Genomic DNA, 115,279 nt, shown 5'->3' with positions numbered 1-115,279 from the left:
ATTTAGTGTCCTTAAGAGTAGAATTGCTGGGTCACGTGATCACTCTATGTTTAATTATTTGAGGAACCACCAGACTGCTTTCCAAAGTAGCTGTGCCATTTTACATGCCCACCAGCAGTGTGTGAGGGTTGGCAGTATAATCTGCTTGAGTTCTCTGGTGTTTCCTGTAACGAGCTGCGCCCGCAGCAGACACGAGTTCCCACGCTGATAGCTTTTCCCTCCTTGTCGGCGAACACAGCCCCGCATTTGTACATGTCAGCTCCAGGCAGTGGAGCCCGGCTGATCTCACCCATCATGATAATCCTACTCCTCATTGTCTCAGGAACAAACAAACAATAAAGCCCTGCGAGGGTGCTTTATGTATGGGCAGTGGAGTAAGTGAAGACCCATAGGGGGTTAAACAAAGCACAGTAGCCCTGTCCTGCCCTGGTTTCTGGGGAGCCCTGGGGGGTGAAGTGCCCCCAGTTAGTCCCCTGGAGGCAGGGAGGCCGGGCTATCATCGTCCCCACCCAGGCAGTCATCTGGCATTTCTGGCTCTGCAACTGCAGGCAAAATGGCTCCAGGAGCCTGTGGACAGTCCACCGAGGAGCCCCAGGTGCGGCCAGGCCATTAGGAGCAAACACGTGGAAGCGGAGGAGAGGGGCCCAGAGAAGAGGAGGGGATCAGGGGATCGCCTGCCCCTTGCACCCGCTTTCAGAGCTCCCTTGCAGCAGGGCCACCCACCCCCCTCCCTCCCCACCCCCACCCCGAGACCTGGTTCTGGCCAATCAGAGACAGCTGCGGAGGAGCAGGCTGAGGGTGATGCATCCAAACCGAGGGTGGTCTGCCCTGAATGCATGGATGCTGGCCCCTGCTCAGCCATCCCGTGTCCTTGCGGGGAAAGGTCACGGAGCATCGCAAAGATGCTCAGCTGATTCCTGCACACACCTATCTCTAGATTTAAACAGGTTTGAAACCTAAGCCTGATTTGTTTAAGCCACAGTTAGGGGTTATTACTTCTCAATGGTTAGATAAGTTCAAGCTTCAGTCGGGGCCCTGTCTGGGGGTGGCAGGTGCCTTCCTTGCAGTCCTGCTGGCTCTGGGTCCCTGAGGCCACCCGGGGGTCCACAGCCATCTCCTGTAAGGCCCTCCTCACACCCAGAGCTTTCCCAGACAGCACCATGCTGGGAGACCGGCTGGTCCTGGGGCAGAAGCAAGCATCTGAGTCACACATCTCGCCCTCGGTCCTGGCTCTAAGCTAGGGTTATGCTTACACACTTGCCAGGCGTGTGATAATCAAATCCCGTTTTATTGCCTGGGAGAAGCTCAGTATGTGAAGAGTTCTCCTTTACCATTTGGCTCACCTGCTGCTGTCTGGGGACTCGGGCGGGTCTTAGCAACCTCTTCTGTGCGAATATCCTTGGTGAGTCTGGTCGTGGTCTGCAGGTGATGGTGGTGGTTCTCAGGTGGAAGGAAAGGGAGGGGGAGACGGGCGAGCACGGTGGGGAGGGTAGTCTGTTGCAGATGGACAGGGCTCCCTCAGGGCCTGGACAGGAAGGATGCCAGGCGCCCTGTGGGCCAAGACCCCCACTCCTTTGGGGACCCCCTGTTGGGGCCTCACCCCATTTCTCCCTGCTGCTGCTGTTTCCTCTCACAGGGCATTGTGTGTGTGTTGCTCAGTCGTGTCCGACTCTTTGAGGCCTCCTGGGCTGTACCCCGCCGGATCCTCTGTCCATGGGATTCTCCAGGCAAGAATACTGGAGCTGGTAGCCATTCCCTTCTCCGGGGGATCTTCCCGAACCAGGGATTGAACCCCAGACCCCTGCATTGCAGGCGGCTTCTTTACTGTCTGAGCCACCTGGCTGGAGTTTAAGACAGCCTTTCCCAGGAGCTCTTCTGGCTAAAGGGGGCCACACAGCTAAAGGGTGGAGTCTTCATGGTGGGCTTGCCAGGAGCTCAGCTTGATCAGTCCCCGAGGCGCTCCCCACTCCAGGGCCAGTGCCTGCCCTGCCTCCGCTTCATGCGCAGAACATGTGAGCTGAATGCCCTCTGTGTGCTGGCACCTGCCTTGGCTGCTCCCCTGCCTGGCTGTGGCCTGGCCTGGCCAGGTTTAGGAGGGAAACTTCAGGCCTGCGGGGCCCTCCCCTGCCCATCAGACATGGTCCCTGCCTGCATGACACCTCCCCACATGGGCGCCACTCCGCTGGGAGCGATGGACGGACACAGGGCATGATTTATAATCCCTTTCAGGGAATTACTGCTGCTAATGGGCAGCGCCAATTTGTGCTTCCCCCAAGGTGGGAGGGCAAAATCAATTAATGGAGAGTCTAACGTGGCCAGGCCTGCTGGCAGAGTGTGGCCTGACATCCGGCAGTGATAAGGGACCTTCTGAGGCTGAACTAACAAGGAGATTGGAGGAAAATAGAAGAAAAACAACTCTCCCCCCCACCCCGATCAATTTCAAGTACAGTGGCCAGAGGATGCAGGGCAAACAGAACAGCTGGATGTGGGCCTCTTTCCGTCTGAGCGAGCCTGGAGGGGAGGGCAGGCCAGCCCGCCCAGCCGCCGGCCAACATCGGTATTCACTCACAGAGTTGCTCTTGGGCGTATATCTGCACAAACGAGAAGAGAATGGTACATTCCGGACCAGAGCTCGGGGAGGGGCCGAGGCCCACCTGGCCCAGGTGCGGCCCCTGCAGGGGAAAGGGCAGGTGGAGAGCTCTGGTCTCAGGTCCTGCCGCCCTAACGGTGCCCACCTACATGGTGGCGCACGGGGCCAGAGCCACAAGCCCGGGGTGTGGTTGTCTGGGCTCCTGGCGGTGACCCCCCTCCGTGAAGGGTGTGGGAGGCAGGGCATGTGGGTGTGAGTGCCCTGCCGGCCAGAGAGTCAGGGGAGGTCCCGCTGGGCTGTGTGGCCCCCGGGGGGTGGGGAAAGCCAAGGGGAAGGAGCCTGAAGATGGACAATCAGACAAGCTCACCTGTTATTGATCTCGTTCAGAAGATTCCATTGTTTATTGGGGCAGCGGGATTCCTTTCTCATGAGAGATCGTTCCCTGAGCCCCCATGTGTAGGGAGGTTGAGAGGGGGGGCTCTAGTTGAAGTTGGGGGGACTCCCATTCTCATCAGCCCAGAGAGCATGATGCAAGAGCCCCCTGCCGTGACTCTGAAATAGATGTCCTTGCCTGAGTTGGGTTGACCTTGGAGCAGACTCTGAGACCAGATGTGCGTGGTTTATCTGGGAAGTGAGCCCAGGAAGGGATTCCAAGAAAGTGGGGAAGGGGGGCAGGGGAGGAACGTGGGCAGCCCTGCACATGTGATGGAGCAGGTGGCTGCTGTGGGCACCTGGGGGTCCACCTGTGGGGGCCCTGGGGGGCACCACCTGTGTAGGGCTCACTCAGAGTTGTCCCACGGGGTGGAAGGAGGGTGGGGTGCTTATCTCCCAACTCCCATCCCTACCAGCTGAGGGCTGACGGGGCGGTTGCCTCCTGCACTGCCGGCCTGCCCTGCACATAGGCGACTAGCGGGCTCACCTCTCCTGTTTCTCTTCTCTTGGGGCTCCAGGTCTTGCACTGCCTTTGGTCACATGTCAGAAAACCCTTGTTTTATGTGTCTTGTCTAGTTCTCAGTCGCTTAGTGCAGGAGGCTGAATCAGGTCTCTGTTGCTCTATCGTGGCCCAAAGTGCCAGCTCCATACATCCTACCCTCAAGCGCCTGCTTCCCTCCTAGCTCAGTCGGTAAAGCCTCTGCCTGCAGTGCAGGAGACATGGGTTCAATCCTGCATCGGGAAGATCCCCTGGAGAAGGGAATGGCAACCCGCTCCAGTATTCTTGCCTGGGGAATCCCATGGACAGAGGAGCCTGGCGGGCCACAGCCCATGGGGTCGCAAGAGTCGGACGCGACTGAGCGACTTCCACTACTCCTAGCGATGTTTTATTTCTTGGTTGTGCTGGGCCTTCGCCGCTGTGTGCGGGCTTTCTCCAGCTGCAGCGAGTGGGGGGCCACTCTTCCTTGCGGTGCTCGAGCTTCTCGTTGCGGTGGCTTCTCTTGTGGCTGAGCACAGGTTCTAGGCACGGGCTTCGGTAGTTGCGGTGTGCGGACTTAGTTGCTCTGTGGCATGGGGGATCTTCGCAGAGCAGGGATTGAACCCGTGGCCGCTATGTTGGCAGGCGTTATCTTAACCACTGGACCGGCACGGAAACCCTCGAGTGCCTTTCGATAGGCGGCATAGAAGGAAGGAAACGAAAGAAACTCTGGGGCTGTTCACAGACGATCTCTGGGTTTCAATTTCTGTGGCTCTTGCTACAGTTAATGCTTCGTAGCAAGTCACCCCCCGACCCTGCCAAGTCTCAGTGGCTAATGACAGCCAGCATTTATTCTCAGGAGTATGGGTCCTCAGGTCAGCCAAGGCTTAGCAGACCTGGGCCGCCTGACGGGGAATCCAGGCTCCAGTGCTGCAGGGCTCAACTCCAGGCTGTGGCCTGGGCCCGGGTCTGCTCGCTGCATGTTCTGGGGTGTAGGCTCAAGGGGGCAGCGCCTGCCCAGGGCATGTTCTTGCCAAGCAGAGATCACCAGCCTGGCAAGAGGCGGGCCCAGCCAGGCCAGCACATTTTACGCCTCTGCTTGTACCATAACTGCCAATGTCCCCACTAACCAAAGCAAGTCGCAGGGCCGAGCCCAGACTGAAGGGGGAAGGAGGCATACTCTGCCCTGATGAGGCCATGGCCAGGGCTTTGGATGCCTGTTTCTGTTACTCAGCGCGTGAAGAATTAAGGCGGGTTATTCAGGCTACCACAGCTTCTCTACCTGCCTTCTAACCACCCCCCACCCCCCGCCCTTTCCAAGACCGGAGAAAGCCACATTCTAAGCCTCCCTCCTCCTAATACTTCCTGCCACGGGACTGACACAGCCAGTTCGGTCCTATTAGGACCTGGGTGGGAAGTCACTGGCCGGGCCGCTTTCCAGAAGACGTTTTGGGAAAACTCCACATTTCCGCCTGGAGTGAACTCAGATACTCTGGACCTCTTCACAGCTCTCTGGAACCCGGTGCGGATTGCGGATGCCCGGTGTGGAAAGACCCTGCTGAAGGGTCTTTCCAGAACGTTTCCTCCGCTCTTCCCATTTGCAGGGCCCACAGGGCTGAGGGGAAGTTGCACCAGGGGAGCGGCTGTCCACGTCAGAGGCTAGCCTCTGTGGGGAGGGAGAGACTTCGGGGGCTGTCTGTGTTCCTCTCGTCTTTTCGTCGTCTTTTCCTCTCCGGCCTCAGCGACTGTTCTAGGAGGCGGGTTTGCGCTCTGCATGGGGCCATGTCACACATCCCTGTCAACGAGGCCTTCGGGTCTGGGAGGTAACTTCTGGGCAGGAGCATTACGGTCCACAGACGAACCAGCTCCAGAGGGCTGGGTACCAAGGTATGCCGGGTACTCTGAGTCTGTTTCTGAGGGAGCCTGGCCCACTCCATGCCATCCTCGGGGCTCTTAAGAGAGAGAGTGAGAGAGAGAAAGAGCATGTATGTGCCTTGCAGACTCCTGGGGAGGCTTCTAGAATCAGGCTGTTAGGGCAATTTGTGTCCCCCTTACTGGTTCCGTGGACTTTCCCAAGGATTTGCCACATGCCACGTGGGTGCCAGAATGCCCAGTGGGCCCAGGGGAGGTCATGGGGGCCCAAGAAGCAGGAGCGTGGCTGTGACTCTGCCACTCGTGAACTGAGGACACATTGCTGGGGACACAGTGATGAGCAGGACAAACAATCCCTTGTTGTGGAGCTTTTAGTCTTGGCAGTGGTGGGCTCTGAAGACCATTAGAGAAGAAGCAAGTAGGGGATTCTCTGGCAGGCCAGTGATTAGGATGGCTTGCTCTCAATGCTGAGGACCTGGGTTCAAACCCTGGTTGGGGAACTAAGATCCTACAAGACGTGCACTGTGGCCAATAAAGGGGAAAGAAAAAAAAGCAAATAAAGATCTGAGATCTGTCAGGTAGTGATGAAGAGATAACAGAGTGACAGGATAGAGGGTGACCAGGGTGGGGGTGTCCCTCTGGTTGGGGTGATCAGGGAAAGCCGTCCGAGGAGGGGACCTCTGCCGCTAACTGGCTGTATAATTAACAACCAGGACCTCCCTTTCACTTCATTTTTCTTTTTTTAAAATAATTGTCTTCATTTATTCTTGGCTGTGCTGAGTCTTTGTTGCTACATGGACTTTCTCTAGTTGCCGGGAGCCGGGGCTCCTCTCGAGCTGTGGTGCTGGGGCTTCTCACTGCAGTGGCTCCTCTTGTTCTGGGCACAGGGGCTTCCGTAGCTGCGCCTCTGGGCTCTAGAGCACAGGTTCAAGAGCTGTGGCTCCCGGGCTTAGCGGCTAGGTCGGCGTGTGGGATCTTCCCGGACCAGGGATGGAACCTGTCTCCTGCATTGGCAGGTGGATTCTTTACCACTGAGCCACCAGCGAAGCCTCCCCCGACCCCCGCCCTGCCCCGCTTCAGTTTTCTAATGTTACAAACAAGAGTGTGGGTCAGAGGAGCTCTGTCCAGCTTTGAAATGTAATCACCTAGCTTGTCTTGCATGATCCTGTTACCCAGACCTGAAAGGGTCGGGAGGGTGGGTGGGGAAACTGACTATGCCATACTCTCTCTCTGCTTCCTCCCCAGGGCGACTCATGGGCCAGAGGTGACAGGGCAAGTGCTTTTATTCGGTTAGCTGCATTTCCAGTGTCCCCGCCCACCCAACACCCCCCCCCCCTACCAACTCTTCACCCCCAATCCACCCCGCTGCAGCTGGCTTGAACCTACTGCCAGCGTCCTGAGGCGGGTGGCAGTCCCCCCAAGGGCCTCTAGGGGTCGGCCCACCCTCCACTGGCCCTGAGCCTGGAGTGCTGAGAGGGCTCCCTGAGACACGTTCCCCTGTGGGAACGGGGAGAATTGGCCCAAACCCTGCCGAGCCCCGAGGCACGGGGTGAAGGTGAGGCCCAAGGCACCCACACCGCCCCTCGCGGATCTCAGCAGAGCTCCCGGGAGCCGTCCACTGCCCTCCGGGTGCTGCTGCAGGGGCGGCTCCCTGGAGACGCAGCTGATTCAGGCGTCGCCCGTGGGTCATCTGGACCGTGAGAGTGACGGTGCGGGGTCTGGCCTGGGGGGGCAGGGCTGGCCATCCGGATGCCCTGCCGCTCTCCACTGCCTTGGCGTTGGTCTGACCTGCTGTGTGGCTGCCCCAGCCATTCCTGGGCGTCTCAACCAGGGGCTGGGGCAGGGGAGTGGCGGGAAAATATTGGGTTGGTTGAGAAGTTCATTTGGAATTTTCCTGTAAGATGTTACAGAAAAACCCATGTGAGCTTTTTGGCCAACCCCAGAGCTAAAGATAACTCATTATCATTTCCACCTCCTCCTACCAGTGTGAGCTTCCCGGCCACTGTGCTAGGATGGTATTGTTTCATGATCTCAAAGGCTTGTAGTTGTCTATGTGTAAGGCCACAACAAGGGTGAGCTAAAGCACTTATTCCACCCCTAGAACCCGGCACCGCCTGGCTGCCCACGGCTCCAGCACCCACAGCAAGGACAGCACCATAAGCCTGGCCCCAGCCCCACTGGCAGCAAGCATCCAGGGCTCCATCCTTAAAGAAACACAGCCTCCCGACTGGGATCCAGGTCACCAATTGCTTCCAGCAGTCCACAGGTCACTGCTGGAGTTGAGACCTTCGTCTGGAGTCTGTTCTTGCTGCCACAATGCACTGGGGTGCTTACTGGAAACCTGAAAGGAGACGGTGGTCTCGGTTAGGCTCTGCTTGGGTCACAGACCTCTTGGATCACCTGCTGTGGGTATCAGGTAGCGCTCCACTTAGGGCCTTACTCCCAGGGAGCTGCATCTACTCCCCAAATGCTGTAGGAAATGCCTGACTGCTTTGCTCTTTGCAAAAGTCTCATCACCCCGAGCCAGGACCCACACTAATTTTCCAGCTCCACGGTTTTCGCTGACACACCTGTTCCATTCTTGCAAATTTGCTCCTTGCTTTTTGCTCCAGGTATTCATTATGTTCCATGATGTTTTATCCTGGCCGTGTGGCCCCATCCTGCAGCTTTCCATGGCAGGGCATGGAGAAAGGGTTCTCTGGCCTAAGAAGCAAGACCCCTGGGTTCTAGCCAGGATGGTGTGACCTTGGGTAAAACATGCTTGTTCTCTGGGGCTCCCTTTTCTCACTTCCAAATCGCTGGAGTAGACCAGGTACCTGGAAAAAGTAGCTAGTGTGGCTCCTTGCTTTGCAAAGTGGGGTCCACTGACCTGTGGCACGGGCATCTTCAGGAGCTTGCTAAGAGATGTAGGCTCTTGGGCCCCACTCAGACTCACTGGGCCCACAAAAGTATGAGAACTAATATGGGGGACATGCAGTTAATTTGCTTAAAGTTTGGCTACCATAATAAGAATTTCTGAAGATCCTTGGGTAAAGAACACCGTATTTTTTAAAAAAACTGCAGCGGACAGAGAGATGAGGCAGCTGCAGCATCCAGGTGTGGACGTGGGGTACCTGGCAGTGGGGGGTGTGGGCGTGGCTGGCTTGCTCTTCCGGAGGGGGAGTCGGTGATTCTCTGCGATGCAGCGAATGTGGGAAGTAACAGGGAGGAAGATGTTGAAAACAATTCAAGGCTATGAACCCTTGATCCCCGAATTTAGTTCTGTGTGTAAGATCTAGTTCTGGGGACTTCATTGTCTAATTCAATGGAGATGGTCCTTATCATTATTTTTTTTAATTTAAAAACTTTATTTCATTTTTGGCTGCGCTGGGTCTTCACTGCTCTGTGCGGGCTCCCTCTCATTGGGCCGAGAGGGGGCCACTCTATTTGTGGGATGTGAGCTTCTCATGACGGCGGCCTCTCTTGTTGCGGAGCACGGGCTCTGGAGCGTGGGCTTCAGTAGCTGTGGCCCCGTGGGCTTAGTTGCTCCACGGCATGTGGGATCTTCCTGGACCAGGGGTAGAACCTGTGTCCCGTGCACTGGCAGGTGGATTCTTAGCCACTGGACCACCAGGGAAGTCCTGAGACATCCTTATTTATTTAAAAAGAATTATTTATTTTTTGGCTGCACTGGGTCGTCATTGCTGCCCAGACTTCTCTGTGGGGTCTCCTCTCTAGCTGCAGTGCGGGGGCTTCTCACTGCGGGGGGCTTCTCGTTGGAGAGCACAGGCTCTAGGGCTCGTGGGCGCAGTAGCTGCTGCTCCCGGGCTCCGGAGCACGGGCTCTGTGCTCCTTACCAGGAATCCTGGCCCAGGACGCTTGGTGCTCGGGCTTAGCTGCTCTGTGGCGTGTGGGATAATCCTGGATCAGGGACTGCACCCACATCTCCGGCATTGGCAGGCAGATTCTTCACCACTGAGCCACCAGGGAAGCCCAGTCCTTATTTTTAAGATATTCCTGGCTGTCGTAATTGACTCCTAGACCAGGAAGGAAGAAAGTCAAACACACCAGAGTGTGGGAAGGTGATGTGTTCTAGTCACTCTGGACCCAAGGTTCCCCCAGCTCTGGTGCAGGTTGGAAATGTCTAGGGCGCTGTTAGGAATCCTCATATCCAGGCCACTCTCAGGATGGATTGAATCAGAATCTCTGGGTCCCAGCTGTTCTAAAGAACGGCCAGGCCCAAACCCGCTGCTTTCATCTCTCTGTTCCAAGAGTTGGCGAGGGCGGGTACTGAGAGCCATGAAGCATGTGGCTGTGGACCAAGTCACGGGTCTGAGGCTTCTTCTGCACCACTGAGACGCATCCTGGGCCAGGATTCCTGGTAAGGAGCAGAGAGGCGGAGCCAGCGCCCCACTAGGGCTGTCCCTGCTTCCCCACCCCAGACACTTGCCTGCGGTGAGGACTGGGGGTGAGGGTGGGGCTGAGAAGAAAGGCCCCAGGGCTGGGCTCAGAGTGCACGATATTCAAAGACATAGCCCCTTGCACAGATCAACCTCCACTCACAACAAATGTCCTGGTTCCCGTTCATTCTCTATGAACCTCATTTAAGTAATGGAGCTACCAGTCGATGCTGGGGTTTTTGTGACTGTGGATTCCCAGGGTAGAGGGCACTATTACACCATTGAAACCTCCACCGCACCTCACCGCGTAGGATCAGGTCTCAACACACAGGCTAGTTTCCCCGCTGATGGCTCTCTGGCGCTCCGCAGGTTACGAGGGAACTTTGTGGACCTTGTCTCAGGAGAGCTGCCCACCGGGGCAAAGGTGGAATCTGAACCTGACAGGGGTGACAGGGAGGCTGGAGGAGGTGAGCAGCCCAGGGTCGCCCAGGGCTGAGATGGAGAGCCCTTACGTCTCGGTCTCTTCCTTCCCAGATCTGTGTTGTTTCCGTTTCCCTGGGAGGGCTCCTGACGGAAGGAGAGAGCCAGGGGCTTCTCAGAGCAGAGGTGCTGGAGCTAGGGGCGCTGGGGGGCTTTGGGGGTTCTCCTCCTGGCTGGAGAAGAGGGCATTGTGGTCATGGGGGTTCACAGCAAACATCAAGGTTCCAGACAGACATTCTTCCAAACTCAGGGATTAAGGAAGAGTCTCGAAAGGGGTTAATCTCATTTTCTCCGCTCTTGAAGCCACCGTTGGCAGCTAGAAACAGCAGCTTTGACACCGTGGATGACTAATGCCTCTTCCGGGGGAGATATACCTGTCCACGTGTGCCCCAGGCAGGGATTGAAACGCTCCACAGCTTCCCCAGGAATCCTAAATCAAACAGATTCATCCTGGCCTTTGCTGAAGCCTAAGAGCCGGCTAAATCACCCTTTCCGGGCTCTTGTTCCTTGGCTGACGGTCACAAATCCCCCATAATGAGCACTTGTGAAGGAGCCCCGCCAGACAGCGCCACTGAATTAGGAGCAGAGGGGCCCAGGGCAGGGACGGGCAGTGTTTGCTTTGGCTGTGGTGGGGAGGGCAAGGTGCCTGGGCCCAGCCCATGTGTTTGCCCACAGGGAGGCCTGATAAGTGGGCTGTGTAGATAGTGCGGCGTGGTGGACCGGGGCCATCTGCCATGTGTTGGGGGTGGGGGAGACCGCACCTGCTGCTCTGCAGCCCCGACCTGGCCAGAGGGGGGCCCTTTGTCACCCTGTCTTCAGCTTCCCTGGGGCCCCGCGGTCACTAAGAACCTGGGATTATTTCCCCCCGCTTGGGGAATAAAAACTGAACCCTCGAACTTGTGTTTGTTTTGATGAATTACTTCCAGGCTGCCGTTTGTTTGGAGAACCAAGCTCCCCAGCTGCAGGGAGGGTGGAGGCTGAGGGAAAACACCCGCGAGCAAGCTGGCTTTCCAGACGGCTCGGCCCAGCGGAGCACGCGGGAGGCTTGGGTTCTCCTGGCTCTGCCATTGCAGTCGGGGGTGGTGGGTGGCGGGGGGCGTACCTCAGCTTCCTCTCCTGCCGAAAGGGGGGATCACACTCGTGGTTCTGTGTGCCTCACAGGCATGTTGAGGGCGCCACATGGCATAATGTTCACGAAGAAAACAACTGGTAACCTGCACTAAACATCATAATGAAAGCATCCCAGCTGGAGTTCCCTGGTGGTCCGGTGACTGAGACTCCATGCTGCTCACAATGCGAGGGGCCCGGGTTCAATCCCTGGTCAGGGAACTAAGATCGTGCACGTAAGCAACTAAGATTCCGCGTGCCACAATGAAAATGGACCATCCTGCGTGCTGCAACAAAGACCTGGTGCAGCCAAATAAAATAAATACATAAAAATAAATAGTTAAAAAAAAAAAAAAAACCAAGAGTGCCCCAGTCTTTGACCCAGTCTTCTGCACCAGCCAGGCCTGGTGTTAGCAGGAAGATGCCGCCCTGCCGTAGACCTTGGATGTCTGCCTTTTCTCTTTGGAGCGGGCTGCAGGGTCACGTCGCTAATGTGTGAAACAAAAGCTGAGTAAATGGAACTTAAAAATATTGCTTATTTGTAGACTTCTGGATGGGACAAATGATGGTTGAATTTTATGAATTTGTTCTGGGGGGTGGGGTTGTCTCCTAGCTGCAGGAACCAATGCTCCCTCCACTTATGTCCTGGACATTATTCCATCAACTTCCTCAAAGAATTTTCTCTTGCATTTTGGTCCTCTTTCCCACATCATAAATCTTCCTCCATTTTTTCTCCCCTTCCTGGGCCATTCCTTTCAGTGTATAAACAAGTCTTTGTGACCCCCATGTGTCCTGTGCAGGCAGCAGTAAGTCTGGGCCATCCGGACCTTCCCAGGAAGGTACCTCCCTGAGAACCGCTGGCTCCTGGCCTTCCGTGGCCTGCACGACACTCTGTGGCTGGAGTGAGCTTTCCAAACCACTGGTCAGATGACATCATTCTATGGTTTCAGTTCTTCCCCGAGTTCCCACCTCGCGCTCCTGGAGCAGAAGCCAAGCCCAGGAGGCCTGTGGGATCCTGCCCTCCTCTCTGGCTTGGCCCCCCGTCCCAGCCGTGCCAGTCTCTGTCCCACCCTGTGGCCAAGCTAAGTCCTTCCCCTCTGGGATGGCCCTTGCTGCTCCCCCCAGGGCCACATGGCTGCATCATCCTCACTCTTAGGCCTCAGTTTTGAGTCTCCCCCTTCCCCTCTCCCAGATAAAATCATCTCTCTGCGGATCTCTATGCATCACGTATTCCAGCGGCTTCGGAGCTCTCATTGGCACCAAGGATGATCTTATGTCTCTGGGATGTATTCACAGTCTCTCTCCCTCCTTCCAGCCTGTCAAGGGCTTCAGTCTTGTTCACTGATATGGCCCCAGCACTGGTACAGTACCCAGCATACAGAAGGTGCCTAATAAACACAGTGCTCATTTACCGACTGGCTGTCTGGTATTGGTCTGTGTCTGATACGTATCATTAGAGTATCTGGGGGATGACTGGAGCGGGGGGAGGGGGGGCGTGGCTTGGAGACTACTCAATATGAATCCAAATTTTTCTAACCCTAACCCTAACCCTAACCCAGCTGGTGCCTTGTGGCCGTGTGAAAGCAACGCTAAGCCAGACAAGTAGCCTTTGGATTACTGGAATGAGGCTAAGACTAAAAACAGGGCTGGGGTCAGGGGCCCCGGATGGAGGCTGGTCCCACAGGTCTCCAGGGAGAGGGAAGAAGTCCTGTCCGTGCAGGAAGGCAGGGGCCATGAGGAAGTGGGGGAGGCCAGTGATGGAGGCCAGGCTGGGCCTTCTCTTTCTCTTTTAGCTCCTGACACACCGCATATTTCTTCTCTGACTGGTCCCATGTCCTCGGGCCTGGGCCTTCAAGTGGTGTTCACACCTACAACTTGCTGGCAAGAACCAGGCTCCAACAGGAGAGTAAGATTTCGAGCTGGGGGTTGAACGAGTTCCAAACCGTTGGTCAGCCCTTCCTGTTTGGAGCGGGCAGACAGAGGGGAGCTGGCTCTGGGGACAGGCGACCAGACATGATCCTAAAGAGCTGGGGATGGAGGGATACCCCCTGGCCTGGCCACCCCGTTGGCCCATCTCGGTGTGTCCGAGGCTGCCTTCTGGGGCTGTCTCCAGGAGGAGGCAGCGGTGGGCAATGCAGGAGGTGACCGCAAGGCCCTGCCTGAGGCTTTGGGAACCTGCGGAAGCTTCCTGTTTCCTCAGCTCCCTGTGGTTCCAGCTTTCCCCACGCAGCCCCTCCCCCCGCCCCAGCCTAGGGCCTGACCATGACCCGGGCCCTGGAGGAGCTGCTGGGGAAGGGGCTCTTACCTGTCCTCTGCAGGATGTTCTGTCTCGCCTTGATGAAGGCCAGGATGTCGGAGTCTGTCTGGCTGTCCCCTGTGAGAGGGACGGACGACACTGGCCTCTCTGGGATGCTGGGGACAATGACACACCACACTTTACCATGCTTGACCTTTGGCCGTGGGATTCACCTTTCCAGGGCACTTTTCCATGCTCATGGCTGGATCTGCTCTCACCCCCGCTTCTCTGCAGCCCCTGCAGCAAGCCGCCTGCACCCACGCGAGGCACATGGCGCCTGGTCTTTTGGGTCAAACCCTTCGTGGCTTCTCATCAGCCTTGGGATGAAGTTTGGACTCGTCCCTGTGTGATCTAGGCTGCTCACTGCACTCCAGCCACCCCGTTTCTCTGATAGACCAGGCTCCTCCCGGTCTGGCCTGCTCTGTCCCCAGACCTTCACATGGCTGCAGGAGCTTTCAGCACCTCCTCCATCCCCTCACGCCCACCTCTCTCTGCCCCACCTCTAACTGACACAAACCAAGCCCATTCTAGGGTGGGCCTGCCTTCCTCAGCCCCCGGCTTAGGTGTCGTATCCTCTAGGACGTGACCCCACTGCACCCCCACCCGCACCCCCACGGGAGGTGAGCGCAAGGCCCTGCCTGAGGCTTTGGGAACCTGCAGAAGCTTCCTGCTTCCTCAGCTCCCTGTTGTTCCAGTTCCCCTCTGGCCTCCCCACCTTGGGCCTGACCATGATCTTGGCGCTGGAGGAGCCGCTTAGCTAGCCCTTAGCTAGTTGTTCCTGAGACAGAGGTAACTCTTTCCCCTTCTCTTCTTAAAAACAGAACCATACACTATTTAGCCCAGCAAGTTGCCACATTCAGAATACTACATTTCCCAGCCTTCTTTGCAGCTATGTGTGGTCAGGTGACCGGATTGTGGCCAATGAGATTTGGAAGAAGTGAGATTTCTTTTCCCCTTTAAAAAGGGACAGATGCAAGACCCCTCTCCCTTCTCGTTTTCCATCCAATCCCTAGACGTAAAATCCTCCTTGAGAAATTCAAACGAGGTGCTCTCCTGGCTCTGACAAGCATCCGTCCTCACACCCGTCACTCCACACGACATGGACAGTATCCACTCCCTTGGGAGGTGGGGAGGATTGTATGTAGCAGAGAGTTGCTTATCGCCTCATGCAATATTTGGCATTCTGACTGCAGCTCGGCGAGAAGAGCTAGAGCAGAGCTGGGGCAGGGAGGCGCGGGCTGCTCTGCAGTTGTGCTTCCGTCCAGAGTGGGGGTGTAGGGGTGGAGTGGGGGGTGGTGGGGGTGGAATTCACCCCTGGGCAGCCTGTGGAGAAGAACAGGGCCTGCCGGGTGACGCAGGGCTCGCGGGTAGTCTAGTCAGAGGGCACTGGAGACACGCACTGGGGGTAGGGGCCACATCAGCTTTGCTCAGCCTGAGGCCAGGCCTATCAACTCCATCCCTTCCCACCTGGGGACTCTGCGTGGGGCTGGTGGGCTACATGGAACTGCCCCTGGGCTGGCTCCTGTTCCTTTAGTGGCCCCAGGTACATCAATTTACAAGGACACATGGGCTTCCTGGGTGGCGCTAGTAGTAAAGAAGCCGCCTGCCAGGGCAGGAGACATAAGAGACGCAGGTTCCATCCCTGGGTCGGGAAGATCCCCCGGAAGGAGGGCATGGCAACCCACACCAGTATTCTTGCATGGAGAATCCCATGGACAGAGGAGCCTGTCGGGCTACAGTCCTTGGGGTCGCAAAGAGTCAGACATGACTGAAGCGACTTAGCATGCACGCACGCACTTGAAGCAACTATGCCTGCATGGGGCCCCAGTGACGCTGGGGACACTTCCTCAGCTCTGGGATTTGGCATCTGTGAGAGATTCCAGGGAATTCCTGGGGTGCCAGGGTGGAGGCCTGCCCTGGGCTCCGTCTGTGAGGCCACTGCCCTGAGGGGCTGCTGGGGTTGAGAGGAGCCGACTGGTGGTTTCAGCCCACTGCACCCATGGCAGGGCTGTCGCGTGAGTCAGAGCGGGAAGAAGGCCACAGACCTGTCCTCCGTGGGGGCACCAGGGCTGCTCCGCTCCAGGCTGTGCAGGAGGGGGCCAGGCGAGGGCAGGATCCTCCTGGCATACACATCGCTGTAAAGACAGATCAACAGGAGAAAAACGTATGGAAGGAGGTTTGCAGAGGAGAAAGCTAGAGTTTATAGTTAGGAGCTGTATGGATTGATTGAGAGTTTGTGCCTCCCGAAAACTTGTATGTGGGAATTGATTCCCCAGCGTGATGGTATCTGGAGGTGGGGCCCTTGTAAGGTAACTTGTTTGGATGAGATCATGAGGGTGGAGTCCCCAGCATAGGATTGGTGCCCTTATAAGAAGAGGAAGAGAAAGAAACCAGAGCTGTCCCTCTGCTGTGTGTGGTTTCTCATATGGCGGCCCAATCTAACAGACGCCAAGACTCCTGTTACGGATGATGGTCAGTCTGTTCAAGCTGCTATAACAGAATGCCATGGATGGGATGGCTTCGACTACAGGAATTTATTTCTCACTGTTCTGGAGGCTGGCGTTCTGAGGTCAAGAGGTCTGCAAGGTCAGGTCAAGACTGCCGAATTCTTGTGTCCTCACATGGTAGAGAGAGAGAGCTCTCTGGCCTCTTTTCATCAGGGCACAAATCCTCTTCATGAGAGCCCCGCCTTCATGACCTAAAGACTCATCTCCAAAATACAATCACTTTGGAGGTCAGATGTCAACTTACGAATTTTTGGAGGACACATACAGTTTATAACATTCTGCCCCTGACCCCACTCCCCCCAGTTTATGTCCTTCTCATGTGAAATACATTCGTTTCACTCCACCAGCCCCCGGCCTGTGCCAGCATCAACGCTAAATCTCATCCACTGAGGTATCATCTAAATCAGATATGGGTGAGACTCAAAGAAGGATTCATCCTAAGGCAAAAAATCCCTTGTTGGCTGTGAACCTGTGAGACCTGACAAGGTAAGTGCTTCCAAAACGCAATGATGGGACAGAGCATAAGACAGACATTCCCATGCATTTTACCTTTCTCCTTCCAAAAGGGAGAAAGAGGAGAGGGGAAGGGGGCGACAGGTCCCACGCAAACCCAAAGCCTACAATGCAAACGTCACGGGATCTCAAGGTCTGAAAGGTCTTGACCCTCTTTGGCTTGATGCTCTCTCTACCCTCCAGACCCACTAGGGGTGAAGGTCCTGTCTTCTGGACCCATGGGTGGAGTCCTTCACGGTTCTGCTAAGCGGCCCCACCTCCACATCTTTGGGCAGAGGCTGTCTGGCTTGTTCAAAGCAAGGCTATGCGACACCCTACCCCACCCCCCCCCCACCCCCGCCCCCGCCGCCTTTTGAAACAGACGAGGCAGTTGTGATGATCTGGGAATTGCCTCTGTGCTCATTCTTTCCTTGACCTAAAGGCTACTGCCCATTCACATCGGGTTAGCTCTATAGTCTGTCCTGTGAGATCGGAGAGGTCCACCAGCCTTCCTTTCTTCCTCTCATCTCCTCCCCTTCAGTTCAGACTCACAGTTTTCCCTCTAGGAAGGCTGATGAAGCCTGGAATCCACACCCACGCTGGTCTCCCAGCGTTCTCTTCTGAAACATTTCCTCGGCTTTTGCAATATGAATAGGCTGAGAATTTTCCAAATCTTTACATTCTAGTTCCTTTTTGCTTAATAATTCCATCTTCAAATCATTTCTCTCTTCTTCGAGCTCGGCAGTCAGAAAGGGCCAGGGCCTCTCCTGCAACTCTTTGCTTAGAGATCTCCTCAGCTAAACATCTGGTTTTGTCACTTGCAAATTATTCCTTCTACAAAAGGCCAGAACGTGAACGTAGTTCAGTCAAGTTCTTTGCCACTTTAGAACAAGATCACCTTTTCTTCAGTGTTCAGTAGCATGCTCCTCGTTTCTGAGACCTCACCAGAATGGTCTTTACCATCCTTATTTCTAACATTCTCTATATGGTCATTTTTTATTCTTTCAGAAGATGGACGTGTTCTCCTCAGCTCTCCTCTTTCCTATCTTTCTTCCTTCCTATTTTATTTTTTTCTTGGCTGCACTCCGTCTTCATTTGGGTGCTCGGGCTTAGTTGCCGCACAGCATGGGGAATCTTAGTTCCCAGACCAGGGATCGAACCCACATCCCCTGCATTGGAAGACAGATTTTTAACCACTGGACCACCAGCAAAGTCCCTCCTCTTTCCTTTCTGAGCCCTCACCAGAACTGCCTTTAAAAGTCCATTCGTGAGGATCTTAGTGTCTTACAAAACGAGCTTCCAAACTCTTCCAAGCTTCTGCTCATGACTTGCTTCCAAAGCTGCTGCTGTATTTCTAGGTATTTGTTACGGTAACACCCTCCGTCTTGTACTAATTTCTGACTCAGTCAGTTTGGGCTGCTATAGCAAAGTACCATAGACCAAACGGCTTGTAAACAATGGAAATTCATCATTTCTCTTGGCTTTGGGGCTGTGTGTCCGAGGTCAGGTGTTGGCATGGTTGTGTTCTGGTGAGAGCCTTCTTCTGGGTTTCAGACTGCTGACTTCTTGTGCTTTCGTGAGGTAGAAAGAGAGAGAGAGCGAGCTAGTTCTCTGAAACTTTTTCTTTTTAAGATTTTTCTTTTTGATGTGGACCAGTTTAAAAGTCTTTATTGGTTACAATAGTGTTTCTGCTTTATGTTTGGTTTCTGGATCCCAAGGCATTTGGGATCCTAGCTCCCTGACGAGGGGTCGAAGCCATGCAGCCTGCGTTGGAAGGCCAGGTCCTAAGCACCAGACCAGGAGGGAAGTCCCTGGACTCCCCTTACAAGGCATAATCCCATTTTTGAGGGCCTCACCCTCATGACCAAATTACCTCCCAAAGGCCCCATCTCTTAATACCATCTCACTGCGGATTAGCGTGTGATATGAATTTGGCGGGGGCACAAACATTCAGTTCATAATAGATGTTTACTCGTTAATTCTCATTGTCAGAGCATTGCATGTACCGCTGTGGACGCTGAACAAAGGCAACAATGATCACAGCTGTCATTTACAGACACCGGCTACACACAGGTCCTGGGAGGGCGCTCGGCAAACATCACCCCACTTAATCCTCTCGATAGCCTCCTCATCCCCATTATATAGTTGAGAAAAGCTGAGGCTTAGGAAGGTTAAAGAGATTCTAAAAGTTACCCAGCTGGTAAGTGGCAGTATCTGGATTTAATCACAACTCCGTGAAGCTTCAGAACTTGAGCTTTATTTTCATTTTTGGCTGTGCTGGGCCTTCGTTGCTGTGTGTGGGCTTTCTCTAGTTGGGGTGAGCAGGGGCTCCTCTCTGGGTGTGGTACGCAGGCTCATCGCAGTGGCTTCTTTGCTATGGAGCACTCGGCTCCAGGCAGGAGGGCTCGGCCAGCAGTCGAGGTTCCCGGGCTCTAGACTACAGGCTCAGTAGTTGCAGCACACGGGCTTAGTTGCCCTGCAGCACATGGGACCTTCCCGGCCTAGGGATCGAACCAGTGTCTCCTGCATTGGCAGGTAGAGTCCCAGCCACTTGTGCTTTATTAACCAGACTCAACTCTGGCATTCTGAGGACACATGTGAGACACACGGCTTGTTCCTGGCCACGTGAACCATCCTGGATGGCCCTGATTGACCGGCTCTGTGCTCCCTGAGTCAGGAGTCAGAGCCAGCAGCTCCTCAGATGCAGCTCTGCACGTTTAATGGATGCGGGCTCCTTGCCTTGGACCCTGGTTGGGAGACAGTGGAAACCAGCAGCACCCCAAGGAGGTGAAGAGATAAGCTGTCCGGAACGGCAGTGACATGAGAGATCCCCTCCCTTGCTTTATGACGTCCTGCCTAGACCACAGAGTCAGAGCAGAACGAGGCCTGCAGAGTCACCTGGCCATCGCCCTCCTTTTCCCGATGGGGACTCGCAGGATGATTGGCAGTAGGGTTAGAGACAGGGCCTCTGGCTTTGCCCAGCCCACGTCATCAGCCCCAGGCTCTCCATGGGCCCGACAAGCTGCTGTTCCAGCCTTGAGCACTGCTTCCTCCCCAGCTCCAGCCTTCTCCCTTCTCCCGTCTCAGCCAGCGGCAGGTTCTCTTACCCTGGGCCTGCATCTACCGGCTCAGGACTGTGGGTCCTACAAACAGGAAAGGAAACAGAGCCTAGGATTCTTTTTCACCCCCAGCATCTCAGAGACTCTGCACTGAGTCTGAGAGAGCAGGGTGTCTGTGCTGTTTGGCCAGGGCTGGTGCAGGACCAGAGGTGGCCGCAAGGTGGCAGGCTCTGCACGCCTTTCTTTGGAGAACAGAGGCCGGCTTCCAGAGCTCCTTCTGAACAGTATCTGGGTGTAGCCTCAACACGGGAGGGAGAAAGGGCTTTCCATCCTGCAGGTGCTGCGATGACACCAGGCCGAGGTCAGTTTGGAGACTGTAGCAAGTCTTGCAAGATCCAGCCATTGGCACGCAAATGGCTCAGGAACTCAATGGTTTCCCAGATGAGATCCTGGAGAATGCTCACAGGTACCAGCTGCTGAGAGTTGGGGGGTGGGCGCAAGAGAGCGGAGCTGGACCTGGCAGGGCAGAGGGCGTGACCACACCAGAGCAGAGGGGGCATCCAGCATCCTCTGTGGGGGCCCAACCGCCCAGCCTGTTACCTCCAGCAGCTCATGCAGGAGGATGGTGCAGTATGGAAGCCGTAGCTCCAGGATGGGGGTGGGGGGCTGTGGGGTGGGGGTGGGGGGGAACGGGGGTGGGTGGAGGGGAAGGACTCCTCCAGTCCCAAGGCTTCAGGAGCGTCCCAGGATGCCACAGCCTCTGAACCCTCAGGGTCATACCGCAGTGACCTTTGTCCTCTCTCCTGACCCTCCAGCCTTTGACAGTGAATTCATTTCTCACGCAGATGTGCCTTCTTGGAGAGACAGCAGGCCAGCCATCAGAGCTGATTATCTCTTTCTTCATAAGGATTAATTAGTATTATTAATAACGATCAGGCCTCCTGGGTTGCCCATCAGAGTGCTGTGAATTTAGTGTGATTGGTCCCTGGGGAAGGGATGAAGTCAGGCTTCTGTCAGAGCCTGAGCAGCAGAGGACCAGCCCCTGGGCTGCGGAGGGCCCATCGGGAGGAGCGGCCTCTCTGGGGCTCCAGGGAGACCAGCAGCTGGACTCCCGCTCTCCCGCTCCGGCAGCTTTCAACACTGAAAACTGGGACACTCGTCTGTTCGTGGAAGGATAGTGACAGAGGGACCCGGGCACAGCTTATGGATGAGACAAGGGCATCCCAAAGGGGGATGCTGGCTTGCCCGAGGGCCCATAGCTCAGGAGAGCACCCTGGGTGAAAGTTTAAACTGAGGGGACTCCTTGCAGGGAACCCATGGTGAGCTTCGAGATCCAAGGCTCTGAACCTCAAGGTTTAGGATCTATGGTAAGCACACCCAGGGATCACTTTGGGATGGGTGTGTGCATACTCAGTTGCTTCAGCCGTGTCTGACTCCTTGCGACTCCATGGACTGTAGCCTGTCAGGCTCCTCTGTCCCTGGGATTCTCCAGGCAAGAATACTGGAGTGGGTTGCCATGTCCTCCTCCAGGGGATATTCCCCACCCAGGGATCGCACCCGGGTCTCTTACCTCTCCTGCACTGGCAGGTGGGTTCTTTGCCACTGGCGCAACCTGGGAAGCCCTAAACTTGGGATACCCAAGGAATATCCTGGAAGGCCAAGGCCAGATGGGCCATTCTTCTCAGACAAGGCAGAGGCCGGGCGAGGGTTCAAACAGTTTCCCGAGGAGATCCTAGGAGGCTTGTCCAGAGGCCGGGTCGTAGACCCAGTCCAGGGTGGACACTCTTAGAGGAGCTGGCAGTGGATGGACACAGGGACAAGCAATGGCGAGTTGCCTGGGTGGAGGGGGGAGGAGGGGCAGAAGCATCGGGAGGAAGACGAGAAGAGGAGGGAAAAGAGTGTAGGATGGGGGAGGTCAGGGAAGGCGAGAAAGGGAGGGGAGGAAGGGGAAGAAGGGAGGGAAGCAGTGAGCAGGAGGGAGGAGGCAGGGGGCAGTGGGAAGGACAAAGAGCTGCCAACATGGAGCCTGGAGTAGGGCTGAAACTGCAGCTCTTTCCATTGTTGTTTGTTTGGTTTTTGTTTTTGGCCACAGCTCATGTTAATCTCAGAATTCAGAGCATCACAGCAATGAATGATGTTGCCGTTTCTCCATATCCTCGCCGGCATTTGGTGGTATCTGTTTTATACATTTTATTCTAGCCATTCTCACAGGCGTGCAGCGGTATCTGCTTGTTGCTTTAATTGTAATTTGCAATGATCTATGATGCATCCTGTCATACACTTATTTGCCATCTGTATATCTTCTTTGGTGAGTGGCTGTTCAGATCTTTTGCTGACATATATATATATATATATAAATGTCATATACATACATATATATATATACACACATATATATATATATCTCAAACATTTTCTCCTAGTCTGTAGTTTATCTTTTCATTCTCTTAACAGTCTTTCATAGAGCAGCACTTTTTCATATTTATAAGGTCAAACTTCTCAATATTTTTTTCTGTTGTGGGATCTAAACTGCCTTTTAAAACACCAGGGTAACCAAAGAAGACACACCTTGCTGGCTATTAGCCTGGGGCTTAAGAACTCACAGTGGCCCAGGTTTCCTAAAGCTGGAATACAAGCCGAAGTGCTGGCCCTGAGGACCAGCTTAGGGGGTGTGAAGTCCAGATAAAATGTCAGCGAGGTGGTGGACGGCTCACTGGTTGGCTGCTTTAAGAACAGGTTTAAATTTTTAAAAAATTAAAAAAAAAATTTTTTTGGCCACACCACTCAGCATGTGGTATCTTAGTTCCCTAAACATGGGGTATTGAACCCATACCTCCTAAAGTATAGCAGCCTGGTGTCTTAACCACTGGAGCAGAGAAAGTGTAGGTTTAGATTTAAAGAGAAGTTGCAAAGCTAGTACAGAGTTCCCATGTACCCCACTTCCCATTTCCCTTATTGTATAATCTCACATTCAAGTGAGGCACATTTGTTGCAATGCTGATACATTGTTATTAACTACAGTCCTCTTGTTATTTGGATTTTCTGAATTGTTCTTATCCAGTTCCCAGCCAGGACAGCACATTCCATCTGGCCATCACATCTCCTCGGGCTCCTCTTGTCTGTGACGGTTTCTCAGAATTTTCTTGCCTTTGATGCCCTTGGGCAGGTATTTTGTTGAATGCCCCTCAACAGGGACTTGTCTGACCTTTTCCTCATGATTCAATGGGCATTATGGGTTTTTGAAAAGAAGACCAGGAGGCAAAGTGCCATTCTCTTCACAGCACTGAGGACACTGTCTGGCAACCCCATTCCTACCCCCTTTAAAAAGCTCTATTTCACATTCTAGCGTGAGAGCTTGGCTCCCGTTCAGACCCAGTCAAGGATCGGGCCCTGGTGGCAGAGGTTGAGGCCCAGCTCTTGCTGGCCTGGCCACAACGCTAGCCAGCCTGTCTGAGGGATGGAGCCTGCACGAGGCAGGTGTCATCTCCACCAGCTGCTTTGCACCCCCTCCTGAGCCTGGGCAAGGGCACAGTCATCTGCCAGAGCTCCCTGGGTCCTGGCAGGCCGACTCCCCGCTGCCTTCCACCAACATCCCCCCCAGGTCACCCCTCCTTCTCCCCTCTGCCAATTGTTCCTTCCTAACCCAGGGCGGGGGGTGGGGGGGCGGGGACTGTGTCCACAGTCTGGCCAAGTTGCTCTTCTTGTCACTGTGGCAGCAGGTGCCCTGGCTGTCAGAGCCAGAGGGACAGGGCTGGGGGTGGGGAGGTTCTCCCACAAGCCTTGGTGAGAGCCACTGGCTTGAGTATCTCCAACTAATTTAACAGTACAAGTCACTCGTTTTCCTGGGTCACGCAGCCTACAGAGAGACTTTTAGAGCAGTAAGACTGGGTTGGGCAAGAGAAATAGGGCATCCCAAACTATTTCAGGGTTCTCCCCTTACCTTTTGTTAGAGAGAAGCTGGGACCTTTCGTGCTGGGCTTCTGACATCTGGGGAAAGGGTGTCACGTGATTCGATGGAGTCACTGCTGGGGAGTTTACCTGCTGGTCCGGGAGAAAGTTGCGCAGTGTAAGTGTGAATCTAATGACATGGGAAACTGTCTTTGATGTATTTCTCAAGGGGAAAGAACTAGCTATAAAGGTTGGAATATACAACATGTATGGGGAAAAAGATAGATCTAGGTGTGGGCATGGAGCATGCTGATGGGCATGGAAACATGCTCTCTGGATAGCAGGCTAAGGGGTGATGTTGGATTCATTCTGTGTGCTTTTCTCTGTTTTCTGAGTTTTCCAAATTGAGCCTGCATAACTTTTTTAAAAATACAATTTAAAAAAGTTATTTATTTTTGGCTGTGCTGGTTCTTCTTTACTGCCAGGGCCTTTTCTCCAGCTGCGGGGTGCAGGCTTCTCACTGCGCTGGCCTCTCTTGTTGTGGAGCACAGGCTCTGTCTGGGGCACGAGGGCTTTGAGAGCTGTGGCTTCCGGGCTCTGGAGCACACAGCCTGTGTTACTTCCCGAAGCTAAGAAAAGATGTGTCTACAATGTGATCTGACAGTGCTCCAGAAGTCCTTTCAGCTTTGCCTTCCCTTGTCACAAAGAGATGCAAGAAGAGATAAGAAAGCCTTCTTCAGCGATCAATGCAAAGAAATAGAGGAAAACAACAGAATGGGAAAAACTAGAGATCTCTTCAAGAAAATCAGAGATACCAAGGGAACATTTCATGCAAAGATGGGCTCGATAAAGGACAGAAATGGTGTGGACCTAACAGAAGCAGAAGATATTAAGAAGAGGTGGCAAGAATACACAGAAGAACTGTGCAAAAAGGATCTTCATGACCTGGATAATCACGATGGTGTGATCACTCATCTAGAGCCAGACATCCTGGAATGTGAAGTCAAGTGGGCCTTAGAAAGCATCACTATGAACAAAGCTAGTGGAGGTGATGGAATTCCAGTAGAGCTATTTCAAATCCTGAAAGATGATGCTGTGAAAGTGCTGCACTCAATATGCCAGCAAATTTGGAAAACTCAGCAGTGGCCACAGGACTGGAAAAGGTCAGTTTTCATTCCAATCCCAAAGAAAGGCAATGCCAAAGAATGCTCAAACTACCACACAATTGCACTCATCTCATAGGCTAGTAAAGTAATGCTCAAAATTCTCCAAGCCAGACTTCAGCAATGCGTGAACCATGAACTTCCTGATGTTCAAGCTGGTTTTAGAAAAGGCAGAGGAACCAGAGATCAAATTGCCAACATCTGCTGGGTCATGGAAAAAGCAAGAGAATTCCAGAAAAACATCTATTTCTGCTTTATTGACTATGCCAAAGCCTTTGACTGTGTGGATCACAATAAACTGTGGAAAATTCTGAAAGAGATGGGAATACCAGACCACCTAACCTGCCTCTTGAGAAATCTGTATGTAGGCCAGGAAGCAACAGTTAGAACTGGACATGGAACAACACACTGGTTCCAAATAGGAAAAGAAGTATGTCAAGGCTGTATATTGTCACCCTGCTTATTTAACTTCTATGCAGAGTACATCATGAGAAACGCTGGACTGGAAGAAACACAAGCTGGAATCAAGATTGCCGGGAGAAATATCAATAACCTCATATATGCAGATGACACCACCCTTATGGCAGAAAGTGAAGAGGAACTAAAAAGCCTCTTGATGAAAGTGAAAGAGGAGAGTGAAAAAGTTGGCTTAAAGCTCAACATTCAGAAAACGAAGATCATGGCATCCGGTCCCATCACTTCATGGCAAATAGATGGGGAAACAGTTTCAGACTTTATTTTTTTGGGCTCCAAAATCACTGCAGATGGTGATTGCAGCCATGAAATTAAAAGATGCTTACTCCTTGGAGGAAAAGTTATGACCAACCTAGATAGCATATTCAAAAGCAGAGACATTACTTTGCCGACTAAGGTCCGTCTAGTCAAGGCTATGGTTTTTCCAGTGGTCATGTATGGATGTGAGAGTTAGAATGTGAAGAAGGCTGAGCGCCGAGAATTGATGCTTTTGAACTGTGGTGTTGGAGAAGACTCTTGAGAGTCCCCTGGACTGCAAGGAGATCCAACCAGTCCATTCTAAAGGAGATCAACCTGGGGATTTCTTTGGAAGGAATGATGCTAAAGCTGAAACTCAATACTTTGGCCACCTCATGCGAAGAGTTGACTCGTTGGAGAAGACTTTGATGCTGGGAGGGATTGGAGGCAGGAGGAGAAGGGGACGACCGAGGATGAGATGGCTGGATGGCATCACTGACTCGATGGACGCCACTCTGAGTGAACTCCGGGAGTTGGTGATGGACAGGGAGGCCTGGCGTGCTGTGATTCATGGGGTCGCAAAGAGTTGGACACGACTGAGCGACTGAACTGAACTGAATTGAACTGAGAGTCAGGGGTGACGCGTTCAGCACTGTATGTGGCGGCAGCTGGGCCAGGGTCCTAGAGACCTTGTATGTCTCCACACAGGTCTCCGGAGCAGCAATTAAACCTCAGCTGACCCGAGTCTTAGCAGAACGCCCCCTGCCCCCCCCCCCCCACCGATTCTCCCAGAACAGGAGGGCGTGGGAGGCTGGTGAGCAGCTGCTGCCAGGCCACTTCCCCTGTGCCAAGCCGTCTCGCTCAGAGACCGTCGAGGGGCAGCTTCTCATCACCTCCCACATTCTGATGATGCTTACGGCTTCCTGCCCATCCTACTCAGGCTTCTTCCTCAGGCTATGAAAAGGTGTCGTGGCTGCATGGAGCTGACTCCCCAGCTACACGAGACCCATTGCCCCTGCTGTGGTCACCTGGTCCCTTCTGCTTCTGGGACCTCCTGCAGGGTGGAAGGCCCCTGCAGGGACACCGTGGCTAGCGTGGCTTTCACTGACCACGTGAGTAATAAACGGTCTGAAGCCACCAGCCTCGACGGGACTCTTCCTGGGTCACACAGAATGACCTACACAACTGTCCCGCGGCCAGATGCCCGTGGGCACCAGCAGGGGCTAACGGCCTCACCCACTGATGCCCTCACGAGGGAGGCTTCCTAACTAGAGAACAGACAGAACCCAAGGGGTACTGTGAGTGTGACCAGGAAACAGGGACGTTTTTATCCTTCCTAACTTCCACCTGAAATTTAACATTTCTTTCAGTGATTAAATGTCGACAACAAACCGCAGTAGTATGGATGGTACCAGTGACTCTGTAACCAGCAGAGATTACGGTTATTTTCAGATCACATTACAGTTGGTGCAGAAGTCTTGAAATATCTGCGTTCTACTTTGAAATTTTGGTAAGTATGGAACACTCCCCCAGATCTTACTAATTTGTGCATTTATAAAACACTATACATATTGTTATACCATAACTTTGCTGTTAAAATATTGCAATAACTGTACTTCCGTCTCATTGGTTTTATTTGTCATTGTGTGTATTTAATTTTATCCAAATAGGCTTCTGCACTGTCTGGTCACAGGTGGCAGTAACATACAGGTTATGGCTTGGTTGTGTCTTTGGGAAAATATCTTCCGCGCCTCTCAGCTTCCTCATCCTTAAAATGAAGTGAGCAGCCTGTGAGATGACCTTGAAGGGTTCTACCAGCCCTTCAAGAGGTAGGGTTATTTGTCTGTCATCTCCTTTGTTCCACACACCTGAAGGGAGGTCACATGGGGGCGGTTGGAACTGGGGGTTTATACTAACATTTCTTAACAGGTTATTCTAGCCTTTATGATATCACAGAGTACTTCTAGGAATTTGTCTAGGAAATATGCAAAAACATTTCTTCAAATACGTTTCCAGGGAACCAGTCCCCAAACAACCTCAACATTAAACGACAGGAGATTAAATATATTAAAACAGATCCATATGCTTGAACAGCGAGGGCCTTGGAATGATGTCCTGGAATAATAACATGGAAGAGGTGGCAGGCTGGACAACTAGGTAGAAACAAAGGCATCTGTAATACTCCGAGACTAATATGGGCATTTCCCTGGTGGTCCAGTGGTTAAGAATCCGCCTTGCAGTACAGGGTACACGGGTTCAATCCCTGGCCGGGGAACTAAGATCCCACGTGCCGTGGAGAAACTAAACCCACGCGCTATTGCTACTGAACCTGTGCAGCACAACTAGAGAGTCCGTGCGCAGCAGCCAAGACCCCTCGGGTTGCAATTAAGACCCGGCACAGCCAAATAAAGACATTCATATTTAAAAAGAAGGAAGATTTCTTTCTTAAAAAAAGACTAATATGATTCTATTTTTATAAAAGCATGTGGATGTATATGCATAAAAATATTAAATAATATAAGCCAACATGTTATATCGATTATCCTTAAGTGGTGGGATTATGGTAATTTTACCTTGCGTCTATGTCTATAACATATATAAAATATATATATTATAACTGTATTAAAGAACAATCAAGTGTTGTCACTCCATCACAGGAAGCAACGGTGGCAAATCCCCCGGCTTTTGGGGAGCTGTGCACACCCGCACCCCACCCCCACCTTTCCCTGGGTCAGTGAGACCCGGACCACTCACGTTCCTTGTTACTACTGAGCACTCACTTCAGGAGGCAGGGGCTGAGAGTGCGTTTGGTGTGGGTCAAGGCCCCTCATTCTTTTCCCTCTGCACGCCACCCCCCAGGGGAGGGCTGCATGTTCAGCCCCTCCCTGGCTGCCTGCCAGTCCCCAGGCTGCAAGAGGAGGGTGGACTCTGGGGCAGTGAGGGGGCACAGCGGCCAGTACCTGCAGGCTGGTTGCCTCCTTGGCCCACCAGGCTTCAAACTCTTTCTGCAGCTTCACCTTCGCTTTGTCCATGAGCAGCTGCAAATGCTCTATCTCCACCTTCAGGGCCTTCAGGCGCGCGAACATCGTTTTATATCTACAGTGGAATCAGAGAAGGGGGAGGGAGGGAGGGTTTGAGACCAGGGCGAGCCTCAGAAGCCCGGCAGAATGGCCGTGGTGCCTGAGGCCAGCGCACTGTGCTGGTGTGTGAGCCCAGAGCCGGGCATTTCTGTCCAGAGGGCCATGGGCTCCCCTAGAAGGCTGGCTATCATTACTGGGCACTGAGGGGCAGGCGTTGCCATAGCCACTTGCTGTCTACAGACTCATTCAATCCTCTTCACCACCTTAGGACGAAGGTGCTATTATAACCATCTCCCCTTCACGGGTCTGGAACCTGAAACATGGAGAGGTTAAGGAACTTGGTCCTTAGCACAGAGCTAATAAACACAGGGGCCAGGGTTTGAACCCAGGTCATCCGGGGATAAGGGTAGGGTGAGAGGGTCCACTTGGGGTACATGCCTAGCCAGCTCAGGGGTAGGTGGCTTGGGTAGCAATGACATCATTGCCCCCTGTGAGCAAGAAAAGTTTCTTGTTTGGTTTCCCTCAAGCAAATCTCTCCAGGGCAGAGAAGATAGCCAACCTCTCTGCTGAATGCCTAAATGAAGAAATGAACCGAGATGCTTGATCAGTAAGGACCACAGGACTGTTTATGCTTGAGGCTCCCCGCTCTGCAGGTTAAATCATTCTGGGGCCCTCAGTGGCTGCAGGAGGGTCTGATGTTCTCCGTCACCCTGCAGGTACCGAGGCTCAGGAGAGGAGTGAGGCTGAGGCCCTCTATGGTCATACTCCCGGGCTCCCCTAGAGGGCAGCAGCAGACAAGACTAGCTGCTTCCGGGGCTGCAGCCCGGGCCCCAGGCTGCAGAGGCTGCATGGCGCAGATGGCGAACAGCTCTCCCTGCCCGAGTCAGGGATCCTGGCTCTGGAGCCTGGCTGGGTCTTCTATTCCCCACTCCAGCCTCACCCTGCCACGGCTGGCTTCCTGCACCTCACGACTGCCTGCTGAAAGGTGGCGCCTCCTCCAGCTAATTTAAGACCCACTTCTCAGAGGAGCTGCAGGGCTGGGTCGGCAGGGTAGGGGGTGGTGGCCCCCTGCCCTGCCCCACAGCTCCAGGTGGTCCTGAGGGTCCTCTAGGGGTAGGGGTGGTGGTGGGGGTGGGGGGCAGGGATCAAGGTGTGTGCGGCGAAAGGAAAGGGCACCTTCTCTTCTCTTCCTCCAGCTGTGATCGCAGCTTCTCTTCCAGCTGGTCTGGCATCGAGGGCACAGGGGTGTTTTCTGAGATACCTGGAGAAGGGAGATGCTGATAGCTCACTCCAGCGAGGAAGAAAGGGTAAGTGTGATGTTTAGAGCAGATGATAGAGTCATCGTGCCTCCCAAGGTGAGAGGAGACCCTGTGAGTCCCCGTAGGGTCTCTGGATGGGAGCCTGCTTCACCCACCTCCTCTGGGTGGCAGCCTCTGCTCGGCCGAAAGGCCCCCGAGGAGGCTTCCGTGATCATGCTTTGGACATAAATCCACAGTCCAAAGCCTGTCACTGGAAGGCAGTTCTTCCTTATGTCACCATCAGTCCTTTCCCCATGGGCTTCCCTCATTCCTTCTTGGGTCATCAGTGAAGACGCAAAAGAGCATTCCCCCCTCTTTTGATACAGAGCCCTTTGTAAACAATGAAGGCATCACTAAAATGGCTCACGTCTCACTTTGCACCACCTAAGGTGCCGAATTCTCCAGCCTTAAACCATGTGCCCCACTTTTGACTTCCCCCTAAAACACTGCTTCTAAGCCTGATTAACCCAACGTGCACCTGGGGCTGAGACCCATGCTCAGATGCCCTGTCCTGTGGGCAGCATGACAGGACCTGTGAAAGTCCTAGGTGAGGGCTGCTACCCAGATGTGCCAGCTGCTGCTTCTGGTTGCCAGATTGCCCACTCTGGGTGCCACGGGCTTGTCTGGAGCCTGTCTTTCCATAGCCTGGTTGTTGGGATCTGTTTATCCTCCCAGGAGGCTTTTGGTGGTTGTACGGCATGTCTCACTCAGAAGGCATCTTAGAAGTCACGCAGCCCCACTTTCTGCTCCTTGGAGGGGACACTCTACCATGGGCCAGGTACTTAATGGACATGATCAGACAATTGCTCCCATTTTACAGATAAGGGCATGGAGGTTCAAAGAGGTCAACCTGCCCAAGGCCACACAGCTAACCAGAGCAGCTTGGATCTAAATCCAGGTTTGTTTAGTTGCAAAGGCTTTGGAATCAGAAATTGCTTCGATGACGTTTTTGAGGATGGTCAACTGCTTTCTGCCACAGTATTGCCAGGCATTGGGCTCACTGCTTTGCATGAGAGCACAATTCATTGAGGGCAGCTCTGTTTCCTCTTAATTGGAGCTGAGACCTGCCGCACTAACTTCTTCTTTTCACCTCAACTTTGGACCTTTGGAGCATCACAGTACGTCCTCCTTAATCTGAAGATTCTTTAAATATTTTAACAGCAACCACCACAACAAACTGTCACGTCTGTCTGGAGCTTTATTCTCAGGCTGACTCTGCCCAAGTCCCTCATCTTAGGGCTCAGTGACATGGTGACCTTCTAACTGATCGTAAGTATGGAGTCTGCATCTGGACATCATATTCCAGACAGGTCCAGGAGAGGCAGGGTAGAGGACAGTTTTCCTAGCTTTGAAAAATTCATGTTCAATATCTCTATGGGAGGTGAATTACAAGCAATGATCATTACTGAGTGTCTCCTATATTCCAGATCCTACCAAGTCCTACTAGGCACCGGGCTAGATGCTCTATTCACCTGATTGCTAATTCTCAAAATAACCGAGCAGGAGAGGCATTACCAGCTCATTTAAGTTAAGAGTCTGAGGCTCAGGGAGATCAGTAACTAACTCTAAGTCACTCAGCTAACAAGTGGTAGAGCTGGGATTTGAACCCAGTTTCTCTGGTTCTAAAGCGCTAAATGCTTAATACCAGGCAACACCCAGCACTGCTTTTGTGTTTCAGCAGTGTGGACCTTGTCATGATCATGGCAGCTCGTCACTGTCTTCTATTAATCTTGTAGTTGGTTGACACACGTTCCTATTTTTATGAGCGGTTGTCAAAATGCATTCTGTTTCACTGCGACTGTCCTTTGGATCCCAAATGCAACATTTCCCATTTATCAGGGGTTTAGCCTGCTGAGGGATCCTCATTCTGGCATGCCTCTATTCTTCTCCTTTTGGTTGCTTTTTATGTTGCTATCTAACTCACCGACAAATACGCTAAGCGGATTGGGATTCTTTTCTTTATCTGCCAGGCACCTGTTTCTCTCTCCCTTGTTTCAAGGGTCACCTGTCACTTGTTAACTGGCTGAGCAAGCGTCTCACTCCATAGACACCATAGACCTCCCAGCGGAAGTCTGTGCTGTCCCCCAAGCCGGTGCATCTTAGTGGCCCTAATGATCCAGACCGCCCATCCTAGTCACCGTGGGTCCCCCAGACCCAGGTAGCGCAAGTCCCCGGGGACAGGGACTGGCCCCTCTGCTTTTCGTTCAGACTCCATGTCCAAGGTGCCCTCAGCGCCCACAGTGCTCATGGGCCCTGTCCTCTCCGGGGAAAGTCAGGCAGTACCTCAACGCCAAGCTGATAACTATGGGACTTGAAATGTGAATATTTCCTTTCCTAACAGTTTCAGCAATGGGCACATGTATCTCTGAGTCTGTTTAAAAAAAAAGCTGTGACTCTTCTGTTTCCTTTTAACACTTTTCAACCCAGACCAAGGAACTCCTTGAGGGACGCAGTGAAGACCCTGCTCTGGGGGAAGTGAAAGTGTGAAAGTGAAAGCCACTAGGTTGCGTCTGACTCTTTGTGACCCCGTGGACTATACAGTCCATGGAATTCTCTAGGCCAGAATGCTGGAGTGGGTGGCCTTTTCCTTCTCCAGGGGGATCTTCCCAACCCAGGGGTTGAACCCAGGTCTCCCTCACTGCAGGTGGATTCTTCACCAGCTGAGCCACCTGAGGCCAGATCATGCTGGACCTCAAAGGGCCAGATGGGGACGTTGGCTTTGTGAGAACTGAGAGGTTGGGGGCTGCTGAGGAGAGGCAATGGCGTGATCTGTTCCTTTGATGGCCAAGCCAAGCAGTTGATTTGCCGGTTAAGACAAAACTGCTGCGAACAGAATAGTTAATGTGAGGTGGCGCCAGGGTGGTGAAAGGATCTGGGAAAGAAACCTGGGACTCGGGGACTAGGGCAGCCGGAATGAGGGCACAGTGTACCCCCAAGACACAAGCCATCCGTGTTTCCATGGCAACCAAAGGGGCCTCTCTGCCAAAGTGATGTTTGCTGAGTGAAATGCATTGTAACCCCACGAGGAGACGGCCCCTGGCTACTTCTGCTGCTTCCTGAGGCTTGGCTTATCAGCAGTCTTTCAAGAGAAAGAAGGGCTGGGAGCTCAATGGGAACCAGACAAAGCGGCTGAGCAGGAACAGAGGCAGAAGGAGCAAGTAAAGGGCAGTTGGGCTTCATGGGTCTCCATGCCCACTGGGCCTGCGGCCAGCGACAGGGCCTCTGGTCACCTGACAGTCACCTCCTTTCAAGCGCAGGCCCCTGGCTGGGATGGGAGCACAGGAGGTCACAGCCCTGGGGGGCCCAGGAGGTCGCACTGTGGGTAGCCGGCCCCCAAAGGACACACGATCGAAGAAGGAGGGCTTAATTCCAGCGGCCGTGGGTCTGAATGTTACATAGGGAGGAAGCCCCCGAGCCTCACAGAGTAACCAGAACTTCAAGCGGGGCCTGCACGGTCCCGGGGTGACCCTTCCTCTGATGAGTCAGGTGTTCGGGAATCAGCAGCATAAGACAAGAGCAGCACTGGGGGGGAAGGCCAGCCTCCTGTGCGTCTGCTCACACCTGGCGTGATTTTGGGGGCACTGGAAAGATCACCTCCCTGCACCCTACACACCCACCCCCCCCACCCCCCCCACACCACAACTCTCCTACAGTCAGTCCATGTCTGAAATGTGTGAGTCTCATTTCTTTTGTTCATGGGCGCTTTACCTGGCGTGAACCTGGGGATCACCTAAGGAGCCTGTGAAAGCAAGAGACCGCTGGGCCCAACCCCAGACACACGGCGTTAGGATTTGACGGCGGATGCCCCTGTGATTCGACGCTCACCCTTCATTAAGAAACTGCTCAAGGGACTTCTCTGGCAGGCCAGTGGTTAAGATTTCACCTTCCAATGCAGGGCGTGCGGGTTCAACCCCTCCTTAGGGAGCTAAGACCCCACATGCCTTGTGGCCAAAAAACCAAAAACATAAAACAGAAACAGCATTGTAACAAATTCAATAAAGACTTTAAAAACAGTCCACATCAGAAGAGTCTTAAAAAAAAAAGAAACCGCTCAAGGCTCTATATCCAGTTTCAAGGCAAGTACTTCATGTGGGAGTCACCGAGGATGCCAGACCTGCAGGGGGTTCAGGTAAGATGCTCTATGGGGGGCTGAATAGCAAGTTTCCCCCCACCCACCTTCCAGATCTCTGGAAGCCACTGTGGGGCGAAAGGACTCAGGGCTTTGCAGCAAGAAGTCACAGTCTCTGTGGGGCTGGAGCCGCCTGCACTTGGCCCTTGCTGGTGGAGGATAAAATCTGAACACATGGCTCCCTGTGGCTCTTCTATAGTAGCTCCCATAACAGACCGGGAAACTGAGTTCTGACATGGGTAGAGACCTTCCCTGGGTTCACACCACTGGTAAAAGGAGCCGGAGTCAGGACCCTGCTCTGCCTGACTTAAAAGCTGGTGCTTCTTCCTCTGCAAGTGACCTGCACAGTGAAGGCTGCCACAGGGCAGATCACTGAAGTCTGTATTGACTCGCCCTTGCTATTTGCAAGTGATGCTCTCTTGTGCGAATGCCTTTCTGATGTGGGGCTCGGGGGCTGAGAGAAAGCCTCAGTCTCTCCCCTGTGTGCTGGCCTGTATGGACTGTCCTTTCCTAACCAAACCCACCGCCTGCACCCTGATCCCACTAGGCATTTGCAGCTCACCCGCTGGGTGTGAGGAAAGGTCTCATCCACATTACCCACTGAGTAATTACCCACTGGGGTGCCTGAGGTCGGCCCCCAGAACACTCCGAGCCAGCCTGCTTATCTCCTTAACTGTCTGCCAGGAGTCTCAAGGAAGGCAGGGTTGACTTTTCCAGCCAGGTACAACCAAGAGTCCCTTGGACTGCAAGGAGATCCAACCAGTCCATCCTAAAGGAAATCAGTCCTGAACATTCATTGGAAGGACTGATGCTGAAGCTGACACTCCAGTACTTTGGCCACCCGATGCAAAGAGCTGACTCATTTGAAAAGACCCTGATGCTGGGAAAGATTGAAGGCGGGAAGAGAAGGGGACGACAGAGGATGAGATGGTTGGATGGCATCACTGACTTGATGGACATGAGTCTGAGTAAGCTCCCGGAGCTGGTGATGGAGAGGGAGGCCTGGCATGCTGCAGTCCATGGGGTCGCAAAGAGCTGGACATGACTAGTGACTGAACTGAACTGAACCACTGAAAGGGGCCCTGTGGGCTCCAGGGAGCAAGGCCAGGGCCCTGTGTGGAGGAGGCTGTGGATTACGTGGCTATCCAGTGGCAGACGAGACATCAGAGCCACGGAAGCATTCTGGCGGGTGGCCTCAGCTACCTGACTCAGGGTCTGCTTCCCAAATACCCACTCTGGGCCTCCTTGGGCTAGACTGTCTCGCAGAACCCAGGTCGCCCAGCCCCATCCCCTTCCAGAAGTCAGCGTGTCTATTCTCCTGAAGATAGATGATGTCAGTAGGCTCAATGACCACGAGGGTCAGCAGCTCAGAGGCAAAGACTCTGGCTTCCCCATCAGATCATTTCCTGTTTAATGGCTCAAGTGAATCACCAACTGGAGTGATCCCAGGCACCCCCATCTGTCTTGGTGCTGGTTTTGCTAACGCCATTGCTGCCCGTGGCTGGCTCAGACTCAGGGGTGTGATGAATACCCTGCAGACCCAGGGCTGTGGCAGATCATTTCTCTGGCCCCAACTCATCACCGACATCTTCCCCACAGGGAGAATGGGGAGATTTCCAAGAGCACAGATGGCCATAGTGAAAGGGAAAGTGTCAGTCACTCAGTCATGTCTGACTCTTTGAAACCCCAGGGACTGTAGCCTGTCAGGCTCCTCTGTCCATGGGATTCTCCAGGCCAGGAAACTGGAGTGGGTTGCCATTCCCTTCATATGGTCAATAGTACAATCAAGATCCTTCCTCGCCTGTTTGAAGCACGGACCCTGCTCCATGCTTGAAGGCCAGCCACATCCCTTCCTGCCTGAGTCACCCCCTCTGCGTCCACTTTGGGCCTCTCTGCCACAATCAGGCCGCTGGGATGGGGGCTTCTCTCCTTCCATATTGCTCCCCTCACTGCGTCCCTGGAGGAGGATGCGGCCTGCACTGAGGGTCAGTGTGGACTGGCAAGCAGTACAGGGGGCCCAGAAGCACCCTGTGTTCGCAGGAAGGTGTGTCTGCTCTCCTCACTCACTTCCCGACCACAGTCGCCTCTGATCAAACTGGAGCTCTCTCCTTCTTCTGTCTCTCCACAGTCCTTCCTGCTGGGACCCCAGCTGTACCTCCACTTTCTCCTGAGCATTCTCTGGTTGCACCACCCAGAGCCTGGCACCATGACCCTCTTTCTGAGGCTCCTGGCAGCCCCCACTCTGCCTGGGGCAAGTCTGTGCAGAGCCTGCTCCTTCTTCATCCAGTTCACGGAGGCTGCCTCACTCTTCAGAAGTGCCCACAATTCTGAACTCAGGGTTTCTCTCCGGGCCTGAGTCCCTTGGCAATTCTACTCACTGTCACTTCAGCCTCACTGACCACGTGCCTCAATCTGGGTGGCTTTTCAGAGAGACATTAGCAGGAAGCTTGGCATCCCTACCACACTGGACCCAGCATCTCCTGCATTGGCAGGTGGATTCTTTACCACTGAGCCATCAGGGAAGCCCAACACCAGTATTTTCAAAGCACCACTTAGAGCTTCTTCTTGGTTATTTGGAACACACAGCACCCATCATTTGCATCTGAGCACAGACAACCCTGGTTTCCCCAAATTCATCATCGGTTTCTTTGGGGGACATGGGAGGGTCTGAAGCAGCTCCACTACACTGGCAATAGAGTAGGAACTCCCAAACACCGAGGCCTTTCCTGGCGGAGACTGGCCAAGCACAAGGACAGATGGAGTAGATGGCCATGATACATTTTAATCCAGCACATGAGGTTGAGGGGTTAGAATTTTGTCTTCTGTGTTTGATTGCTACCAATGGAATGTGTCCTCCCCTCCCCCTGCTCCAAATTCACATGCTGAAATCGAAGCCCTAACTTGATGATATCTGCAGGTGGGGCCTTCAGGAGGTAATTTGGTCATGAGGGTGGGGCCCTCATGAATGAGATTAGTGCCTTTCTAAGAAGAGACCAGAGATCTAGCTTGATCTTTCCACTATGCGAGGACTCAACGAGAAGCGAGCAGTCTGTACCCAGGAGAGGGCCCTCACCAGAACCTGACCATGATCTCTGGCTTCCAGCCTCCACAACTGTGAGGGAGGAAGGTTGTTGAAAGCTACGGAACTTTTTTTTTTTTTTTTTCAAACAAAGGCTTAGTGGTAAGAAGAGAAATAGAGGTTGTTTTGGTTGATTCAGGTGAAAATCTGGGGGTGCTGCCATTTGTACCCTGGGTTCTCTCACCCTTTTGGGGTCCCACAGGGTCCATTCTGAAAACCAGTGGGCTGCTTGATCCAGGAGGGTCCCTGCAGTTGTCTCCATTAGGGGTTCCTCTCCGTACTCTGGAATTGCTGGTCTGGATCATACTAGGTGCTCAGCCAAATCTGCTGAATAAATTGATGACGGTCTGGCTTTTTGTTTGCTCTCAAATTTGTGGTTCCCAGGCTCAGAATTCCAAAAGAGTATTTCAAGACTCAGTCTTAAACAATTTTCTGCCGACTGGCAGAAGGTGGCAATGGCAGTGGCCTGTGTGTGGAGCACGGCAGGGGTGCCACAAGAGGCCACTGCAGGGATTCTGCTTGGGGGAAAGAAATTCCTCAGAGCACTCAGAGCTGGAACAGGGAGGAGCCGTCAGAGTCAGGGCCCCTCCCGGCCCTCCTGGAGGCCCTGCTGGGATTCAGTGCTCTCACTGCTGGGTCTTCAGGTCAGGTTAGTGGGTCCTACCTGGTGGTCATTCGAGGACCCACAGGGCACTGCAGCCACCGTGGGCTGTTGTCAGGGGCTGCTTCTGCAGGGTGAGTGGCCAGTGTGGGGCTCCCAGGTGGCCCCAGATCTTGCTGGGCAGCGTCTGCAGCAGGTTTACCCAGAGATGGCAGGAGCACCATCCTCCCCGGGCTGGGCTGCAGGTGTGTGTACCCAGAGGAGGCGCCCAGTGCAGGGGCTGGGCGCAGGCTTGGGTGGCTAGGTGGGCGAGGCGGGGTCCCCAGGGTGGTGCAGACTATTTACTCGTCAGTCAAGTAGCGAATGCGGAGGAACGCGTGCTCCTGCCTGGGGCTGTCTTTTCCTAAAAGGCCTCTCTGACCAAGACTTCCTTGCTCAAAAATGTCCAGTGGCTCAACTGCTGGTGAGCAAAATGCTCAGGTTCAAGGCTCTCAATAAACTGGCCCTCCTCACCATTTTAGCTTTCTTTTCTGGACGATTTCAGATCAGCTCCCCACAGTCATCCTCCCCCCACCTCCTCCACACACAAAACAAACACATGCCACATGCATGAACACACACACTGCAAACACACATACACCCCCCATACACATATACACACACAGACTACACACACACATATCCCCACATACATATACATATATACCACACACACACACACTCTACATTCATACATTTATGTCTCTCTCAGACGCACACCACACACACGCATCCCTCCACATACATATACATACATACCACGCACACTACACACTCCCCCCACATACATACATATACATACACGTCACACTTACACTATATACACACATATCCCACACCCACATATAAATGTATACCCCCCCACACCTTACATTCATACATGTACATATGTATCACACACATACCCACATACATAAACATACATGTTATACATGCATCCTACACTCATACATATACATCTATATCACATACACCACATACACACATATCCCCCACATACATATCACACACACATCCTACATTCATACATATACATCACACACAAACTACACACACACATATCCCCCACATACATATACATATGTACCCCACACACATGCACACACACCCCAGCCCCTCTCCCCACGCTCCTCTCTGAGGTTCTGAGTCCTGCCCATTCTTCTCGGCTCAGCTCAGGCCCATGGCCTTGGTGACATCCCCAGTTCCCGGAGCTCCGAGGACCTGGTGCTCGCTCTCACCTGTCACATTTCACACGCTGCTCGGCAGTGGCATGCGCCTTTTAAATTTTAATCACAGGCACTTGGTAGAGCTCTGATTGTGAGCTGAAGGAGAGCCAGTCCCTGATCAAATACTGCTCAGAAGAGACCCTTGAGAGAGAGGGCACAGCCCTGCGTCCTGGGGCGGCTTCTCCCCGTCCTGTTCCCGCTCCCTGTGGCCATCAGAGGGCTGGGTGCCTGGTGTGTCACCTTGCCGCTCCCAGAGACACCCTCAGCGAGTCACGCATTCCTAATGGGCCTCTTGCTTCTACAGAAGGTCGATGCGAGAACCATCTTGTTGGACAACATTTCGGTAACCTTTGCAAAACTGCAGTCGACGATGTCATTCACTGTCACTCAGAGTCCTTTATAGAAAGGTCCTCACAATAAATTCTGCTTTGTGTTTAGTTCCAGAAGAAATTCTCTTTCTGTAGATAAATTAGCATGCTCCCTGTTGTCAGAAAATGAAAACTATGGAACTCTGGGTGCTCCTCTTTCTGCTCCGTGGCTAGATAAGACAGAGTCGGATTTACTGCCTGCGTGTTGTAATTTGCTCAACTGTGGGGTCCAAAGGCATTTACTCCTTCTACTTCCTTTAAATGGACTTATTTTATGTTCAAATGTTTCATTACACTTCTATAAGATGCGTGAGTCTCAGAGTTATCTGGGGAAGCGTTGACTCTGGCCTGTTTATTGCCTGTGCCAGCTGCTGCAGGGACAGAGATGAATTTGCCTGCACCTAGCTTCCCAGGCGCTCATATTTTCATGTGGAGAATAGATATGGAGATAAATAATTACAGGACAAGGGTGGTGCTCCAGCAGAGGTGCCTGATGCTGGAGGACAAGCAGACTGGGGAGAAGACGGCAGGCGAGGCTTTGTGGGGAAGGCCAACGCTGACTTGGTTTGGGGCTACAGAGGGAAGAGGATAGTCGATGGAACAAAGTGTGTGTGCTGTTGCTTCAGTCCATGTCCGAATCTTTGCGACCCCAGGGACTGTAGCCCATCAGGCTGCTCTGTCCATGGGATTCTCCAGGCAACAATACTGGAGTGGGTTGCCATGCCCTCCTCCAGGGGATCTTCCCAACCCAGGGGTCAAACCCAGGTCTCTAATGTCTTCTGCTTTGGCAGGTGGGTTCTTTACTACTAGCGCCACCTGGGAAGCCCCACGGCACCTCTCACCTCACCATTTAACTTCTGCTTTTCGAGGTTGCCTTTCTGCACATTTTCTTGGGCATATGTCTATTCCCACAAACAGAGACACATTCTTATGCAAAATACATGAGAAAACCTCTCCTGCTCAGACTCACTCATTACCCCTGAACCCCCCCCACCCCCCAAAATCCCAAACCCAACCAACCAACCCCCAGCTACACACTCATGGAAACTTAGGAACATGGATGCCAAAGAAAGAAATGCTACCAAAGGGAATATCAGAAATGGAGTGAAAGCAGAGAGGAGAGGAAGCAGACAAACAGGACAGGGAAGGGACTGCCATACGAACAAACCCACAGGGGTGGAAGGGCGAGAGCGGGCGTAGTCACCTCCTCATCGCTCCACCGAAGCCCGAACTACAGAGCATCAGGAAGCCAAATACAGTGAGGGAGTTGTCTGTGGTCTTACAGAAGCTGTGGGTCCTGGCCCTCAGCCCCTTCGCTAGTCTGAAGGCGAGGGTTAAGGCAAGAAATGGCCCTGCAAGCGACCTGCTGCGTCGAGACTTTCTCTCAAGGGGAAGTTTCTGAACTGGGGTCCCCTGGGACACAGCGCACCGGAGGGTCCACAGACCCGTCAGACAAGCTCCCAAGGCGCCTGGACAGCAGCGCGGCATTTGATCTCAAGATGGCAGCTGGAGATGGTACCACCTCCTCTTTAATTGGGATAGTCGGCTTTTCAGATAAATAGGCATTTCAAATGCTCTTAATGAGACTCAGCCGCAGTGGTTTTCGTTGGAGATTTGCTGATTCCTTCCGGCGAAGCTGGGCCCTGCTGAACCTGACACCGGCCATACTTTGGAAGAAGGCTCCGGAGAGGTGAGCGGAGGAGTAAGGAGGAGCCTGCTGTTGAAGACACGTGGCAGGGTCGGGACTGGGGGGCAGACAGCCTGGAGCACGTCCTGCCCTGAAGGCCACGGAAACGGCTCCCCAGGCCGCAGAGCAAAACTGCCCTGGGAATGGTTTGAGTGGTATTTCCCACATCATTGTTTCGGTTCAACAAGCATGATGCACATGGGAGAAGAGGTGCAGGGGGCAGCCCCGGGGATAACTCCCCATCCAGTGACCTGCACCTCGACACAGCTTCCAGTGGAGGCCCTTGTGCCCCGCCCAAGCCTAGGAGTGAGGACCCCAGGAGCCCTGGCTGCATTTGGAGGAAGGCGCTCTGTTGACCCTGCACAGAATCTCAGCGCCAAGCCCCTGCACAGGCCTCTGGCAAGAGGAGAGCAGGCCCCGAACGTCCGCCTGACCCTTCAGTCCCAGGCCCAACAGGAGAAAGCTTGGGCCTATCTGTGTGGCTTAGGCTTCCTTGTTTTATGTTTCTGATGTAATCGCTAGTTATTTGATATGATCATTGTTATGACCGAAACTGAACAACCAACCTCCCCCTTAATCCAAGTTACTGGAGTCAAATGGATTACCCTCATGATGCTGGAGCTCAGCTCCATAGCCCCCAGAGACCCTGGGTGCAAGGTTTCTCCAGCTATAGGTGATTTCAGACATTCTCAAGGGGAACCCCCCCTGTTTGGGATACAAGAATAGCTTTAATCAAAGCTCTAGAAGGCTTGATCCCCAGCTGGGCGATGAGGACACGGGGGTCCTGCCCAAGAACCCTGCTCCGCCAGCTTTCCAGGGAGCTGAACGCTCTCCCTGGGTGACTTCCTTGGGTTGTGTATCACAAGGGGGCATTTTCAGTGGATGCCCACTGCCTAAAAGGTGCCCAGGGCCTCTCAGAATATCACTCTGTTGATTAAGCGCCTGTGTTATGGGCCCATCATTGCTGTGGGCAGTAAATAGCATGGGGACCAAGGGCGCCCAGGGTGGACTCAGAGACCTGGTTCAAGTCCTAGCGCCAACAGTTGCTGGCCTGCGACCCTGGGCAAGCCACTGAGTCACCTTCATCCAGAAAAGGCACTGGCCTCAGGACTCTTGGGCCCACAAAACAGTGCACAGAGAGAGTCCAGCCACTGGGAGCTGTTTTTACCACCAACGGTCCCTTCTGGGATTAGCTAGTCAAGCTCTGAGTAGGACCCTGAGGAGCTGGGATACAGAAGGTGAGTTCAGGTTGGAATGTGGGGTAGAGAAGGTCAGAGAATGAGGCAGCCGCTCGGAGGCTGGGTGCCAGGTGCTGACCGCCGGAAGCAAGCACACCGGAGGGGGAGCCTGGCGCCAGAGAGGAGGGGCGTCCAGAGGAGGCTTCCCTGACAGCAGTCCTCTCCGCCCCTGACCTTCCAGAGGTCCAGCTAGGCGTGGGTTCCCCAGACCAGCTCAGTCTGTGTTACCTTCACCGTCCGCCTGCAGGCTCCACTCTACCCACCTAGAGCCACCTGCTGCACGTGCCGCTGGGTGATTTCCTCCTTCAGGCGACCTGTCAAAGACACAAAGGAAACCCCTGGTGAGTCCTCAGCGGGCTGGAGGAAGAGGTGGCCTTGGAAGCAGGGGGTGTGTTAAAAACCTTAGGCAGGGTGAGAAGGGCAAAAGTGGGCACAGGGACCTCTCCTCCCTGGAGAATCTGCCACCAGTGCAGGGGTCCTGGCTTCGAACCCTGGTTAGGAAACTAGATCCCACACGCTGCAAATAAGACCTGGCACAGAAAAACAGACAAAGTTTTTAAAAAGGTGGGCACAGCTTCCAAGAAGAGCCCTTCATGCCCTGGATGTCTGGAAGAAGAGGCTGCAGAGACTGGGCCCCTGGCACATCAGTATAAGCACACATGCCACCTTTGGAGTCAGTATCTGTGGGTTCAGTTATCTTAGTCTGTCCCTCATAATCTTTGCTGGGGCTATAGTCTCTTAAATAGTTCTGTGTGTCCATTATTAATGCAGGGGGAGGCAGGATTTGATCTTCTAATACTTTATAGGGCCCCCTTGAAATTCACTTCTTTCTTTTAAGCTATAAAGAAACTGTGTCAAATAAAAAATACTGTGGTTTCAGTTGACGATAACATTCATTTGAACACAACAGTTGGTCATTTGGTAGGAAACACATCTAATACCATATTGCATTAATACAGGTCTGGTGGCTTCCCTGCTGGCTTAGATGGTAAAGAATCCATCTATAATGCAGGAGACCCAGGTTCTTTTTATCCCTGGGTCAGGAAGATCCCCTGGAGGAAATGGCAACCCTCTCCAGTATTCTTGCCTGGAGAATTCCATGGACAGAGGATTCTGGTGGGCTACAGTCCACGGGGCCCCAAAGAGTCGGATACGACGGAGCGACTAACATTTTCACTTTTCACAGTGAGTGGAACAAGGGAGGTGAGAGCATCACTGTTCTCTGCAATGGTCAGAATACAGTTGGTTATTTGTTCTAGAAGCTACTTTTTGTAGAGAACATTCATAAAAGAGAACATATTTAGAAGACGGTAACTGGGCTGGTGAGGGGTCTAAAACCACACCATGTGAGAAATGGCTAAGGTGACTGGAGATGTTTAGACAGGAAAAAAAATATTTGGAGTTCTGGAGACAATGGCTGTCTTTAAAAATCTAAACACTGTTATATGGCCGAGGGAACAGATTTATTTCTGTCCTACTGCCGAGGGTAAAAGTCAAGTTGAACGAAGGCAGATTTGGGGCTCAGTATGGGGAAGAAATGGCTTACGAGGACTGTCTCCATGTGGATTAAGTTGTCTCAAAATGGACTAAACCTCCTGGCAAAGAAGTGGGTCCCCTCCTGAAGGCTCTCAAGCAGAAGCTGGGCAGCTACGGAGAACTGGACGGAGAATTCCTGCCTGGGGAAGGAGCTGGGACGGAATGACCGCCTGGCTTCCCCCATCTCGGAAGCTCCGTGATGCCGTGCTTGAGGCCCGGCTGCAGCGGCCGCCCTGGAGTTTGTTTACGTCCCAGGGCTCCACACACTTGTTAGCATGTCAGTGCTGTCTGTACTGCTTATCCCATTTGGGATACGAGACCAGGTCACTGGGGGATTCCGAGAGAGCCTGGGAACTTCACCGCCTCCTCTCCTCATATGAAGTACATTCTGTGTCTCAGGTGGCTTCCCAGGTGCTAGTGGTGAAGAGCCTGCCTGCAAATGCAGGAGACTCAGAGATGTCGGTTGGATCCCGGGGTCAGAAAGATCCCCTGGAGGAGGGCACGGCAACCCACTCCAGTGTTCTTCCCGGGAGAATCCCACGGAGGAGCTTGGTGGGCTACGGTCCCTAGTGTCACCAAGAGTCAGACCCTACTGAAGCGACTGAGCACAGCACGTGTGTCAAAGGCTATGCCTGAACTGAGTTTCCAGTGAAGTGGTCACAGGAAACCTGGTCATTCCCTGAAAGTTCTAGGGCATTCCTAGACTATGAAGGTTGAGAGGGATGGCAGAGGCCATGCAGTTTAATTTCCCCACCTAATTGAGGTGTCCCTTCTACAGGATGAAATGGTCATTTCACCTCTCACTTGCATGTACCTGGGCTGTTCCACCAGGTAAACCACACATAAGGAATTACCGACGTGGTGTTGATGCCTGACTCCTTGTAATTTTCCCATTTGGACTTGGTCTGTTCTCTGGAACAGCATAGAAAAAGGATCATCTCTTATGGTCAGTGAGACCCCTTCATACCTCTGAGGATGCTATGGTTTCTCCACTTAGACATGTCCTCTCCAGGTTAAACATCCCCAGGTCTCTCAGCTTCACCTTGGAGACCACCTTCTCCTGGCGTGTCACAGTGCAAGTCTGCCACGACTTCCAGTGTCCCCCCCGGAGAGGACTAGGCACAGAGAGGGAGCCAAGGACTGGGCAAAGCAATCATCACACCCCAATTCCAAGTGGGGGTAATGAGAATGTAGAGACTGTGTTAGAAGGGAGTGGGGAGGTGGGAACCTGGCCCAAGGATGAGTACTGGAGGAGCCTGACAACTCGTCTTTCTGACCAGGTGCCTCCTCATCTACGTGCCTCCACAGGACCATTTCCCCAAGCCTGGTGGCAGGTTAGTTACTCAGCCGTGTCAGACTCTTTGTCCATGGGATTTCCCAGGCAAGAATACTGGAGTGGGTTGTCGTTTCCTTCTCCATTCCCCAGCCCTGGGGAAGCTATTTTGGGATGATAGGGTGAAAGATTCTCACCGTCCCAGGCTAGGAAATGGTGCTCATGAAAATAGAGAGGGAGGTTTTGCCACCAGAACTGAGAGTTCTATAAACTCTGCAAACACAGACACCCATTCCCTGAATGGTGAGCTGTACCTAGGGGACACGAGGTGGGTAGTCAGAACGCCGCATATTGATAGAGGTAGGTTGAAAACATGTTTTGCGATTCTCAGTTTGGGCCAATTTGGCTAACATCTACAAATCCGCCACAGGGTGATTTTTGTTTTTGAGATCTTCGCCAACAAGCTTCTAAAGATAGCTTCATGGCTGATATCTAATTGCATTTTCCAATAGAGCCATTCTTCATGTGATGATAACAGTCTCTGTAATTGGCTGGATCTTGCAGCTCCACAGGTCTTGGCAAGAGGAGTTGAGGGGGATTGCAGAAATCACTCTGCATGCAGCTCGCTGTCATTAGCATGGTGGCAAATCTGCTGCTTTTGGCCTGGGTTCCTGGACACGTCCCTGTCCCGAGGTATGGAAAGAGATGAAGCGGAAACAGAGGACTCCCAACCCGAGGCAGGAGATGGCGCGGAGGGGAGGAGCGCTCTGCTTGTAGGAGAATGGTGGTAGTTAGTAATTCGGTCTCTGATAATTTACAACGGTACATGCTAGAAACACCTTCTCTCCCTTTCAGATTCATTAACTGACAGAGTGGGGGTGGCAGCAAGGGGTTCAGGAGTGCACAGAGCTCCAGAAGAAATGCAGGACCTTAGAAACAGCTGCGTGGAGGGTGCGTGGAGGCGGTGCACTTCCTGCATACACTCTGTCTGTACCAAGCGGCAGCTCATACGAGAGGTACAACCATCACGCAGAAGCAAAATTCATTTTTCAACCTGATACTCAGTTTTCTGGGTGAAACAATTTTCCTGAAGCTTCATACTCTGTTTTGCATGCATATTAGTTTGAAATCATGTACCAGGTGAAAGCTGCTCAGCTGGTCCAGACCAGAGCCCTTCACTTACGTTCCCCCAATATAGTTGTTGCAAGCTGTCTGTGCAGCTTCCACCATGCAGGGCCTTACTGAGGATGTTGATGTTACAGTCAAGCAATACCTATTTATTGCTCCTTCAGTCTGTGTTAAGCACTATGTTCTAAGTGCTATGGAACATACAGACTAGACTAATAGAAGACTCCATTCCAACTCAGAAAAGTTAGTATGATGTGGTGGATGGCAAACAGGTGGCCCACGTGCTCTTTCTTGAAAAGGCTGAACCCATAGCAGACCTTGCTCCTCTGTCGTGGATGGTTTGCCTTCCTGCTGAGCCTGACTTTGGCTCTTCAATCCAACACTTTGGGCAGTGATAACCACTCAGTTGAAGTTGGACTTGGGATGAAGCAAACCTCTTTGCCATTTTGATTATACTACAAAGTGATTGCAAATGTGTGGGTAAAGAGTTGTTACTGTTCAGTTGTTAAGGACTTCCCTGTAGCTCAGATGGTAAAGAATCTGCCTGCAATGCAGGAGACCTGGGTTTGATCGCTGAGTCGGGAAGATCTTCTGGAGAAGGGAATGTCAATCCACTCCAGTATCTTTGCCTGGAGAATCCTATGGACAGAGGAGCCTGGCAGGCTCCAGTCCACGGGGTTGCAAAGAGTCGGACATGACTGAGCAACTAACACTACACTACTACTAAGTCGTGTTTGATTCTTTGCAACCCTACAGCCCACCAGGCTCCCCTGTCCTTCACCATCTCCCAGAGTTTGCTCAAACTGATGTCCATCGAGTCGGTGATGCCATCGAACCATCTCATCCTCTGTTGTCCCCTTCTCCTCCTGCCTTCAATCTTTCCCAGCATCAGGGTCTTTTCCAATGAGTTAGCTCTTCACATCAGGTGACCAAACTATTGGACCTTCAACATCAGTCCTTTCAATGAATATTCAGGGTTGATTTCCTTTAGGATTGACTGGTTGGGTCTCCTTGACGTGCAAGGGACTCCCGAGTCTTCTCCAACACCACAGTTCAAAAACATACATTCTTTGGTGCTCAGTTTTTTCTTTTTTTTCTTTTTTATGGTCCAACTCTCACATCCATACTGGATGACTACTGGAAAAACCATAGCTGTGACTATATGGACCTTTGTTGGCAAAGTGATGTCTCTACTTTTTAATACGCTGTCTAGGTTTGTCATAGCTTTTATTCCAAGAAGCAAGCATCTTTTAAATTTATGTCTGCAGTGATTTTGATTCAAGTTCAAATTCCAATTCTGTTACTTTCTAGTATGGCAGCTTACTTAACATCTCTAAGCCTCAATTTCATCATTTGAAAAATAGGGAATAATAATCTAACTGTGATAATATCTGCTTTCTTGTATCTCAAGACTCTTGGATGGGATCAGAAGATAACAAACCAGCATCTGTGACACAAGACACTAGCTTTAGGCCTCAAGGCACTTTCAGACACATTGGACGGAAACTCTATTTATAAGGTGACAGACCCTGAAGGGCCCACCATCGGTCAATGGTAGAGGGAAGTTGAGAGGAGGAAAAGGTGGGCTAGTGGTGTTGGGAGAGGCATCATTACTAAAGGTGAGATTTGAGTGGGGTCTAGAAAGAGCAAAGGGGTTGGGGGGGGGGGGTTGGGAAAGCCATTCCAGCCAAAGAGACCTGTTAGAGTAAGAGAGTGGAGAAGGCCAGGTGTACATTGGTTGAGGGAGGGGTTGAACGGGGGAGGACGGCTAATGCTAGAGTCCTAGGTAATTCTGAACGGCTTTGGACCCAGGTAGAAATCTCTTCTTCTATTTGACTACACCACTATTGTATCATAGCCCAGAGAAATCAAATGAAAATACACTTCAGTAGCAGGACTGGGGAGAGTGGAGAACACAGAATGTTTACCGCAAGGGGCCTCTTTGAAAGGGAAGGTCTAGTTAGTGGTTCTGAATTTGGAGCATTGCTTTTGACTGTGACATGGAAGCTGGTTTCTCTGTGTTCTAAACAGAGGACTGTGAATACCATAGGTTGTATTCCCTGAGTGGTTTGTAAGGCTGTTAGTAAAAAGAATGGGCCTAGCATAACGCAAGTGTACAGTCTTAGATGAATTTCCAATAAATGAGTACATAAATCATTTGAAGCCTTAAAATCAGGCACCTTCATCTCCTCCTTGCTAATAAATATTTCTTCAGGCTTTATCTAAACATGTTTGTGAAATTTGACAACCTATTGAGTCAAGAATCACCTCTTCCCACCTCAGCAATGGTGGGTAAGATTAAAAAAGACTATTGAGAAGGCTTTGCTGGGTTAGGTGACAAGACGTATTTCTGAAGACCAGAAGTGGGACAGAAATGCACAGTAGAAAGCAGAGCTTAAGCTTTCAGCCTCAGGACTCTGGCCCAGAAGCAGGAAGAAGACCAAGAGTGTGCTGTGCAAGACACAGTTTGAAGCTGCAAGTGGAGGGGAGACTCCCTGCCACCCAGCCTATGAGTGAAAGGGGACCAAGGGAAACCAGTTCTTCCTGAGCCACCCAGTGCTGAGTTCATGCCCCACACAGGCCCAAAATAGAAGAAAGGGCAAACTCAGTCTCTGTTCGCTGAGCTGAGATGCCCACTGACTTTCTGACTGGGTTGGCCACAGCCCCATCCCAGTACTGCTGGGAGCAGTGGCTTTGGATTGTCCTTCTTAGAGCTGCTTCTGGACAGGGGGCCTGGAGGGGCTGTCAGACAGAGAGGGGTGAGCACAGGAGACAGGGAGAAAGAGAAAGAAAGAAAGTGGTTTTCATGAAAAATGAACCTGTCCACCCAAATGCCAAAACATGTGAATAAACCTAATGCTAAGATAGCAAAATCAATAGTTGGGACATGAATTAGTGAGAGATGAAAAAGTAGTTTTCTGGACAGAAGAGGACATTTATTGATACAGAAGCACAGAGGGTTGAATTGGTCTCACTCTTCCATTTACTGCACGCCATCCTCATCAGTCTGGAGAAAGCCTCCTCTGTGTGTGTGTTTATGTGTGTGTGCATGCGTGTGTATGTCTCTGTGTGTGTGTATGTGTGTGTGTGTGTGCATTTTTATCCCCATGCCTTACACCCCACCCCCATTCCTATTCTCCACTTCCTCCAGCAGGCACACATACTAATCTGTTTGACGTGCATCTTTGTGTTGTGTGTGATAGTACAATCGGCATTATAAGCTTTCTGTGCAATTTTCAGCTTAGAGAAATAACACTGTGCTACAGCACTCATTCTGTTTCCTGCTTATTTATCAGTACTGTGTTTTTGGCAGCTACCTCTTTTGCTATATGTGCATCTAATTCTCAGTTTGTAGCTGGTACATACATTTTATAGTAAGTACCCCTGACTCCCCAATTTTATTTCCCTTTCTGGAGGCTGGAACAACTAGACTGCCCCCATTTCCGTGAACAGAAATAGCGCTGTGATGGCCCTTCATCATGGAGTCTTGTAAGTCTGTGAGAAATCTCCTTTGCTGGGTCTCAGCAGATTGGTGTTTTGAATTAACACTATTCTTCATCACAACTGTTCTAGTCTACACTCCCAAGACAGACTTCAACATAAGCATGTTGAGAATACTCAAAGAGCTGAACGCAGGTGTAAGTTTTCTTTAAAAGGAACAAGAAATCATGCAGCAAATAGGAGCTAATATAAATGAAATAAGAGCAAGTGGGTAGGAAAGAAATTTTGAAAAGAAAACTAGAATCATTGAAACAAACAAACAAAAATAATAGAAGGGATAAGGGACTAAACCCCAGACTGGACATATTTTAAGGGTGAATTAGTGAACTGGAAGATAGTATAGAAAAATCCATCCCAAACACAGCACAGAAAGCAAGAAATAAAGCTGGCAAGAGCAGTTAAGAGTTACAGAGAAGTGACTGAGAGGCATCATCATCAGTCTGATAAGAGTCCTAGGAGAAGGGAATGAGGCAATAGTGAAGAAGCAATATTTGAAAAGATAGCAGTTGAGATGTTTCCAGAATTGAAGGAAAACATAAGCCCTTGGGTTGACAGTGCACTCCGAGCATTGAGCAGGATAAATAAAAATAAATCTACCCCTGCACATATCATAGTGCAACTGCAGGACTTCAGGGGAAAAGACCCACTATTACCAGGCTCCAGGGAACCTGCAGAGAACTGCTCAGACAACAGCCCCCACCTCAGTGACAGCCAGAGGCCCAGGAGACAATGGAGGGAAATAATTGTCAACCTGAATTTTATACACAGTCCAACTATCATTCATAGGTGAGGACACAAGAAAGTAATTTTCCATCGTAAGAGGACTAAACTTTCATTATGCACAGAGACCCCTCTCCAGCAGGACTCACTGAGAGGCAGCCAAACAAGAGAGCATGGACTCTGGAGCCAAGCTCCCTCATCTGCAGACCAGCCAGGTCATTTGCTGGGCAACTTTGGGTAAGGAGGTATGTCAGTGTGCCTCAGTTTTCTTATCTGCCAAATAGAGATAATGACAGTATCTGTTGAAAGGACTCAACTAGGTCACGTATGTTAAGTGCTTGGAAGATTGTCTGGCACATAAAAAGAACTATGCAGGTGTAGTTCATGGCACATAGGCGGGGAAACAATGGAAATAGTGACAGACTTTATTTCCTTGGGTTCCAAAATCACTGCAGACAGTGACTGCAGTCATGAAATTAAAAGATACTTGCTCCTTGGAAGAAAAGCTATAACCAAACTAGACAGCATATTGAAAAGCAGAGACATTACTTTGCCACCAAAGGTCTGTCTAGTCAAAGCTTTGGTTTTTCCAGTGGTCATGTATGGATGTGAGAGTTGGACCATAAAGAAGGCTGAGCACTGAAGAACTGATGCTTTTGAACTGTGGTGTTGGAGAAGACTCTTGAGAGTCCCTTGGACTGCAAGGAGATAAAACCAGTAAATCTTAAAGGAAATCAGTCCTGAATCTTCATTGGAAGGACTGATGCTGAAGTTGAAGCTCCAATATTTTGACTGATGCGAAGAACTGACTCATTGGAAAAGACTCCGATGCTGGGAAAGATTGAAGGTAGGAGGAGAAGGGGACGGCAGATGATGAGATATTTGGATGGCATCACTGACTCAATGGACATGAGTTTGAGTAAACTCCGGGAGCTGGTGATGGACAGGGAAGCCTGGCGTGCTGCAGTCCATGGGGTGGCAAAATGTCAGACATGACTGAGTGACTCAGCTGAACTGATCTGAACTGAGACACAGCAATGAGATCTGAGAGCCCAGCAAGCTGAATCAGGGGCCAGAGCCAGGTCCTGGGGTGGGAGAGGGGCGGGGGTGGATGGGAATGACATCAGGAACCCGTGCAGCTCCAGAGCCCAGCATACTCCCCATGCCTCCCTCAGGGCCTCTTGTCATGTATGATGACAGCGGATGAGATAGTTGGATGGCATCACTGACTCGATAGACTTGAGTTTGAGCAAGCTCTGGGAGATGGTGAAGGACAGAAAAGGCTGGTGTGCTGCAGTCCATGGGGTCTCAAAGAGTCAGACACGACTGAGCAACTGATCAACAACAAGGCAACTGTAAAGCCTCATTATGATGATCAGCAAGAAGAAAAAGAAACTCAGACAAATATGGAAAATAAAAGAAATAAAGATGTACATAAAAAGTAGGGTATTTAAGCAAAAATATTTAGTAGCTACTAAAAACACCCTGCGTGTGTGTGTGTAAAAACTAAAATTTTAAGCGGCAAGAAAGTTGGAGCTAAGGTGAGAGGATGTCCAAAGGGGAGTTGAAACAAGCTATAGTCCTAGTTGTGGGTGGAGGAGGGTGGATTTGTAACTGAAGACTTTGTTTCAGTAACTTTTTAACTCTAGAAGAATAAAAATATGTGCCATAGCAGCCAAATAATAGAGAATCAGAAAGAAGGCTAGGGAGAACACTGCAGAGAGGGAAGGCTGCAATTTTAACAATTCAACACAGCAGGAAAGGAGGAAAAAAAAAAAAACAAGCAAAGAAGACAGTGGGGGAAAAAAGGCATAAATAACCCTGTTTGGTCAAACAGTAAGAACCTCCCATTCATGTATGTATATGTATATAATCGTGCATGTGTATGTGTGTGTGCATGTGTGTGTGTGCAAGGGGGCGTGCACCTATATACATGCATTTGTGAGTGTGGAGGTGATCTGCATGGGAATCTACAAAGTCTTTCCGATGGGTTACCTGGGGGTGGAAATGGGTGGAGGATGAACTGGGTGAGAAAGTAACAGCCAAGCAAGATGAAAACAAAATCACACATCAATAAGTGAGTATGCCTTATGGTTTATGTACAAGTGTATCCGGGTGTGTTTATCAAAAGAAGTTAAAATTTAAAGACCCACCGTGGCATGCCTCAGATGCGATGCTCCTGTAGATTGCTGAAAACTGTTCTGGGGACCTGGCACATGTGAGGACTGAAAATATTCATGACCTGAGCCGCCGTGATAGGTTGGGGGCCGTAGGGACTGTTTCGGCTTATTAGACAGGGCTCTGTTATTGCTCAGGAACCTGATTGAGAAGGGGGGAAGATGGAGGACGGAGAGTCGGGGGGAACCCAGAGCAGGAGCATGGCCTGAGAGCTTTTCGACTGGCCTGGGCTGGAGGAAGGCGTCCGAGAAGTCTGCAGCCCTCCCCCGGAGCAGAAGTTGGGTCCTTCCCTGGGTTCCCTAGACACAAAGGTCCAGGGATGGAGCACAGGGTGGGAGACCAGAAATGGTTTAACACTTGGCATGTGATTTTGAGCCTTTTCATTCCAAAATGATATTTCAGTCCTCCGGAATCTCAAGATGCTTCTTCCATTTAAGATCATATTTGGTAACATTATTAAGTCACAGAGAGAGAGAAAATGCAGTTCATTCTAAAAACTATCAGTGATTTTAAGAAAAACATATTGTAATTTGCTTTAATTCCCCTTATGGGTCTTCTTCTATCCAGGGCACCCCATCACCCTGGCCCTCCCTTGTAGAGGAGGACGTGACCCATAATTGACAAGCATTTCAGCTTGGGATGAAAACACCAGACCTGGGCTCCTTTCTTATCACTAGGATAGTACCTGGTGATCATATTTGGTGAGACACTCTCATTTATTAAAAAAATGATCAAATTATACTATGTCTGAGAGACCAGATTCCTTTCCTATGGGCTATTCATCCTGGCTACCCAAGGAATCATAATATTTATATGAGATTAGCACATTCTGTCTGAGGCTTAGGCATTTGGCTATTGTATATGCTTAATTAAGCCAAGGAGCTTATTGATATCACTATTCCAGTATGTGATAATATTCCGTGAACATATTCAGAGAATTAAGTAAATGAGTGCATTTGTTGAAAAGCTCAAACAAATGTGTAGGTTAGGTAAGCACAAGGAAAATTTTCCGCTGAGTAACCAGCATGAATTGTTAAATACTAAACTTTTCAGGGAGCTGGGCTTCATGATTGTGTTGGCATCCATTCAAAAGATGTTACTTTAGATGCCTGGAAGTCCTTATTTCAGCAAGGGAGGAATATACCCAGCTTCTAAGACCTGCCCTGGAGAAGATGAAGATCATAAGCTTTCTTTCCATTTGAAGATGTGGCTCTGTTTGCAAGGGATGCTATTTGGGGCGAGGGGAGGGCCCCTGCATCACGGCTACTGACCTCCATCCCTGCAGCCCAAACGTAGCACAGGATGCTCTCAGAGGTGCCCGAGCGCATTCAAGACTCCCCTGCTCCAGGCTGGGGTGGATAGGGCTATTACACCTGTTCCCAGCATCCCCCACTCACATGGGAGGCTAGTTTGTATGGACCCCTCATTGACTGGGGAGGTAAAGGGCAGGGTTCACCTAAGGGATATAAAATAAGATGTTTGATTTGGCAATGTACATAGCTTTTAGGTAGACTAACATGAAGATAGTTTCACATTGCTCTTTGGTACAGATAATAAACTCTTGCACTCCAAGATAAAGCTTGGTTCTATTCACTTGACTTTAAACCAGCTAGTGCTTAAAAATAGTCAATGGAAAGAAATATGCCCCAGTGAAGGCTCACTGCCGGTCAAACTGCCAGCTGGTGTGTGACATAACTGCCTTACAAAGAGTGCTTCTTGATGCGGGAATTGTTCTCCTTCAGAAGAGGTTGGAGATTAGGGGAAACGTGTCAATGGGTTTGTAAATAACAGATAAAATCAAACGGAAGTGGTTTCAGCTTCCAGGTTCAAAAGTCACTTTTAATGTGCTATTACACCCATTGCTTCTTTCTCATGTAATGAGGGCCCCTGGGCTCTGCCTCTGCAGTCACCTACTAGGGGCTGGGATCTGTGAGAACAGTTCAGGAGAATCACCCAGGGTAGCCACGAGGGGCTGAGCCTAAGAGAAGGAGCCAATGGGAAGACTGGGAAGTCGTGGTGGAAGTGAGAAGCCAGAAAAGTGTGGCCTTCTGAGACCACCCAGTAGTGGTGAGGGCTCACTCGGGAAGAGGACGATGGAAACTGGCCTAATCGCAGCAGGACCCTGGGCCCAGAAGAATGGAAAGAACAGGGGTTTTGGGAGCAGGTGGGCTGGGACTGCCAGTAACTTCCAGTGAATCATCTTGGGCCACTTCATCCCTTTCAGCTTCAATTTCTCCACTAAAATCAGGTGGTAACACCACTGCGGTGAGGTTGCTGAAAGAACTGGACAAGATATACAAAGAGATCAAATCAGTCAATCCTAAAGGAAATCAACCCTGGATATTCATTGGAAGGACTGATGCTGAAAATGAAGCTTCAATACTTTGGTCACTTGATGGGAAGAGCTGACTCCTTGGAAAAGACCCTGATGCTGGGAAAGACTGAACGTAGGAGGAGAAGGGGATGACAGAGGATGAGATGGTCGGATGGCATCACTGACTCAATGGACATGAACTTGAGCAAGCTCTGGGAGACGGTGAAGGACAGGGAAGCCTGGTGTGCTGCAGTCCATGGGGTCGCACAGAGTCAGACATGACTGAGTGACTGAATAACAAACACATCAGCTACCCAGCACAGTGCCTGGCACACTGAAGGGGCACAAAATGAGGTAGCGGTGGTGGTGGTAATAGTGACAGCAATTATTATGGGGGGTGAATTACAAGTAATATTGGATCTTCTCTGGTGTCCAGTGGCTAGGGCTTCACCTTCCAATGCAGGGGTTGTGGGTTCAATCCTGGGTTGGGCAACTAAGATCCCACATGCCTCGTGACCAAGAAAATCAAAGCATCAAACAGCAGCAATATTGCAACCAATTCAGTAAAGACTTCAAAGAAACAAAAAACCAACTAATAACCACGAAGAGGACAGGGGAAAGCAAATCCACTGTAATTGGTTTTAAGCTTTGATTAGGTTCACATCTGCATTTTCTCCTATATCCTTTATTGAAAGGCATCTAAAGTCTAAATTAACGCATTTCCTGGGCTCAGTGGATGCAATGTCCTTGCAACAGTCCCAACTCAGGGCTTCCGCCGTCGCTGAGTTCACCTCCAAATTTTTACAAATGTAGGACCCCATGGACTAAACCTCTGTCTCTGGATCAGTTATTCAGCCTCAGGCTCACCATCACTTTCTATTGTAACGGAGTCTTTCACGTTCCTTGGCATTGGCAAATATGATTGATCTCCGTAAGTGGAGGTAAGCGACTTTTTAATAAGCTTGCTTGAAATGGTGCTGGTAATGGCCTTGCTTTCAGAGCCTGAAATAATTCCTACCTTCATGCTTTTATTTTGCTGTATTTTCCAGAAAATAGCACTAGAACTCGTTCTCCTGAGGTTTCTGTGGTGGCTAAGTATCCCCAGTGAGGGGAGGGAAGGCTGGGAGAGCAGCAGAGCTTGCCAGCCATGTTGTAGAGGATGCTCTTCAGGAAGAACACTGTTCCCCTCCCTGAACTTGAACTTCATGACATTCTCACGTACATGGCTCCAGTTCTGCACAGATTTCAGTCCCACTGCTCATTTGGGGGATAAGTGGAATCCAGGAAGTTAGGACTAGATAAAGGAGGCAGAGCAGATCACAGAACCAGGAGGGAGGCCTTTGCGGTGAAGTTCTGGGAGAGAGAAAGGGAGCCGACAGGGGCAGTCCCCCAGCCTGAGAATTACACTTCTTCATTCTTCAGGAGGGCGAGGGGTGGGGTGGCGGTTGGAACACGTGTAGGTAGGGCTGACGGCCCCGGGGTTTGGTGCTGCATCTCAGGGCAGTCAGCAGCTCCAAATGCTAACATCAGAAAGGCAGTGAGCACTGAGAGAAGGAAAGCAGACACAGAGAAGGGACTGCCATCATACACAAACACAGAAATAATTTACAGGCTGCATGCTGAAACTTCAAGGGAGAGAGATCCCGACTCTCTTCAGTGTATAAGGAATGGTAAGTGGAACTTGAACACACAGAACCCATCGTGACAGACAAAAGATGAATCAGATGTTGTGATGGAAATGGATTCTTTAGTGTCCTGGCTTTAGTGTTTTGTTTTGATGAATATAAAAATATTTGCAGGACCTTTCATGGGTTTACTCACAAACTGAGTCCTGTTTTTCACAAAAAGTCTCAGTCCTTAATTCTGACTTTTCCTACCGCAGGATATACAGGTCCCTGGTAGATGGGATAGATGAACAGCTGTACTCAGTAAATGAGGACACACAACAGCATGCATCTCAGGGCTCAGCAACTGTTGAGAATCCTCAATTCAGTAGAAACTACTTTCCTTTCAGGCTTCCCTGGTGGCTCAGTGGTAAAGAGTCCATCTGCAGTGCAGAAGACACAGATTTGATTCCTGGGTTGGGAAGATCCCCTGGAGGAGGGCATGGCAACCCACTCCAGTACTCTTGCCAGGAGAATCCCATGGACAGAGGAGCCTGGTGGGCTACAGTCCCTGGGGTCAAAGAGTCAGACACGGCTGAGCCACTGAGCAGTCCTCTATCTACCTGTCTACACACACATATCCTACTGGTTCTGTTTCCTGGAGAACCTTGACTAATACAGGTGATGTGGGTGTGTGTACTTGTCTAAGCACTTGCTCTAGCACTGTGGGAGAAGAGGACAGAGCATCATAGGATGGATGTGCATGCATGCTCAGTAGCCTCAGTCAAGTTCGACTCTTTGCAACCCTATGGACTGTAGCCCACCAGGCTCCTCTGTCCATGGGATTCTCCAGGCAAGAATACAGGAGTGGGTTGCTATGCCCTCCTGCAGGGGATCTTCCCCACCCAGGGAATCGAACCTGAATCTCCTGTGGTTCCTGCATTGCAGGCAGATTCTTCACTGCTGAGCCACCAGGGAAGCCCTCATAGGATGGACATGCAGGCTATAATCTTGTCCTCAACTTGTAGGTGAATGCAGGCTCTCCTCCATATTTTCAAAAAATGTGACTCATAAGGACTTAATTTCCAAAATACACAAATAGCTCATATAGCTCAATAACAACAACAATAAAAAACCAAACCAATTGAAAAATGGGCAGAAGACCAAAATAGATATTTCTCCAAAGAAGACCTCAGATACGCAGATATTACCACTCTAATGGCAGAAAGTGAAGAGGAACTAAAGAGCCTATTGATGAGAGTGAAAGAGGAGAGTGAAAAAGCTGGCTTAAAACTTAACATTCAGAAACTAAGATCATGGCATCTGGTCCCATCACTTCATGGCAAATAGAAGGGGAAAAAGTGGAAGCAGTGACAGACTTTCTTTTCTTGGGCTCCAAAATCACTGCAGATAGTGACTGTAGCCATGAAATTAAAAGGCACTTGCCCCTTGGAAGAAAAGCTATGGCAAACCTAGATAGCATGTTAAAAAGCAGAGACATCACTTTGCTGACAAAGGTCTGTATAGTCAAAACTATGGTTTCCTACCAGTCATGAATGGATATGAGAGCTGGACCATAAAGGAGACTGAACATCGAAGAACTGATGCTTTCAAATTGTGATGCTGGAGAAGACTCTTGAGAGTCCCTTGGACAGCAAGGAGATCAAACCAGTAAATCCTAAAGGAAATCAACCCTGAATATTCATTGGAAGGTCTAATGCTGAAGCTGAAGCTCCAATACTTTGGCCCCCTGATGTGAAAAGACCCTGATGCTGGGAAAGATTGAAGGCAAAAGAAGAGGGCAGCAGAGGATGAGATGGTTAGATAGAATCACCGACTCAATGGGCATAAATTCGAGCAAACTCTGGGAGATAGTGAAGGACAGGGAAGCCTGTCATGCTACAGTCCATGGGGTCACAAAGAATTGGACATGACTTAGTCACTGAACAACAACAACAAAATAAGACATATAGATGGCCAATAGGCACATGAAAAGATGCTCATCATTGCTAATTATTAGAGAAATGTAAATCAAAACTACAGTGAGGTGTCACATCACACCAGTCAGAATGGCTATCATCAAAAATCCACAAAGAGTAAATGCTGGAGAGAGTGTGGACAAAAAGTAACCCTCCTACACTATTGGGAATATAAGTTGGTGCACCCTCTATGGAAAATAGTATGTAAGTTCCTCGAAAAACTAAAAATAGAGTTGCCATATGATTTAGCAATTCCAGTCCTAGACATATACCCAGACAAAACTATAATTAGAAAAGATACATGCATCGTTATGTTCACAGAATCATGTGAACTTATAATAGACATGAAAGCAATCTAAATGTCCATTGACAGATGAATGGATAAAGATGATGTGATGTACACACACACACAAACACAATGGAGTATTACCCAACCATTAAAAAGAATGAAATAATACCATTTGCAGCAACATGGATGGATCTAGAAATTATCATAGTAAGTGAAGCAAGTCAGAAAGAGAAAGACAAATACCATATGTTATCACTCATGTGGAATCTAAAATATTTAGGTTAGTACAAGAGTAATGGTGGTTTCAGACTGTGAATTTTATGTCATTGTAACTAGGCTCAAACACATCTTTATTAATCAAAATAGGAACCATTACAATCAACACATTTTTGCCAACGAGAAATAAGCTTGTTTGTTCAGTATAAAAATCCGTGCTTCAGGATTCAGTGAACTCTTGGAAAGCATTTTCTCCTTCCTGCTGGTTGTGGAAGTCTTTTCCCTGCAAAAAGTTGTCTAGATGCTTGAAGAAGTGATAGTTGGTGAGAGGTCAAGCAAATATGGCAGATGAAGCAAAACTTCGTAACCCGATTCTTTCAACTTTTGAAGCATTGCTTGTGTGACTTGCAGTCGGGCATAGCTGTGGAGAATTGGGCCCATCATGTTGACCAATACTGGCTGCAGGCGTTGCAGTTCGGTGCATCTCATCAATTTGCTGAGCATACTTCTCTGATGTAATGGTTGCACCGGGATTCAGAAAACTGTAGTGGATCAGACCAGCAGTAGACCACCAAACAGTAACCATGACATATTGGGGTGCAAGTTTGGTTTTGGGAAATGGTTCGGAGCTTCTTCTCGGTCCAGTCACTGAGCTGGTCGTTGTCAGTTGTATAAAATCCACTTTTCATCATGCATCACAATCTGATTGAGAAATGGTTCATTGTGGTTGCTTAGAATAAGAGAAGATGACACTTCAAAATGAGGATCTTTTTGATTTGCGGTCAGCTCATAAGGCATCCACTTATCAAGTTTCTTCACCTTTACAGTTTTTTTTTTTTTACCTTTTATGTTGCTTTTATTATTATTATTTTTAAATTTTTATTTTTACTTTATTTTACTTTACAATACTGTATTGGTTTTGCCATACATTGACATGAATCCACCACGGGTTGACCATGGAATGATCAACGTTAAGTGCTTAGGCAACTTCTCATGTAGTTGTAAGAGGATCAGCTTCAGTGATTCTCTCAGTTGGTTATTGTCAACTTCCAATGGCCAGCCACTATGCTTCTCATCTTCAAGGCTCTCGTCTCCTTTGCAAAACTTCTTGAAACAGCATTGCACTGTACATTCGTCAGCAGTTTTTGGGCCAAATGGGCTGTTGATGTTATAAGTTGTCTCTTCTGCTTTATGACCCATTTTGAACACAAATTAAAAAAAAAAATCACTGAAATTTGCTTTTTGCCTAACATCATTTCTATAGCCTAAAATAAATATAAAATTAATAGCAAGTAATGTCATTAGCAAAAAATAGAGAAATGAACATTAAAATGATATATAACATAATCACATTTATTTAACAATGTATTCCAATATCAAAAGGCAAAGTTCAACCATGCAAAACTGCAATTACCTTAGCAGCAACCTAACAGGACACAAGTGACCAGATCTATGAAATAGAAAAATATTCAAAGACATAGAGTACAGACTTGTGATTGCCACGGGGAAGGGGGAAGGGGAAGTGAAGTATTGGAAGTTCAGGATTAGCAGATGCAAACTGCTAAATATAGAATAGATAGATGCCAAGGTCCTACTCTGTAGCACAGGGAACTAGGTTCAACAGCCTGTGATAAACCATAATGGAAAAGAATATGAAAAAGAATACATATATGTATAATGGGATCTCTTTGCTGTACAACAAATTAATACAACGTTGTAAATCAACTAGACTTCAATAACCATAAAAAAAAAAAAAAGAAGACAACAGCTCAGTTTGGGAAAACAAACTGCTACGACCTATTTGTCAAGGGTCTGATCCAGTGGCCTGGAGACAGTGAATATGGGAAGACATGGTTGGGCCTGGAGTTTAAAGCAGGTTGCTCCCCAGAACACCTGACTCAGGGGATATGGCGGCCTTGGTAAACAAGGCTCCAGAGCCACTGGGTGTGGACTTTCCAGGGTCTCACAGCCAGACGTAGGATTTAGAAAAGCTACTCTCCGGGCAGCATTTCCATTAGCCTCAAGCGTATGGTGAATTCTTGTAGAATTCTGCCTGTGATGTTGTAGGGTAGCCAGCGGAGCAGGGTCCCTGCAGCAGGAGCGGTGGCCACCGGTGATGGCCACATGGAGGGTGGTGGGCTCAGCAGACGGCAGCCCCTGCAGGAAGATGAAGCCAGAGGAGGCGCCCTGGACCCATGCTCCAGAGCCTTGAGGAGGCAGCGCCTGGAGACCCTCACAGGAACAGTGTGGGGACTTGTTTTGAGACGACTAGCTGAATTTCCAGCAGTGAAGCCAGCAGGGACTCCGGCCACGGTGATTTGGAAATAAAGAAGAGGCGCAGGCTGTTTGGCTGTCACAGGCCAGCTAGCCAGGGATATGTGAGACTCCGGGGAGAAGTTTCCTCTAAGGCTGCTCCCCACCCCCCAACCGCCCCCACCAGCCCAAGCCAGGGGTGGGAATGGCGGCTTACAGGGGCAGACAGAGGTGAGGAGCCGTACACACTGGGAAAGGACGGCCTTCTCTCAAACATGGCCCAGCCGATTATGTTCCTTACTGATGCCAATCTGAACTCACAAACTGCTGAAGAAACGAAATCTGGTTAAATTGGTTCTTTTTCACTCTTCTTAAAAAATATCAAAAAGCTAATATTTTGCAGGCAGCTCTTATCCTGGCCACGCGGGCCTGGCCTTGTGGGGTCCAAAGCAAACACACCTGATCTAGATTTGGTCAGCGTCAGGAGGCCCAAGAAGCGGCCAAGGAATTAGGAGAGGAATCCGAGGATTGTTCCTCCTCCCGAAAGGCCTCCACTTGAAACAGCTCTCGCTCTGCAGGAGCTGAGTGGGCGTGTGACAAGGAGAGGGAGCAGGGATGTGGGGAGAAGTGTTTGAATTCACTCGGGCTCCCGTGTGATGCTGGCCTGTCGTTGGCAACAGAGCTGACTTCTTCATGGGGATGAATATTTGCCATCTTTTCTCTTCACAGCCCAGGGTACCGGTGAAGAGTGAAGATGTGGGACATGCGGTTTCTGGTGGGGACTTTGCTCCGAGCCGTAGGCTGTGGTCTGCTGGAGACAACACAGTTGAGGTAATGACTTTCTGAACCGCAGAAATGCAGAAACCTGGTTTTCATGGATTACGTGTCAGCTGACTGAAGTCAGTGACCGTTCGTGGCTGTTATTTTAGCCACGAGGGGGCGTTTGGTGGGATCGGTGGTTTTCACCTGGACCTTCGGAAATCACCGACTTGTGTCATGAATGTACAGCAGGAAAAGAACCACCAAGTTTCTGAAGGGCAAACAGAGCCGCCCTGACTCCTAACAGCGTGACGCTACCAGAACTGACGTGTGGGCTGCTGGGAGGCTGTCGAGGGCTCCGAGGCTGTCTGTGGTTTCCCCACTCACTTGAATTCTCTCGGATCCAGTCTGTGTCACCCCACTTCCAATTTTCTCTATCTTCCCTTAACCGCTTGAGTTAAGGAGACCCCTGTCTTAGGGAGGTGTCTTCCAGAAGCAGACCCTAGTATAAGCAACTTGTTTAGGAAGCTGTCCCTGGACAAACTGATAAAGTAGCCAGTGAACTGGGTACTAGCAAGCCAGTTCCGCTGGAGGCAAGCACAGCTCAGTCCCACTGGGGACCCCTGGGGGGTCAGCAGGACACATTTCTCTGAACTGTCCCTCCTGGGGGTGAGGGGGGTGGGGGAGATAAGTGTGTCTACACCAACTTCTAACAGTCACTGGGGAGGGCCCCTGGGGGAGGGGCATCAATTCCCTGGCACTCGCCTGCCCCACTTGCATCGCTTGGATGGTCGGAGAAGGCTCTCAGGGGGATTGGGAGGTGCCGGGAGGTGAGGTCGAGCTAGGTGAACGCACAGGATGCATCGAGGGTACAGGTGGAGCTCTGACAGCCTCTGCTCCCGCCTTTATTTCTTGTTCCTCATCCTCCTGGTCTGGAAGAGATTACCACTGCCCTCAGTCATCCAGTTTCTTACAAACAAAGCTAGTTCTCTGGCAACCAAGCCAGCAAAGAGAGAGGCAGAGGAAATGAAATGTTCTGGCCAGTCTGCTGCCTGATTTCTTAGAGGTCTGCCTGGTACTAGGCAGGGGAGGGGTTCAGGTTTATTTTCTGGTGTAACAGCCCCTAGTTTTCTACTGACCACGTGTTAATAGAAAGCAGATTTCCTGGACCTTGGCTCACATTCTGCATGTTGGAGTGAGCTACTCTCTCTCTTTCACTGCCTCAGTTTCCCTCTCTGGGGTGACACCTTGGAAATGAAGCTTTGATATCAGGAGCTCCTTGAGGAGCTTCTTCATGGAGATCAGCTTTCGTTTGGCGCTGTGGAAAGGTGCTGACAGGTTGCTATGATGGTGAATGCTACTTTGACCAACCCTGGTGGTGGGGGACACTATGTGGAAGCCCGAGGGACTTCAGCTGTTTCAAGGACTGAAGCTAGGACAAGAGGAACAACACATTCTCCTTTTACCCATTCTATGCCATGCCTGGCAGAGACCGGCAGCAAACTAGGAAGTCAGGAAGAGACACTCCTGGTTGCGGGGAGCTTGATGAAATACTGTTACGTGGAGAGAGACAAAAGCATAAGCAAAATGTCTTTAAGCGGGACAGGAATCAGAAAGTCTCCAGAGGTGCATTTAAGAAACCTCTAGATTTTCTGGGTTGACCATGGAAGGGCGAACTGAATTACAGATGATTATCTCTGATCAGATCTCTTACGGACACTTATTTGTGGTGACCTGTTACTCCACCAACAAAGCCTGGCTGAGAAGCCCTGACTATTTGTTTTATCCAGGGATCTACAGAGTAACCACAGGGTCTGACCGCAGGAGTCACCTTTGTCTTCTCAACCAGCTTTTAAGCATCCGGAAGCTGGGACTCTCACCTAGAGATCTGTGTGTCCCCCACACAATCCTGGATTTTATTGATGCACAAAAGTCACCAAATGAACAAATCACAAAACCTAGAGTTTCCACCAATATTCCTGATCATCAGTTCAGTCGCTCAGTTGTGTCCGACTCTTTGTGACCCCATGAATTGCAGCATGCAAGGCATCCCTGTCCATCACCAACTCCCGGAGTTCACTCAAACTCACGTCCATCGAGTTGGTGATGCCATCCAGCCATCTCATCCTCTATCGTCCCCTCTCCTGATCATAGACGCCCTCAATTTTCCTACTCTCTCCCTCTTGCTAGCCCTGCCCAAACTGTAGAAAAACTGTGGTAAAGACTCCTACTGTGTTCAGCCTGAGATAACTGACCAAATTTGTACTCTTAACCCATACACAATTGCCTAAAGCACCCTTCCTAGAGAAATTTAAAATAAAATTTCTGTCCTCTACATAAGATTCATTTCAAAATCATAGCTGAGATATGTTGTTTAATATTCCCTTCCATCTTTATTCCATCCTGTTCCATTTGAAATTTTATTAAATCAGCATATGATAAAATTGACTTGGCTGTGTGCGTGTGAACACGCATGAGCAATTCTATGAGATTTAACATATACACAGATTTGTGTAACCACCATCACAATCAGGATTCCCAAAAGTTCTATGACTTCACAAAACTCCCTCATCTTGCCCTACGGGATTCATGCTCTCCTCCACCCCTGCTCATTATCACCACACTTTCACCCTTTTCAGAATATCATATGAGTGGAATTAGGTTGGATGCAATTAGGTTGTGTCCTGTTGACTATGCCAGACTTCCCTGGAGGCTCATTGGTAAAGAATCTGACTGCATTGTAGAAGAAGCAGCAGACGTGGGTTTGTTCCTTGAGTTGGAAAGATCCCCTGGAAGAGGAAATGGCAACCTATTCCTATATTCTTGCTGGGAAAAATCCATGGACAGAGAAGCCTGGCAGGCTACAGTCATGGGGTTGCAAAGAGTTAGACATGACTAAGTGACTTAGCACAAACACTCAGGTTGTATACAAGTTTATGAGCACAAGGTCTCTGAGTTTTTGTATGTTGTCATGTGTATCTGCAGTTTGCTCCTTAATTGTTGAGCAGTATTTTATTTTATGTAGTTGAGCCATTCATTCATCAAAAGATGTTTTCACCAATTATGAGGAGGACTGCTATACACATTCGTATGCAAGTTTTTGACTGAAGATAAGTTTTAATTTCTCTAGGTTAAATAGCTGAGTTGTATAAAATATCCTTGTGTGATTCCATAAGAAACTGCCAAAGTCTTTTCCGAAGTGTCTTTACCATTTTGCATTCTCATTAGCAGAGTATGAGTTCCAATTGCTCCACATCCTTGTTGGCACGTGATACTATCAGTTTACAAAATTAAAAGGCCTATTTCAATGAAGGGACTCCTTAAGAGATTAAAACAATCTCACCATTGTTTTAATTTACCTTTCTCTAACTGCTAATGATGTTGCACATCTTTGCATATGTTCATTTGCTATCATATATCTTCTTTGGTTTGTTTCAAGAGGTTTCTCCTTCATTCCTGAAGCATGGATTTAGGAGTTGCTTTAAATCTTTGCCCCATAACTTGAACACGGTGTCAAGATAGGGCTGGTTTTATCTGCCATCTTTTCCCTTGCGAGTTGAGATTCTCTTGGTTCTTCTTAAACCAAGTAACTTTGGATCACATCGTGAACATTTTAAATCCTAAGGCTACTGATTTTTGCTTGTTTGTCTCTTTCAGCGATCAGTCTGGTTAGGCTCAGGGGGCAAATTCCAGCAAGTCTTCTTTGGCCTGTGGCTCCAATGCTGGCTCTGTTTTCAAAGGCTCTGCAGAGCTTTTCAGATTCGTCCCATGTGTGTGCCCCTCAGCGGCCAGTATGGGATTTGGGTGTTGGTCTCCCTTATAGTGGGCTTGCCTTGTGGCTCAGCTGGTAAAGAATCCGCCTGCAGTGCCAGAGACCTGGGCTCGATCCCTGGGTGGGGAAGATCCCCTGGACACGGGAAAGGATACCCACTCCAGTATTCTGGCCTGGAGAATTCCATGAACTGTATAGTCCGTGGGGTCACAAAGAGTCCAACACAACTGAGTGATTTTCACTTTCACTACCTTATAGCAGGATTGTCAAACGCTTTGTCATCTCTTTAGAATCACGCATGCTCAACTTGAAGGTGAGCCCAGTAGTTGATCTAAACAACTTTATGAAATTACTGTCTTGATCTCCTTTCCTTTCCTCTGTGATCTTCCTGACACATTATGACTTCCTGAGGCCCCTTGATGCTGCCATGCAGTCCCCATCACTATGTCTGCATCCGGCACCAAATAGTAGGAGGACAGAGGGGAAAGAGCAGCGGGAAGGCTTCCCATGTCTTTGGTGCCCCGTCTCCCCTGTTCTGAATGAGAGAGTCTCCTCCGTCAGAGCTTTAGGCTTCTGTTTGGCTTCTGCTGTTGTCACTGCTATCAGATTTTCTGGGGGTGCCAGTTTGATGGCACTTTAAATTCTTATCTCCTTCCCTGGGCTACCGCTTACCTTTTGGAATTCTCAGATAGCCGCTCCATGTGTTCTGTCCACGGTTTATAGCTGCCTTCAGTAGGACGGATGGGATGGAGTATGCTTACCTTGCTCAGAACTGGAAACTCACACTGTGTTTTTGACTTTTTTATTATAAGAATATGTCCTTCTCACTGTTAGGGATGGAAACTCTCTTCCATAATATTTTCTTCATTTTCTTTTATTGAAAGTTTAATTGATGAATTGTTTTTGGCTGTGCTGGGTATTCGTTGCTGCACGCAGGTTTTCTCTGTTGTGGCGAGTGGGGGCTACTCTGAAGTTGTGGTGTGTGGGCTTTTCATTGCGGTGGCTTCTCCTGCTGTGGAGCACGGGGCTCGGTAGTCGTGGTGCTCGGGCTTAGTTGCCCCATGGCATGTGGAATCTTCCTGGACCGGGGGTTGAGCCCATGTCCCCTGCATTGGCAGGTGGATTCTCTAGGGAAGTCCTCGTTTTCTTTTGTTGTCATGAGAGCAGGCTCATTTCTTTCCTTTACCCAGCTCATTAGCTGATTCTATAATAGATATGCTATATTTAACTCCTTATCAAACCTCAGACATTTGTTACTACCTGATCCTCTGACCTACCAAGCACTGAATCTCTCTATTACCTGCCCTGTGGTCCTGTGTTTAGAGCATTGTGGGTCTGCCTCACATCAAGGTCATACTATAGAAACTCTAACAGCCTGGACTTAGATGATGTATGACAATACTTATCATAGTCATATAATGTCTTTTGCCACTTTAAATTATGTAATCTTAAGCCATTTTCATTAAACTTGGGAATAAGAAAGAAGAAACTGTTCCTGTTATTAGCTAATAGTGATTCAGAGGTTCTAATGAATGCAATAAGACAAGAAAATAAAATACCAAGTGCAAGCACTGCAAAGAGATTTTTCTTTTGCAATGAATATGATTTCATTTCTAGAAAATGCAAGAGACTATAGCAAGAAAAAGCCCACTAAAACTGAAAAGAGAATTTGGTAAGATGACTGGGTACAAGAAAAAAAACAATCTATTTTTTAAATAGATTTTTTTCTATCCCAGGAAATGGAACAGTATTCCATTCAAGAAAGCAGCAAAAATTATAATACTCTTAGCAAGAAATCCTACTCCTAGGACTCTGTTCCAAGGATTGGCAAAGCAGAGCTGGCAAGCCAATCTGTTCTGCGGTCTGTTTTTGTTTGGCTTTGGACTTTGTCGACCTAAGAATGGTTTTTACATTTTTATAGAGTTGTAAAAAAAAGAAGAAGAAGAATATACAACAGAGACCACAGGAAGCCCACAAAGCCTAAACTATTTACTATCTGGTCCTTTAAAGAAAAAGTTTCCATAGACATAAAAGCACCAGTGTATAAGGATATACATGCGTGGGTGTTTACTGCAGCACATTTTGTATGGCACAAAAATGGAATAAAGAAAATGCCTGTCAACTGGAAAATGGTAGAAAAACATGGTGATGCAACCTTTCTATAGAATATTATGTAGGCATTAAAAGGAGTAAGATTGCATCCTATTAATATCTCCACCCTTGGGGCAATCTCTCTCTTCCTCACTCCCACTCAGAAATCTCTGAAGCCTACCCACTGCCAAAAAAAATACTCATGCCACTTTAGCCTTAAAAGGAGTGAGAGGCTTCCTTGGTGGCCCAGTGGTTAAGACTCTGGGCTCGCAATGCAGGGGGCTTGGGTTTGATCCCTGGTCAGGGAAATAGGTCGTGCATGTCACAACTAAGACCTGGCACAGCCAAATTAAACAGATAAATAAATAAAAATTAAAAGATATATAGCCACAGCAGTTGATTTGGAGGGATTTTATATGTATATTCATACTTATGTGAAATTCAGAATGCAGGATGTAGAGAAATGAACATGATATGCTTTTTGTCTCTTTTGGTGAGACAAGCAACCCAGTCTTTCATAGAAGAATATGAATTTAATATAATTATTAATGTTGACAGTATAATTATTATGTTGACAAGGATAAAGGATTTAGAAAGGCTAAAGGGACGTGGGCATTTTTGTTTGGCAATGGGTAGGCTTCAGAGGTTTTTGAGTGGGAGTGAGGAGGAGAGAGATTGCCATGTGCTATGGCTTGGAGATATTAATCTTTAGGATATAATCTTACTACTTATTACCCAGAATTCTGATTTAAAGGTGGTCAACTCCACTGACTCAATGGACATGAGTTTGAGCAAGCTCTGGGAGATGGTGAAGGACAGGGAAGCCAGGCGTGCTGCAGTTCATGTGGTCGCAAAGAGTCAGACACGACTGAGCAACAACTTGCTATCGGCAGACTACTGCCCCATCTGCTGTTTCCCTCTCCACTAGACCCTTCTATCCAATGGGTTTCTCTCTTTCGGCATCAGTGTCCTTGGATTCTACTTTAGCAGTGCAACAGCTTTTTGCTCTTGGCAGCAGTCTGAGTCAACCCTGACTCTGACCTCCTTCCTCTGCCGTTCATCTCCTGCCCCCAGCAACAGCAGCAGAAAGGTACTGCCATTAGGGTCCCACTGAGGGCTGACTATGGAGTCGCCACCTTGCCTTCCAAGCGTTGGACCTCTTTTTCCACGTGGCGTCACCTCTGGAATGGGAGTTAATAAAGGTGTGCTCTAGTTATTGCACCGGGCGGTGAGGGGTGAGGCGAAGCTAAGCCCTTCCTGATGCCTCCCAATGTCGCAGCCTTTCCTTTTCACAAGACATCTCTGTAGGAATACGCTGAAGACGTTGCTTCACTACCTTCAAACGCAGACCTGGCCTTGCTTTGGATTACGGGTGCAGGCAATTAATAAACTTTACGTCTTTGATGTCCCTTATCTATTACGTTTACTTGGCACATTACCCATTTCTGTACTCATTCCTTAATTATTTGCCTTTGTCTTCCAACAAAGGGAGCACCCAAGACCTCTAGTATTTGCTAATGAGTTATAGGTACTTGCAACATTCCAATTATTTATTAGCAGGTTGTCTAGACTAAAGCATCATCAAAACATGTGCTAATAAGTTGTTTTGCAAAACACAATTAAGTTTTTAAAATATTCAGGCATCCTTAAAGATGTCTTCAATAAAGATTAAGTCAGTAAAATCAGTCTTTACCTCATTACAAAGCTTATGCTTTCAGCAGTAAGATTGCCAGACTCGTGGTCTGCTAAAAGGTTTAGACATCTGCAGGCAAGAATCACGTGATCATGCAGTGGCTAGTGGCCAAGAGACCATGATATGCAATTATCATGTTCAGTTTTGACCCATGTCTGTTTCAGTGAGGCCTGTGTACTATGACCAAGGTTATGTTAGATGTTTTTGGGGTAGTGCTATGGTGAAGTAGGGCTGGGAAGGGGACTTGTGCATGCATGCTAAGTTGCTTCAGTCATGTCCAATTCTTTTGAGACCCCATGGACTGTAGCCCGCCATGCTCCTCTGTCTGTGAAATCCTCCAGGCAAGAATACTGGAGTAAGTTACTATGCCCTCATCAAGGAGATCTTCCCGACCCAGGGATCAAACCCACGTCTCCTGCGGCTCCTGCACTGCAGACGTATTCTTTACCTCTGACCAACCAGGGAAGCCCTGATAACTCTCAGTCGTTGACAACTTTAAAAAAAAACAAACAAAAAACAGACAAGGGGGAGAATGGTTACATGTATATGTATGGCTGAGTCCCTTTGCTGAAACTATCACCACATTGTGAACTGGCTATACCCCAATACAAAATAAAACGTTTAAAGTCTGGGGGAAAAAGAAACAGACAGATCAGTCTTATTATCCAAGGCAATTTTTAAAAATTAGAGAGAGGCAACTGTCCTAGGGTTCTTCCAAAAAACCTTAAGAGAAAATTAAAACAAGTGACAGACTGGAAGAAAACATCTGCCACACGTTCCATAGAGAAAGGCCCAATATCCAGACGGTACTGAGCGCTCCTGCAAATCAAACGGAGAAATTCAACAACCAATGGGCAAAGGATACGAGGCACAGGGAAGAGCACTCACTTCCACCAGCTGTCAGCAAAATGCAAATTAAGACAATAAAGAGATGCCATCTTTTTTTTTTTTTTTTGCTCTCCAACTGGCAAAGCCTAAAATGACTGATATTATCATGTAAAAGCAAGGATGAAGAGGAATGGGTTCTGTCACACACTGATGGGAATATAAACAAACGAAACCCTTTTGCAAAGGCAACTGGGGAGCACTCAAGAAAATTAAAAATACATATCCATTACCGTTCTCCCCAGCTCTACTGGGCATCTACCTCAAAGAAACACTCACGTTTGTACACAAAATCGCATGCATTGTGACAGAGAAAAATTGGAGGATAAAAAGAAATTTCTCTCACAAGGGAGTAGTTAAATAGATCATGGTTCACTTATACTTAAAAGTAGCACCATTAAAAATGGTAAGCAGTAGACCCGTGCTCACTGTAAAGAGTGAAGAGCAAGGTGCAGAATAACATGTACTTTATGGTCCTACTTATCCAACAAGATAAGGCATCTCTGAATAGGTCTACTTCTGTCTATCTCTCTCTCTGCCTATCTATCTATTATCTATCTACCTACCTATTCCCTATCTTTCGATCATCTATCTATGCCCAAATGCACAGAAGGGAATGGAAGGACATGCATCAAATTGTTGAAAGTGGTTCCTCTGCTCTGGGGAGGGGTCTTGGTTGGTTCCAGGGAGAGGAAATAAAGAGGATTCTTACCTTTTGATATGTATATTAATGCAGTGTTTGAACATTCCAGAGCAAAATGCACCCATGAATCACTTGTACAATTAAAAAGGTACCAAGATAACCCCGAAAAGAATCCATAACTTTTTAAGCTCTAGAGAGATGCTAGTAAGGGTCCTGTCACTGACTTAGCCCTTCTTCAGCTCCTGCCAACCTCTCTGCCTCCTTCATTATCTTCCTGGGAGTAACGGTGGGGAACGGCTTCCTTTACTGACTCCTTTTGTTTCTTTTCATCAACTTAACTCAGAAAGGACGTGTGACCCAATATCCCCTTTTCAGTTGGCTTGTGAACATTCTGCCATGTGAGGGTACTGGCCTTAGAGCCCAGCAGAAAGTGGGCTCGAGTTCTGCCTCTGCCCCTTACTAGCTGTGTATTATTGGGCATGTGTATGAGCCTCTGTAGACTTCAGGTTCTTCGTCTATATTAAGAGGATAATATTATAATAGCACCTCTATCAAAGTGAGTTATTATTATGTTGATGGGGACTTGATCTCTTTGACTCTTAGTGGCCCAAAATCTGTGCTTAGACAACTGCTGCTGCTGCTGCTGCTGCTGCTGCTGCTAAGTCGCTTCAGTCGTGTCCAATTCCTGATAGTTGGTTGCAAATATCTCTTGCAAATATCCCAGTCCTTTTGGGCACCCCCAGCACTGACCAGACATCGATCCTAGACTATGGGGGGGTCCCCGTGGCACTGCCTCTGGTTCTCTGCCTCTGGGCCTCCTTTCAGATTTGCTCAGGCAGCTGCCCGGGGTCCTGTTGTTAGGACTTTCCCCACACAAGCTGCCTGGGTTGGGCTTTTGTTCATGAGATGCCTGATGGGGGATGCAGTCCAGATGTGCTTGGGAGGGAGCGTCCCTGCTTTTTAAATGCTGCCTAACCACAGACACCGACCTGCCGGAAGGGGAGCGCAGAGTCCCTGGTGTTTCATCGCCTTCTCTGAAAGTCTGAGCAGTACCTAGCAGCCTTGCTGTGGAGCTGTGGGGCTGGTGTGTGCCTTTTTCAGGCTTAAGTAAGTTGTGGTGCAGACTGAGCGTTAGAGAGTGGGGCTGGTCCACAGGGTCTTGTCTCTACCTGAGGCCAACACCAATCCATGGCCCTCTCCACCCCAAGCAGAACAGGGTGAGGTGGGGACAGGCCCACTCTTGCATGTGCTGTGCTTTGGGAAACTATTGGTGGTTTTCAGCAGGGGGCTCATCAGTGATTTTAGCTGGTTGATCATGGACATAGCAAACCGGCTGTTTTCAGCTCTTCCTTGTTCAGCATCACTGACAAAGCCCCTACCCCCACTTCCACTCCAGTCACCACTGTTCCCATGGTGCCAACTACCTTCCTCCAGCAAATGTGTAAGGGGAGCCCAGCTCATGCTGCTGTGTTTAAAGACCGTCTCTTTCCCCATCAGAGGGCGCTGACAGAGCCCTCAGCCTGCGGGGTCCACCACTCACAGATACGTGCCTGTCGTTCCCCGTCCACGAGCTTCCTGGTTTACAGACAGGGTCACAGATGTAGAAAACAAACTTATGGTTATCGAGAGAGAGGGAGGGGGTGGGACAAACCGGGAGATTGGGAATGACATATACACACTATTATACATAAAATAGGTAAGTGATAAGGACCTACTATATAGCACAGGGAACTTTACTCAATAATGACCTATATGGGGAAAGAATCTAAAAGAGTGGATGTGAGGATATGCATAACTGACTCACTTTGCTGTAGACGCTAACACAATACTGCAAATCAACTACACTCCAATAAAAATTAATTTAAAAAGAAGTTGGCACTTTTCTGCAGGGTTACTCTGATGTCTAGATAACAGTATCTGCTGGCAAAGTTATTTTTGAGATACTTGCATGAAAATGATCATGTGAAGAAGGCACATTACTGCTATGATGAGATTAGAATGCATCAGCCGCCTTCTGAAAATCTGAAATGACTCTGCTATGAGGAGAAGAAATTTTACTTTAAAGCATTTCATTAAATGAAATAGGTGTTGGGAAAATTGGCTCTTTGGAAGAGATTCAGCTTTCAGCCTCAGCTTATACCACATTTCACAATACATTCCAAATGAGTTGCATGTGAAAAATAGAACAATAAGAAAAACCAGAAGAAAATTTAGGAAAGCATTAAACAAATATCAGGCAATGAACAATCCATCATTATTACTATTACAATGACCCTTCCTAAGTATAAAAGCGCTGGAGGAAGTTGTAAAAGACCAATGAATTTAACTAGATGAAAATAAATAAAATCCCTATATATTACAATGTACTTTCCAAAGATTGGTCACTATTACTGTTGGTGAAACGAAGAGACAAGGGCAAGGTGCTTCCTGGGGAAACTAGAAATAAAAGAATTGATGTCGCCTTAGAAGTGTTGAAGCCTGGCATGCTGTAGTCCATGCGGTCACAAATAGTCGGACACGACTGGGCGACTGAACTGAACTATAAATGTTCAATTGGCAAAACCGTCACACCTGTGAGATAGAGCCGAGAGGACACGAGATGTCCATCATTGTGCCTGCCCTACACGTTCTGTTTATAAAACAGAAACCTCCCCATCACACCTTCTTTTGCCTAGGTGGACATTTTCTGAAATTCAAGACCTCTCTTCCTCCCTGTAACATCTGCCTGGACCAGACATGCGTTTCTGATCCAAAGACAGCGCATTCTTAAGCTTGCCAGCAGCAGCTGTCCTGAAGGCCTGGAAAAGATAAACTGGGCCAGTCAAGTTCTCTTTCTCATAACTTTGAGCTAGAGTTAGTTGCTCAGTTGTGTCCGACTCTGCATCGGTTTGCGACCCTATGGGCTATATCCGGTCAGGTTCCTCTGTCCATGGAGTTCTTGTAGTCTGCCAGGCTCCTCTGTTCACAGAATTCTCCAGGTGAGAATACTGGAGTGGGGTGCCATTTCCTTCTCCAGGGATCTTTCCGACCCAGGGATCGAACCCAGGTCTCCCACATTGCAGGCAGATTGGTTACCATCTGAACCACCAGAGAAGCCCTTTGAGCTAAGGAACTTTGAGCTAAGAAACAAGCAAATCTTTAGCTTGTTACCTTGGGAGCAGAGTTAAAGGATACTTTCAGGTTTAGCTGGGGCCAGAACAGACCAAAACCATGAGCAAGCACGACCCATAGTCAGCAGGGTCAACAGGTTGCTAGAGTAGATGTGCACAGAGGTAGCAAGAGGCCCTGACGGAGGCACGGGCAGTGTGCTGGGCTCTGGAGCTGCACGGGTTCCTGATGTCTTTCTCACCCACCCCTGCCCCACTCCCACCCCAGGACCTGGCTCTGGCCCCTGATTCAGCTTGCTGGGCTCTCAGATCTCATTGCTGTGTCTCAGTTCAGTTCAGTTCAGCTGAGTCACTCAGTCACGTCCGACCTTTTGCCACCCCATGGACTGCAGCACGCCAGGCTTCCCTCTCCATCACCAGCTCCTGGAGCTTGCTCAAACTCATGTCCATCAAGTAGGTGATGCCCTCCAACTATCTCATCCTCTGTTGTCCCCTTCTCCTCCTGCCTTCAATCTTTCCCAGCATCAGGGTCTTTTCCAATGAGTCAGTTCTTCACATCAAGTGGCCAAAGTATTGGAGCTTCAACTTCAGCATCAGTCCTTCCAGTGAATATTCAGGACTGATGGACTCTCAAGAGTCTTCTCCAACACCACAGTTCAAAAGCATCCATTCTTCACTGCTCAGCTTTCTTTATGGTCCAACTCTCACATTCATACATGACTACTGGAAAAACCATAGCTTTGACTAGATGGACCTTTGTTGGCAAAGTAATGTCTCTGCTTTTAATATGCTGTCCAAGTTGGTCATAGCTTTCTTCCAAGGAGCAAGTGTCTTTTAATTTTATGGCTGCAGTCACCATATGCAGTGATTTTGGAGCCCAAGAAAATAAAATCTGTCACTGTTTCAATTGTTTCCCCATATATTTGCCATGAAGTGATGGGACCAGATGCCATAATCTTCATTTTTTGAATGTTGAGTTTTAAGCCAGCTTTTTCACTCTCCTCTTTCACTTTCATCAAGAGGCTTTTAGATGTTCTTTGCTTTCTGCCATAATGGTGGTGTCATCTGCATATCTGAGGTTATTGATATTTCTCCCTGCAATCTTACTATTTTTTGACTTTGAATTGGTTTATGTATCTGAAAGAGAAGTTCACTGTCATGCAAAGAGTTGGTCAGTAGGTAAATCCACGAGGAAGCCACTGCACTGAGCAGGTCTGTGGCTGAGGGTGGGGAGCATATGCTGGGGTATTTTATAATAGGAGCTATCAGAGGGAGCAGGTCATTGACAGGAGGCTTTGAAAGCACCTACTTAGAGAATACCAGAGTGACAGTCTTCAAAGATGAACAATTCAAGTCATTTTCTTTATCTGTGGCTGTTTGGAGTATTTACATTTGAATACATAGGGGGCTTCCTTTGTAGTTCAGCTGGTAAAGAATCTGCCTGCAATGCAGGAGATCTGGGTTCTATCCCTGGGTTGGGAAGATTCCCTGGAGGAGGGCATGGCACCCCACTCCAGTATTCTTGCCTAGAGAATCTCCATGGACAGAGGAGCCTGGTGGGCTTCAGTCCTTGGGGTGACAAAGAGTTGGATATGACTGAGGGACTAAGCGTGGATGGATACACAGCATGGATAGACAGGATGTTTTGAGATTTCACTTTAAAGAAAATAATGTAGCTTGACTTTGAAATTATAAGTTAAGAGTGTAGAGAAACTGTTGTTTTCTAATTCTTATTTAAAAAAACTTTTTATTTTGTACTGGCATTTATCTTTCAAACTTGGTGCTGGAGAAGACTCTTGAGAGTCCCTTGGCCAGCAAGGAGATCAAAATAGTCAATCCTACAGGAAATCAAGCCTGAATATTCATTGGAAGGACTGACGATGAGGCTGAAGCTCCAATACTTTGGCCCCCTGATTCGAAGAGCTGACTCATTGGAAAAGACCCTGATGCTGGGAAAGATTGAAGGCAGGAGTAGAAAGGGACAACAGAGAATGAGATCGTTGGATAGCATACCAACTCAATGGACATGAGTTTGAGTAAGCTCCAGGAGATGGTGAAGAACAGGGAAGCCTGGCGTGCTGCAATTCATAGGGTCGCAAAGAGTCGGACATGACTGAGTGACTGAACTGAACTGAACTGAAGTAGAAACCTAGCATATGGTATTGTCTTTTCTGGAGAAAAGTGTATTGTGCCCAGAAGAACGATGGCTGGGGTGGAGGCTGCCTGGAATCTCTGTGGGGATATTGACTCCCTTGGGCACTGGACGCCTGGCAGGGCTTCAACCGTGCCCGTGAGAACCTTGATCTCAAAAAACACTTCTCTTTGCTTTGACTCCTTTATGCTTGGGGATGCTTATTTACTAACCTTCCAGTAACAAATCTATTTTGTTCCTGGGAGAAGAGGCCTTGGATAGAGGCAGTTTAAGAGTTCCTGTCTATAAAAGAACATCCTCCATGGTAAATTAACAGACTGCCTCTCTAGGTTATAGGCAGACTGCCTCTCTAGGTTATAGTGAGTATGATTGACAGGGAACAGCCTTCCTGAGTTCACCCTGCATGGGCCAGATCCTGGACCTTGTTTTATTCCCTAAGGTAGGATCACTCTGTCAGGACTCTTGGGAGGCCTCCATCCATCTTTTTTTTTTTGGCTGACATTCCAACCAAATCACTGGTTCCTTCCTTATATGTGACAATTATTAGTGTTACCTCTTGTCAGTTAATACACTCCACAGTCCTCCAGCTTGCTCAAATCATTTTGCTGTTGTTGACTGATCTCCAAACTAAGACAGCAAACACTCAATCAAGTCTATGAAGATATCAGTCATACTGGTTATGGGCTGTCACTCCGGTAACTGCACATCTTGGAGTTTCAACATTCTAAATTATTAAAGGAAGGACTTTAAGAAATCTTCCCTCTGCTCTTTTCATCTTTAGATATACCGAGTCATCTCAAAAGGTGCCAGTCTATCCTGCTTTTAGCAATTCTGAGAATCTATATTCTGTTTATCACCTTTTCTGACAAAATGTCTGTTTCATGTGATCAGCTATAGGTTCAATACAACTGAAAATCATTTCTTCCTTTTTGAGTCTCTTTAAAGATGGGAGGGGCATTCAGGATGGGGAGCACGTGGATACCCTTGGCGGATTCATGTTGATGTATGGCAAAACCAATACAATATTATAAAGTAATTAGTTTCCAATTAAAATAAATAAATGTATATTAAAAAATAAAATAAAAATGGAAAAAAAACACACAAAAGATGAGCTACAATTTACTGATCTCTCTGCACATCAAGTAATACACAGTGTGCCCTCACGCAATTATGTTTAACAGGAACCACTCACACAGGATTGGGTAGGAGGAGCTGGAGTCAGTGTCATACAACAGGTTTATTTGTTGACATAGGACTTTTTTTTCTAGAAAGTTCAAGAAAAGATTGTTAAATGCAAAGGAAGCTAGCAGAGCTGAGCCCAGGGGATGGTAGGGACACTAAGGACTGAACCCACCCCTCTCCCCACATGCCTCCTCTGAGTCCAGTGTGGCCAGTGCTCTTTCTTAGAAGGAAGCGCTTCTTTCGTGTCGTGGGGCCCTTCTGTCTGTGCATGTGTTGTTCACGCCTCCACAGCTCAGCTCTCAGCCCTCAGCCCTTCCTATGGGCTCTTCTATCACGATAGCCTCATTTTGGGAGAAAAATGGATGTTTTGCATAGTGTTTCCTTATGCATTAGAAATTTAACCTGTCTTTTTATTTATATCATTATTTTTTATTAGGATTATAACTGGTTGAATTAGAGTACTAGTCATAAAATTGCATGGGCTTTGAGAAGTCTTTCCAGTCTTAATCTGCCTACAATCCCTGCTATTTTTTTAGCATGTGACTGCAGTTATTCCATTACAGCAGAGGCACCGTACGTAAAGCCAGCTTTTAAATTCCTCATTCACAGCTTCCTTTTTTTTCCAGGATAAATAACTCTAGGCATTTTGGTCCCTCATAGGAACTACTATCCACTCCTTTACAGCCATATCCTGTTTCAAGCCGCAGATCAATATCTTAGAGGTTTGTAGTGAATATGATTGCTGTTGGCCCAGCATTTCTTCCTTTGGAGACAGAGACTTCTTCAGTTCCCTAAAACCTGTATTCAGCTTCTATGGAGCAGGTGGGCTGAGTCCTGAGGAGGGAGTGAATCAGAACGTTTCACTCCCTGGATGCAGGGTCTCCTTCAGAGATGGACGCATGACTGAAGCCAGGCCGGTCATTCCCCCTCTAGGGGTTTTTGCCAACAGTGTTGGAAAAGACCCTGTTTACTGGGATATATGAATCTATCATCCAGAGGTTCCTAGCCTTTTTGGCACCAGGCACTGGTCTTGTTGAAGACAATTTTCCCACAGATGACGTAGGGGTGGGGGCAGTTTCAGGATGATTCTTATAAGCCCTCAACATAGATCCCTCGTGTGTGCAGTTCACAGGAGGTTTGTGCTCCTAGAGAATCTAATGCTACTGCTGATCTGACAGGAGGCAGAGCTCAGGCAGTAAGTAATGTGAGGGATGGGGAGTGGCTCTAAGTATAGAAGGAACTTCGATGCATGCCCATCATTCACCTCCTGCTGTATGGCCCCGAGGATCATGCTGTACGACCCCTGCTATGCTCCCCATTAGCTTAGACCTTTGAGAAGCACCTTCCCACTAAACTGGGAGAGACTCCCAGAGAACCCAGTCGAGTTGGGAGGAGGGGAGAGGAGGGGAGAGGGGGAGGGAGAGGAGGGAGTGGAGGATGGGGAGGAGTGTGCACATGAAGCCAAATGCATTCCCTGGATTTCCTGCTTTCACGAGACAATGAAATTCCTCTCATGCTTACAGCCAAACATCCTGGCCAATACAAATTGAACACAAATTAATTAAATTTGTTTGATAAGAGTAATTAAAAAAATCAAACTAACGTGCAAACAGAGCTTATTATTTAAAATTCATGTGATGAATTACTTAATAAAGCAAAAAATCCCCCTTGTAACGTTTTCATCATGACTTTACTGCTTTTCTCTGAACAATCTCTTTTCCCGTAGAAAGGCAGCATTCCCAGGAAATGCAGTGCACACACATGGAAATGCTGGGCAGAGGGAAAGGGTGTCACCTTGACTTTTTGCATTTAATTTGGAGAACGTGCATTTTTTCACATTATGGTGACATATTTTTATTTTGTGGTCCCTGATGATTTCTTTGCCTGCCCTTAACCAGGCTTTCTCTGGTCCAGTTGCTTGGTGCTCATTTGGTACTTAAGCAGAAGTACTTCATTACATCCATTTCTACTAAACCTCATCTAAGTTTGTGATTTGAAACCTCTCATGTTTTCTGAAGCATCAGTATGTGCACTCAGTTGGAATTGTATAGAGCCTGAACATACGACCCCTCTATTTTATTTTGCAAGCTGCTGGAAATGAGAGTTGTGACCCATGTGAGACACTGAACCCTCCAGGGCTGCTGCAGGTCTGCAGCACACCTTTCTGCAAATTAGAAAAAGGCACCCCTCTCTAAGGGTCAGTGCAACTGTGGGCTAGTGCACGTGGGATGGAGAGCGAGGACAGGCTGGGTGTCATCCTTGCAACTGGGCTCCACTGGGTGAAAGACCAATCATTGACCATGTTAGAGACCCTTTTCATCTTCTTGGGCTCCATATGCATGAGCTAGGGTCTGGTATGAGCCTTTTGTTGGGCACATCAAATGAAGGGCAACAAGATTCAGGAAAACTGAGTAATAGCTTAGTGAAATATTAAACTCAGAAAATTTCAGAGGCAGGTAAATCTGAATTTATGGAGATAATATACTATATTTAAAAGTTTTGGAGTTGGACAGAAATGGACTTTGATCCCAGACTGGCCACTTAGCAGGCCACCTCCCTGATATTCCATTTTTAAAAAATCTGCAAAATAACGGTCATACGATAGTTCAGAGAATCTAGGCTATATCAACTGTAAGATCTGGTCTCATTAAAGAAGTTTTTACAATGAAAAGACAGCCAATGGATTGTTAAATGTATCCTGATTTCAGAGGTGTTAAGACTGTAAAACTTGTGTATTTTAGAATCTATCACACATGTATAGACTGCGGTTCTTCTCTGTGGAGATTAAATGAGATACTGCGCTTGTTAAGTTCTTGGCACGGCCCAGAGCCAGTGCTCAGTGAAGCTGCAGTGGGTGCAGTTATTTGGAGCTGGTGACAAATAGTAACAAGAGAACAGACTTGACTGAGGCCTTCCCAGCCTCGCAAGACAATCTGGATGTAGGGTGAGATACTAGGAGCCAACACGCACGGGCAGGCCCAGAAGTAAACCTCAGAAGAAGATGAAAGCACAGGAGGTGCACAGTGGGAAAACAGTCCCACGAGTTCTGCTGATGGAGACCCAGACCTGAGCAATGACCTGCCCGAACCCCAGATGCACAGGAGAGACACTCTTCAAAAGGGTACTGTTCAAACGGTGGGCTAGCCGTCCTTGTTCGAAGGTGAAGCAGGAGAGGGAAAACTTCCAGAATGTTCTGTCAGCTTTTCTAGCACTTGGGTGTTCTTCTTTCCTGCTCACTGACATCTACTTCTGTTACGGTTCCTGTGATTTCTGAAGTGATCACTGATTGGCTCCCCGGGGAAAGCCCTTTTGTTGTACATCCTCTGATGGATGTTTTCAGTTAGGCCCAGAGGGGTCTGTGGAGGGTGAAGAGGTGCCAAGACGCGTCAGTCAGGCTATTTCACCTGCCTCTGAAGCTGCTGGTTCCCAGACTGGGCGAGCGTGGGCCTCATGCCAAGGAACAGCCACTCATTGTTCTCTGATGCCAAAGACAATGCTGCCAGAGGTAGCTCGCTGATGCAGAGAAGCCAACGCCAGGATTCTAATAAGTGAAAAACGGCCTGGATTGTGCCTCTGCTTTGGAAGCCATCTATTTCTTTTCCTGCGGTTTAATGGCATTTTTAGAGATATGATCAATGGAGGCAGGGTGTATATGAATGCGTGATGGAACCTATGATGGAAAGTGGCCTAAATGCTGTTGTGTATGGGGCAGGCAAATGCAATGAACATGGCTCTCCTTTCGAAAACAAAGACCTCATTATTCAGGGAGGAGATCCTGAAGAAATTAGTCATTTCTCCCATTTCTGACTTCAACTTGTTTCAGCATCAGGACTGATGTAAATTGCGTACAGAGAAGGACGAAGAAAGGAGTTTGCGGTAAGAGTTCAATCTACTCAGTTTGGGTATGTTTGTTATAAGAAAAGAAAATAACATGGAAATTTTGGTTGAATGATTATGCCATGTAAAAATTAGATATTATATGGTTGCTCCTGAACTAATAACCTCTAGGGATTTCTAATAATGAAATTCATGGACTTTCCCGGTAGCCTAGTGGTTGAGAATCTGCCTGCCAATGCAGGGGCCACACATTTGATTCTTGGTCCAAGAACTAAGATCCCACATGCTGCAGAGCAACTAAACCCCGGAGCTGCAACTACTGAAGCCCGGGCACTCTAGAGCCCATGCTCTGCAACAGGAGAAGCCACCGGAAGGAGAAGCCTGAGCACCACAGCTACAGAGCAGCCGCCACTTGCCGCAACTCGAGAAAGCCCCTGTGCAGCAACGAAGACCCGGCGCAGCCAAAAATTAGAAAAAATAATACATTTCTTCCAAAAAAAGAATGAAATTCAAGTGGCAGCTCTAGATCACAACATCAGAGAAAAACCAAATTGCCTGAGAAGACAGCGGCAACCTGCAGTTGAAGCGTGTGGGCTAGCTGGTGTGTAGATCACAGACAGACCTTCCCTCTCCCCTCGGCAGGCCAGCTGCACAGGTGCCCCCAGCTTCTCACTCCAGCCCAAGGGTCCGGAGAGAGGATGTGGCTCAGCCTGGGGCCGGAGCTGAGTCATCACCCCACACACGTCATGGCACATCCGTGCCACGCTCCCACCTCCAGGCTCTTAAGAGTCACTAAAGGACGTGTAGGGGGATGAAAATTCCACTTGATTTAATTTCTCCCTAGGAAAAAATACACTCAGTAATGTTGTAAATCTCTTAAAACCAGTTTCCTTCAAGGTTGCCTTGGAAATTTTAAATATGTGTACAAGTTCCACTGTGTACTCCCTTAGTCTTAACCCTGCGTCTGAGATGCAGTGGTGGTGGTCGGGGCTACTCGCTGTGGTCAAGCACTGTCAGGGGCTTGGTGCGTAAGGGGGCTGAGTCTCAACGATCCACTCGCCTTGGCCCCCCCTTGGATCCAGAGCACATCTGAAAGATAGGTGGCCAGGAGGCGGGTTTTAAGCCTATTATTTGCATAAAATGACTGAAGAGTGACATTGGTTTTATTAGCACCACTGAACTACCAGCCACTTTCTCATTAGCAATAAATGTTTGAGTTTTAACACTGCTGTGAACTCTACTTATTATTATTCAGAAAACACAAAGGTTTATTTGCCCAGGGCTTTCTCTAGTACATCTGGACCTTTTGTGTGCAAATTACAGACATATTGTCTGGAATACCAACTACAGCCTTCAGATCCCTGGCCTGGGCAGCTGTGGGGCAGCCTCTGATTTGCCTAATCTCAAGAAATATGGCAAATTGGATCCATCAATGTGTGTTGTTGCATCAAAATTATGGAGAATTTAAAATGACTTGTGACAACAACTCACTGCACTCAGAGTGAAACACTAAGTTATTAGAATGGGCCACTGTTGTCTTCCACTGTTTGTATATTTCATTAGTGTTGGAACAGTTTTATTTTGGTTTAGAGAGTTAGATGTTTTCCAAGGACAAAACTTTATGTCACTTTCTGGGGAGAAACGATTCATAAAGTGTCCTCCCCTCTTGTCTCCCCAGGAGTGAAAACAGACCATTAGGTCCTTCGAGTCAGATGACTCTGACAAGCTGGCTCTGAATCCACTTAGGCCTGTTTCCCCTTCCCTCATCATCGGTTTGGGTCACTGATTTCTATGAGAGTCTGATAAACTATAAATGCTATCTCTAGAAAAGTGCTCCTGACCCTCAGTTTTTTTTTTTTTTCATATGGTTTTAGGGGTTTTGAGAATTTAAGCCAAGAAAGGAGTTTTACATAGGATTTTAAGAGAGACCAATTACATTGAAATAGTTACCAAGATTTTAAAAAGTTTTGTGATATAGAAATAGCTATATGTGCTTTTATATAAGTGCATTAAATAACAAGGTCTACTGGTGAGTCTAATAACTACTGTAATTTTGAAGCACTGATGAGTATAAAAGATATTTTACAGTGTCTGCCAACTGTGTTGTGAAGTGAAAATGTCGGTAATTTCCACTGTGACAGGTGCTGGTACTTCTACTGTGGTCTGTTGCTGACATTCATCATTGGACGGAGCGCTAAACTGCAGTTAGAGGTTAGTGAAAATAAAGGTGCATTTTCCCTCCATCCAAGTTGCTGGACCTTAAGTCAAGAACCTCTGAGACTCTAGAGATCCTTGTCCTGGCGCTGGGTATGGCTCGGGGCTTGTTGGCCTCAGTTCTTTGTTCAAGCCGCAGTAGAGAATGCAGGGCTACCCCGTTCCCTAACTGAAATGACCCCAGGCTATTGTTAGTTGCCATATTTTGTAGGAAAAGCCAAAAGGGACGTTCATAGTGGCCTTCTGTCCTGTCCTCACTTATGAGAGCAGAGAGGTTGGGATGAGGGGGACAGAGGAGTCAGCTGTAACAGGTAACTCCTGTCTTAGCTAGCACGGAGACGAAGCCAGAAGGGACCCCCTTGGTGAAGCTGCCCAGCCTGGGAGATGGGTGTCTGTATGTCTTCTAGCTTCGGGTGAAAGAAGCATCTTCCTCTCACTTTGACAAAGATCTGAGGCACAGTACTACCGAGGTTGCCTCTTGCTTTAACCTCACTTTTCCAGGGATGCTCACCTAAGTGGGGGAGCTCCATTGGGCAGCCCTAGTCCTGGGAGGGCAGAGTGACTCATTTTTGCCTCTCATTCTCCTAGTTACTGAAGGAGATGAAATGGTGCTGAAAAATGCACACCTGGGCCAAAAACGATAAGCACAAGCTCTGGGAGGTGTGAAAGTGTTCCACAGTCCCTTAAAAACGTGAAACGTCGCTGCAATAGTACCGTTATGACCAGCTGAGCTATTGCTGGAAAACACCAGGGACAGACAAAACTTGCTCATTGGGAGGCTCAGACTCAGGCCTGCATGAGGATGAACAGGTCAAGTTCTAGACAAAAGAAAGTGATTTCCCCGATGAATGGTGGGAGAGATGACAAACTTCCAAGGAGAGGTGCTCTCAAAGCAGCCTCCTGGGCAGGGATCTTCTGAAACTGGTCCTCACGGCTGTTTGGAAGCACATTATGACCTGATTTTCACCAGGAAAAGGGCCTGTGAAAGAGGCTCACAGAGTGTCATCTGCTTACCAATTTTACTTCTTGCTTCATTTATGCTTTCTCCCAGGGCCTTAGCTTCAGAAAATCTGGAGGGGGAAAAAAAAAAAAAGAAGAAATGAGAGTTTAACATTTTCTGTTCATCCTAAATTATGTTTTAAAAATAAGAGATTCCTGAGAGGTCTCTGTTATAAAACTTCATGGAAAGGGACATAAAAAGACAATATAAATGAATGAAATACATTTGACTTACGAGTAGAAATAAAATTTGTATTAATTACTGGTGTCATGCATTTTTACCCCACTCTTCAGTGTAGAACTTCCTTCTCATAGTCTCTAATTTACGACTTTTGATTTCTAATGTTTTATGATACCAAGAAACCAGAGGAAAGCAGGGCTCTACGCCTTATGTGCGGTGTTCTATTAATCACAGTACCGAGATCTTAGAGTCAAAGAATATTTAAAGAACGTTTTTTTTTTTTCTGATCTTTTCTCTTTTTTTTTTTCTTACTGGTAAACTATGGCTGGTCATGAGGCAGATTCACGCCATCATCAGTTTCTATAAATCAAGTCGTATGGGACGCAGCCACATGGATTCCTTTGTTTACTGTCTAAGGCTGCTCTCACACTGCAAAGGCAGTTGAGTGGCTGTGACGGAGGCTATGGAGCCTGAAGAGCTGAAAATATTTACTATCTGGCTTTTTCCAGAAAAGAGTTTGTTTACTTTTGTTATAGATGATGTTAAACCACATTTTGGAGCTATCAAAGCAAGAAAAAAAAAAAACAAACCCTCATTATTCCCTACCCAGAAATAGACCTATTCTGAGATCTAGTCTTCTTTCTAGCCAGTTGTTACAGAGTTAAGATTATACATATATATGATTTTGTGCTTTGATTTTTTCCCATTTAGCATTGTAAGTCCTTACCTGTGTTCTTAGAAACTTTCCCACTATCTTTAGATGGCTGCCTACTTGTCCCCCAGATGCTGTGTTGACATTTACTTAACAACTCCTCTCTATTTTCCAACAGGTATTCTTGAGAAGCCCCCTGAGAGCCCAGTCTTACGCTGGACAAGTGTAGAAATGACCTCTACGAAAACCATGCCGTCTAGGCCTACACACAGTGGGCCCTTAGGAAATGTTATTGCTCCACCCGCAAATCTTTCTGGATCCCAGTAAATCCCAGATGTGCTACTGCTTCATCCATAAGCACTTTAGTTCTGCGGGATTTTGTTAGAAGACGTGGGGAGAAGAGGGCTCCCAGGTACGGGAATACCAGAAGCAAAGTCCAGAGTGCCCAGAATGCTCTGGGCTGGCTGGGAAAGAGGCGTGAATTACGTCACTGCTATTTTCCGACTGTGTCTGCTTGGCTGGAGACTGCCAACAGAAGTTTCCAGGGAAGGGGACTACATTTTCTCTCAGCGTTAGGTTTCTTAGGACTCCCCACCCTGGCTCCTTATTAATGGTGTTCAGGCTCATCCCAGATGACATATGTCCCTTTTGCAGCTAGGGCTTGGCGCCTTCTGGAGATGAGTACAAGCCCACTGGATGCCAGGCAGACTGAATTCAGCTCAGCAAACATTCGTAACATGGGTGGGTCATTGCTGGGCTCTGGGGGCTCACTCTGGCCTCTGTCCCCTGGGCAGGTAGACTGAGGCTTTGTCTGGGCCACTCAAACGAGGACTACCTTCATCCTTTAAGCTCTGCCATGTGGAGGTGGCAGGGGGCAGGGGGCGGGGCTCTAACTGTTGGTTGGTGCCATGTCCATCCTCAGCACTGGCGGTTTCAGGGCGTTTTATAGTCCTCCACAGGCCAGTGAGTGACACCTCTGACGGCCTGTTCCACAGAGTTCTGGAAGCTTGAGATTCTTGGGAATGAGGAAACTGTAAGAGCAAGGCTGCAAAGCTGCTGAGATTTATAGCAGTGCTGGAGGAAACCAGGGCAGAGCCGAGAAGGGAAGGTCCTGGAGGCAGAGAGGGCCATCTCCGCAGAGGAGCCCCCACAGGCATGGAAGGGAGCCCCCCCGCCGGCGGTCACCCACATGTGTCGGGGTGTGGGGCCCGTGGCGAGGAGCTGCTGAGTGCTGTGGTGAACCGTCTTCAAAGAGCCGCCCCACGCCAGGCTGGCAGACATGGCCGGGAAGCCGTGGGCTGTTGTTCCAGGCTCCCTGCAGCCTAGCGCCAAGCTAAAAAGGGCTTTCCCACTGCAGAGGCGTGGGTGAGGGCTGAACCGTCTCTGAGAGACCGTTTTCCCTTCACTCTGCAGCTGCTGCCACCCCAGGCCACTCCACCCACATGCTTTCCTGCCCCTGGGTTGTCGAGACAGACTCTTGCCTGAGGAAGCCCAGCCCTGCAGGAGAAGGAGGGGCGTCAACAGCGATGAGACGCGGCTCTGCATTCCTGCCCTGTTCCTCCTGTATCTCCACACCCCCCAGCCCGGCTCCCTCGGAGCCACCCCCTCGCCTTCTTCCTGCCCCAGCCTGAATTCTGGACGAAAGGGTTCATCTACCTTGAGAGAAGCACAGAGTGAAAACAATTCTCTTCCACTGGCTTCCATGTCGCATCACGCATCTTCCTGTTTTTCCCCCCTCTCTCCCGCAGTGTTGCTTCTCAGACTCTTTTTCAGGCTTTTCTTCTGCCATCTGTTCCTTAGATGCTGGTAATGGTCAGGGTTTGGGCTTCCCTGGAGGCTCAGATGGTAAAGAATCTGCCAGCAATGCAGGAGACCTTGGTTTGATCCCTGGGTTCAATCCCTGGGTCGGGAAGATACCCTGGAGAAGAGAATGGCTACCTAGTATGCTTGCTTGGAGAATTCCATGGACAGAGGAGCCTGGTGGGCATAGTCCATGCGGTTGCAAAGTTGGAAACAAATGAGTGGCAGCACTTTCATTTTCTTCAGTGGTCAGGGTTTAGCCTTAGAGCCTCTCCTCAGGACACCTACTCTCCAGGCGCTCCACTCAGGCCAGTGCCTTCAATGGCCACCTCTTTGGACAGCTCCCAGATCCCAGTCCTGCTTTATTTTCTGTCTATTTGATGCCCTGCAGATAACTAAAACCCATGAGATCCAGAGAAGGGCTGAGGACCTTCCCTGAAGACCTCCCTGCCCTTCTCCCCTCGCTGCCTGGCACCCACACTCACCCAGGGGCTCATGCCACTAACCTACACACCACACCAGCCTTTGCCCTTCTCTCCATCAGCCCCTTCACTCAGTCCTGGAGTCTTGCCCCATCTCTGTCCTCAGTGCCTACACTGACATCCCACTGAGCTCCACGCTGGGCCACTCGCCCTGAGAGGGCGCTGTCATCTCTCCCCCAGACCACTTCAGCCGCCGCTTGCTCGGCTCCCTGCATTTACGCCGCCTGCCTTTGGGCTATTTCCCACATTGCAGTCTTGTCTTCTTGTCTAGGGTGATTAACATAATGTGTCGACCATTCAAGGGGTGAACGTCCAATTCGCTTCCCCATCAGAAAGACTGGGTCTACGTCCTTTCCTTTCTCTGTTGACTCATTCCCGATATGATACCAGCTTCTGTTATACTGTGATTAAGATCCGATTTTCATTTCTACTACACTTTTTAAAATACTGAAATTCCTTTCTATCCTGTACCCTTTCCCTATCAAGATGACTGCCCTCTTGTCACCCACCAAGGGGTTCCTCCCCCACACAGGAAGCCACTGCTACATTCACCTACTTCTAGCAAGCAGTTCTCAGGCAGCTTTCTGGGCTGCTACGGTTTCTCAAAGTCAATTTCAAATTGTCATTTTCAAGCCACACAAAAAAAGTCTTATTTGAGTACCTTTTTTTTATGGCTAGCATTGTTTTAAAAAAACTGTGGGGAGGCTGAGAAGATTCTAATCTAATCTTTGCTCTCAGAGTTCATAATTCTAGTTCAGGAGACAAGGTGTAAATACAAAACACAAGTGGAAAAATAATAAAGGTTAAAGCTGAAGTCTAATAGGAACCAGGGAACTCCTATTTGGGGTGGACTGTATTTCCAGATGACGGTGTTAGATTTGCTCTTGGATGCTCTTGGTCCAGTTTTCCTGTTGGTGTGATATTGTTGTTCTAGTCTCTATCTAAAGGATTCAGCTGAGTGAGGGGGCTGCTTTTCTTGGTTTTGTTCACATTATCAACGCCTTCATTTCCAGTTGTGGCTGACCTCCCCATGGATTTACTCTTTTGTTACTGAATGGGACCCTGTGACAGGGGATTCAGTTTGTATGAGGGAACCTGTCACAGAAGAAAGTCAGCTGCGTGGTGCCTGGGCACTGGAGTTAGCCAAGCATGGGGCTTCCAGCCTCTCTTCATGCTATTATATACTGTGAGGATGAGTCATGCCTGGAAAACGTAGTGATTTTCAACTGCACTTCTATCTGAATTGTCTCCTATTGAAAAATCTGGCTTAAGAATTGGCTCACGTGCTCCAGTTTTCTGGAGGGAAGATATCCTATTAATGTGCCAACATCTTATTTCTGTTGTCATAGGCAGACAGCACAACTCTCCCCAAGCTGGGGGCAGAGCTGAGACATGCTGGCAAGTAGGGGTAGAAATCCCTCCTACTAAGTGACACTAACATCTGAGCCACTGATGGGCCCCTCTTGCAACTCGGCGTCAACTCCCGCACTCTGGGGGAGCTGAGGGAATTCGAGTCATCAAGAGTCCCTGTATTTGAGCTTAGAAGCTACTTGCCATTGGGTAACGGGGCTGAGCTGGACCAAGGCTTGTGTTGTTGGGGGGTGGTGGTCGTCCTAAGCCCTTCTTTTCTGGACTTTTCCGGCACCATGGTGCAGCACTAGGGCCATGGGTTGGCAGAGTTACTCGGTAAGAGAAGTAGTAAACAAAACGGGAGAGCCCAGGCCCACGGGTTCTGCTGGCTGAGGATAATCGGAAAGGTAAGACTTTCTAAGAGGAAGTCTACTAGAAGCAGGGTTAGGGAAGAGCGATTATTTTTTGGCTGTGCTGGGCAGCATGTGGGATCTTAGTTCCCTGACCGTGGATCGAACCCTCGGCCCTTGCATTGGAAGTGCAGAGTCTTAACCACTGGACTGCCAGGGAAGTCCCAGGGAATAGCAATTTAACCACCCTGGGGACCACCACTCTGGCGCATGTCTGTATTCCTAGGACCCGTCATTCCTCCAACACATGGTCCATGTGATGCTCTCGGTCACTAGAGGGACTGGGAGCAGATGGGTTGGTGAGATCAGGGTCACCGCAGACCAATTCCTCAAGAGATGGAGGCCTGGAAGTTTTTCACACTTGATTTCAACGACTGCTATGGGAGCACTGGTTGTAGTTATTATAAAAACATCTCTCTTCGTCCTCTGCCATAAGAGTTATGGGCATGTAATATCTGCTAATTGAATACTCTCTGTGAATGCAAAGGTTCCCACCCTGAGAAAAGAGTAGGACCTGGCTTACACTCCCCGGTCCCAAATATTCCTTTAATAATTGGTAACGCTGAACAGATGTAGACATTTTAAAAATGTGGGCTGGTCTGCTGACTTTCCATTTGATTTTAAAAGACTGATTCACTGCTGGGAAAACCTCTTCTTAGAGGGGAGCTTTGCGTGAGTTTCATTAACTCCTTTGGTTTAGGGCCTTGAGGAAGATGGGACCACCATTCGCACCAGCCCGTCCTGTGCGATTTCCACGTGTGTGAGCCCTAAAGTACATCTGTCACGTGGCTGTCAGAAGTCTGCTGTTCTAAGAGTGAACTGTTCACTACCTGTTCTGTTAGAGAACTCTGTACTGGAAGCCCATACATCCTCATCTTTGCCAACTGCCCCACCTCCCCACATGCCCTCCTCCCGCCCCCAAACCCATCTCCCGCTGGAAAGAGACCTAAGCTCGAGAGTACAAGCGTGATCCAGGAGCCACACCAATTCTAGAACAAGAGAGATGACATATTAGGTTCTTCCTCAAGGTCTCTGGACAAGCTGTCTGTCTGACCAGTGGTTTTCAAACATGGTGGCATGTTGGAATTCTGAAACAAATGGCTGCTTGGGCTCTACCTAATTCAGTGAGAATATCCAGGGAGTCAGGCCCGGGCTCTGGCAGCTCGTACAGCTCCACGGGTCAGTTTACTATGAAGCCAGGGTTACGAGGTCACCGGTATGGGCCCTGAAGCCCCAGGCGTGGACATAGCTGAGGGCTCTAGTGAAGTCATTGGACGAGGCAGCTGTCCTCCAGCCTGATGTGGATGTCTCCAGAAAAACAAGGTGTCCTGCTCCAGCACGTCCAGCTGACAATACACAGCCTGCCCCAGGGAGAGGTTCAGAAGGTGCGTGAAACCCCCTGGGTTCACAGGCTCAAGTCTTCGTGGGTGTGCATATTCCAGTTTCCTGGAAACGGATACCTCAACTTCCATTCAGTTCAGTTCAGTTCAGTTCAGTCGCACCCAACTTTCTCTAGAGTCACTTTATTTTCTCCCTGTGTGAGTGCTAGTTGCTCGGTCGTGTCGGACTCTTCGCGGACCCCGTGGACTGTAGCCCATCAGGTTCCTCTGTCCACGGGATTCTCCAGGCAAGAAGACTAGAGTGGGTAGCCATTCCCTTCTCCAGGGGATCTTTCTGACCCGGAGATGGAACCCAGGTCTCTCCCCCATTGCAGGCAGATTCTTTACCATCTGAGCCGCCAGGGAAGGCCACCTTCTCCCTACTCCTTGTTTTATCCATCTGTCACTCACACGCCACGTCGGGCTCCCGTTCTGCTCCCCGCAGAGGTGGCCATCCTTATTGGTAAAGTAGGCCGAAGTATACTTCTTCGTTCTGTTGCTTTTGTTTTATGTGCATCTATTTATAATTTATATAAAGTGTGCTCCGACTTACTGCTGCCCTTGTTGGCACATGCTCAGTAATCTCCCGCTGCCTGCCGCACCCAACTCCCCAACTGTGGCCTGCATGGAGCGCCCCCAGCCTCCTACTCTCCACTTCCCCAGGGACGGACGCCCACGGGGTTTCCAGCCCTCCTCAGCCACAAGCAGAGCTGCTGTGAACATCCTCATCTAGGGCCCCTTCTGAGGCTGTGAGAACTCCTTGGGAGCTACGGTCAGCCCTCTGGATCCATGGGTGGAACTTGTGGGTTTGGAGGCCGACTGCACCGCTTTTACCTAAGGGACTTGAGCACGTGTGAATTTTGGTATCTGTGCATGCATGCTTAGTTGTTCAGTCGTGTCTGACTCTTTGTGACCTCATAGGCTGTAGCCCGCCAGGCTCCTCTGTCCATGGGATTCTCCAGGCAAGAATACTGGAGTGGCTTGCCATTCCCTTCTCCAGGGGATCTTCCCCACCCAGGGATCGAACTTGGGTCTCCTTCAAAGCAGGCACATTCGTTACTGGAGCCACTGGGGAAGCCCGGGGTATCTGTGGGGGTTCTGAAACTCACCCCTGCAGGTGCAGAGACACGCTGGCTGTAAAGCCAGGAGGGGAACTGCTGGGTCCCAGGGCGTGCAGACACCTCCTTGGTTAGGAGGGCTGCTCCGGTCTTCACTGGATTCCTCCAGTGATCTGGGACCCGTGCCCCCGAGTGTAAACGCCATCGGCTAACGGCTGGGCTGGGCCCTCAGGGCCGCCAGCCTCCCCTTCTCCTTTTCGTGGCTCTGCCTCCTTTCCTGTCGCCTGCGGCAGCTGTACCTACTGGACCTTCATCACCATCCTCAGTCTCTTGTCCTGCTTCAATCTCTTTTTCACAGACGAAACAGAGGCCGTCTTTAATGCGCCCCCCTGCTTCCAAATGTATCAGCGTCAGCCCGTCTTGCTGTGTTTCTCCATTCCGGCTCCCTTCCAGGCTCCCCGTCCTCTGACGGTCCCCACTGCCCGGCTCCCTGGAGCCTTGCTGGGTCAGCGGCTCCCTTGTTTTGTTCCCTACTTTCCCACGCGCTCTGTTTCTCCCTGCTTGCTCCCTGCAGTAGCTTGCTTCTGCCTGCTGCCTACAACCCTGACCAGTTCTCCCTCCTGAAACAAACTTCTGATCTCAGGCTACTTCCCGTTTTCCTGCCACAGAAGTCTTCCTCCTCTCACAGCTCTCTGAACACACTGCTTGGCCCTCCCTCATTTGCCCAGTTCCTTCTCACCTGCTCTTTCACTCCTTGTACCTGGTTCGAGCTCTTTCAGCTGCTGACTCCCTGGGCACTTTTTTCTGCTGCCTCCAGCTTATTACTTTTTAAGTTTTTTGAAAACAAGCTTTATTTATTTGACCTCTTTTTAGAATTTTTGGTACCAAAGAATTCATTTGCAGGGCAGCAATGGAGAAACAGACATAGAGAACAGATTTATGGACACGGGAAGAGGGGAAGAAAGGGTAGGAGGCATGGAGAGAGTAACATGGAAACTCACATTACCATATGTAAAATTGATAGCCAACGGGAATTTGTTGTATGGCTCAGGAAACTCAAAGAGGGGCTCTGTATCAACCTAGAGGGGCAGGATGCGGAGGGAGATAGGAGGAGGTTCAAGAAGGAGAGGACATATGTATACCTATGGCTGATTCATGTTGAGGTTTAACAGAAAACAAGACTCTGTAAAGCAACTATTCTTCAATTACAAAATAAATAAAAACAATTTTGGCTGCACCTTGTGGCTTCTCTGGTGGTTCAGATGGTAAAGAAGCTGCCCACAATGCAGGACACCTGGGTTCAATCCCTGGATTGGGAAGATACCCTGGAGAAAGGAACAGCAACCCACTCTAGTATTCTTGCATGGGAAATCCTACGGACAGAGGAGCCTGGCAGGCTACAGTTCATGGGGTCGCAGAGCTGGATGCGACTTGTGGCGTATAGGATCTTAGTTCCCCGACTAGGGATCAAACCTGCACCCCCTGCATTGGAAAGCAGAGTCTTAACCACTGAACCACCAGGGAAGTCCCCCCTGCCTATTTCTTTGCAGCATCTGACACCACTGACAACTTGCTTCTGGGAGCCATCTCCCCTCTTGGCTTTCAGGCTGGTCTTTCCTGCTGGTTCTCTTCTCTTCTCAGCTCCTTCCCCTCCTTTCTTGAAAGCGTCCCCTAAGTTTCTTACCCTCCAGGCTCTTGTACTTTGGCCTGTTTCCTTGAGACAGCTCGTCCCCTTCTCAAGCTTCCTTGAAGCATTTATAAACATATGATTCTCAAACCTGGAGCTCATTTCAATTCAACAAATAGTTTTTGAAAATGTTCTGTGTGCTGCGATGCGGAGTCATACATGACGTCTGAGAGTTCGCGGTCTAGAACCCTCTCTTTTAAACTCCAGGCCCACACGTATTCTGTTTGCACCAGCTTGAGGACATGTGCAGAATTACAGCATTAGCTGCAACAAATGATGCACCTCTCGGCTTTTTCTAAAGGGTCCAGAACACAGGCCTTGCAGGACAAACTGTCAACAAATGGCGCTGCCTGCTCTGCTTCTGGCCTGCAGAGCACATCAGGGGTGTGTGGGTCACAGGACATGCGTGTGTATACGCGTCCCGTGACCAAGGAGTGCAGGGCGGCTCTGCAGAGCCGCAGAGGGCCTGGAGTTCTAAGACGCAGCGTTTGGACTGTGTTGTTTAGTCACTAAGTCACATCTGACTCTTCTGTGACCCCAAGGACTATACAGCCCACCAGGCTCCACTGTCCATGGGATTTTCCAGGCAAGGATACTGGAGTGGGTTGCCATTTCCTCCTCCATTTGGACTGTAAGCATTTTTTTTTCCTTGCCTTTGCAGCAGTGAAATAGCGATAGAGTCCCAGGATGCTGGGAATTAATGTGAGATGTGAGGACTGTATGCAAAGTGCTGGCGTGTACAGCCCCTGTTCTAACGTTGCTGATGACCCAGCTGTATTGGGATAATGAGGCTTAACACGTGGGAGACAAGGGCACCAGGCTGGACGCAACTCAGCCAGCGTGAAGCTGCACACACCCCGTGCCCTTCTCTCGGACACCGGACTGGGCGGATGAGAGAGGGCAGAGCAGCAGGTTGTCTGGAGGCCGGCCTGCCGCAGCCTCGGAGGACCTGCTGCTCTCCGCGGCGGCCTTACCTCTGCTTCAGAATCTGTTTGTTGTCTTCGATGGTGACGCTGTCAGCATGGTCCCTCTTGAAAATCTCAAAAGCCTCCTGGCGTCCTAACGACATTTCCTCTCTCATCCCTGTTTGGAGACACAGGGAAATGGCCTCAGTGACGGCATGGGGGTCCCATTAATTCCATTGTCACTTTAGTCAGACCTCAGAGCCAAGCCTGGCTCCAGAGGCCCACAGCAGGGAGGCTCCTGACCAGACAGGTGGCCCCAGGCCAGGTGGCCCCAGGCCCTTCCAGCTGGCCACTGCCACGCAGGGAGGAGGCCCTTCCAGGGACACCCGCTGTGACCTGTGGGGCCTAAGCCTGGGCTTCCTTGTGACTCTTGTGGGGCGGAGTCTGGAATGTCCGGTCAGAGGAAATGAAAACCAGAGCCCCAAGGCTTGGATGGCCAGGGACAACTGCCAAAGCACTTTTGGCCATCGTCTAGGGCCACGTTTCTCCCCGTTCTCCTATTATGCCCCATTTGGGTTTTCTGTTAAATTTCATCCTGAATTTTCAGGCATCCAGTTAAAAGAAGTATGGTCCCGACTGAAAGACTTAGAATCTAGAAAATTCTGCCCTGAGCCTCCATGGAAGGACCCATCCTTGTTTCTGGGTCTAGTGAGGGGCCCCAGTTCTAACTCCAGAGTCAGGTTCTCAATCACAAGACCCACAGATGGACGGCGGTGGAGTTTCCTCGTTCACAACTAGCTTTAATCTCCTGGATCCCTGGAGCCACTACCACCCGACTGGGGTTGCTGGGCCCTGCTCAGTGGGGCCATACTCTGAAAACAGAGTCAGAACAGCCAGGGCCCTGGGGGTGAGCAGATGGCACTCCTGCCCTGGGGCCTCTTCCTTGCAGCCTCTCAGGGTGAGGCTCCAGGCAGGTGTGGGACCCCATGGTGAGAGCTGCTTGCACAGCTGGATTTTGGATGAATCTATGGAGTCGTTTTCATGCCTCTGCCAGTGGTTCCCTTTGGTGTATTTTCATCCACTTAACTCTATCTTTGAAGCCCTGGCTGAGTGCCGCCACCTCCGTGGAGCTTGCCGTGAGCCCCAGACTAAACAAATCCTCCCTCCACCCCGTGTCTAGCAACGCATCGTGACCTGCACAGCCCAGCAGACACTGCCACTTCACGTGACAGGCCTTTCTCGTGCAACACATGTCTCTCAGGAGGTAGAGATAATATGTTTCGTGAGTCCCCAGTGTCTTGTTCAATGTCTGGCATATAGAAGGTATACAACATATGTCTGTTAAATGAATCAGGTCAGGCATGAGCCAGGAGTGATGCAGAACCTTGCTCTCATTGCCATGGGAACCGGGTCCAGGGCTAGAGGGGCTCGCCTGGGGTACGAGAGAGGTGCATTCATATGGATCACGTGCCACATCTCCTTTTGCCTGGAAAAAACCCGTGGCATTCCATCACCCAGCCCTGGGGTGAGGCACTGGACCAGCCCATCTGACACCAATTTAATGATTACTGTTGATAAAAATAGCACCACGGAGAATGTCTGAATGGTGAGGCACGAGACACCCCACCCTTTTCCAATCAGAAGCAAATGGGCTCGTCTCAGTCCTGTTGCACACTTCCGAGTCGGGTGGGCCTGGGAACGGGTCTGAGCCATGCTCGGAAAGATGAGCCCTGATGCATGAGGGACATTAGCTGGAGGGTGCTTTGGCCCAGCAGAGCCCGCCAAGAACCAAAGGACTCCTTCCACACCTTCCCCCTGACCCCAGTCCATGCCCGACTCTGACAGTGTATGCCCTTCTGCCTTACTTTTATGATTTAGCACCTGTAGGATTTGTTTTAACCACAGAGGGGAGAGGACTGAATCTCTCTGGACTACTCATTGGAAAAGACTGATGCTGGGAAAGACTGAGGGCAGGAGGGGAAGGGGGACGACAGAGGATGAGATGGTTGGATGGCATCGCTGATTCAATGACATGAGTTTGAGCAAACTCGGGGAGATGGTGGAGGGCAGGGAAGCCTGGTGTGCTGTGGTCCATGGGGTCGTGAAGAGTCTGACATGACTGAGCGACTGAACAACAACCGGGTTTGGGGAGAGGGAAACTCCACCAAGACCACACTTAGAACCCGTCTACCTGTGGGACCCCTAGACTGCCTCCCACCCAGGAGGTGATGAGAGGACCTCCACCAGCCACAGGCGGAGGAGGTGAGGTCAGGGTGGAGGGTTGTCCAAAAAGCTGTAGAGGAGACGGGCTCATGGCCTTTTCTGTCCCAGGCTCTGCGCTCTTTTGGAGCCAAGTGCCCAAGATAACAGCTGGGTGGAAAGACCACTGCGAAGCTTCTCAGAGCCCATGGCACTTATATGGTCGTAGGTCCTGGAAGAACTTACAATCAGTGGAAAACCCCACTGGGCCTTCCCTGAGGGGTGGGGGTCCTGGCAGGAGGGAGCAGAAGGGACAGGGGACACACGGAGGCAATAAGTCCAGAGGGTAGTTTGTGAGCATTTTGCAGAGAATTTGGAAGGTTGTGTTAAGAAAATTTGGGGCTGGTGCCATGACATATTATACACAGGTCATCAATTTTCAGAGACTTAAGTTTTAGTAAAGTACACATTATGGGATAGTTCCACTGCAAGTATTTGACACTTTCAGTGGTTTAAAAGGCACTTGGGGTCCTGCAGTACCGTGGCTTAGCGTCAGGAATGCAGGGGACTGATTTTTCTCCAGCTACAACGGAGGAAGATTCTGGGACTGGAGTTCTTTGATGGTGATGACCTCAGGTGAATGGGCATAAGAGTGAGGGCTGACGGCTCTGGGAGGTCAAGGTGAGGTGGCGAGGATGCCCATGGACCGAAGGCCAGGAGGCAAGGCCAGGCCTGAAGCCTCTGGGGGCTTCGCGGCTTGGACTGGAGGGTGAGGCTGGGTCCACAGAGAGGGGCGTGTGGAAGAGACCGCACAGGCAGCTGCGGTGCCTGATCCTGGATCCATCTCACTCCTCCTCTTGTCCACCTCTGTGGGCTCAGAGCCTTTTGGACTGTGCTAATAGACCAGCTCTCACTCCAGTTTGGGGTCAGCCACAAAGTTCAAATAAAATAAAAAAGCACCTTTTTCCCCTTCCCTCTCAGAGTTTAGAAAACAGCTCTTTCTGGTCTGGCAACCTCTCCCCTCTCAGCACTGAAAAGAGCAGAAGCTTCTCACCTCGCTAACGATTTATTTATTCTCTCAACAAGTATTTATTCATTCTCTCAACAAGTATTTATTCATTTTAGGTGCTGTGCTAGGCAAGTGACAGAGAGATAAGCTGAAACAAGATCAGAGCGATCAATCCTTGCCCTTAAAAGAGTTCAAAGTTCAGTAAGGGAGAAAGGTGAACAAATAATTACAAAAGAAATCACTGCTAGCTCTAAGGCAGGCTTAGGTCTGGGAAACAAGGAGGGAGGGAGGGCAGGCCAGGTCTGTCAGGGGAAGCCGGGAGAGTCCTGAAGATGGAGCAGAGCAGCACTTGTCAGGCGGAGAAGTGGAAGAGATCCCGGGGAAGCAAGGGGCCGGAGGATTGTGGATTAAAAGGGCAACTGGAACCTCCATACTGTTCTCTGTAGTAGCTCCATCAATTTACATTCCTATCAACCATGTAAGAGGGCCCCCTTTTCTCTACACTCTGTCCAGCATTTATTATTTGTAGGTTTCTTGATGATGGTCATAGCGATTGGTGTGAGGTGACACCCACTGTAGTTTTGATTTGCACTTCTCTAGTAATTAGTGATGTTGAGCATCTTTCCGCCTACTTCTTGGCATCTGTATGTCTTACAGACTGTGATACAGAGTGGAGGAAGTCAGAAAGAGAAAAATAAATATTGTGTATTAATGCATCTATGTGGAACCTAGGAAAATGGTACAGATGAACCTATCTGCAAAGCAGAAAGAGAGACACAGACGCAGAGAACAAATGTATGGACACCAAGGGGGGAAAGCGGAGTGGGATGAACTGGGAGGTTGGGATTGACATAAATGCACTACTGTGTACAAAACGGGGCTTCCCCAGTGGCTCAGCGGTAGCGAATTCCCCTGCAGCGCAGGAGACGAAGGAGACTCAGGTTCGATCCCTGGGTCAGGAAGATCCCTTGGAGAAGGGCATGGCAACCCACTCCAGTATTCTTGCCTTCCCATGGACAGGGGAGCCTGGTGGGCTACAGCCCATGGGGTCGCACAGAGTAGGACATGACTGAAGCAACTGAGTGAGCAAGCAATATATAAAAATAGGTAACTACTGAGAACCTGCTGTACAGCACAGAGAACGCTACTCAGCTTTCTGTGGTGACCTAGATGGGAAGGAAATCCAAACCAGTGGGATATATGGATACACACAACTCATTCGTTTGCTGTACAGCAGAAACTCACACAACGCTGTAAAGCAGCTATATGCCAATACATTTTGTTTTAAAGGGCAACTGGATTAATATCTGTGGTGGTGCCACCTGGTAGGAATTAATTTTTCACATATCTGATGCTAATCACGGTGCCAAGTGCTTTCTTAAAGACTATCCCAGTTAAACTTCTGTGTGATCCCCGGTCATAATTTCATTTCACAGAGGAGGAAAGTGAGGCTCACTCAAAGAAATGGTTATAAAGGGAGTAAAAAATTGCCCCGCTTATAGAGGAAGGTGGGTCTACTCTTTGGCCAGTTTTTCCAGGGAAAACTATGCCTGATAGAGAAGGCAGGTGCTGGGCTCTAAGTGACCTGGTAGCAATAGACTTACCCACCAGCTTGTAGATTACACTCTTATTAGTGCCCATCGTATCCAAAATTCTGAACTCTTTTTTACAGTATCATTGAAGAAACACAACCATGAGTTCTGTTTACTCTGCGTAGTTTGCTTCATATATTAATATGTTCTATTGGTATTTCTAGAATTGTGAGCTCCAGGAGTGAGGGGATTTTTGTCAGTTTGGTTTGCTGCAAAATTACTAGAACCTAGATAGTACCTGGCACATCAGTGGAACTCAATCAGAATTAAGGATTTTAAAATTAAAATAATAAAAAACTGAAAACCAAAAAAAAATTTTTTTTTAAATCTTTTTTTTTTTTTTGCATGTGGATCATTTTAAAAGTCTTTATTGAATTTGTCACATTTTTTTGCTTCTGTTTTATTTTTTTGGCTGAGAGGCATGCAGGATATTAGCTCCTCGACCAGGAAAGGAACCTGGACCCTCTGCATTGGAAGGTGAAGTCTAAACTGCAAGACCGCCAGGGAAGTCCCCAGATATGTTTTGAAAGAATGAATGAATGTTTTAGATGCTTTACGTTGTTGCTCTTGGAACAGCACGCTGTGATGCGATGTGGGAAGAGAAGCAAGCACCCACTGCTGTCACTCTCTCCACCATCAGGCTAGGGGGGTGGGTCCATCCACTGAATGGTATGATTGTACATTGGCAGGTGGATTCTTTGCCACTGAGCCATCTGGGAAGCCTGCATGGTGTGATTCCAGAAATTCAGCACCTTCTTCTCCTCACTATATCTTACCCTTAGAGATGAATTCCATCTCCAAGAAGCTGTTGTTAAAAATGCAAATACCCTTGAAGGTATCTGTTTTAGGGTTAGCCAAGAAAAACTCCATCATTTGTTGACAAGTAGCTAATAGGTCCTACAAAGATGAGACGTAAGATGGTGTCTCGGGCTGGTGCCAGAACTAGTGTGGGGTGGGAGGGAGATCTGAGCTTAAAAGGGATGATGCCCTGTGCCTTCTTCCAACTTTGTTTCGTCTGTCAGACTCAGAGGTCTATCAGTCTCGGCCTCAGGAGCTCTGACTTTTAGAACTCTCAGTTTTGTCTCCTCTTAGTGGATTTCAACCGGAGGGCCCAGTGTTGAGTCCCAGAAAATATAAATGACTCAGGGAAGCCTGCTGGCTTGCTCAATCACAGAACCACTTAAAACCTAAAGGAGAGCAAACAAAACATCATGGGGTAGTATAAAATTTCAAACAAAACAAAGCAGAGACAAAATCCCCCCCGAAACCCGAAAGGACAGGAGTTTCTCAATCTCAGTCCCCAAAATAGGACATTGCAATTCTGGGTTGTGAGTTGGATGGAAAATATTTCCAAGTCCTGAAGGTGCAACCCCTTCTGGATTTTGATGCTTACTAAAGAGCACTGGAGGTAGAGATGGCAGTCAACAAGGTGTCCTCAAAATTAGCCTTGGAGCTAGGTTTCTGAAAAGTTCGTAGGTACTGGTCTCCTACACATTTCTGAATGCTTCTTTTCCTTTTTCTTGCCGGCCTGAAGTTTTGTTCCTTATTTTTCTACAGAATGCAAATCAGTATTTTTGGAAGCCCTCCCTGCCCCCAACCCAGGGTCCCATGGAAACCAAATGGAAAGAAAAAACATCGGAAATGGAGAGTTTATGCTGCTGCCGTTGGGCCTGCTGTCTGATTTCCTGTAGTCTGGGGCCTGTGGGCCAGAGCTCATTTTCCTGGCTGCCCCCAAACAACCTACTACTGCTTCAGCTATTGCTTAAAAATTGACAGGAGAAAAATGATGGAGCATTGTGTTCTTCATGCTGAAAAATGATTTGCTAGTCTGAGCCAGAAATCTATTTGCCTTGGGAAGGACATGTATTCACGTGGTGCCTCACTTCCTTCTGACTGAAGAAGGAAGGGGAGAGAAGAAGATCAAGGGGGATCAGGAGAAGTGGGGTGGATTCCAAGGGGAGGGGGTTCCAGCCCACCACTGGGGGCTAGATGCAAGAGAAGACTCAGAGCCCGGAGGGGACAGGCAGGCGTAGGCAGGGAGGAAGCCGGATGAGCGGCTGGGTAACCACAGCCTCTGTGGCTTGGCGCAGAAGTGCTCTAAGCTGAAGGGAAGGGAATGGCTTTGATGCAGTGCTGTGATGAACACCTACTGTGCGTAGACCATGGAAGTGCACACGGGGATGAGAAGCAATAGGCAGGGAAAGAGTGGTTTCTCTGGTATCTAAGTTCCAGATGCACTGAAATTTCTCAGTCAGTGTTGACTTAGGTGAAATAAACAAAAAGGTGTGTGCGTGCGTGCTGTGTGCTCCGTCGTGTCTGACTCTTTTGCGACCCCGTGGACTGTAACCCCTCCAGGCTCCTCTGTCCATGGAATCTTCCAGGCAAGAATACTGGAGTGGGTTGCCATTTCCTCCTCCAGAGGATCTTCCTGACCCAGGGATCGAACCAGAGTCTCCTGAGACTCTTGCATTGGCAGGCGGATGCTTTACCACTGCCAACACCTGGAAAGCCCATATAAAAATATCCTTACACAAACCATCAGAAGAGAATCCCACCCTCTAGTGTGTGGAGAAGTTAGCATGAATACACCGATGGGAGAGAAAGGAATGAAGAACTGAGATGAAAGGAGAGGCTAATCTACCAAGGTGGCGTGAAACATAAAGGTCACACGACCTTTGGGATAGGAGGACCTAGGGAAAAGTCCATGGTCCAGCATTCTTGGGGATGGTACTTGGATGTCCTGAGGACCAGAGGAAGTGATGGCTTCAGCCAGAAACTCGGGTGAAGGACACACCAGTAACTTTAAGCACGGACAGCAAAGGGTCCTTTGATGCTAGACTAAATGAACTCATGAGATCAGGAGGTGCTTAAGAATGGACCACCTCCCGGAAAACCTAGAAAGGACATCTGAGATACTGTTTTCACTGTCTTGCCCCCACTGTGGGGCCGATGCTGTCATCTAGGAAGGAGGAGGGTTTCTGCAGTTACATGAAAGATAGAGATGACACGAACATAGCCCCTGTGTTCCCACTTTCCTTTCTCACACCCCTGGAAGACAGTGCTAACCCATCACAGTATCCTTTGCTGGAGAAACTAACTGTAGCTCTCGAGTTTTCAGCAGGGGTCTTCAGGCCTAGAAGTCAACTACCTGAGGCACAGCAGCTCTTCCTAGTCAGTTATCCCTGGCATAACAGCGCTTGCTGTAATAGGGCCCTCACGTTACCAGCCAATTAAATGACATCTGCTGTTGCTTCCATCATTCCTGTGCTTTTAGGGAAAGAGAGTCACCTTCTTCCATCACCTTAGGGATTGACATGAAGGTAATCCTTGCCAGGGGGCAGCACCGAGCCCTGAATCCCTGAGAGAGGCAGTCTGGGGGGAAACGCTCCCCACCGCCAGGGCGATAGAGCTCACTGCAGGAAGCCCTGCTATGGCGCTGCTTACTTTGAGAGCCAGGAGCAGCTCATCTACAATTTGAGGGGTTGCCGGGCGGGTAGAGCAGGGTATGGAGTCAAGAGGAGGAGGGGAAGACAAAAGCACTTAGCCACGACCCAAGTGGCTGCATATGTGAAGCCCAAAGAGCAGGTCTTTTGGAAGGTGACCAAGGACACTTGCTTAACCTACATCCCCCACTTCCGATTGACAGTTTCTGCAGTGGGTGGATGCCCCCAAAGGCTTTGGGGTCAAAAACCTTAACATTCAAACCAGACGATACCACCTGGGCTACAGTCCTCAGATGAGGACTTGCCCTGGAGTTTCCTAAATTGCCACATGAAAGATTTGAGAACTTTAATTAGTAGATTCTTAGGGGTGGCTTGGAGCGGGCTTGGCAGGGAGTGGAGTGAAGGGAAGATTCGAAGTGGAAAGAAAGCCACTGAAACCTTAGGAGACCCACCCAATGGTGGCACCGCATCTAAATAAATCAAATGGGCTCCCAACTCCTCGTGCCAGAAATCACACATCCCACCAGCAGCCCTACCAGGGGCAGGCAGCACAGGCCATGTGAGCTGGAAGGGAGGAAGGGGCAGCATGTGATGCGGGCTGTGTTTCCTTTTTGTCTTGGTAATCGGGGCTGGTCCACCCTCCTGGTGCAGCTGTGTCCTGGATGTGGGCCTCAGCAGGTGAGAGAAGGCTCCTGTGCCAGCCCAGTGGATGGTCTTGGAGCCCCTGAAGGAAGGGCAGCTGTTTGAGCTGCCCATTTCAAGCAGTAACATAAAAGCTTCAGACAGTGGTCCCGAAGATCATCCGCAGAAAACTGTCATTTTCCTAACCCAGGATCTCTGCGGTTTTTTAAATTTTGTGAGTGTTTTTATTCAGGACAAAGTGCCCGTGTGGGCTGCTTAGAGAGACCTGTGGGCAGACGTGGGCCTGGAGTTTGGAGAGCAGCCTGGGTCATGTTGGCATTTCTGCGTTTTGGAGTTCACTCAGGAATCTGGAGGCCAGTGATGTTTCCATGAAATAAGGCAGCATCCTGTGGCTGCTGCTGCCAGGCTGACCTGGACCTATGGGGTCTTTTCCATCCATTTCAGTCCATAGAGGTGACAGCCTCAGTGGACTCAGGGTCTCATTCCATGCCCAATATTTGGACCAACCCTAGGAGGAAGGACGTGTACTCTAGCCCTTTGGGGGTTAAAGGGCAGTTGACTGAGAGGCCCACTGAACAGAAAAGTAGCATTTCTCTTTAGTTTAGAGACAGGCTTCGAATTCTGCGAAACCTGAAAAATACTGAATTGCCAGAGTCTGGCGTGTCTTGATCACTTCTAAAGGCGGTGGTTAGCAGGGTTCTGTTGCCTGGATCCCGCCTCGATGAGTTTGGTTCTCACGTCAGCCTGCGCTCTGGGGTCAGCGGTGGTTAAAGCAGAGTCCACATGTCCTGATGTCTGAAAACAAGGCACGTTGTCTATGTATGCCTAAATTAGGAACGAACTCCACTCTATTCTCACATTTATTTGATACATTTTAAAAAGATAATTAAAGAATCACATTTTCGCCTAGTAGCAAAATGCTCTTTCCCTGAAACACATGTGGGTTTAGATACAATTCTGTTTCCCTGGCTTGGAAACAAATATAAGGCAAAACGGAGTTTAGATGCTCATTCCTTCAGGGAAGAAAAGAGGGAAAATTATTTTTTGTGTGTGTCTTCTATGTGACAGGCATTGTTTCATAGTTCACAAACATTAACTCAACTAGTCTTCACAATAACTCTGCTGGTGGCGGTGGGGAGCTAGTGCTGGCTGAGAACTCTGTACTACATGGATTATATATGCCGCCTCATTTCATTCTTTCAACCAGGGAGTGTGGGGCCCACTTTACAGGTAAGATAACTGAAGTTGAAGGAGATTAAAAGTGACTCCAACGCAACAGTTAGTAACATGACAAAGCCATAACTCGATCCCAGGTTTGTCTGATTCCAAACACTTCCCTGTGCATATAGCATTGCGAGATGGAAATCATTTGCCAAGTAGAATTAATCTCATAAGTACCAGCAAACCACCGTGGTCAGACTGATGGAGTCAGGGATGGCAACAAGAAAAAGGCAGATTTGGGAGGGTTGGAATGTGGACTGAAAACCATGAAAGCATGCTGGCAGCTCAGAAGAGCTGGAGATCTCTGTGAAGGCGCAACAGAAGGCAACAGGTGGCTGGGAGGAGTCGCTTCACCTGGGGCCTGTGGGGTGGGGTAGGGATCAGAGATGAAGGGCAGGTTGGCTGACCTGCAGTGAAGCTTTGTCCTTCTGCCATCAGGACTGTGCGAGTTAGCCTGCTATGGCAGGACCAGCTAAGTAGGTATCTTTCCCTCATCTACACGGAGCTTGTATGCAGAAGGGTCTCCACCATGAAAGGATTTGTGTTCTGAAGATGGTTCTGTTGGACTGAAGCCGGGGAGGATGCTCCAGGAAAGAGAAGGCATAGGGTCCTGGTTCTCAGCGTGGACTCCTCAGAGAATAACCTCCCACCCCAAATCAGCGGTGGTTTGGAAAAGAGGTGAAAAGGCTCCAGGAGGCCGTCATCTCCCCTTTGGCCTCTCCACATCCTAACTGATGCGTCTCTGGAAAGCATCTCATTGCTTACATAGAACATCTGTTTGTTCACTTAGGCAGTGAGTCAGTTGGTGAAGCGGACCATCTGTTAACAAGTACCGAGTGTCTACTCTATTGACAGCTCTCTCTCCCCTGGCTAGTGACAGATAAATGGAGGAGCCGTTGCCCTTGGCCTCGGGATGCAAAGCACTGTGAGGCACGGGGAGGTCAGAGCTTACGCGACGAAGCATGAGCATGCTGAGACAGAGGGCCGAAGGTGGTGCGGTGCAGGTGGTGCGGGTGTTCGCGGGGGGCCAAGCGGCCATGGTCAGACTGCACAGGGGCTCTTGGAGGAATGTTCCTTCTGGGGAAGGTTTTAGAGGAATGAAGAGGAGGAGAGGGAAGAAAGGAGCTTGGCCTGGCACAGAGTCTGACGGGGAGGACCTGGGAGGGGTGGGTTTCCTCTGGCTATGGCGGGACTTGGGACCCAAGTGACCTCTAGGGGTGGACACCACACTCCCCACTGCTTGCTCAGGGCAGCCCCAGGCAGAGGCCACTGGGGTTTTCCACAGCCTCCTCAGGCAACTCTCCCCCTCTGCAAATGACGGAGGAGGAGCATTATGCTTTAGCGTGTACCCTCGGTGATCCTCCCCACCAGGGGCTGGGAAAAGGCCATAGGATTTGGAGCAGAAGCCGCGGATCTGAGTGTTGACTTCTCTTCCGCTGCGGGACCTGGGGTCTCTGCTATTTACACCGCTCCAAGTCTCCTCTATCAAGTGAAGCTAACAGGATTCCCATCTCTTAATGTTGCTGTGAAGGTTAATGAGAGGAGGCAGCACTTGGTGCATAGCTCCCTTTCAAGGCTACCGAATACCTGGGACTTCCCTGGTACTCCAGTGGCTAAGTAAGACTCCATGTTCTCAATGCAGGGGGGGTGGGGTTTGAACCCTGGTCAGGGAACTAGAATCTCCATATTGCAACAAAGATGAAAGATACTGCCTGCCCCACCTAAGACAGGGCACAACCAAATAAATAAAAATAAATATAAAAAACCCTACTGAATACCTTTTGTAATGATGTATTTTCATGGTGATTTCACTTGCCCATCACCCCCATCCCTTAGGCCACTAGCTCCAAAAGGCAAGTGGATTTGCCTTATGCATTTGTAGCCCCAGCTCCAGGCTCAGGGCCGGGAACACAGTAGGTGCTCCAAGCAAGGTCTATCGACTGAATGAGTGAGCGAGGATGAGATAATATCTCTGGTTAACTTGTGTTTCTTAAAAGCATTATTTGTGAAACTGTACCTATATCTCCAATGCAGTTTTCTGTGTAAATATTTTACAGTAAAAATAAAGCCGAATACAGCAGCTCTGAATCATTTAAGTCTCTGACACAGTGAATGAATAAATATGGAATACCCTATAAAAAGTGAAAGTGTAAAAAATGAGTTATTATCATCATCATAAGTAATAATGAGTCATCTAAGAACCTCCTCGCAGCGAGCTGTTCAGAGTGCGGGAACTACTTTAACACACTAGCAGAATTTTTAAGGTGGCTGCAAATTATAGTTTAGCAACATAGGGAGAGAGGGTGGTTTAAATGGTCAGGCTGGCTTCTTCTTCCAGCCTCTAGATGCTGCAGGGTAGCAGGACTCAGCTCTGGGGGCTCCTATCTTTCAGCATGTAATTTCATTCAGTCTCGCAGTTTTAGTATGCATTATACACCAAGGGTTCCCAGAAGTTCTATCTTTAGCTCTGTTGTCTCCACTGAGGGCCAGATGGGGACACGCAACAGACTGCTTGAAATCTACTTGACTCTCTAATTGGCATCTCAGACCTGACAGGCCCCAAGTAGAACCCCAAGTTTCATACTCCATTCCAAACTCCACCCCAAGCTGTTTCCCCTAATTATTTCCGTATCAGTCAATGGCACCACTTGCTCTAACAAACAAAAAAAACCCTAGGACTCTTCCATGGTTCCTCAGTTGCCGTCTCAGCTCTGTCGGCACAGGCGGTCAGCAATCCTTTATGACTCTGCTTTACATCTCTTTGCTTCTCCTGGTCTCCTTTTTCCCCCCACCCTAAGGCACCTCCTCTGCTCACCTGGACTGTCTCCTAACGGCCTTGGGAAGCTTCTGTTTTGTTCTCCTGTGATCTTTCTGCTCTCCACAACAACCTGAGTGATTTCCTAAGAACACAATCACGTCACTTCTCTGCTTTAAATTTTCTGGTGGCTTCTCATGGTCCCAAGGAAGTGAAAGTGAAAGTCGCTCAGTCCTGTCCGACTCTTTGCAACCCCATAGACTATCCATGGAATTCTCCAGGCCAGAATACTGGAGTGAGTGGCCTTTCCCTTCTCCAGAGGATCTTCCCAACCCAGGGATTAAACCCAGGTCTCCCGAATTGCGGTAGGATTCTTTACCAACTGATCTATCAGGGAAGCTCTGCTGCTGCTGCTGCTGCTAAGTAGCTTCAGTCGTGTCCGACTCTGTGCGACCCCAAAGATGGCAGCCCACCAGGCTTCCCTGTCCCTGGGATTCTCCAGCCAACAACAGTAGAGTGGGTTGCCATTTCCTTCTCTAATGCAGGAAAGTGAAAAGTGAAAGTGAAGTCGCCCAGTCGTGTCCGACTCTTAGCAACCCCACGGACTGCAAACCCCAAACTCCTTGGCCTGGCAGGCCTCCCATTATCTAGTCTCTGCCTACGTGTCTTCCCCACCAATCTCCCACTCACACCCCCTTTGCTCGTGTCTCTCCTTGGCTCATGGAACTTTCAGTTCCTCAGATATGTCAACAGTATTCCTGCCTCTGTGTCTGTACACGTGCTGTTTGTCCGTTTTGTCTGGAATGTTCTTTCCCTGAATCATTATGACTTTCAACTCCCTGTTCGGTTCTTAGCTCACACGTCACCTCCTTTGGTCCTCAACCCACCTCAATCGTTTCCTACCCTCTTATTCTCGTTTTATAACCTTCCTACCATTTGTCACCATCTGAAACTACATGCATGCATTATGTAGAGTGAGAACTCCACCTAGGTATAGATCTTTTTTTCACTACTCCTTCTCTGGTGTTGAGAAAGAAGAAAAAAAAAAAAGAAGAAGAAATGAAGGAAGAGAAGGGATGAAGGTGGGAAGGAAGGAAGGAATCGAGGGAAAGAGGAGGGTGGGAAGGAGGCACTGGAGGAAGGAAGATCAGGGTCTAAGTTCTATTGGAAATAGGTCCTGCCCTCCACATCAAGCCCAACCTGCCCCTTATGAAGACTCCTGGGTTTGCAGTCCCTTCTCTCTGCACCCACAATCAGAATTTTAAAATGACTCTTCTTTCCCAGGGACTTGCCCGGGCAGACTTCCACAGGCCTTTGTTAACCCATCTCCTGGGTACCCCATCACCTCACCCTGCTGCTCTCGCTCTCTCACTGAGTTTTCACTTGTGTGGTGTTTATTTTGTTTTTATTTTCTGAATATTGAACCCAGAACTAATTTATTTCTAAACGGAACTAACCTGCATTCCACATGAAGTGACAAGGAGGCCTTTGAGAACAGCCCCCATTCCTTCCCCTGGCAAGCAGTTCCTTTTCCTTTCACTTATTTGTTTATTTTTGGCAGCAGTGGGTCTTGGCTGCTGCATGTGGGCTTTCTCTAGCTGTGGTGAGCCGGGGCCACTCCGTAGTTGTGGCTTGCGGTGCAAGGGCTTAGTTGCCTTCAAGCAGAGGGATCTTCCCGGACCAGGGATCAAACCCACGTCTCCTGCATTGGCAGGTGGATTCTAAACCACTGGACCACCAGGGAAGTCCAAGACCTTTCATTTTTAAGACGGAGAAATGAGAATCTTTGGGCTGTGCTTACTTGCTCAGTCGTGTCCCACTCTTTGGGACCCCATGGACTGTAGCCCGTCAGGCTCCTCTGTCCATGGGGATTCTTCAGGCAAGAACACAGGAGTGGGTTGCCATGCCCTCCTCCAGGGGATATTCTCAGCCCAGGGATCGAACCCAGGTCTCCTGCATTACAGGTGGATTCTTTACTGTCTGAGCCACCAGGGAAGCACCATCTGGTTCCAAATAGGAAAAGGAGTATGTCAAGGCTGTATATTGTCACCCTGCTTATTTAACTTATATGCAGAGTACATCATGAGAAATGCTGGGCTGGAAGAAGCACAAGCTGGAATCAAGATTGCCAGGAGAAATGTCAATAACCTCAGATATGTAGATGACACCACCCTTATGGCAGAAAGTGAAGAGGAGCTAAAAAGCCTCTTGATGAAAGTGAAAGAGGAAAGTGAAAAGTTGGCTTAAAGTTCAACATTCAGAAAACGAAGATCATGGCATCTGGTCCCATCACTTCATGGGAAATAGATGGGGAAACAGTGGAAACAGTGTCAGACTTTATTTTGGGGGGCTCCAAAATCACTGCAGATGGTGACTGCAGCCATGAAGTTAAAAGACACTTACTCCTTGGAAGAAAAGTTATGACCAACCTAGATAGCATATTGAAAAGCAGAGACATTACTTTGTCAACAAAGGTCCATCTAGTCAAGGCTATGGTTTTTCCAGTGGTCATGTATGGATGTGAGAGTTGGACTGTGAAGAAAGCTGAGTGCCAAAGAATTGACGCTTTTGAACTATGGCATTGGAGAAGACTCTTGAAAGTCTCTTGGACTGCAAGGAGATCCAACCAGTCCATTCCAAAGGAGTCAGTCATGGGTGTTCTTTGGAAGGAATGATGCTAAAGCTGAAACTCCAGTACTCTGGCCACCTCATGTGAAGAGCTGACTCATTTGAAAAGACCCTGATGATGGGAAAGATTGAAGGCAGGAGGAGAAGGGGATGACAGAGGATGAGATGGCTGGATGGCATCACGGACTCAATGGACGTGAGTTTGAGTGAACTCTGGGAGATGGTGATGGACAGGGAGGCCTGGTGTGCTGTGATTCATGGGGTCGCAAAGAGTCGGATACGACTGAGCAACTGAACTGAACTGAACTGAGCATCATTTCAGGATGCTGAAGGGTTATTCAAGTTAACATCTGTGCTTGGCATTCATACATCCTCAACAAAGAGAAGGAAATTTACCATTATGAACCATTTGTATTATGCCATTCAGGGAAGTTTCTGAAGAGTTTTTCTTTCATAGATGCATTATCCTATAGGGATTCAGAGAGAAATACAGCTGATGCAGAAGGCAAGTCCTAAAGATTTAAAGCCCATATATTTGCCTGCTGCTGCTGCTAAGTCACTTCAGTCGTGTCCGACTCTGTGCGACCCCAGAGACAGAGGCCCACTAGACTCCCCCATCCCTGGGATTCTCCAGGCAAGAACACTGGAGTGGGTTGCCATTTCCTTCTCCAATGCATGAAAGTGAAAAGTGAAAGTGAAGTCGCTCAGTCATGTTGGACTCTTTGCGACCCCACAGACTGCAGCCCACCAGGCTCCTCCATCCATGAGATTTTCCAGGCAAGAGTACTGGAGTGGGGTGCCATTGCTTTCTCCATCTTTGCCTAATGAGGTAAGAATATGTCAAAGGTATTATTTGATTTTCCTTATTATCAAGATATAACTCGCCCATTGCCCCAAATTTAGGAAATAAAAAAATGGTACAAATAAGCAGGAAAAAAAAAAACCGCTTGCCATTCCTCCACCTCGGTTTTTTCTATACTTTGTTTAACTACATGGTTAAGATGATAATGTATATACAATTTTGTAGCCTGTTTATTTCACTTAAAATTATCTCACAATCCTTTTTTCTAAGTCATTAAATTCTTCATGAATATTATTACCTTTTACAGCTGTCTAATATTTCTTCATTATAGCCCATTCCCTAATGTTGGACTTATACATTATTATATATATATATGCTCTGTAAATGCTGCAGCGAGCATCTTGGTGTATAAATTTTACTCCACATTGAATTATTACGTAATTAACATAACTAGCATTTACTGAGTGCCCACTGTACCCCAGTTACTGAGAGCTGGTGAACAAAGGCCCACTTCCTTGGAAGAGTGTTCATCCTCCTGAGGGTGAAGGGCCAGGAGGATCAAACTAATCAGTGAAGAGGCAGAGTAAGGGAACAGAGGGCTACGACTGGCAGGGTGAGCTGGTTTTCCTTAGGGGGACTGGAGGAGTGTCTCTGAGAACACGGTATTTGCACAAAGACATTCTGGATTATTTCCGCAGGCTAGATTCCTAGAGGGAGCTTCTGAATTATAGTTCTTGCTTTCTAGGGAGCCAGTTTACAGTTCTCAGCAGTGCCTGCAAAAGCCCCAGCGGTAGAAAGACACCCTGCTAGGGCATGATCTTAATGAGCAAGTGACTTAATTCCTCTGTTCCTTAGTTTTCTTGAGGAAAATGGAAATAATTGCACCTGTTTATGTACAGTCTGTGTGTGTGTGTGTGTGTGACAGAGGCAGCAGGGCTGCCAAGTGGCCACAGGGAAGGGATGTTAAGGGTCTGCATCCCAGGAGAATGAGGTCAGGGAGCAAACGCAAGTCTGTGGAAAGTGAAAGGTCAGGTTGCTGAGTGTGTGCGGGGCACTCTAGCTGATGAAGGCATGACTGAAAGAGGGTTCCAGAAGATATGGCACGAACACTGACTGGCACGAATCGGGTGATCTGAAGGAGAGGAACTCAGCCTCTCGAGAAGAGCTGACGGACAGTCGGAGGCTGAGAAGGGAAGGTCTTAAATGACTGGCCATGTAGTGGTGCCCCGTGGCTTGTGACCTTCAAGAAGCACTACAAAGAAAGCCTTTTTTTGCCTTTGTGAGTCTGCAAATCGGTGGTGTCCTTGGTTTTCTCAGTCATAAAATGGGAAGAGCAGTGTCTCCTGGCTCTTAAGCTTGTTTGGGGGATTAAGTGGGCTTGAAATTCGGAAAGAACGTGATGCCCTGACTTGCTCACAGAAGGTTTTTGATAAACGCTTGTTCCTGCCCCTAGACGTGTATGAGTGCGTGGGAAAAGTTCTGGGGCAGTGAGAGAAGGGGCAGTGGTCTAAAGCACTTGGGGTGGGGAGGGCTTCAACCCCAGCACCAAGAACTGGACTGTTTATTTGCCGATGCACCAGCATGTGGGTTGCATCTTTGTGAGACCTGAGATCTGTAGTAATACTAGAGATGCAGAGATAGAGAACAGGCCTGAGGAGAGGAGAGGATGAACTGGGAGGTTAGGACTGACACATATTTACTACCATGTGTATAATAGCTAGCTAGCAGGAACCTGCAGTTTAACACAGGGAGCTCAGCCTGGAGCTCTGTGGTGACTAGAAGGGTGGGATGGGGGGTAGTGGGAGAGAGGTCAAAGAAGGAGGGGATATATATATACTTGTAACTGATTCGTGCTGTTGTACAGCGGAAACTAACACAACCATGGAAGCAATGATACCACAATTTAAAACTGAAACATTTTGCCGCATCTAAGACATCTGCTAATGTTGATAGAAAAACTCCAAGGAAGGAGTCTCAAAGGCCTTGGCTGATGGCTGATGATAAGTAAAGGTATCAAAGTCCTCTATTGTGGCCTCAGACATAATGTTCTCCTTATCTAAAATGATCCACCTAATCTGGAAAGTAACTCAAGTCGTATATTTCCTTTGGGTCTTTCCAGCAGTGTTTCGCCTTCAGCTCCAAGTACCTCCACTGCCACAGGTCCTGTGTAATCTCTCTCCTCCGTTATACCATTCTGATCCAACTGGAGGCTCTTTGTAAGCTGGGGACCAGGTGGACCCTGCTTGGGTCTTGTGCCTTTGTCTGGGTTGAGAAACAGGCAAGACCTGCCCGCCAGTACCATCCTCGCCTCTCCCAAACTCCAGGGATGTCCTGGCTCTGGAGGCACCCGAGGGAGGCCACAGATCGGCTCCAGCTCCTGCTGGCCTCGTGGTTCCCATTTGTATTTCTCTTCTGCTCTCTGCCTCATCTCTACACGTGGCAGCAGCACGTGAACAGCTTTTCTCGGCACTTGCAGCAGTAGCTCTTGTCTGACTTCTTCCCTCACTTTTTTTTTTTTTTTTTATCCTGTCTTTTCTTTAAGCCAGAAGCAGAACCAAACTGCGGAAAACAACGCCAAGGGCACGGGGCCCTGACTGCTGCCATCTGCTGCAAAGGCAGGAAGAGGCGGGGGAGGGAAAGGGTGCTAAAAGTCAAGTAGCCTGATGAAGAAGAATCGCGATTTGATTTGCCTAAAAGCATCTTGGGTTGGCGTTCATCTGCAGTGGAAAATATTCCTGGCAGATGCTCTTGGACCTGGTTAACTGTTTGCAGTCCAGTGGCTGGGGAGAAAGTCTGTCCCCTCTGCCTGGGCCCAGGAAGCCGCCTTTCACTCCACTGGGTCCACTAATGAGCTCTAGGTTGCCTTGGGCAGTAATTTGCTCTTTGGAAACAAACAAACAAACAAACAAAAAATACGAAGAGTGAGTGGGCTGAAAGCCCCCCTGGCTGGGCTTCCTCTTGTTACAAACAGCCAGTCTTTGAACTTGTAATTATGAGTCATGGGGCTCCCAGTCTGGTGCAAAAGTGACTCATTTTAAGCAAATTATCAGTGCTTTCCCTGTTACCAAATGCTGGGATCAGTCATTCTGTATGTTAAAAAAAAGGAACCATTATATTAAAAGAGTAGGATGCGTGGAAGGAGAGCGAGCTGCACCGTGCTTTCCAGACGCATGGACCCAAGTCAAGCTCAGGCCCAGTGCGAGCCAAGCAACAAAATAAACAGTAAAAATGGCACAGAAAGCCAGCGATCGGAAAATTTGTTTCAGAACAGATGCAAAAGCACCTCTTTCAGCCAGCAGCATACAATTCCTATAGCACTGTGATTCCTGGACATTCTCCCCTGCCCCCTGCCAGCTCACTTGGACCTACTGGAATTGAGGTCAAGGAAGAAATATCTTTCTTTGGGTTGATTTAACCCACAATGTTGTTGAAGAGTCCATGATGAGAGATACCTCTGAGTTGCCCAAACCTGGTGACTTAGACAGATGGACTTACAGACACAGAAATCACAGTGAATAAATGTGATCTAGAGATGAGTCTGTGGTGGAAGGAGAATTTCAGGGCCTTCTGTTCCAGAGCCTTCTCCCGAGGACACCTGCTATGTTAATGGTCTTTAGCTGAGGAAACATTTGAAATGATCATTTCAAATGATCAGTTTTGTCAGTTGCGAGAGTAGTAACTGCTCTGAAAAGGCAGTTTTTCTTCTCTGATACCTTGGGTATGATGAACACGTCCCAGGACCACAATAAGGGGAAATGGGACCAGAGAGTGGATTTGTGTGTGTGTTTTGAAAAAATGGCTTGAAATTTCTAATTAATCCCTTTAAATAGCCTCTTACATACCCATACTACTGTAGGGAGATTCTATAAGCTACATGGGGAACTTGGCTCTGAGTTAAGTTGTCTAACTTACAAATTTTACATCCTTTCTAGATTATTTTCAATTTAAAGCAGCCTTTCTTGTTTTTTTAAAACATCATTTCTCATCCCTTCCACAGAAACCATATACCAAAAACTATATATTTGTATGTCCCCAACTCCCCAGGCTAAAAATCCACCAATCAATTCTCAATATTTTTGGAATATCCATCTTTTATGCATTCTGCTAATTATAGTAACTGATAAAGAGCCAGCAGAAGCCATAAAAAGTAAAGGCAGAATATAACTGTCAGCAATCTGCTCCTAACTGGCAATTCCAGAACATACTTTCAGTTCTCATACCTCTTGGTCTCTCTGCAATATTTAAATATGCCTTAATTATTAAAATTTTCCTCTCCAGCATCTCCACATAGTTCTCTCCTTATTCTCCTTCTGTGTCTCTGACTGATCACTGCAAATCTCTGCTACTGGCAGCTACGCTGCTTGCCCATCTAAGTGGCACAGCTAACACCAATGAGGTCAGTGGGGTGGAGGTGTTGGATTCTGTGAATGCTTCTGATGGAATCTGATGACATGCACTGTGTGAGTGTATACTAGAACTCTTGAGTTGCAAAATAATGGAAAGCCAAAACTTAAGACAACCTTAAAAAAGGGATTGTATTAGTTCAGGTAACTGAAAAAT

General features: G+C 49.1%; 1 protein-coding gene across 1 annotated transcript; it reads right to left on the bottom strand.

Annotated features, from left to right (window-relative positions):
- On the bottom strand, positions 6,795 to 94,604 carry LOC102170007 (kinesin-like protein KIF6). Its single transcript, XM_018038661.1, has 9 exons — positions 94,498 to 94,604; positions 84,540 to 84,595; positions 42,463 to 42,513; positions 29,711 to 29,795; positions 28,415 to 28,550; positions 23,633 to 23,730; positions 15,680 to 15,769; positions 13,644 to 13,750; positions 6,795 to 7,713 (listed from the first exon to the last, which is right to left on the bottom strand). The coding sequence occupies exons 1-9, from the start codon at positions 94,602 to 94,604 to the stop codon at positions 7,703 to 7,705; spliced, it is 741 nt and encodes a 246-aa protein (XP_017894150.1). The 3' UTR covers positions 6,795 to 7,702.

This window comes from Capra hircus, chromosome 23, assembly GCF_001704415.2.
Source record: "Capra hircus breed San Clemente chromosome 23, ASM170441v1, whole genome shotgun sequence".
In the NCBI taxonomy this organism is placed as follows: Eukaryota; Metazoa; Chordata; class Mammalia; order Artiodactyla; family Bovidae; genus Capra; species Capra hircus.
This window is presented reverse-complemented; position numbering and strand designations above follow the sequence as displayed.

Excerpts from the sequence above, each read along its gene's own strand:
- LOC102170007 (XM_018038661.1), bottom strand. The coding sequence starts at position 94,604 with ATGAGAGAGGAAATGTCGTTAGGACGCCAGGAGGCTTTTGAGATTTTC. Across the intron at positions 84,596-94,497 it reads AAACAGATTCTGAAGCAGAG|ATTTTCTGAAGCTAAGGCCC; the intron begins GTAAGGCCGCCG and ends TTCCCCCTCCAG. Across the intron at positions 29,796-42,462 it reads CGTGCAGCAGGTGGCTCTAG|GTATCTCAGAAAACACCCCT; the intron begins GTGGGTAGAGTG and ends TCCCTTCTCCAG.